The 144,179-nt window shown below is 35.5% G+C and overlaps 1 protein-coding gene across 1 annotated transcript; it reads left to right on the top strand.

Annotated features, from left to right (window-relative positions):
* Positions 1–51,198: 51,198 nt before the first annotated feature.
* Positions 51,199–132,741, top strand: FGF10 (fibroblast growth factor 10). Its single transcript, XM_033111273.1, has 3 exons — positions 51,199–52,355; positions 126,952–127,055; positions 129,889–132,741. The coding sequence occupies exons 1-3, from the start codon at positions 51,983–51,985 to the stop codon at positions 130,084–130,086; spliced, it is 675 nt and encodes a 224-aa protein (XP_032967164.1). The 5' UTR covers positions 51,199–51,982; the 3' UTR covers positions 130,087–132,741.
* Positions 132,742–144,179: the final 11,438 nt, after the last annotated feature.

The following is a 144,179-nucleotide window of genomic DNA, read 5'->3' as shown; positions in this document are numbered from 1 at the left end:
GCCAGGATAAAAGGGAGTTTTAACAAACCAGATAACTTCATGCAGATCATATATTAATATATAAAATATAGCAAAAAGAAAAAGTTTACTATTGTACCCTTAAATAAATCTAAATGGATTATGGGTTAAAAAGTGAAGGGGTTCAGAATAGGCCTCCCTCCAAAATGTGCTATTTTGGCACGTGGGTTATTTTGAGCAGAAGGCAGTAAGACCCTGTGGGCACAAGAGAAACTTTTACCCTTCCCTTAAAGAATTTAAATCGTGATTTTGCCCATAACAAGACTTATTACTAGAATAACTTTTAATGACCTATCTGTAGGGCAGGGAAAACTTCTAATTACTGAACATTTGCTCTTCCTATCATCCTGCACGTAATCTCTTCCCCTTCTGAAGCCCTGAGAAGACTTACCTCATCTTTAGCTCAGAATGGCATCTATACCCCATTTGGACTTTCTGTCTCTGAAACTCTCATGTATGTGGGGTTCCCATACGTATGTATGTGATTATTTTCTCGTTAATCTGTCTCATGTGGATTTAATTATTACACCAGCTAGAAGAACATGAAAGGGTAGAGAAAATTTCTTCCGCCCCAACAACAAAAATAATTAAGTAAAAAATTGTTAAATATCTAGAGATGAAAATAATGGAAATAGTAAAAATTAAAACAAATTAATGGGATGCATCTAAACAATTATTTAAAAGATTTATAGCCTTAAATAAATACATTAGGGGAAAAGCGAAAATTAATGAACCAGCATTAAATTCAAGAGTCTAGAAAAGAAAAACTCAATAAATTCAATGAAAATAGTAGCAAGAAAATAACAGAGTGGAAATTAATGAAATAGAAATTAAAGTCACACTAGAGATCATCATTTATGTTTAATCTTTGAAAATAGTAATGAAGTAAATCCCTGGAAAGATTGATTAAAGGGAGAAAAGAATGAGCAAATAAATATTACAAAGGAAAAAGAGAGCATAACTACAGATAAAGACATAATTCAAAAATATAACAGAATTCTACAACCTACTTGACACCAATAATTTTGAATTCTTAGATGAAAAAAATAAAAAGGAAAGGCCATTCATTCAATTTATTTTTGAGGCTAATATAAACTTGATATCCAAAACAGAATTAAATGTCAACTTTACTTGGGCGTAAAAATCTTAAATAAAATATTATCAAATACAACTCAAAAAATAGGAATAAAAAATCATGACCATGTGGGTTTTTCAAATAATGCAAGGATGATTCTAAATGAGAAAACCCACTATTCTAATGGATTAAAGTGGAAAAGTCCTATGGCGTTGTAAAATGCTTCCTATATAGCATTCAATAAAATTACTCATTTGTGATTAACAAACAAACAAAAATCTGCATCAACTAAAAACAGAAACACTTAGGGTAAACATTGCATTTTACTGGTGAAACTTTAGAAGCATTCCCAATAAAGTCAGAAAGGATTCTTTGAGGTACTAATTAGACCAAGAAAAAAAAAATGTTAAGAAAACTGGACTTCAGGATGAAATAAAGGGCCATTTCCTTTTCTCAATAGCTCTGTGAATGGGTAGCCCACACTCCATTCAGATACAGACTTTCTATTAGGGCAATGGGATTAGTGTGAGGTTTAAGTACAAAACAAGCAATTGAGATCAACCCTTTGTTTAAAAGATTTCCTATGCAAGATGTTAGAGAGGCAGGAGCTCTGTCATCCTGTTTGAGAGCCAAGCCCTCATGTTTAGAACCTCACGAACAATTTGGGTGATCAAACTGGTTGCACTAATAAGTGAGGCAGGGTAACATTTAGTCCTAAACATAAAAGTTTTTCAATTTTAAAAGCTTTCTTATGGCCATTAAACATTTCAGACAAATACTCATTATGAACTAATTGGTAGCAAATGTTAATTTGAAAACTTAAGCTGGCTTTGAGTGGTTTGGTTTTGAGACTTAAAAACTAAAATAATGAGAAAAATTGTGTGAGCATCTTTTCATACTTAAAAATTTTAATCAGCAAAACCTATTTATTGTCCTTTAAATCCCAACTCTGAAATAAAGTGAGCCTTCTCATCCTAGAGTTAGGGAAGCCTCTCTGAATTCTTTATATCAGTAAGATAATTTCTTCTCATGGGTCTCCCCCTTTCCTCACTGCCGCTCTCTAAATCTGCTGAAACAAGTTTACGAAATTCTTTTTAAGTTTTGAAATCTTGAGGGTTAAAAACGGACATTTTCTATAAAGATATCTATCCATTTTAGGATTTCTTTACCTTTTCCTGTTGTTATGTAGGGGGAAAAATTTATGGAGCATCGTGGCATGGACTAATCTAAGTATCTCAGTAATTAATTTTCTTTTTATCTAGTAATACAATAACTCTGGCCACATGATTTTTTTCCCTTTTATTAATTCTACATTTGTTGTTTTTGCATAATAATGTTCTCACCTTTTATCAGGTGGAGGGGGAGGTGGGAGGGATACGAGCTCCAAATCTGTCTGCTCAGACACGTTTTTTTGCCCACACAAAACATTCTACTTGACACTTGCATGCTTTTCTCCAAGCTGTTTCTCTGCTACTTAGTTTCCCTTAAGCTGATTACTATTCTATTCTGCTCAATTTATAATCTAATTTGTAAATCTTGATTTTGAAATCGTCACATATATTGGTTGAATAAACACATTTTACTTCTGTATATTCTATCATATCTCATGCTTGGCCCTTCTTTTATTCTCTCTTTCCTTCCTTCTTTCCTTCCTTCCTTCCTTACTCCCTCCTTCCCCTCCCTCCCTCTTTCCTTCCTTCCTCCCTTCTTGTCTCCCTCCCTCCCCTTCTCTCTCTTTCTCTTTTCTTTCTGTGCCCCTCCTCTTTTCCTTCCTTTCTATTTTTATTTTATTTCTAGAACGGGAGGTCCTTTAGAAATATTCACCCAACTACAAATCCAATTTTTACTTGGTGATATATAAAACCAATTAGATTACACATGAAAATTATTCATGTATTATTTAGAGGCAATAGACGAAACAGGAAAGAGATTATAACTAGCCTGTTTCATGGTTTAGTTTTTATTGTGTATATGTTTGTATTTGTATCTAGGTGAACAGTACATCATGCTGGTTAAACAAGAGTCTGATGCCATAGTGTGAGTGTTCAAATCCCAACACAGCCACTCACTCGAGGACTCTGGCTAAGTTGCATGACTTCTCTTCAACTCGGTTTTTCCATTTGTAAAGTGGGAATAATCACAGCATCCACCTCATAATATTGCTGTGAGAATTTAAAAATTAATATATAGGGAGTCTGATATAAATGCCACACAAGTGTTAACTATGAAAGCTCAAGAGTACCTTGTCCATGCATCTGAACTCCAAAGAGCTCTGAAATAAAATTATCTGTGATAACTACAAGCCCTGTACTTAACTATCTCAAGACCATTTATAATCCTTATCTGTCTCAGTGCAACTATACTTACATTAACTATGCAGAAATATTAATGTATTTGATTCAGACTCTATAGGGGAATGCAACATTAAATTCAATATGTAAAACATGTTACCCTTCTAAACTAAAAAAATATATGTATACATATATACATATATCTGAAAAACATCTGGTCCTGAGAATTTTGGATAAAAAAATTATATATTATCATTTTCTCTATATTTCTGCTCTGATATAATATCAGTTCAAATTATGAACTTGTTCTTTTTATACTGCAATGAATGCACGAGTTTTAAGTAAATGATTATTTCTATTTCTGAATGTATGTCACTCCAGAGGACCCTTCTTACCTTTTTGCTCAGTGTTTCTCTTTTCCCTTTCCTCTTCTCTTTATTTTTATCCTCTCCTATTTATATCCTCCTATCATCCTATACAGTCAGGAATTGCATTCCGAGATGAGTGACAGGAACCTTGGCCTTGGATGAGTTCTTCTTTATGCGATGCTAATAAGTCCGGGGATTGGAAGTGTATGGTCAGTACAGTAGCTCCCTAATGGCGATCTCATAATAGCACCAGTGCCCCAAGGGAAAAAGCAACTCAACTATGTTATAAGCTCACTTGTAGCTGCAAGGAAGCTCAGAAAATCCAGTTACATTTATTACAACTTTTAAAAAAGAGGCAACAAAGAATAATTGCATTGTAATAGACATTAAGTCAGCCAACCTGCAGCATCTGCCATTCTCTCCACGCCCACAATGAAAGATGGTGCTGGAACTGGCTTAGAAGATACTGTCATCATCACTGCTTCAAGATGAAGGGAAATATTTCACTTTCTTTATGTTCCCCCACATCATAATGTGACCATATTTGTATCATTAGTTGCTTCATTGAATGAATAATGGAATCTTTGACCTCCTACCCCAAACAAAAGGTGGCCTTTTGTTCTACCTACCTCCATGCACCAAGCTACATACAGAACTCTCTCTTGTCTTTAACAAAATTTAAGAATGTATATGCATATCTATGATTCTATGAGAATTTATCTGTGGAGATGTTTGTATACAAGCATGAAGAATGTGGGTAAGGTTGTGGATATACGTATAAGGCTGTGTTTGTAATCAGTTTCTCAGTAAGTCTTAGAAAGGATATTCTTACCAAGGAAAAATGAAACCAATACTCCATCTCTCCATGATCTCTTCTCCTCCCTTTTTATAAATCTTTTTCTGAGATACTTCCTCTTCTAACCAATTACTCCTGTTTCATCCTTGATCCTTTATTGGTGACGATGTCTCCTCAGCAACAAGTAAAAGATTTATAGGAGCAATCACTGAGCTTGGAAATGTTGTGAATCAGTGAAATATCTCCTTAAACTAGGAATTTCTCCTTAAACTAGAAATCCACAGTTTGTTGCATATGACCAAATCCCACTCTTGCTTCTCTATCCCAGTTATTTTACAAACAAATATTTTATCTATTCCTCCAACAGGCCTACTTTAAAGAGTAGTTGCTTTCATTGATTGACCACAAAAAGTCATACATGTTTATGTTGGAAGGTTACAGTACATTAAGAAACTATCAGCATATATACACTATGTGATTTTCTTATTGTGATTATTTTTCTATGGTACTTGTCTGTGGTGAATCTAACTACTATTGTGTTAATCAATTATTCTTTTTTATTTCCTCTGGGATTGTTTCCCTTTTCTCTTTGTTAGCCTACATAGTTCATCATCAACAAATTCCTCCCCCTTGCTACTCTTGTTAATAATATATTTGGCCTGTCTGATCCCCCTTATCCTTATAGGCATTGTAAACTCTTCTTATACTCAGCCATTCATTCTCTTCACTTATTATTTGGTAACAAGTACAAAATCCATAATTAGACCTCTATTTTTCGCCCCTGTGCCTAGAGACAACTATTCAAATGTCTCTTCTAAGGATATTAATTTAAACCACCCTTTCAACACTACAATAACATATATTAGTGAATATTTAGTAGCTACCATTACTTATCTTTCTTAGAAAATTCTAACACCTCATAAAAATCATGAAAGAGGAATCAAGAAAGGATTCCTCTGAGGTCATCTAGTCTGTGTTCTTACCTTGGGGATTAAACTATCCCAGAATGATTAAATCTAAAATGCTTTTAACATAAAACAAACAAAAACTCATTTTCTGTTCCTATTTTTGTCTTTGGTTTGTAAGACTCTGGAGGGTGTGGCAGTGAGAAGTACTGGATATCATCCTACAGCTTTTGGTGTTAGGGTGCTGAAGTTAGAAGACCAAACAACATAAACATGATTCTGCCATAATACAAAAAGCTTTCTATATTTCCTAAAAATACTATTGGTGATAACATCACTCCCCTTCTGTAAATAACATCACCAATAATAGTTAAAAGCTAGGTTATTTTATTGAGTCAATCAACCAACCCAATTAATTTAAAGAAACAAATTATTTTACTTATTTCATTATATTTTTACCCTTTTCATCAGTTTTATTCCCATTTTGTTCTCTCAATGTTCAGGTTGGTTGATTGTGTCTCCTCTTATACCACCAATTCGTAAACACTACCATTTGTAGATAAAATCAAGTTACATATAGATATTAAGTTTTAAAGTCATCACATAATGCAAAAATCTGACAGAGGTAAATTTGCAGCAAACCTGTTATGAGAATACCACATGGAAGACTTCTCTGCTTTCTCATAATTAATCCATTTCATTCTGTCTTTCTCTCAATGTTGAAAGAATGACTAGTTTTGTTTTAGCCAAATATCTGATAGGTACTTTACTTGTGCTTGAAGGGCAAGGGCTATGATGTACAAAAATTACAAAAAAATAACTTATAACATTGGAATTACATAGCATGATAAAATTCTCAGTTTACACAACCGTATAAAACCAAACTGATTGGGATGTCAGTAAAGCCATAAATGTCCTATGTTTATTGTTGGACATTTATACATATTCTCATTGAGTGTAATGTCAGGAAGAATTGCCTACACTATTTAAATAATAATAATAATAACAATAATAATAATAATAATAATAATAATAATAATAATAATAATTACTATTTTGGTTGAGGGCATTACTGAATTCAAGTGCACAAGTAGTATACTCTCACCATACTTCACTGAAATTGCCCAGGCTAAAGCCAGCTATGGATGATTTTCAGTTACTGAAATGCTCTGCTACAGTTGACACTGTTGACTACTTTCTCTTTTTATTAACACCATTCTTCCTTGGTTTTTAGGCTGCCATTCTTTACTGATTTTTCTGCTACTTCTGTGTTATTTATAGTGAGTCATTATAGGTTTCTATTTCTGAAACCAACTCTTAAATATTACTGTTTCTTTGATTTTTATTTTCTCCTCTACTTCTCTTACTTGCTCACAGTGTCAGTTAGCATCTTGATTATTATGATTTCCAAATGTATAACCTCTAATCTAAGCTTTTGACTCATGTCTTTTTGTCTACTTGACACGTCCACCTGGATATGCCAGAGGCATCTTAAAACTAAGCTCATGATATTTGCTCAAATCAACCTCTACAACATTCCTTTTTCTATTAATAATTCCATAGTTTGTTCAATTTCCAAATTTAGAAAATTCAGTAATTATAGCTTTCTTTTATGCCATCAAACCCTATATAAAATTAGTCTCCACATTCTGTCAATGTAGACTATTTCTAAAACCTGCCCTCCTCTCTATGGCTACTGCCATAGTTCAAGCCAACATTACTTTTTTCTTGATTTCTGACAAGAGATTTCTCCCTGGTCTCCCTGATATCAGTTTTGTTCCTGGAATGCCAGCTGCAGTAATGCCACCAGGATAATGTTTTGAAAATGTTGCCCCCAAAATCATATATTGAAGTTCTAACCCCCCAGTACCTCAGAAAGTGATTTGGAAATAGCATTATTGCAGATGTAATTAGGTAAGATGAGGTCATACTGGAGTAGGGTGTGCCACTAATGCATTATGACTGGTGTTCTAATAAAAAAGGAAATTTGTACACAGACACGCACACAAGCAGAACTCTATGTGAACATGAAAGGAGAGATCAGAATGACACATCTACAGCCAAGGAATGCCAAAAATTGCTAGAAAATCACCAGAAACTAGGGGAAGGCATGGAACAGATTGTCCTTCAAAGCCCTCGGAAGGAACCAACCCTGCCAACACCTAGATCTCAGATTTCTAGCCTCCAGAACTGTAAGACAATAAATTTCTGTGGTTTAATCCACCCAGTTCGTGCTACTTTCAAGGACAGCTCTGAAAAACTAATGCAACAATCATATAATATTTCTATACTCCAGCTCTTCAAACTATAGAATGGTATCCATTGTTTATAGTATCAAACACAAATGTCTTAACATAATATATAAGACCTAATCTGATCTTGGCTGCATTTACCCCTTCATTTCTGTTTCTTATTGTTTTCCTATTTACTACACCTCATTTTTCCCTTTGTGACATGCTCTTATATATTTTTGTGTTTGGTGGACTTCTGCTTGATGCTTTTCTACCATCCCTCACTGGATAATTTCAAGCTATACATTATGGCATATCTCATTCTCGGTGAATTACTTCAAGGCAGAGTTATATTTCCACCATATCTTTTCCTTTGGATTTTTCTTCCTTTCCCTTTTGTGTTTACCATGATACTTTTCAACCTTTGTCAATTCTCCCTGCCCACCCACTCATCCCGCATACACTGAATATTTTAAGGGAAGATATTTTGACATATTCATTTGGCACAGTGGAAGCTAAACAAATACTCTGAAGAGATAAATGAGCCCAGAATTTCTTCAACCCTCTGTCTACTCATTAAGAAATCCTTTCTCTTTCTCATCAGGGTGTCTAGATACTCTATGGATCCATTTTTAGTTATACTACTTTATAGTTAAAAGGCCAACTTTTTTGCTATTTTGTTTTAATCAGATGATACGTTGTCTTCAAAGTTGATATTTATTTAAAAGCTAGGGAAAGAACATGTTAGAAACATATTTTTAAAGTCCTGTTGGCCAGGATTCATACATTTTTTTTTTTTTTTAACATTCAATGAGAAAAATCAGTAGGCAAGGGAATAAAGTAAAACGGTTTTATCCTATCAAATGTCTTTCCAACTGAGACCTTTGGTTTAGAGCCTAATACCAAACTGTACCACTGCAAGTGGACAATACTTGCAGTTTAAAATGAGATTCAATAACCACACAATGTTCTTGGCTAGAAGTACATTGCTGTAGAAGACATATTGACATATTTGAGAAGGAGACACAAACTGTCACTTTTGAGAATGAGAATCAAATCGTCCCATATAGCATTGAATTTAGTATTTGTTTAGTAAATAAACATTTGCTTTAGAAAATATAAGCGTGACAGGTAACAGGCACAATTCTGGACATAAGTAATATTTTTTCCTTAGAAAGAATTTCAATGTAATTATAATTTCACTTGCCAAATTTTTCTGCATTGAATATCTCAACTGATTATATTGGATTTTAATATTCTACTCAGTGTTTAATATGGATCATAGAATTTTAAGTCAGAAAAGAGAACACAGGTTATCTAGTTAAAACTCTAGTTTTCAGATTACATCGCTAAGGCCCAGACAAGCTAAATAACGTGTTCAAGTTTATGTAGCTATTTGGTGGATGGAGAAAGATTAGAACCCAGATTTCCTGCCTTCATGTGAAGTATTCTTTCTATTTTACTGTATTGTCTCTGTTGAAAGGAAAATCCAATAATGATAACTTTTAAGGATAAATATGCTCAGCCCTTATCACACAAAGTACACCAGTGCACCATAAACTATTTATTTTACATAAAAATATAAGCTCCATATCCTACATGTCACTAACCTAAAATTATATTACCTGTAATAAACAGTGAACATGGATTTGAGAAGTATGGTTTGCTTGGTTCATGTCTCTTTTAAAAAGTTATTTAAAGTAATTTGAAATACAATGTTTTCCTCTCAATTAATGTTCATATAGAAAGTAGATGCTGCAAAATCATTTCACTGACTATCTTTTTATAAAACAATCGTTGTGGAATATAAATATGTGAAGGCATGATTGGAATTTTGTGTACGAGAGTTCAAAGATCTACAATACTGTGAGATCTAAAGGTTGGTGCCATTTTCTGTTCCTCTAAAGCTTGTAATCTCAAATATGAACTTGTTTATTCTTAATATTCTGTTGAGGACAGGACTATCTGTATCCGCTGCATCCGAACGAGTACTTCACATATCGTTGAGGATCAGTTAATATTTGTGGACTTGTAAAGGTTGGCAATGAAGAAAGCACATTAGATCCTTTTTAGATTCAGGAAAGCAATAAATTACCAGTACAATATTAAAAGCTGTTGGTAACTACTATACAGACCTCTCGGCCAGTCATTGTATACTTTGGCTTCCTGAAGTAATAATGCATATCAATTATTATATTTAGGTTATCAGTTCTAAGAAATATGTGTTACAATTTTGCTCACACTATGGCCTGCCAAACAATGCACTACTCCAAGCTGAATTTGTCTTTTATTGTTTGATTAATATAATTCCCATAGACAATATCTTTTAAGAAAAAAATGTTCAAAAATAGCATTATAGTTCGAGTTAGAATCCCTGAATTCTAGTTCCATATCTGTCACTGACAAACTATATGAATAAACTATACCCTTTGGGGTACAATCAATAAAATGTCTTCCAATCTCTGCCTAGATCTTCATTCCACATTGACTAATGATATTTTGATGAAATCCCTTGCCTCCTAGGTTTTTATGTGATATAAAGTGTTCCATTTTGGTCACTAAGATTCATTTTTCTATTACAAAATTTAGTCTGATCCACTTTATATGTCAATTCTCATCTCATTTCCAAATAAAAGTTTCTACCTGCCTGCCAAGCTCAGGCCTGAACCATGCTGTAGAGGAGAAAAGTGAGGTATGATCTTTGCTCTTTTACTTTTTCTAGATCTTTTATTCTTTGTTTCTGACTCATTTCCCTGCCTATAGACATCCCCCTTTACACTAATATTCTGGGGGAAGAAAAAAATGTTGGAGGAAATAAGTCTTATATATTTACCTTCTTGACAAGCAATCAGAAACTCCTATGAGCAGGTACCCAAATTCATGCTCAAGTATGTAGATTTTTTAGAGGCCATACTACTCACCCACTGATGTCCTTTCCGGGTGACTATATCTGTCATATTTTACTAGGTTGTGCAGTGACAACAAAGAATTCCATAAGTTAGTGGTTTACAAACAAAAACTTATGTCTAATTTACATTACATGCCCTCTGCTGGTTAATGTCGTCTTTTCTCCCAGTTTCTTCCTTCTGGGACTCATAACGAAGAAATAGCCCTTATCTGGGACCTGTTGCTGCCATTACAAAAGAAACATAAGATAGCTCTTAAAGCTTTAATTGAGAAGTATTACATGCCACTTCTGCTCAAATTCCATAAGCAAAGTGAGTCACATAGTGAAGCCTAGAGAAAATGGGGCAGAAAGTATGATCCTCCCGTGGGTATGAAAAGAAATGCTTTAAACTACCTTCCACAATCACCCCTTACACCCCGATCCCATTGATCTTCAGGTCCAGGAAACACACTGCGTAACCTCCTAATGGTTGATTGCGGCAAATTTACACTGTCAGTGGGAAAGGATACTGGTTTTCTGCTGCCATCTCTTCTACCTTGTTATAGAGAGTTTCTTTTTCACCTTATTCACACAATTAAAATTATCCAGGAACCATGGTACATGTTGTCTGCTCTTGATCTCAAATTGTCAGTTTCTCCAACGCACTTTCTTATCATGATCTACCCTGGTACACCAGGAGGTAGGCCTAAAAGTCTACTGCTTAGCAAACAATCACCTAGGGAATGAGATGCCAGTGTTCCATTGTTGAGGAAACCCTCACTTTATTATTAGGGATTCTCTTGAATCCTTTCTTGTGTGAGCAGGGAAGCAGCCACTTTCCTTAAAAAGGAGAAAAGGTGAAATGGTACTAGTCTCCCTACTAGGCTGAAAACTCATGAAATACAGAACTCCACTGTTCGTTAAGCTCCAGTCTTCTGTTTATATAGCCTGAGAGTCATCTTGAGGATGAGAGGTGAGGGACCCTACTGGCCACCTCTTCATTAGTCCTGGAGGTGATATCTGACATTTTCTTGAAATTCTTTAGAATATGAAGATTGCCAATGCCTATTTTCCATGACTTTGGGAATTTAGCTGAAATGGAAAGACAAATACACACACACGTGTATACACACACCCTTTACTATCCTTATTACATAACCATGGACAAGTAAATTAACCTATACAGGATGTAGTCTTCTTATGTGGGAAAGCGCAATGTTAACTGTAGAGTACGCTAAGTGGTATCAGAACCAACAGGAAGGGGATTAAGAGACACAAAATAAATCACGGAGATGTAATCTATAGCATAGGGATTATAATCGAAAATACTGTATATAATAGCTCAGTTCAGGGACAGATGGTTACTAGACTGATTGTAATGATCAACTCATAAGTTATATAGTGTCCAATTACTGTGTTGCACACCTGAAACTAATATAATATCGTATGTTAACTATAATTTTAAAATAAAAAAAATACATTTTTTTTTAAATAGGAAAAGTAGAAAAACACTTTATATAGGAGATGGGTCACTCTGATACTGAATTAATTAAATACTAGTAACTAAAGGTAGGTTTTTGCTGTTGTTGTTGTTTTGTTTTTTATTAAGTGTGTTTTCCCAGGACTCATCAGCTCCACATTGTTTCAATCCAGTTGTGGAGGGCGCAGCTCACAGTGGCCCATGTGGGGTTCGAACCAGCAAGCTTGGTGTAATGAGTAACGCTCTCTAACTACTGAGCTAAACAGCCACCCCTAGAACTTGCTTTGTAAAGCACAAAACATATTTTTTGAACAACTGAACTTTTGCCTTCATTTTAGAATAACATTTCTTACTAAATGAAACAAGCCTCCAACTGTACCAATCAAATACGTAGGTCCCCATTAGGGCAATATTAAAGCATTTCCAATTTTGTGAAAACCATAATGCTTATACTTCAGAATTTTCCATTCTCAACTTCTCCTTTCATGTCATAAGAAATTTACTTAAATTAAAATAAAGAAAAGATTTTAAATTAAGTCATAAAAGATGCAGAGAACTCAAAATTCAGTCCAGTTTTTTGAAACCGCAACTGATGAAAAAAAGTTCTTTTGCAAACTACAGTCTGTGTTACATTCTTAATTTTATTTAAGTGTAGGTATTTTGTAATTTCCGTTTCCTTTCATATAAAAAGAGAACTGTCTGAGGGGGATTATGGATATAAAGCTTCATGAAGTAAATGTATCCTGCAGAAGTTGGTTTGTGCATCATACTTACTGATAACAAACAGCACAAGGTACATTTTATCTGATGCAGACATTCTGGAGCTATCATCTATCATCAAGTTGTGTACATAGCACCCAACTTAAAGGACTTCATAGCTTACCTGTTACAAAGGCTATCATAAAAGAAAGAGAAGAATCAACTTCTCTCTAGAAATTTACATACTTTTTTAAGCTTATTTAATGTATTGGCAATCTTATTTTTGATTTTATGGATTATTTTCCTTTTTTGAAAGAAAATATTACAGTAAATTGGTCTCTCAGTAAATATTTGTTGATTTTAACATGCCTCCATGGCACCTTCTGTACCATGTGAAATTCTCTTTAAAGTATCTGTCTTAAATTGGGGATATGCAATTTTCAACCACATAGTAGCTTAAGTGGTTCATAGACAGGCACCATACACGAGAAAGTAACACTCAAGAGTTGGATGGAATTTTAGGAGTCAACTAAGAGTTCATGCAACAGGCACCAGCAAAGAAAAAAGAATAAAGCAAGAGGATGGCACTAGTATTTTTTTTTAAGTTGATTAACTACCTCTATTTGCTGACTGCATTTAATATTTGATAGTTTAAAAGTTATCATACTAGTGGTAGGTACTGATTAAATTCACACAGGAAGTTCAGAAGGTAAGAAGGCAGTGGGGTCACCATAAAGGGCTTCACCTCATATTCATTTGCTCATATAGCTTTTGTAGGAGTAAGGAAAATGGGTAATTGGTATAAAGACTCTGCTAGTCTTCTTTCTACAAGTAATAAAAAAATTAGGTTGTTAGCTGCAAAGCGACAAAATTAAAATTAAATTAATGAAATTAAGAGACAAGAGTTAATGGATTTTTATCTTTGCTATATTGACTGAAAGAGAAAATTACTTCCTGGATAACATAAAGAAGCAGCCTAAGTAAGAATTGGAAAGGTAAGAGGTCTTGAGAAGGCAGAGGGAAATCAAACCAGATCAAGGACAATGGAAGAATTACACAAAGGAACAAGGGAAAAAGTAGGAAATTTGATCCACTGGAGGAATCCTTTGGGAAGAGATTTATAATTTCTGGAAAGAAAACAATATGCCACATTTCTTTGAAAAGACAGAAGGGTCCAATAGAATTAGGAAATGTGAAGAACTTAGCTATTAGATCTACACAGAAGAAATAGGAGAATGCAGATAGCTGTTTATATAACTCACATGGACAATCAGTAGTTGTTCTTGCTTTCCTAAAATGAATACCATCATCTCAATGTCAAGTTACTGGGACTTACCAATTTGCTGGCCAGTAGTGTACCTGGAATAAGGATGAGTCAATAAATGTAATTTGAAGATGAATAAACAAACAAATAAATCCCCTGGCTCACCTTCACTTATGATGTTGAGTTCCAAATGAAATAAACAGAAGAAATTTGGGAAATGGCTCTAGGTATTAGAGCTCTAAGCACGAAAGTAAAGGATTTGCTTTCTATGTTTTTTCTATGCTTCCATATAAGAGTTGAGGATTTTGTAGCTAGAAAGACGATTGGAAAAAATAATGGTTAGCTAAATAAATAGAGGTACAGAACAGGATCTTGTTGCTGAACGAGCAATTATGCTGCTAGATTGATGAACACCTAGCTAGAGTCATCTGGAAGCCTGTCAGGTTTATACTAACTTTAAAATCAAAATCTAGGGGGAGGAAGAACATTATCAAATAAAACTATAAAACTGGATATAATGAAGGACATCAGCCATTACAATAAAACAAGTAATGTAATTGTAACAAAGCGAAATGCTCAGTCTCTCTGACTTCATCTTGTTCAAGCCTGCTTTTTTTCCATGGCCTTCAGGCTAATAGTTTCAGCTTAGTCTTGCATATAGACATCATAATCATTAAAGGAATTCTGCTTGCAGCTTGAAAAGATCAGGAAGTATGTATTATTTATCAAAAATTTGCAGCAATCTCGTGACTGAACTCACATCAACTAGCCCAATCTTCCTTGGACCCCTGCTGGTGCCCAGATGTCTAGAGTGGTCAATCACTCTTGCCCCTCCCCTTGACATAATAAAAGCCTGAACTCTGTACTTTCTTAACATGGATTTGAGGTATAACTAGGGCTCCTATCTTCTTGTTTGGAATCTTCTCAATCAATAAACCTTTCCGTACTCCAAACTCTGATGTTTTGAATTTTGGCCTTTCAAAGTGTCAGGCACACATACTTTGGACTGGCAACACAATTGTTACAGATAAAAGAATTAATAGTTAAAATGACTTTAAAAAGTGTCCATGATTCTACTGTTGTACTCAAAGCCTGGAGCTTTGAATATTTGGAATTTAATTCAAGATAGTAAAGCATTAAGATTTGTTGTTTGACAGAGGCAACCAATTAAATGGGACAAAATATTTTCACAACACCTCTGATAAGGGGCTAATATCCAAAATATATAAAGAACTCACAACTCAACAACAACAAAAAAACAAACAATCCAATTAAAAAATGAGCAGAGGACCTGAACAGATACTTTTTCCAAGAAGACATACAAACGTCCGACAGGTATATGAAAAGATGCTCAACTTTACTAGCTATTAGGGGAATGCAAATCAAAACCACAATGAGATGCCACCTCACACCTGTTAGAATCGCTATTATCAACAAGACAAGTAATAACAAATGTTGGAGAGGTTGGGAGAAAAAGAAACCCTCTTACACTGCTGGTGGAAATGAAAATTGGCAAAGACTCTATGAAAAACAATATGTAGGTTCCTCAAAAAATTAAGAATAAAATTACCACATGACCCAGCAATACTGTGCTGGGTATCTACCCCCCCAAAAATCTGAAAACATGTATCTGTAAAGATATATGTACCCCGATGTTCATTGCAGCATTATTCACAGTGGCCAAGACATGGAAAGAACCAAAGTGTCCTTCGAAAGAGGATTGGATAATGAAGATGTGGTACATATATACAATGGAATATTATTCAGCCATAAGAAAAGATGAAATACTGCCATTTGCAACAACATGGATGGATCTTGAGATTATCATGCTAAGTGAAATAAGTCAGTCAGACAGAAAAAGTCAAGAACCATATGACTTCACACATGTGGTATATAAAACTGAAAGCCACAAATGAACAAGACAAAGAAACAACAACTCATAGACAAAGACAACAGTTTAATGATTAGCAGATGTTAAGGAGGTGGCCAAAGTAGAATAGGGTAAAGGGTGTCACCTATATGGTGTTGGAAGGAGAACTGACTCTGGGTGGTGACAATGCAATAAATAGATGATGTATTTTAGAATTGTATGCTTGAAACCTATATAATTTCACTAACCAATGTCACTCCAATAAATTTAATAGAGATTAAAAAATAAAAATAAAAACACTTGTTGTTTGAAAACATGATTATAACAATGAAAAGTTGTACTTTGTTCTAGTAAAATCTTGGAAGAAGACATAGAGGAATTCTACATGTCATGAAGATATAAGTTTGTGGGGAACCTTTAAGTCTGCTTTTGATAGTACGAAAAAAAAGAAAAAAAACTTCTCAGTGAAGGTAAAAGAAGACAAGACAAAACAAAGTGTTAGAGAACTTGCTACAGTCTAGTTGTTAAAGAAAGATCTTGTTCCTACTCTTAGAACAAGAGTGATTTTGGGCTCTGGAATGGTTCCTACAAATGGCCCCAAGGCAGGAATCCAGGGCTGGTCATATCAGAAACCTGTTTATCTAAGGAGTTAAAGGTCTTGTAACTGGAGGGAAAAACTGGATCTTAGTTGAAAGGAAAACAGTATTGAATAGCAGATTTAAAGATCAAGACAAGGCACAGAATAGGAGTGGTCAGAAGCCGGAAGGATTAAGGGTGAGCCAGTGTGTTATGGAAAAGTTTGTGACAAGCAATTCACAAATAAAGCAATAGACAGAGAGCAAGAGAGTGTTTGGATTACCCTCACCGAGGATGTTTAGTACATGAGAGGTGGGTGTGGGCAGAAATACTAACAGGTGGCAGAAGCAGCAGCTTGAAAAACTCAGAGAGCATGAACCTGGAAAGGAAGACAAACATCTTGGTGTGGGGAATTCTCAGATTTTCTGCAATCTGTTAAAAGTCTTATTCTATCAAGAGGAAAGGCAGTTTGACATCATGTAAAGCATAGATTTTATAATCAAATAGGCTTAATTTGAAAGCTAGCTCTCTTTGTAGGGCTCTGTGATATCAGGCAAGAAATTTATCTCAACATTGGCCTCAAATTCCTCATGTGTAAAATGGATATTATAATAATGGTATCTACATCACTGTGATATCAGGAAGATAAATAAGATGATAAATTTAAAGAGTTGTACCATGTACATAGTAATCCCTATATAAATGTTAGTCTATCCTTATTAATATCACGTTTTCCCGAAAATAAGACCCAGCTAGACCATCAGCTCTAATGCATCTTTTGGAGCAAAAATTAATCTAAAATCCGGTATTATATTATGTTATATTATATTTATTATGTTATATAAGACACAGGATTATATTATATTGTATTATTACTATATTATATTATAAAGAGCGGATATCATATTATATTAAAATAAGACCAGGTCTTATATTAATTTTTGCTCCAAAAGACGCATTAGAGCTGATGGTCCAGATAGGTCTTATTTTCGGGGAAACACAGTATGTAGCTAAAAGTAAACTCTCTAATAAATTCTTTATTTACCATGAAGTAAAATTTTTCCTACCTGAAGTCCATCAGCCTAATTGTTAAAGAAGTTTTGGTCAGAGGGCTGGAAATGAGAAGATTTTTGGAGGAAGTGATCTTGCCCTGTCATCAACAGTAATTTTTTAATTCAATGTACTTATAAGTCACCTGAATTTTTTTAACACGCCCATTCTGATTCAGCTGACCTAGCATGGACGCCTGATCTTGAGATTACTTCTGATCACAACCTAAACTCTAGAAAGTAGAGATTAAAATTGGTACAAAGGACAAGAAGATAGTTAGTGGTGGGACTAACAGATATTGAATCGAGGTCTAAAAATAAGATGGCTCAAATTTAAAACCAATGATATAAGATGTCATTTTCAAAAATGATATTCTGACTCTATAATCTCAAATAATTCTAAAGGGGATTTCTACATAGCCACAAGCATCAATTAAAAAATAATATATACAGAAAATGAAAGAAAAAATAACTAAGGAATAAGATAAGTTTAGGCTTGCAAAAATAATATTAGTAAGTTGATGAATTCTAGAATTTATTGAGGTTTCTAAAGCCACCTAAAATTAATTTTTAAAGATATTTTTATATTAAGAAGAAACAACAAAATAGGCCCTCTATAAAGATTAATCTGTCAACAGATTATGGAGAGATCACAAAATTCCACAGTTTTTAGCTTAATTCTGATCACAATCTAAACTCTAGAAAGTAGAGATTAAAATTGGTACAAAGGACAAGAAGCTAGTTAGAGGTGGGACTACCACATTATATTATAGCACACAATTTCACTAAATAAATTCAAATGTTTCTGTTTGAGTAGATTACACATTTCATACTAATTAGAGTTTGCTGAACAAAATCCTTGTGAAACCATGAGAAACATAAAAGTTGTAGAAGACCCTAAATGACCAAATGTTGTCCTATTTTTTTTAACAGTGGTTTCTGTGAAGCATTGTCTAATGAACAAGATGCTAATCCTTGTCTGGATTTGAGATGTAGGTTTCAAATGATAATTAATAAAGACAAAGCACTTTTTTCCAATATTTTTCTTTTTTGTCCAATGAACTCCTATTTATTCTTTAAGAACCTATCCAAATGTAACTCCCTTGATGAAGTAATTTCTCATTCTCTTACACAGAATTAGCTGAATTCTCTGTGTGCCCATTAATCTTAGAATAAACTTCTTACTTTACCTAATAACTTAACTGTACTTAGCATTATATTTTGATATCTTATTTGCATGTCTGTTTTCCAACTTGACAGAGAATGTCTTATTTTTATCCTTAAAATCTTTATGTTCTGCACAGTGTATGATATACAGTAGATGTTTAATAGAGGTCTCAAAATTGGAGTCTACCTACAGAATACATAACCTAATTCAATCTTAGGTTGTATTCACAGATATTTAGAAGGGAGATATAAGTCCCAGTCAACTGAGTGGTGCATAAACTGTATCTCAAGTATAAATTTTAGAAAATGCAGCCCATCCCAGTTACTAACAGCATGAACTCTGTAGCCCAGATAACCTGAATTCATGATATTACCAGCTATGTCATGTACTTGGTTGGGCCAGTTGCTTAACCCCTTGTTCAGTTTTCATGTAGATAATACTAGTACTACTGCATAATGCTGCTAGACTGATCAAATATAATTATATATTATATAATTATATATATTATAATTTTATATAAATATATATATATATATGGACAGTGGCCAGCACATAATAAACACCAGACGTTAGCTGTTGCTGTTATTTTTGTTATTTTTTCTGGTTGCCAAACTTTAAGAGCACCATTTGTAAGTAACTCAGTCCAGAGACAAGTGACCAAAAGAGCGAAAGAGTCATAATCATCTCACAAGCAAAGTTAAAAATAGCTAAAGCGGTTAGGCTGGAACTGAGATTTGAGAAGGGTCGAAGAGACAAGAGACAGAATAGCTCTCTGCAAAAATGGGAGAATGGGTACCCTGGATCTAGGACACTGAAGAGGACAAAAATGGGACCAAAATTGGAAGCCACACAGAGGAAGACAGGTTCAAATAAAGGAAAACTTTTCTTATACAGTGTAAGTAGAATGGGATGTCTCTAGAGGTATTTAAGCAGGATTTAGAGAATGTACTGGTAGAGATGATAAATATGAGACTGAGTCACTGAATGGCAGGGAGGGTTGGGCTAACTAGTTCATATGGTACTTGAATTCTATCCCCTTCATCTTATAGTTAAGAAACTGAGGCCCAGAAAAATGAAGAAATTTGGCCAGAGACACAGAAATAATTAACTACAAATCCTGGGCTAGAAACTAGTTTACCAAATTCCCATTCTAGAGCTCTTTTTTATGAAGTCTTCTTGCTTACAAAAAGAAAGAATTTTCCAGAATAGGTAGGGATGTGCTCCCAAGTACAAGGAAAATGTACAAGAGGAGCAAAGAATACTTGAGAAAGAGTGAGTAGAGCAAGCCATGTGGAATAAAGTCACTGAGTCTGAGTTTCGTAATGTCTGGGACATCTCTGGTCACTTTTCGTATGCTATTCCCAGACACAAGTTTATTTGTATATATATCTGACCATAGAGCATTCTAAAATGTGAAAGTTAATGAGTATAAACTACATAAACCTAAGAATGTATTTGCTAATTTTGCTTCATATGTCCCAAAGTTTCATTTGAAATAAATGTATGTATGCTAGGCTTCAGTTCAATGATAATATAAGTGTATCAATTGATTTCTCTCTATTTATCCATATGTGTGATATTTAAGCTCTACAGGAAAAACATTTTGAAAAACATGAACTTTTAATACAGAGACTCCCTAACAGAGATGATAAGTCCTGATGATTGATCGCCAGCAACTGTAGGGTTGAACCTCCCTCATTCAGTCCCTGAATTTAGGAAAACTGCTGAACTCTCTCAGTTTTCACTCTTAAAATCTCTCAGCTTCCACCTCTGTAAAATGGAGATAACAACAATATCTATATCACAAAATTGTGAGGATTAATTAAAATAATTCATGCTGGAGTACTACTTGATTTTCAGTTTTGTTTTATTCAATTTTTTATGTTTAGTTTTCATGTGGGAAATGATTCAAAGATAAGAATAAGCAACTAGGACATGTTGACTTAAGCTAGAAAGGAACGTGTAGTTCCTTTCCTGATGAAGTGTGTTGGGTCCAAGGGAAGTATGGGCATAGATGGTTTTTCTACAGAAGAGGTTCTCTCTATGTATTACAGAAACTCGTGATTGAAAGGAAGCTCATAGGCCATTCAGGCCACCTGCCTATCTGATGCTCTAATCACCTCTATGACTCTCCCACCAGGACATCAACAAGTCTATCCTTGAATATCTCAAGAGATATCACCTCATTTTAACTATATTTAACAGTAATAACAAAACTGTGTGAGAGAAAAAAAGAAATTTCCTTCATATAAAACCCAATTGGTTTGTAGAAGAGTTTATTCCACTTTTTGCAGGCATCAATCATATGAAGAACAAAATACAAGATTGGTTCATGGGTTGATTGATAAAATATAATATTAGATATTTCAATTTTATTAGTAATAAAATAATTTATAAACTTTAACTGGGCAATAAATCACATATTCCAAGTAGGTTTTGGAATCAGAGATATTTTTTTCAGTGTAGGGTGTGGAAAAGATAAGAATGTTTTAGCGATTATTCTTATCCCCAACTTCTAAAAATGTTCAGTATTATGAATTCTCTACTTTGTCTTTCCTTTCATAAGAATGTCACATAAGAGTAAAGTCATTATCTGTTAACAAATACACCCCCACGTGCCTAAAACAATACTTGACATATAATTGGTACTCAATAAATATTAGTTAATACATGAATAAAAAGTAAATGAATTGACAAATAAATGGTAGTGGAAAGATGGCTCATGAAAGTGGCTTTAAGTTTGCCAGATTTAACAAATAAAATGGAACTTCTTATGATAATAAAAATAAATTGTTATTTATCTGAAATTCAAATTTGACAAAGCATCCTATATTCTATCTAGCAAGTCTACACTTAGGGGAAAAAACAAAACAAAATAAAACTAAGGGCAAACATATGTGAAATAATCAATATTTACCTATAATAAAGAAATACATTTTTTCTTCCAAGACTGTTGATAAATATAAGAAAACCACAATACATACGTTTAAAAAGATTTCTTTTTAAACTTAAAAAGAATCAAAGGGGATAAAGGCAAAGCCTCTTTCAAAACACAGTTTTGTTTTTTTTTTCAATCATGTCAGGCTCAAAGAGACATTATAAGCTATTCTATCATGTGTGCTGTGGGTGTGTTTTGGGATAAACCCCAAAACAGCTTTCAAGTGTTCTCTGTACTTTGTCCTTCTCTACTTGGAGGTCATTAGGGATGAGTTGTTGCTATTGGTTGTAAGCACAGCCTTACACTTTGGGTTTCAAAGTAGAGTCTTAACAGAATTATTACATTAAAAGTAAAACAAGTATCGATGCACAGTGCCAAAACCTCAAACAAAACTTTTATTCATTCACACTGAAAACTATACACTTGACAACTTTCTAAATATTAAGCAAAACCACGATTTCCTAGGCTGGAGACTCTTACTGTTCCTTCAAGACCCAATTTAGCAATTAAAAAACGTGAAAAAATATTAATTATTCGTAAAATGATATGTCTCTCCAATAATATAAATTCCAGGAATATTAGGAACCATATCTGAATTGTCCACCTTTTGTGAATCTGAAGTTTTTGCATGGAGTATATAACAAGTACTCATTTATTCCATGAATGAATCTAATTTTAGGACAAAATAAAACGTAAATAGGAGCGTCACCATTTTTTCTATCTTTTTTAGTTGACTTCTCATCAGTATGTTTTTCTGTTCTCTCACACTTTCTCAGTATTTATTTAACGAATAAAATAATGAAATAATGTCTCAGTTTTAAAATCTGTAACATGGAGATAATAATGTACCTACCCCACAGTATTTTTAAGAAGATTAAATGAGTTAATGTAGGTAAAGGGCTTAGAATAGCACGCAGCACATATTAAATGTTATCCTACATCTTCATCAGTAGCAGCAGCAACAGTTACAACTGGACCTTTTTCCAGTGAGCATTTCAGACTCTTGGTGTTTTTTGTCTTCATAGTCTGGTTAGAGAAGCCTGGTCTCAAGCTGCATAGACTCCTTTAGAGTTTTAAGAGAAATATCCCTTCTGGAAGAGCCTAGCCTAAAAGTTTCCTTGAAAAGCAAAGTCTCTGATGGAAGGAGAACTGACCCTGAGTGGTGAGCACACAATGTGATATACAGATGATGTATTATAGAAATGCACACTTGAGACCTTTGTAATTTTACTAACCATTGTCAACCCAATAAATTTAAATAATAATAATAAAAAAGCAATGTCTCCCCTCGGCAACCCATTTCTATAGAATCTTCTCTTGGAAGTTGATTATAACAATTTAACTGTTTAACTGTGCTTCCTGCTCCCCACCAATTTTTCCCCTTTTACTCTGAAAGTCTGCTGTGATGTCTCAGGTGCTTTTAATCAGACTACATCAATTCAAAAGGGAGAAAGATCTTACAAATTGTCTTTTACAGTCCAGATCTGTTTAACACAGAATAGCATGTTTTAGACCATGTTGGCTATTTAACAGTTACATTAGAAATTCCTATCATCTATTGCTTGAATAGACCCAGATTAACAGACCCAAATTAAATTGTTTAGTATATATTATGGCTTGAAATGTCTAGTACACCAAGCTATTGCTCTTTCTGTAGTACAATATCTTTCAAGCTCTCTTAGAACAGTTATAGTAATAAAAGTCATTAACATAAAACTGCATAGCAACACTAATTTGCTAGATGAAGTTGTTAAAATTGCCTTCCCCCACATTGCCAAAATTGCTTTCCTGAATCACCTTGTATAGTGGTCAAAGATGTAAACTACTTCTATTGGGTCTTCTTGCTATAGGAACACAACTTTCTGATGAGATCATATTCCAAATCTGGCAGAAACCAGTGTTCAATTCTCTCCTTGTTGCCTCCTGAAATCCAGCCACCATTATGGGTCATTCATTAGCCAACTTCACTTAATTCATTTACACTGTAATCTGTCTCATTTAGTATTACCTCTTGCAATGAATATGTAAACATATGTAATTAACTTTAAAAAATATTTTTCAGTGCTAATAAAATTTTCATTTTTACAAAAAATATGTATCTGTACTCTTCCCTCTTTTTAATGATCCATACTCTAGATAATCTAACCCAGTGGCTCTCAACCTTGGCTGTGCAACATTTTAAAAATGCAGATGTTCTACCTGACTCCCAGAAAAGTGAATGAAAATTTTTATGGGTGAAAAACAGGCATTATATTTTTAATATAAGCTTTATAGGACATCCTGATGATCAGCCATGAGATTCTTCTCATTCATCCTAATTCAACAAATTAGTAATGTTATTGTTTTATTACCGACTGAAAATAATAAAGATAATTATAATAAGTTAATAAAGAAGAAAGCCAAAATCTAGAAATGAAAAGGATGCACATTCCAGCCTTATTCCTTTAGAGTCTAGCACATCATCATATACTTGGGAATATCTTCTTCTTGGAAAGTTGGTCTTTAGTGAGGAATGGTAGAATGGTAACGTTGAAAAATTGCCTGTGGTGCTCTTTAAAATATCCTCTACATGAATTACATTAGAATTCTTTGCTTTTCAAATACACTCCTTTTTTTTGGCATAACTATTCTACTTGATGAAAAGGAACAACCAATATACAGTCACATTATGTAAATTAAGTTCTTTGAGTTAATTATTAGTAATAATTTGCAATGTGATGAAAAGATGTATTAATTTGAATTTTAATGATCAGTTTTTATTTATACACTTAAAATAATTTGCAGCTTATAGGAAAATAGAATAAATAACTGTACTTTAGAATCTTTCCCTTAATCCCAAACATATTGCACACATTTTAAAACTGCTAGACAGATGATACCATATCATGATGCTTCAATTATCCATTTTAATCTTAATAAAGATTCAGAGAATTTGTTGATCAATATACATCATGATTAGACAGACAAATATCCAAGTAGTTTTAGAGCCAAACTTTCAGAAGAATCTTAGTAGGGGGGAATTATCTTTTCTTGGAAAGGTTGTACTCCTAAGTTTAAATAACTGTGACTTAGTCTCTGAGTCATATAATGTACATTAATATCTATGTGCCTTATTGAGAACTCAAAATGAAATGTGGTCTGTTGATTTCTAATATCTATTCAAATGTGAGTTATTAACTCAATTATTTAGGGGCCTATTTTCCAGTTTATGAATTATTTATTTCCTTTGTTTAGAAAAGGTTATTATAGCTGTCAGGGCCAAGACAATCTTAAAGATCCAGAACTTGATGAGAATGCTTATGAGATGTTTAAGCATGGAAGGGAAGCACTGATTACAAGAGCAAATGATTTTTAATTGAATGAAGAGCATAAGCAAAATGTTTCAGAATTTCGAAAACTCATTCTCCATGGATTGTTGAACAACAGCATAAAGTAAACTATCCAAGAATCCCCATGTGCTTTTAGTTTGAAGTGAAATACAACAGATATGATTTTTGCCATTACATCTAGGAAAAGTTGCTGATATCAAGAATTATAGCCACAACTTTTATTTGATACAATTAACAAACCAAAGCAAAGTCTGGTCATTTATTGGGCTTGGCTACCCTACGTCCACCAAATTCCAGGATGATTTAGTTTTTTCCAAACAAAGAATATTCTATTTGTTTTTTCCCCATAGATTAAAATGGGGAATAAGCAATAGATGTAATAAGATTTAATCCATTATAGGATAGATAATTTTGAACTTGGTGTCAAAATAGGTTCCTAAAATTTAAGAAACTCATATCACCAAAAATAATGACCAAATCACTAACTATAGCCACTACTAACTGTCGTTAAAATATAACATGTTGCTTTATCGATGTAAAGCAGTATACGGGTAGATGTTATTAACGATAGGTATCAACCTGATTCAGGAAAATTCTATATGACTAAAACTTCTCTGAACAATGATCAGCTAAAGCTATCATTAATGTTACTTTAAATTTTGTAAGGTTAATGGATAAATTTTATTGCCAAAATGGCAAGTAATTGTCAAAGAAAGAAGCTGTCAGATTTGTAACTACCCAGATTTTACATTTTTTTCATAAAGCCATTTTATAAATGTCACCTCCGATTTTCTCTAAACATGAAGAAAGATTTAAAACCACACATTGAAATATGTGTATTTTCTATTGAAATGAAATGTATTTTCATTTGAAATGTATTTACATTGAAATGAAATGTATTCTAATGAAATGTATTTTCTATTAGATAATAGAAGTGATATGTTCTTTATTGCAATACAATCCCATCAGACTGATATAGTAGATGAGTAAACTAATAGCTGACACAATCCTGTTTTGGAATATTCAACACCTTCTCCTTCATCATCATCAGAAAAGATCTTTACGGCACTAATTTAAGTGTGCCAAATAGCTACTTTAAATGATCTTGCAATCCCTTGTATTTCAGTAAATTTGAAGTGAGATATTTCATTGTGAATGATATAATGCTATTCTACCTCATACAATGCACTCCTTCATGAAAAATAGCACAATGACAATAACAATAGATTGCTTATGAGATGAAAGGAAGAGATCAGGTCACATACCAGCCATCTATATCATATTTTATTGCTGGACCAACTTAAACCTAGGAAACATCTGTGAAAACTGTCCAATGCAATCTGGACTCCTCATAAAGAGCTTGATTTTTAAAAAATTCTTATTCTGGTATTTCTTCTTTTAAAGTTCATGGACTGAAACTAGAGATGGGTTTTACTCCTTTTATGGTTCTATTATCCCAACAAAAGTAGATACTTAAAGTCAAGAGTTAGCTATTATTTAAAAAAGTAACTTAAGCAATAAAATGTCAGTGACGTCATTGCCCAATCAAACAATTACCAAAGTTCTCTGAACATTGTTACTGGAGCATTTAGTAAATTATATTGTGACTATAAAGCTAAAAGTTCTTTCTTTCTCTCAAATTTCAAAAACAGTGAACACAGAAATATTTTGAAAGGGGAATTATAGATCCTTATGATAACAGAAGAATCAAATAAAAAATTAAGACAGTCTAGACTAATGAAGATATTTAAATGTTAAGAAGAATCTACTAGCCTATATTTCAAGACACCTGTAGCATCACATATCATCTGTCTGCTCTTCTAGCTCTGGAAGAGAAGAAATTTATTGTTATCATTTGGATTCTGTTCGAAGTCTTGCCTTTTAAATCAAATGTTTTCCTCAGTGCTACCCTGCCTGGATTTGGACATGTTCCTCGTGAACTGCTGCTGTCAAATGCACTTCCCAACTTTCATGTCCTTATTCTCAGTCCCTCCACTTAAAGTCTGAATATATATTTGATGATAACAGTTTATGGTATAGAATTCAGGGATCATGAACTCAAAAGCCATCAGAGATAGGGAAGGTAATGTTAATTTGTAAGGCAGCCAGGAGTAAAGTCATAGAAAGGAGCGGACCTATGGTGAACTGCACAACAGATACTCCAAAACATTCAAATTCAAATTATTTTTTTAAAATAAACACAGAACTAGCCCAAAAAGACAGGTAAAGAGGCTGGGTTTAGCCCAATGGCTGCCATGTCACAAATTTTAGTTTAGATCAGTGGTTCTCAAGACTGGCTGCACATTAGACTCATTGAATGAGTAAAAATAAAACAGAATTGTACATGCCTAGGCCCCTGCTCCAGAAATCTGTATCAGTTGATCTGGGGCATGGTTCAGAGCACAACATCTCTTAACAAGTTCCCAACATGATACTAATATGTGCCAAAGTTGAGAACTTCTGGTCTAACAGATTTTAGATCTAATAAATAATTTTATTCAATCAGATGAAGAACATTTATATGTTTCTGCTGAGATGTTAATTCCTACAAGATTAGGCTGATAATTTACATGTTTATAATAAAGTCAATTCACTGAGCTGTTTTTAAAATACCACTGAGAAGTTCATATTAATTTGTAATCCTAGACTTCCCCTTTTCCTTCAATCAGCATAATAAATCTTGTTGAGTCTACCTCTAAAACATTCTTTGAATCCATCCACTTCTATACATCTCAACCATCTCCACTCTAAGTCACCATCATTTTCTGTTTGATTTATGGCAATAGCCTCCTAACTGGTTACTTCACTTTGTCTCAGATCATTTCACTGCTCTGCTTAAAACTTTCATTGTCTTCTCATTATCTTTAGAAAAGAAAAAAAAACCAAAACTCTTAAAACAAAAACAAAAAAACCCCTCAGTATCCTCACCGTGACCTATAAGGTTTTGATTGATCTGGCCCCAGAAACATTTGCAATCTTATCCAAAGCAGCTCGACTGTTTATACACTATGTTCCAGCCACAGCAGCCTTTTCCAAGTTCCTTGAACTTCCCAAACTTTTTCCTGCTACAGTATTTTTGTGCTTGCTGTTCCCTTTGTTCAGAAGACTCTTCACATGTCTGACTCCTCCTAATTTTCGTGTTTCCTGATAGTCTCTATTAAATAGCTATTTTTATGTCCCTCATACTGCTAATTTTGACATTTATCATCTCACTCATTAATTTTTATGCTGTCTATTTATCCTACTGGCAAATAAGACCTAAGCAGAAACGGAGATCCTGTCTGTCCTAATCTTCCATGTATTCCCAGTGCCTAGCACCATGCCATATACAGAACAGATGCTCAACGAATATTTTTGAATATTTAAGTGATTGAATGAGTACTTCAAGTTCTGACACTTTACTACATCTGTAAATAATAGAAAGATCTGTATGCCTAGATTTTACGAAGAGCATGTTTCTATTGCACAGTGCTGATCTACTTAACTAGAGCACTCTCAATAAATGTTTTCAGTTGTCATCAATGCAGCTCTCATTCATCTATTGATTCAAGCATTTGTTAAACGTGCCTGATTATAGAATACCGTAATACAATGCACATATGCCTCAGCAATCTATGACACATCCTAAGTCATATTAATATTAGTACTTGAATATTTCTATTTCTAACTTCCCACCTGCTCACTCCAGAATTCAAATGCCTTGACCCTCCCCACCGCTTCAGCAACAAGAAGGGTCTTCTATGAACTTCAGCATCAGTTTGAACTGTAATTCCTCAATGTACTCTGCTACTCCAAGCTCTACTTTTACCAAGCTGGTCTGATTATCTCACACAAGCCTCTGATCTCATTAAAGTGCATATCTTTACCTTTTTAAAACTTACAGCATTAATGCTCTCAACTGTAACATAACAATACATCAGCAGCCTTTGCAACATTCCATCCCACTACATTAAGCTCAGCTGGAAGCGAGTATGGTTCTATAGCAGGATGGGTTGGGAATCTATACTACTAAGAGTAGACTCGCAATTACACCAAGTAGATTCAACACTGTCATGCAGGGTGTCATGTGAGGTCTCTGGTCCCGCTCCCCACATAAGAAACGCAGGACATGGTGAGGACAAAAAAGAAGACTCACGGAGCCGTAGATAGGGGAGTCATACCACTATATTCTCACCAGCGGCTGGGTTGGAGAACCAGGAAGCAGAAGCCACACTATCCGCAACCTGCCTTTCACTTCTCTATCAACCAACCAACCCCACTTGCTAACTGCAATCTGCGCTTGCTAGCTCAGCCACCATCTTCTTGCTATCCCCCATTTCTTTCTGCTAGCATAACCACAGCAGTTATATTAGTGGCCTATGGCTCACTGGTTACAGCTGACGGCCAACTAGCCACAGCTGATGGCCATACAATCACAGTTGATGGCCATTTACTACCTGAGCCAGCACCTTTCCACGTGAGGCCGAGAATCTGGAAACTGCAGTGTTGGTTCTATCCCCACAAACACTGTATTAGGCTCAAAACAATAGAAGTATATTTCTTGATCATGTGACAGTACCAGATGGGATAACAGGTTGGTGTGGCATCTATCTCCCACAGAGTCATTCAGGACCAAGAATGATGAAGTTTCTGCCATCTTCAGCTTGTGGCTTCCAAAGTTCCCTGGGAGGAGTCTGCATTATAGGTAGCAGGAAGGCAAAAAGGGCATGGAGGAGCACCATGTGGGAGTTTTATGAGCCAGGCCTGGAGGTAGCACTGTCACTTCCTATCATATTCCATGGGGTAGAACTCAGTCACATGGTGATAACTAATAACAAGAAGTGTGATACCCACTTGGGAAGTCACTTTCTAGTAACAGTTCATAAACTTTTGAAGGATAATTTGTTATGCCAGCCACAGCCCGTAGTGTTTTAGAATATAGTGGACAGATCTTCTAGTCCACACAAAGAGCCCCATGTGTCTCTAGGACCTACACATGCTCATAGGGTGGTTAGATTTGGACTGCTTTCAGGATTTGGACACTATACTATACCCAGGCCTATAATTCCACATTGATCTTTAGTCCATGTTGCTGAATCTAAAAAATTCTTCAAGGGTTCAACATTCTTCTTGTACCTTGGTAGATTCTTCTATTGAAGCATAAGTTATATCTGTATGTTTAATATTTTGAACGAAGTACAATTTTCCACCCCCAAAGAAACTCCCCAACCCTCTAAAAATCAATGGGAACAAATATATATGGTAATTATGTTGCTTAAAACTGTTCTCTAGTCATATCTTATACCTTAAGTCCAACCGTTCTGGGATCTTTGTTAGGAATTTGAGATGAGCCTCAGACTGGTTGGAATTTATGTAGCCATAGTAGCTAAAGAAATAATTCTTAATGAGAGATAAAATTTGAGCAAACACGGACAAGAATTCACTTATTCATTCATTCATTCATTCTTTCATTCATTCAATATGTATAGATCTGAAGCTCAGAGAAAGGGACTTTGTGATTTATAAACCAGATATAATATTTTTTGAGTAACTATAAACTACCTTTTGGTAGGTCCTATTTGCTATTCTCTTGGCAATCTTCATAGATTTGACTACAAATCCGATTTCACTAAAAATTTAAAAGTACATCTTGAGTCAAAAATACTTGGGGGCTTTATACCCTGGTTTCATTGATAAGATCTTTTCTTAAAATCAAGATCAGAATTAAGATTGGAATTAATGAAAACAGATTAAAAGTATTTTCAAGATGAATTCAGGAAACAAACAACCAAAAATAAGGCTGAAAATAAGTATATTTTAGAACTGTAACCACAGGCAAGAGTCCATGCTTCATAAAACTCAGCCTTCAGAACACTGGTTAAATAATGACATCTGGGAAAGTCATAAGCAGCAACTCTCTGGTCCTCCTCTGAAAGAAAAGCCTAGACAGTCCCGGCCAAGCTGGTTGGAGTTTGAGGGGCCACATCAGAAGGTAGAAGTACATGGCTCCTGAGTCCAAATACCACTTATGGTCCAAGAAGATACGCCAAGAGTCACTTTGCAGAAATGTTTCCAAACATGCTGTCAAACAAAAGAAGCCTGAGAGCCAAAGCCAAGACAGCCACGAATTCAGACAAGGCTACATCAAGAAACAATGGATCAGAATTGGGAACTGAGAAGTAATAACCAAGATCTAATGCATTTGGCCATCCCTGCTCTAGGTGGGATATAAGGTGGGACAAACCTGTATACTTAGAGGACCTAGGACAGAGCAGACAGCAAGTAAATTGGCTTTAAAAGTTAGCTAAAATTGAAATTAATTGTATCAGAAATAATTTCTAGGAATGTGAAGTAAGTGGTAACAAATGTAACCTGATTTGATAAAAGCTGATAGATCTTGGCTCTTCCTAAACATATTCTCTATTGACTCAATTTTCAAACAGATTTTTAAGTTTTAACCACTAAAATCATTGGTGAGAATAGCAATTAATAAAAGATTTATGTAAAATCTAAGAACCTCAGCAGAATGCTCAGTCATTAACCTCCTTTGAAACAATTAAATTAGTTATTACCTAACTAAGCAGCAGCCTAAAAAGTAAAGGTTTGCTTATGACAGAGTGAGAATTTAATAGAAGTATCTTTTTAGTGTAACTTGCTTAGACTGGGTTTCCTTGAAACACTCATTGACAACAATTCATATGAAAGTGATTTCTGAAGAAAGTGCTCCTAGGAAAAACAAGTAAGAGCATGGGAGAAGCACGACAGGGAAGGGAAAAAACAAATAAGAATGCAATTTCAGCAAAGCGACCTTCCCTTGGGGAAGCTGCAACTTGATTGCATCAAGCATCTCTGGAGTGTAGGCTACACCTCAGAGTTATACTGCCCAGGGCAACATATCTGCCTTTCACACCCTTGTATTGTACTAAACCAACATTAGCTAAGAGTCACCCTGAGCAAACACCAGGCACTTCTAGTTCTCTCCACAGGCCACTGAATATAGCCTCTCTTTTGAACAGAGTCATAGGTACAGACTGTTGGAAACAGAATTACAACAAACCTAGAGTAGGATTCAGTGAAGGAGTAAAAGACATGTGAGGGAATCTAGACATTGATAACTGTGGTGCTGTTATAGGTCATTTTAGTTTCTGTATGTAAACTGTATTAAAAATACTTTTACATGATAATATGATGAAATATTTTGTAAGAAAAAGCAACAAGTGTTTCTTATCACAACTGAAACAGTCCAAGGATATAAAAATGGAAAAAATGGAAATCTCCCACAAATTCTCCTCCATTTCTACTCCCTCAAGTCACCAATATTAAAGTTGCTAGTTGTTTATTCTTACCATCTTTACCCATATTTACATAAACATATGACATACATGTTTTTTTGTTTACTAAAAATGGTAACAATATACACAATGCTTTTTATCTTTCTTTGCCCACTTAAAAATATATTGCACAGCTATCCTTCCAGATAAAGAAATATGTAAACATTTAACTCGTTTTCAAATAAGATAAAATATTCAAAACATGGATAATTTAAAATGTATTAAATTATTTCCCTATGAATGGTGAACATTAAAGATAATTCTTTTTCTTTGTTACTGTAAATAATGCTACCCTAAAATATCTTGTATGTATGTCCTTATATGTCACTGTTTTATTTCTATAGCATAGATACTGAAAAGTGGGACTTCTGGGTCAAAGAGTATGTAGATTTGTAAGTTTTAAAGGTAAAGAGAAACTCAGTTGATGTTTTTGCTTTCTCTCTCACTGAGAAAATAGAAGCAATCCAAAGAGAACCTTCACAAACTGCCTCAAAAAGATTTACCACTGGCCAGGATCAGTATCATGTACCATATCTTCCCTCCCAACATAAGTGATCAACCCATTCTCCTCTCTCAATCAATCTCTCTCCTATCTGTATAGTAGATTTCATTCCCTCCTTGCCTACTCAAGGACATTTTTTCCTCCAGCAATGTTCCTCTCTTTTTCCATCGCCTATATTAACTCAATTGCTCTATTTACCTAAGATAAAAACATCTTAGTGCTGTCCCCAGCTAGACTCACTAAGGAAAAACAGAAAAGACACAAAAAAACAAAATCAGAAATGAAAGAGAAGAGGCTACAGTGGATACCACAGAAATACAAAGGATCATACAAGAATACTATGAAAGACTATATGCGACCAAATTCAATAACCTAAAAGACATTGACAAGTTCATAAAAATATATAACCTTCCAACACTGAATCACGAACTGGAAAATCTAAATAGACTGATCAACAGTAAGAAAATTGAAATAATCATCTAAAACCTCTCAAAAAGCCAAAGTCCAGGACCACATGAGTTCACTAGTGAGTTCTACCAAAGCTTCAAAGATGATTTAATACCTATCCTTCTCAAACTCTTCCAAAAAATTGAAGAAGAGGCCTTCCTAGTTCATTTTATGAGGCCAACGTTACCCAGATACCAAAACCTGGTAAAAATAACACAGAAAAAGAAACTACAGACCAATGTCTCTATGAATACAGATGCAAAAATCCTAAACAAAATACTAGCAAATCAAATATAATACATTAAAAAGATTATACATCACAGTCAAGTAGGAGTCATTCCAGGGGCACAAGGATAGTTCAACATATGCAAATCGATTAATTTGATACACCAGGTAAACAAAATATAGGCTAAAAATCATATGATCATATAAATAGATGCAGAAAAAGCATTTAACAAGATACAACATCAATTTATAATTAAAACAGTTAATAAAATGGGTATAGAAGGAAAGTACCTCAACATAGCAGAGGCCATATACAACAAACCCACAGCTAACATCATATTCAATGGTAAAAATTGAAATCTTTTCCTCTATGATCAGGATAAAACAGGAATGCCCTGTCTCACCACTGTTATTCAATATAGCACTGGAAGTCCTTGCCAGAATGATCAGGCAAGAGAAAGAAATAAAAGACACCCAAATTAGGAATGCAGAAGCCAAATTGTCACTTTATGCAGGTGACATGATTGTTTATATAGAAAATCCTAAAGACTCCACCAAAAAGCTATTAGAAACAATAAATAAATACAGTAAAGTTGCTGCATACAAAATCAATGTACAAAAATCCATTGTATTCCTGTATATTAACAATGAAAATTCAAAAAAAGAAATGAAAATGAATAATTCATTTTGCAACTGCAACAAAAAGAATAAAATACCTAGGAATAAACTTAACAAAGGATATGAAGGACGTATACACTGAAAACAATAAGACATTATTAAAAGAAATTGAAGAAAACACAAAGAAATGGAAAGATATTCCATGCTCATGGATTGGAAGAATTGACATAATTAAAATGGTCATATCACCCAAAGCAATATACAGATTTAATGCAATCCCCATCAAAATCCCAATGGCATTTTTTAAAGAAATATAACAAAAAATCATCAGATTTGTACAGAATCACAAAAGACCCCAAATTGCCAGAGCAATCCTGAGAAAAAAACAATAGGGCCGGAGGTATCACACTCCCTGACTTCAATTTATACTACAAAGTGACAATAATCAAAACATCATGGTGCTGGCAGGAAAACAGACACACAGACCAATGGAATAGAATTGAGAAACCAGAAATAAACCCACATACATATGAGGTGTGATCAAACAACACGGTGAATATTTAAAGAAAAAAAATTACAGTACAAGAAACATTGCTATTAATCCCCCTAAAATACTCCTCTGTGCTTCGAATATACTTATCCCAACATTCTTGCCAATTTCTGAAGCAGTTCTGGAAGTCCTCTTTTATGAGTTGCACTGTCCTGGCTGCCTCAATGTTCTGAATCATTTTGACTTTGGGGAAGAACCAGAAGTTACATGGTGCCAGATCCAGTGAATAACGTGGATGCAGACACACCAGAATATTTTTATTTGACAGAAATTGCCATATCAGAAGCGATGTGTGACACGGAGTATTATCATGATGGAGGATGATTTATGGCACTCTTTAAAACACAGCTTTTCTCAACTGTAGCTCACACCCGACTGACTACCAAACAAGCTGAAACTAGTCACACACTGTTAGTAAGGTTCCATGCGCTGCTTCCCATATTAAAGATCCCTACCTTTCCGTTGGATGGCATTCGGCAGCAGCATTCACCGTATGTTTTGATCACAACACAAAGGCTCCATGTCACACATCACTTCTGGTATAAGGCAATTTCTGTCAAATAAAAACATTACAGTGTATCCTCGTCCACCTCATTCACTGGATCTGGCACCATGAGACTTCTGGCTCTTCCCCAAAGTCAAAATGACCATGAAAGGAAAACATTTCGAAATGATTCAGGACATTGAAGGAGCCACGACTGCACAACTAAAGACACTCACAAAAGAGGATTTCCAGAACTGCTTCAGAAAGTGGCAAGAACTATAGGATAAGTGTGTTAGAAACAAAGGAAGTATTTTGAGGGGGATTAATAGCAATGTGTCCTTTTCTGTAATAAGTTATTTAATTTAAACATTTACCATATTTTTTGATCCCAGCTCATATGTCCCTGCCTGGACTGCTGGCTTCAACATTCCTTCTTAGTTCCGAACTCTGCTGTACTTAGGTGGGATAGGATGGCTAGAGGGAACCATATTAGAGTATTTCCCTTTCACTGCATGGGATGCTAGCACCAGCTTGACCTGGATATTTCCTTTCCCCTGTTTAGATTAGGTTGTGATAAAACCTAGCAGTTTGGGCTCTGCTAAAAGGTTTTTCTGAGGAGGGTTTCATTAAGAAGACCAGAATGCTCTAGCATATTTCAAAATGGTTCCTTTTTTCTCTCTCCCTGCAGAAACATGAGGAGAATTTTTCCCCCAGTATTCAATGAGGACCTGTATTCATTGAGGCTCCTGCAAGTAAAGTTCACAGAAGTGTTGGAGACCTCCTATGACTGGGTCCCACGGAGTTTTTTAACTCTCCTAATTTTCTATACTGAGCCTCCTGCAATTTGACAATTACAATTCATATTTCTCTACCCTGGTACTGTTTCCTATGGATATTTTTGCTCATGTATTTCTGCTCTGGTAAGTTTCTGGTAAACTGTGAATCTCTGTGTCTTCCTGTCTGTCTCTCCAATATTTGAGGTAGTAGTTTGACCTGTGACCTCAATTCTCTAAGAAGAGGTATTGAGTTTTCAATTTGTTCAGCTTTTAACTTGCTAGAATGGAGTAGTGACTTCTAACCTGCTTGCATGCTGGACTCAAGACCCTCAATCCCAATAAAGTTACTTTTTATTTTTTAATCTGGATACCCAGTTATTGCAACATAATTTGGTGAAAATATTTTCCATTACCGCCATATTGCTTAAGTAACTTTGTTGAAAAACAAATCGCCAATCAAGTATGAATCTATTTCTTAAATTTCTGTTTTGCTTCACTGTCAATTTTTCATCTCTCCCATGCTGTCTTAATTACGTAGCATTATATTACATCTTTAAATCCTCCAATTTTGTTCTTGAAGAGTGCTTTAAATATACACAATCTTTTTGCATTGCTATATATATGTTTTAATCATTTGTATATTTCTACTAATAAGTTTGCTAAGATTATAATTGGGATTGCATTGAATCTATAGATCAATTTTGGGATAATTAACATCTTAAAAATACTGAGTTTTCCAATTCATGAACATGGTGTATCACTCCATTTACATAGCTCTTCATATCTCTCAATAACGTTTTGTTGCTGTCAGTGCAGAGATTTCATATATCTACTGTTTAATTTATCCTAAAGTATTATATGTATTGTGATATGATTGCAAATGGGACTTTTTAGACTTATTTTCCAATTGTTTACTGCTAGTATATAAATGTACAACAGGTTTTTAACACATTAAACTAATATCCTGCATCTGTCAAATTTAGTTATCATTTCTAGTTCTTTTGTAGATTCCTTAGTATTTTCTTTATAAATAATCATATCACCTATGAATTTAAGGTAATTTCATTTCTTTCTGATTTTTATGTCATAAATCTTTCATTTCTTGTCTTACTCCAATCACTAGGACTTCCAACTAATGTTGAATAGAAGTGATGGTTGTTGGTATTTTGGGCTTGTTTCTATTACATGGGAAAAAATAGTCAATAATTTTATGAAATTAGCTGCAGATTTTCACATATGCCCTTTATCAGATTAAGGAAATCCCCTTTTATTTCTAGCTTGCTGAGAATATTGACCATAAATGGGTGCCGAATTTTCTCAAATGCTTTCTCTGTATTTATTGCAATGATCATATTATTTTTCTCCTTTATTCCATTTATATAGTGATTTATAGATTTATTTTAAATGTTAAAACAAATGGGCATTTCTAATATAAACCTTGCTTAGTCAAGAATATACTTTTTATGCTAATATTTTGTTATGCTAATATTTTGCTAGTTATTTTTATGTCTATAGTCACAAGGGACATGGTCTTTAGTTTCTCTCTTTTTTTTTTTTTTTTTGCAATGCCTTACTCAGACATTCTATTAGTCTCATAAAACGATTTGGGAGCAATCTACAATCCTCTTTTTCACAAAATGTTTAGTGTAACATTAGAATTATTTCTTTATTTATGTTTCTTAGAATTCACTAGTGGAACCATCTGTGCCTGTACTTTACATTGTTGTGAAAATTTTTTATAATAATTCTATTTACTTAAGAGATATAGGGCTATTATTCATATAAGTTTGGGAGTTACTGAGCTTTTGTGAATCTATAAATTTGTGTCTTTCACAATTTTGGCCACTTTTATTCTCCTTCTCTTCTTCCTCCTTCTTCTTCTTGCCATATTTTCTTTCTTTTACCCTTTGGGACACAATTACACACGTACTATTGGTATTTGCTGATTGTCCTTTATCATGAGAAAGGGTCACATTTTCCCAATTCTTCATATGTTGAGTGAATTTGGACATTGTGAATGATATGTTGTGCATTCTGTTATATTCCTCTGACTTTAATTTGACTGGATTCAATGTGCAAATTCTTCGGTAGCTCAGTTATTTTATCTTAACTAGTGTGTGTTTCACGCATTCATGTTCCAGTGGCTAGCCAGATAATGTTGTAAAGCTTACACAGAGAATTTGGGGCTCCCATTTTCTGATTTTCCACTTTCCGGTACTGTTCCTCAGTTTCCAATGGTCAAGGTCATCACTAGGCATTCTGGTGTGTCAGATCAGAAAGCCTGTGTTTTGTTAGTTTCAGGTATACAAAACAATGTAACAGACATTTCAACTTAAAAAAAAAAAAAAGAAAGAAAGAAAGCCTGTGTTTTTCCATCAAAGTTTCAGTCATCCCCCATGGCTGCTCACTATAGTTTATTCCTCCCGTCATAAACAAAAACTGCCACAGTTTCAGTGACCACATCTGCATATGACAATGGCTGGCATAAGAAAAGAGTCATCTTTATTAGTAAAGTTGCCACAAGCCTTCCCCTATGCCAGCACTATGTCACATGCCATCCTAAAACCAATCACCAGTAAAGACAATGGTATATTACTTTGTCTCAGGGAGGTATATGGCCAGGAGGGTGGGTTTACCAAATAAATTAGAAACAATGTCACAAAGCAATAGGCTGGTAATAGTTCTTGGATAGACAGCCAATAGTGCATGCTACATAAACTTCTGCATTGCAAAATACCAAGAGACAGTTTTCACATATACAAACATAGGAATGATGGGCCCCAGGATTTTGCAATGTGGTATTGTTAAAATTAATTACTAATTTTACAAAAACAGGATTGGGAAATTTATAAAGTGAAATCAGTTTTAATTCCATCTAACTGCAGAGCCCCTTAAAAGGGAATGAGATTTCTATTGGTTAAGAATTCAAGGTATGAACACCCTAAGCATGGACTTTAAGAAACAAGGAGAGCTTTCTAGGAGTATATAGAGTAATATATAATCACACTGAGAAAGTATACGGACAAAGGGAAGCTATTAGACTAAGTTTTTCTAAAAAGTCTATGGTAAGTTTTCTAGAAAAAAAATAGCAAAGAAAGTGTATTAAAAATAAGAAGCACTAGGTGATGATGAAAGCAACATTCTTTGTTTAAAATGTATTCCTACAAGAAGACAGGTCCAAAATGGGCATGGATGAAGTCCAGTTAGTTTTAGAGGGAGATTGATATTTAAAATTAAGTCTGTTTTCCACCCAGAAGAAAGTAAAGCCAAAGATTATTTTCTTGGGATAAATTCCTACAAATTACCTGGTGAAAGGTACTGTTTTTCTGTTTATTCACGCAGTTTTTTGATAATTCCTTGTCAGTTAATTCCTATTGGCATAGAATTTCCAACAACCCATCATTCCAGTGTCACTGAGGATGCTCAATAATACAAATATAAATAATCAAACAGAGTGGTCTCATCCCATCAAGACTGTCTCTTGATTTCTTATCTTTAACCAAGTGCTGTAGACTTGACTTCCAACCTCTTCCCTGTCTAAAGTACCCAGATTTATGCCAAAGTTTTCATAGAAACTTGTATAAGATTTTTAAAAATCCATTTAGTTGGAGTTTCCTTTATCTACATTTGCATTTACTCACTATATTTCTCACTCTATTACTTACTATCTTTTTAAAACAACAACAATTTTACATTCTGTTTGCTGCGAAAGATTGGTATAATGGAAAACAATATTGGAAAATTGTGCGCATAGCTTCTATAGGTTCTGTAATTAATTAGCTGTGTAATCCTGAGCAAGGGATTTTCTCTTTATGGACTATCGTTGCCAGAGATGCAACTGTAGGGGAAAAAATGAAAATAGAGTTTGGTATTAGATGGACCTTTCAGTTCCACCTTCCACGAATGTACAATTATCCCATGAAATACTTCAAGTGATAAGAACAGACTTTCAATGCGAAGTACCATCTATTTCTACTACTGCCATAGTACAATGCTAGTAAAATACATCTTTCAGTATTCTGGGTCTCATAGTTGGAATATTTTAGAACCAAAGTATCTATATTTTTGCCTAAATATTAGCCCTAGGCCACATAATTATTAGTGTGTTAGAACCAGAAATCTAACCTAGATTTCCTAACTTCCAAGTTTAATGCTCTTCCCTCTTTTTTCATTCACTTGGAAATGTAATACTCACAAACTGTATAAGCATGACAAATATTTTAAATTATTTTTTCCTCCCTCCATGAACATGGTAGACATACTATTAGTGGAGATAATTCAAACACAAGTCACCAAGCTTTTGTCATTCTGCATCTCACTGGCATCCTGGAATAGACTCAGTATTCTCCAGTAATATGAAAGTCTCAAAAGAGAAGGCTGAGAAATTGCATGTTTTCCTATAAGAAACAGTTCCAGGAAACACATTTTCATCAGAAAATTAACCCAAAATAATACTCAATAGTACATAGCACACGCGCCGCCTGCTGAGGCAGACTGATTGGAGTTTCAAAATACTGCTCAATCTAAAACACGTTACCTTCACATTCTATAAATTTTAAAACCTTTCAAAATGAAAAGTCATGAAAACTCTACTGGTTAAAGATTCTCTTCCTTCTAAAACAAAAGCATGTTATTTTCACTCACTTTAATAATAGCCATACAATAGCGCTGAAAATAAAGCGATTTATGTAAGTGGTCTTAATGATGATGTCACTTTGGGAAAACGTACTCAAGAGGGCAACCATTCTCTTCCGTCCTCTTCCTACCTAAGCTTCTAGCCCCTTCCACAGGAACCTCTTACATGCTTAGAATTGAGAGAAGCTCCTCATCTAATTCTCCCCACTAAAGAGGAAGTGGGTTCAGGCCCTTAGTCTTGCAGCTGTTTTGATGAAAGGCAGGGATCGCTCATCAGAGCCCCCTCCATTTGCAAGTCAGCAGAACTGCTCTCTCTTTCCTGTCTTCACTGGGCCCTAGTAGGAAGCAGCCAATGTGACAAAATAGTTACGGCCCCCTCATCCTCTCTCAACTATAATTTACTTTCAGCTTCTACCCGCTCCTGATGGAAGTTGGGGCATACAGAGCTTTCTCTTTTCCCTTCATCAACACAAAGTTGGCCACAAATTTCCAATTTTCCCTAACAGTCAGTGGAATGGCTTTGGAAAATTTACTTGGTACCAAAGACAATTTAACAGGAAAAAAAGAATTCCCTTCAAATGACAGAAGCAAATATTTTTAAGACAAAAAATGATGTAAATGAAACTGGCTCCCAAAACTTTATACAACAATTAATTTCTTCCTGAAACATTTATCTACTGTCATGTGGATATAGCCTTGTGTATTTTCAGTAGGCCTAAAAGGGTAGTGTTTATCAATAAAACGTTCCTAAGTACTAAAACTAATTATACTTTATATTACTAAATCTGGAAGTTGCTTTATTAAAAAAAAATCTGAGGTTTCTATCTTTACCAAATATGTGGCTTCCTTGCTGTCTGTATTTCATTTGCCTCGCTTATTTACCAAAAGATAAACTAGTCACTTCCCCGCCCGCCCCCCACACCCGGCTTTGTTAGTTATAATTATTTTTTAACCTCACTACAATTTTGTTTTGGACTTTGATAATGGAGATGCTGTTCTTAGGTTTACTGTGTGTTTTCTAATTTAAAAGTTTACTTAATTTAAAAATACATTAACAAAATCAACTGACAATCTCAAAATATTAAGACAGAGTTGAAAATGGCAGCAAAATTTGCTGCCTAAATTCTAACTCTTTAAGCAATGACTAAATAGGAATTTCTTTTTCCCTTTCGGCCCTCATTTTTTTTTTTTTTTGTAATGACTTGGCATCATGCCTCAGGGTTTTAGTGGTCAAATTGGGATTTTGTGTTAAGAATTCTCACGAAGGAAGCTCCAAAAGCTGACTGGAAATGTTCTCAAGTAGTTTGAAAAGTTTTTTCCCCAACTAATTATGTAGAACCTATGTGCAGCCATGCAGTCTTCGGTTTCTAAGCAAAATAACCAAATTATTTTTTATCTTGGCACAACACTAGCTCAGGAGTCAGGTCTCCGCCCCAAGGGAAAGAAAGAAAAGGGTAACTTGACACAGAGCACAGCCCCCAAGTTAGAAAAAAAAGGCTCTCTTTACTGTTACTGTTAAAGTATCAATAATCAAGCAGAAGACGCAGTTTTGCAGAACAAATGTCTGCATTTAGGAAAGGAATAAAGACGCAGAGGACATGCTTTTATTTGAGTATATTTTCAGAATCCAGAACTTTCTGGAGAAATAATATAATCAGGCACCTGAAAGAGAAAAAGGCATCAATGAAAAGTGCCACTGTCTTTATCCTTTATAGCCTTTCCACTCAGATACTTCCAGACTTTCCCAATTGGCATTTCTGAACTTCAAAGTACTCACTTTGAGTACCCAATGCTTTTCTATCCACAGGATTGTGTCAAAAGATGAAAATAAGTCCTGGCTCTGACATTTGGTCAGGTTACTTTACCTTCCTGTACTTCAACATAGAGAGGGTGCCAAAAAAGTGTATACACATTTTAAGAAAGGAAAAAAACTGTATTAAAATATACAATAACAAAAGATGACTACAAGTCATGTTTGACTTCTGCAATTTCAAGAGGTGCTCAAAGTAGTTACCATCAGCATCCAGACGCTTCTGATTATGGCGAACTATTGCTTGAGCAACACTGACCAAAGTGTTAACATCTCTTAAAATGTGTATATCTTTTTCTGGCACCCCACCCCCTATATATCTAAGGTTAATACTCCTCCTCTATCTTGTTTGCTGATGACAAAGCACTCACATGTATTCTTGAAACACTTAAATTTCTTTGATACATCAACTATTCATAGTTGCTCTCCAATAACAATGGGATACTTTTCCTGTTCTACTAACCAATTCTTTTATTAGACTTCTCTCTTTCAATCTAGAAGTTGACCTCCAAAAGAGACAGAATCTAGCAGAATTCATATAAGTGAATATTGAAGTACAAAAGTTGTTTATATATTTGGAGGAAGATGGTCAAAAGGTGCAAATTTCCAGTTATAAGATAAATAAGTACTAGGGCTATAACGTACAATATGACTCTAGTTAACACATTAACACAGCTATATGATATATAGGAAAGTTGTTAAAAGAGTAATCCTAAGAGTTCTCATCACAAGGATAATTTTTTTTTAAATTTTCTCTTTATTGTATCTATATGAGATGATGGATGTTAACTAAACCTACTGTGGTAACCCTTTCACAATATATGTAAATGTAGACCTTAAACTTATACAGTGAGGAATGTCAATTATATCCCAGTAAAAATAGGGAGAAAAAAAGAGAATAATGACAATGGGCCGCTTTAGCTCTTGGCCATCTTCCTAATACATGCTGTAGAGTTTAAACAATATTTTTCAGTCAATTCCAAATGACCTGACAGGATTTACTTTTCAATAATTCAAGACTAGATATCTAATGAGAGGTGCTTGAAGCTGTGTGTGTGTGTGTGTGTGTGTGTGTGTGTGTGTGTGTGTGTGTGTGTGTGTGTGTGTGTGTGTGTGTGTGTTTTAAGACAGGAATGAGAGAAATAAGGTAATTTCCCACAATTAATTTCTAATTGTAGAAAATATGAGATTTAAATATTTCTCAGATGTATTTCCCTATTTTTAATGACACCAAATACAGATAAAACAGTAAAAACAATAATAGCTAAATAAATAAATCCAGAAAATGTTAGCTGGCATTGGTGGCATAGTGGTGAGCATAGCTGTCTTCCAGAAAATGTTGCTATCTCATGCTATAAAGTAGGAATAATATACTCTAATCTCACCCAAAAATGAGTGTGACTTGGTTAAAGGCAAGACAGTATTCCTTTCTCATAAGTCAGTCAATGAAACATTTTTTTCAGTCTTTTTTTTCTCTGCCTATAAAATTCTAATATTTGAAACAAAAATACACCAAACCACCACTGATAACTAAAATAAGAATATAAAAGCCAGAATGGAATTGACAAGAAGAAGTCACTACTGATTCTTGAGCAGAAGTTAATTTTAAAATAATGTTATATCTTTGAACTGTTATCCTGACAGCAGTCTCCTTATCCCTTAGCTAGGATTCTAGTGATTTATTGCTATGCTCTACTAATTCAGGGAGATCCTAATACGTTCTCAAACACAAGGACATGCTCTTCTAAAGGCATATGTTGAAACAAACCCTGAGAATTTTCCAAATAGCTTGCTAAAGGTACCAGAGATTCTGACATGTTCCCTTTCTCCCTTCCTGTTCCACAGCCTCACAGGGGCCACTGTTGTATTTCCAAGTATATTACATCCTTTAAGCATGTGAATGTTGAAATTCCTGTGATTTGCTAGCTTAATGCATACATAATAGCTCACCTCTATTAGCCCTGTCATCCTGGGCAGCCTGCTTCACCTTCCAAGGCCTTTCCCCCTCTGCCCACTTTTTTGAAATTTATTTTTTTATATTTTACTTCCAACTATAAAGTAAGGGCAGTAGGACTAAGGAAGTTAAATTATTTTCCAAAACTTTATCATTGTTCGGGGTGATGAGGTGAGAGGATAAAAGAGAAAGACTTGAGATTTGAACTCCATAAATTCTAGGCTATATTGATTTCTGTAAGAAGTTATTTGTCTATGAAATCTGTGGAATTGTCTAGAGAGTAATCAAGCCACAAAATTATCTCTACATGTGTTTCATCTTAGCAGTTGTGGTACTATACCCAGCTTTTATGCCTAATTCAAGGCTGTCTGCATCTCCAGTTTTAAAGAATTGTCTTTAGATGAAAACCAATGAAGTAGGCTAGAAAATAATATTATTAATTTCCCTCTTTTTTATACTAAGCTATAAACAAAGGTCAAATATAACAAATTTACTCACAAAAATTAATGATTTTAAAGATTAGTAAGGATTTATATTAAGAAACATTTAAATTTTTCATAGTAAACTGAAAAGAAAACTAATTTTAATATAGAGCTTTTATTACAGCTTTTGACCAATATATATCATTTATGAACATATTTCTACTTTACTACATTTTTTTCTGAATTTATCAGGTAAAAGTATTGCACGTTTAGCAGTGACAATGTTTTACTTTTTGATTTTCGACTTCAAAATCATTCACCAAATAAAAAAACCTCTCTGTAATAATCAATCAAAACTCAATACTAGATTATATACTTTTGAGGGCAAATGCCGTGTGTCATGCTCTCTGTATAGCACAAGGAATATAGCACATTAAGCAAGCACTAGACTTTTATTCAATAACACTTCTCTGTTCTCTTGCATATATACAGAATCCATACTATTTTGCACTGGTTACTTACTACAGAAGAGGTATACTGTAGTTGGTGTCCTGACTAGGACACAGAATTTACCCGGATTGATTCAGGTGAAGAGACTTGAACAAAGTTACCAGTTACAGAGGTGTAGATAAGTGAAAGGAACAAACAAGGAAGGGATGCTGAGCTAACCAGCAATAGAGAGGAACTGTTACCACTCCTTGAGCTTAAGGGGCAAGGGGAGGATTTATTATTGCAGGGAGTCCAGTGGGAAGTGTTGATCTGGAGATAGACAGCCACTGCCAGAAAAGGGACACTGAAACAAAGAGGAGAAGGCCAGGAAGGAATACCCAGAGTTCTCTCTCCTTCTGTGCTCTGATCTTCTGAAGCTCCCATTTTTCCATTGACAAAACCAACTGCAAGTCATCTGTCCAAGGGACACTGGTGACGCAGAGATGTCACCACAGAGCTAAACAGAGAAGGGCAAAAACTGGATCTGGGGACCAATCCAAGAAAAACCATTACCACAAATATTGCATTCCCCAAACACAATAATATTTCTGTTAATAGTAATTTGTAGATAATAAATCTTTGTCAAAGTCTATTCAACAGTGGCAAAATTTGTCAAGTAGGGAAAATGGGTCTCAGGTCGAATTATATTTAATCATATGTACGTTTTAACAAGAGTCACAGGGGAGAGCCGATGGATTAGGAAAATCATTGGGAAGTAATTAAAATAATAAGCTAGAAAGCATATAACGTGCATCCAGGAGTCTGAGAGCAGAAAGAAAGAAAGAAGAGTAGGTCAGGTTGAGTTGGCAGAAAGGACACAGCCAAAGTCCCCAGATTGCATGAGAAACTGTGAGGGATTGTTTCAGGGACACAAAATAGGAAAAGATCTAGTCTTGATCATTTATGAAGCCCAAGAATAGAAGTCAGTTTCTTTCAGCTCATTTTATAGAGTAGGATAACCAGAAAAAAATTTCAGGGGTTCTTCTTTCTCCTCCCAAATCTCTCCATTTGCTTTTTGAATCCTAAAATAGCCCTATTTTGTCCGTCATTAATAATAAAGTATATAAAATTACTCATTCACTTATTCATTCATGCTCTTTACAAGGTAAGTTGCTCTGTCTTATTTATTAGTAAAATCGTGCACTATGCACATTGTCTCGCTGGCACATAATAGGTATCAATAAACATTAGTTGAATAAAAAACACTTAAGCGAATAGATTTAGAAATGAACACACTATATATGCCTATTGTTGTAAGACACTGTTACTTTAAAGAAAATATTATGACCTGCCCATTAAATCACAAACATAAATATTTTGACTGACAGAATGTTTAAAAGTTTGATCTTGGATACAGGACTGAGAAACCTAGAGGGCTTGAAGAGGAAGGAGGCACAGCTCTACCAAGGGACAGCTGGGAACACAGAAAACAAACAGAACCCTTCAAAAAACTTCACAACTTTGTCAAAGGAAGGTTCTGTTTACCATCAGTTGGGAGGAGACAAACAGCAGCTTTGTGGAAATTTGTTTGTTGTGTTTGGTGCCAAGATGCAGAGCTCAGTTTCCAGGAAATTTTGGTAATTTCTTGTATGATTTTAACATTCTTACATAGAATTTTTTTTTTCCATCGAATGACCTTTTTCAACATCTTAGCCAGTTTTTCTTCTCAATAATAGATCATTAAAACTGTTTGAATGCTAGGGAACAGAAAATTTACCTTAGTTTCAAACTTTGAAAAACAAAATTTAAGCCACTACTTATGCTTTTAAATATTACACTGCTTTATGAAAGTTTAATATTAGAATATAGAAAGCAGAACCAAATTATAAATCTACTTTGCTAGAAGATGCCATACATTTTCTGTAGAAATTTATAAATTCAAATTATATAGAAAAAAATCCTTGAATATTCTGAAAAAGTGTGTTATGCACTGTTTTCTAATTGTGTTCATTTCACAAGCTTTGACAAAATAGCCCCCTTTTCCAAATATGTATTGATATTTATTTGGCTAATCAACTGGTACTTAATAATGTAACACTAAACTATTTTATTACTTTTCTATGCCTAATTTATTATAGCAAAGATATATTTGTTTTCCGTAAGTAAAGACTTCTAACTCTTTTTATCACGTCCACCCTGGCATCTAAAGAGTGGTCAAGGCTAAGAAGAGGAGCAGGGAGGGAGAAGAGAGAAAATAGAACAGGCGTTAAAAAAAAAAAAAAGAGGACAACAGCCTTTATAGTCTAGCACCTGAGTTCTAAACTCTGTTCCACCACTGAGTGACTTGGGCATCAGCTCATTGAGCTACAAAATGAATGAGCCAGATTGAATTATTGCTAAGATTTTCACTGGCTATGAAGTATTGCACTACTCTCTCTGTGAGGTAAGTAAGACCTCTTTTCCTTTCACTTGTAACCCCTTGTTATATAGTAAGATATCACCGTTTTATTTGCCGCAATGTCGCTGGCGGTAAGCATCACCTCTAGCTGCATCCTGGGAAGACCACAAGCCCCGACAATGCCTTAAAACTGGCATCTTCTGTATCCAAAAGGGATAATGGACTGCACACTCGGACTCACATACTCATAAGTGCTGCAGTGCAGATTTCAAAAATGAGGCCTGCCCATGTCCACTTGGTAGAACAGCCTGGCTGACTTTTGACCTGACTTAGCTATTATTTGAAGTAGCTTATTGACACTGCCAATAACATCCTACATAATAAAACACACATCTTGTAACCGAACCACAGAGAGTGCCCAGTAGCATAAAGAATATAAGAAATAACGTACTTAAAATGTAAACTGCTCAAACCGAATAGCTACCGAAGGAACTGGAAATACATATGCAAACTGCTTTTCTGAGGTTAAATAGCCACATTTTATGATTCTTCAATGCCTGCTGCGATGGTCTGGCTTTTAAAAGCCTCAATAATTTCTCAAAACATCATATTAAACAAAAGGCCACACCTATTCCCCCTCCCATCAAGATTTAGCCTAATATTACGGGATCTGTTTAGAGCGTAGAAATAAATAAAGCATGCCTTCTAGACGTTAGGAAAAAAGGAGAAAAAACAGCCTTTTAGAATTAGTAGGTACTACTCTAATCTGAAGCTTGTACTGTCCTTTTCAATCGCTGCAGAGAAACAATTAATAAAGGAACCCATTAAGACCTGATTATTGCTGCTAAAAAAGGAAGGTAGAATTTCAGTCCTTTGAAGTAACTGAGAATGATTCAGGCCTCATTACAGAGATATAATCTACATTCATACATTTATGTTAGTGATTCAAATCTATTGGGAGAGATTGAATTCCGTTAAATAGTGCATCTTTCCTGTGGAACTTTTCTCAGGCTTTCTCGGGCTAACCTAAGAGGTGACCTAACAATGCAAAGCAGTGAAGTATTTAGGGATTCAACTGCGCTATAAAAGAAAGGCTGTGCAGAAAAGAAAAAGAAGAATGAGATATAATCTAAAAAGCTATGTCAGCTTTTCCTTTGGGCTGTTTTGTAAATGCCCTTCCTGTCATCACGCTGTACAGAAAAGCAGAGAAAGGGCTCTAGAACTTTTAAACACTGCACCTGCTGCAAACAGATTTTAATATGGAACTTTTGAAGATGTGTTTTTTCCCATTTCAGACAGAATAAACAGAAAACTTAAACAGAAAAACGTAAAGATCTGAATAGCTTTTTCTACTGAAGCAGAAAGTTGGTAGTGGGTGTGGGTGTGGGTGGGTGTGTGTGTGTGGGGAGAGAGAGGGAGGGAGGGAGAGAGAGAGAGAGAGACAGGAGACCTCCTTTGGGGTGCGGGTAGGGTCTCTTATGAGTTAAGAAAAAAACAAAAGGATCTCAAGCTGGCATCAATGGTGTTGATGCCCAGTGTACACAAACCTCAACATAATAACTTCCTGTGTTTTGTAATTTTTCACGACAGAATTTTTATTGTATGGTTTCGTCAAACATAATTTTTAAAAAACATGTAGTTTTAATTAGTTGTCAATTCAAACATTTGGATTCTGCTGAACAACTGGGCTGAAACTCTAGTCCCTTAGAAACACTATACTCTCTTTTAGGCATTTGTCATCTCAAGTATAAAACTGTGAACTAGAAAATTGAAATTAGTACTGTGAGTTCATTTTTAAATACCCATGCTGTAATGAAAGCGCAACATTTGTTTGACGTATGCTCTTTATTTGCTTAGCTCTCCAATTAATAGCTACAGAAATCAGAGCTAATTATATTTAAAATTTTAAAATGTGATGGATGTTCACCACATTGTTGAAATCTTCAGAATAAGCGTTGCAATGAGTGATAAATAATGCAATTAAAATCCCTGATTCTAGTATTAAACGGTTCTATCTCAAAGGCTCTGAACGCAGAGGAAAATATATGAGCAAGCATGTAAAGTCATTTTTCAGGTCACTAAACAACATAATTGGGCAATCATTCCTGATGCCCATCTCAAAAGCTAGATTTTTAACGTCTTTGTATTTTCGCCTGTTCACAATGAAGACTGAGGCCAGAAGCACATTATAGGGATTCTAGCTTGTTGTATACACACAGCTCTTGTGATTAGTTCCTTCCAAATTACAGTTGCAGAGGTCAAACTCCCAAGTTCACCTTGAAATCATTCTCCTTCTTAGAATAGCAGCCTAAATATTGGGTTGAATCGTGTGAAATTGCCACTTTTGAAGGTGAAAACCATAAAATATTGGCAATTGCGTATGTTTAAACATAACACAAGTGTCCAACCACTTTGCAGAACATAAATATTTTACACCAATACATCTTTAGGCACTCCTTCCAGGCAAGCTTTCCCTACTTTAAATTAATTCTTAAAGAAGTGCTCCCGTGGGAACTCTTACTCAGATTGGAACGGATTATCACAGTATTTCTTCTTTGAGCCTCTTAATTCTTGGCAAAGGCTACCCAGCTAGTGACTTGGTTCTGTCTATCCCTGGGTTTCATGCAAGTTTCTGTTAGCGAGGAGGGTGTTGAAGGGTGGTGAGTATGAGAGGGAGACGGGTACTGCAGTTATATTGTAAAATAAAGCCCTTTAAACGTTAAATTTGAAGATAGAAAAAAGAAAATGCCCCTTTGTGGGAAAGTGCAAAGGAAATTACATAGAAAATAAAACAGCAGAATATTAGCCAAATTGTGTGGTTAAATCTTTGCAATCTCAAAAAGTGCGTTCGCTTTGAAGTGCACGCGTGATTCCGTAAACGACTCATGTTAGCAATTAGAAATCCGTCTTTGGGTCCCCGATTTCATTTGCGCCCAGAGAGGCAACTTGTAAGGGTGACAATAAATCTCCCTGAGCTTAAAAGGCAGAGAGGGCCAAAGTGTGAACTTTTTACTTCAGCAACGGAAGGGAGAAATCAGTGATTCATTGAAGCACAGACCTCCTTGGAAGCTGGCAGAAGAGGAGGAAAGGAAGCTAATTATGTCTTCCTTTTGTGTGTGTGCTTGCTCGGACCAGTTTATAATCTTCTGGTTTGGAGGGTTTATCCTCAGCATCTTCTGCTTTCTCCCCCAGCTCTCCCCTCCTTCTGGGAGCAAGAGGGAAGAGAAAAAGTCAGCTAAGCACCAGGCTCCAGGTGGCTCTCAAGTACTTCACTGCCAAAAGAAAAAAAAAAAAATCCTACGCTGGAAAACAAGTGAGAAAGGGGCTCCCCAGAGGGGATTGGTTCAGGCTGGAAGACAGCAAAATTCAGAAAGCCTGAGAATACAGCTCTCGCCGGTGGCCTGCGCAGCAGCGAGCACAGGGACGCTTTTGCAGCAATTAGCTGGAGCTGGAGGCTCAGCAGGGCGGAGGTTGCGGTGCCGTGGCGCAAGAAGGGATCAGCAGCCCCCCAGCTCCACGCAGAGCATCGCGCTCTCTTCTCCTCGCTCCCCTGCTCTCCCCACTCTCGGCCCCCTCCCTCCTCCCTCTCCCTGGCGTTCCCAGCAGCCCAGGGTTTCAGATGTCCCACCGCAGTTTGACCCCCTCCCCCCGCTTCTCCACCCCTGCAAATGAGGTTTGACCAGCAGAGGCAGAGCCCACCTCTGGCTTAGAATCACTGACATTTAGACTCCAGGCTTCAACCTGTTTACAAGCGGGCTTTCCAAAGGAAAGGAGGGTGGGGGGAGGGAAATAGGGCCAAACAAAACACCAACCGCCATCCCCCCAAACAAGAAGTGACTTTCTGCAGGCTTCAAATCAACAGGCACCACCAAAAAGAGAAAGCAAGAGAGAGAAGAAAACAGCGCTCGAGCCGGCAGCCGCCTCCAGTTCTGACAACTCCAAAGGGACGCACTTTTAGAACTGGGTAGCAGGCTGGGGCTCTGCGGAGAGGGACCAGAAGGTGCCAACCACAGACGGGCGCAGATCTCTCCCGCAGTCTCCCACCCCAACCCCTTTGGGTTTTGTTCTCCGCGCTGTCATCTGTTTCTCAGACCTTTTTTTTTTTCCTTTTACATCTAACATGGTGAAGAAAGGGGTGAAGAAGAGAACAAAGTAACTCCTGGGGCAGTGAAGATCGCTGGTGACCAACCCCGCCACCTCCACCAAACAGCTCCTGCTACTGCGGCCACCCACGTCCACGATTCACTGGGAGACTTGAGCGGCTCAGGGTAGCAGATCCGAGAACGGAGCGAGGAGAGGCAGCCGGCCCTTCCGAGGAGTTATGGATGTTGGTGCATTCACTTCTGGCCAGATCCGCACCCAGAGGGAGCTAACCAGCGGCCACCACCTCCAGCTGTCTCCTTGCCTCGCACCAGGTCTTACCCTTCCAGTATGTTCCTTCTGATAAGACAATTTCCAGTGCCGAGAGTTTCAGTACAATGTGGAAATGGATACTGACACATTGTGCCTCAGCCTTTCCCCACCTGCCGGGCTGCTGCTGCTGCTTCTTGTTGCTGTTCTTGGTGTCTTCTGTCCCTGTCACCTGCCAAGCCCTTGGTCAGGACATGGTGTCACCAGAGGCCACCAACTCTTCTTCTTCCTCCTCCTCGTCGTCGTCCTCGTCGTCGTCGTCCTCCTCCTCCTCCTCCTCCTCGTTCTCCTTCCCTTCCAGTGCGGGGAGGCATGTGCGGAGCTACAATCACCTCCAAGGAGATGTCCGCTGGAGAAAGCTATTCTCTTTCACCAAGTACTTTCTCAAGATTGAGAAGAACGGGAAGGTCAGCGGTACCAAGAAGGAGAACTGCCCGTACAGTAAGTAACAAATGTGCGCTCCCCTCCTTCCAATTATCCACCCCCACCCCACAAGGGGGGGAAAATCTGTTCCAGATGTGGCCAGCTAAATATTTACGTCCCCAACCCCTGTAAAATGATTAAGTGGAATACTTTCACACTAAGTCACCCCCCAGCCCCCTGTATACATTGTGCTGCCGCACCCCCTGCTCGCAGCCCCCTCCCTCCACACCCCCAACTCCTTGCCACCCTATCCACCCTGTCTCTCTGGCTTGTCACTCTCCTGACCACGCAGGGCGCCCAAGAGTTGTTGCAATACATTGATGCCCCTCTCTGTCTCCATCACCCTTTCTTTCCTACTTCATCCCAAGGTCTCCTTTCCCTCTGTTCTGGAAATGTCTCAAGTAAACGCATTTTGTTTCTTTTCGCTAGCAATCTTATTAATAGTTTGGGGACAGTTTCCGCAAGCTGAAAATAATTATCTGCTGTCAATTATAGGGAGTTTATGGGAACTTTATTTAAGAAAGAAATGTCAATTCCACTTGCTCACTACCCTTACCCCTTTACCCCACCACCTCTCTAGATAGGAGTGAAAGTATTTTTCTGGTTTTAATTTTTGTGTGTGTGTGTGGGGGGGGGGGTCCCTCATTTTGGCTTGAGTGATTGCAGTGCATGAAGTTAGCTTTTCCGGCATCACTGCTGCTATTTGTCTTCTGCCTGTCTTCTCTCTTGGTAACATGATGCTCATGTCTGCGTTGTCAATAGCATATGCGCTGCTTTGTGGTGTCCTGTTGTACTGGTTTCTTCTGAAACCTCTCATATTGCAGAGCCATACTACTACAGCATTGTAAACATCTGGGACTCGATTCACAGACCTCACACAAATTTCATTGTCATTCTTTTATTTTCAAAGTAAAAGTCATAAGTCTGTTTCCATGGCTATAGTTTATCCCATAAGATGAGGTTTCCTTCTCCGTACAAATTATACCCCAGATTCCTGGATTTCTTTCCTTTTTCCTTTCTCCCTCACTTTCTGTTCTTCTTTAGCACTTTTTTTTCTTTCCTTCTTGCAGGGGTATGGGTTGGGAAGGAGGAGGGAGAACCAGGAGAGGAGGAGTGGATATTGTGCCCCTCAAATCTGTCCAGCAAAGTCAGATTACTCTTTTGGCTTCCTTTCCTAGTTACTTTCAAGTGGTGAGACTTATTCATCCTCTATTGATTGCTATTTGAAAGGATCCTGAGGCTATGTAATGGCACACTGAAGATAGTAGACAATGACATTTAAATATCTTTAATGACCATTTAGCATTACCTCAATGGTACTTTCAAGTCACCTTGTAAAGGGATCTTTTTGTGTCAGTTTGGGAATTTGAAACATACATCTGCCAACTAACTTAAATCCATGAGTCATACATTTCAAGATCCCTTGGCGCTGAAAGTATCTGGTACTAAGAAAGACAGTTAACCGGAACTTAGCATTTTCTTTTTAAATAAAGATTGACAAGAATTAAGACTTAGTTTTCTTATTTGGGGACTCACATTCAACATTAACTTTGTTCCTCCTCAGCTGCTGCTTCCATTTACTAAAGTTAGCAATATATTTACAAGTAGTAATATTTGTAGAAGGATGTTAAAGTATTTCATTTTATGTTTCATATTTAAGATGTTAAATAACCAATCAACCATACTTTTTTCCATTCTGATTCATTAAAAGTGGCTGAAATAATGTCATTTATGATCAAGATGTTTTCAATTGTTACCTGAATTCATTAGGTACTATGTATAGATGTTATCGTGGTTGATTAAAACTTTAATATCTTTGTTCACTTCTAAAACAAAATAGCTGTGGTATCATCCAGGTAGGATGATGGGGAAGAAATTGTCCAAATACTGACTGAAGAATGAACTGAGAGTTTAAAAAAAATAATTCCCATGGACTAAAATTCTTTGTAGTTTTAGTTCATGGAGATTACTCGAAGAAATATAATACAATTTTAGAGTGTTAACTTTGAGCAAACTTTATTCGTTTGTTGTTTTTTTTTTTTTTGACACTAATTTGATTTTGCTATTGCTATATTTCAAGTGTCTTTAGGATATGAAGCAAGGACTACTCTACACTAGTTTATTTATGCAACTTAAATTACTATTTTCTAAAATAATAGTCACTATGTGATTAATGATTTAGCAAAATGATTTTCAGGGTACACATTGGATTATATTTTTACAGTAAGAATTATCTACAAACAGAAAAGTATACGACTTTTATTGCATAAATACAAGTGTGGAAAATTTCCATCCTAATTGTCCAAAATATACTAATACCTCTCCATATGATAAAATATACTAAGAGCTCTTGTTAAAATTACAATATCTTACATAGTAATGCAATCTTAATCAGTGGTTGAGAATAAAAGGGGGAGGGTCTTACTCTGTTAAATAATGTCAAGGCATAAATAATTTCGACTTTCAAAGAACATCTGTATGAAGACATAGCAAGTGAAAAGTAGAGGTTGAAAAAGCCTTAATTTCACATGTGGCGGGGTAATCAGAACGCTGCTACAATTTCCAGCTGGACTGATTCAGCTGAACTACATGGTATCATTAAGATATTGTCTAAATGTTGTATAATTATATGTGAACAAACTTTTGCCATGCCTACAGGGTAACCAGCCAGCCAGCCCACCAAATGGTAGCCTGTTAAATATTAGGGTATCTAACCTCTGAAGAGTGTCAGTTCCTTGTCCAAAAACCACATTTCAGTAACATTTTCCTAAACAAGTTATTAATTATTCTCAATACACAAAGCTGTTCTTTTGAGGTTTGCTTATTTGAAGCTTAATTTTCTTTGTTACTTTTGACCCTAGTATTATTGCTGCTAAAATACAGTAACAGCTTATCTAAGAGGATACATGTTTGTGATATCCTGGGTAATTAAACAACTGTTTTACTGGCTTTTTGCCAGCAAAATTCTAACAAAAGGGAAGTAAGGCAATCACTCATAAGTGCTGTGAAATTATTTTTAACTTCTACCTCCAAAGGTGGTTTCCAGAAATTGGATGGTTCTAAAAATATTATATTTGTTAAAGAACCTCTTCTCAATTTGGGTGATTATTATAATTTGATTTTTGGTAGGGAAGAGGTATTTTTTTGTTTACTTCTTAGTCATTATGGAAGAGTAGAATAAAGGGAGCAGAGATGAATTATGTTTCTCCTGCTAGAAGTCTGAGAAAGCTTGAATAATTTAGAATAGCTGTGGTGTATCTGTCACTAGATATGCTCAGGTTCATTTAGGTTTGTTTTATCATTCTTTACATCTAGAGCTTTGCCCTTGAAACATTACCACTCGGCTCCAGTTCTGGCCTCCTAGAAAGGCTGGATACAGCTGTTAGGTACCCTTGCAACTGGGACTGGTAGACTTATTTCTGAATGTAAGTAAAACAGCTGTGGGCTTCTCCCATGGTTGTCATTTGCACAACAAGGGAGTCCGGTGCAAAGAAAATGTATCCCTAAACTTGAGACAGCCAAGGATGGATATTCTCAAAATGGAAAAGCCATCGTGCTTATGAGTCTTTCTGGGAAAAGAATACGGGAGACAACAGAGAAATCAGTATGCACTGAATATGTAGTATGTGCCCTATTTCTTTAAATATATATCTCATTTAACACTCCTAGCAGTCCTATGATTTAGGTACAACTATCACATTTTTCAAATATGAAAACTAAGCCTGAAAAAAGTATATTACCCCAGGTCATCAACTAGAAATTGGCAGAGCTGGGATTCAAGCCTAAGTCTATTGGATTATATCACTCCTTATTTTTTCTACCTGTTTGCTACTGGCAACACTGATACCAACAATTAGAATTAGACATCCCAAAACTCTAAAACACAAATTATCCAAAAACATAATTGCTTTCAGCTATGAATGCCAACAGTTCTTCAGAATGAAGGTGGAAGAGTAATACAATGAGAGTGGAACAGAAGCAGAAATATTGCAGGTGGCTGGCTACATGGTATCAGACTCTGCTAATGCATTCTCTAGGTGCAGTATCTCTTTTGATATTATGATTGGGAATATAATTGCTTATGGATACACAACATACACATACATTGATCACGCTCATTTTAAAAGAGGGCCTTAGAAATACATGACTATTTAAGAAAAGCCCATGAATGCCACTGTACATTCATTGTTTACAGCTGAGGGACATATGTTTAATTATTCCCACATGTGATAAAATGATTCGATTATAAATCCTAGTGTGAAATTGAGATATTGCAGATACTTCTGATCTATGACTCTAAAAGGGGTAAAAACTTGGAGACCTAAAGTTAGATGATAGGTAGGTAGGTAGATAGACAGATAGATAGATGGATGGATGGATGGATGGATGGATGGATGGATGGATAGATAGATAGATGGATAGATAGACAGATAGACAACAGACAGATAGAAAAAGCCTTAACATGAGTCTGCAAATCAAAAACGCATTTCACCACATAAAAATGAAAGGTTATTGGCTAGGATTAAAGGTTTGTATTATTACTTTTCAACCAGGACTAGAGCTTATTTTAGGAAGTTATATTATACGAGAAAGTAGGGACTCAAATATTATCTCCTAAAAATAGTACAACAGTCTCCTGACAAGAAAATCAATATACAACTATGGCTTTCACTGGTGTCTTATTTAAGTTGTGGTTGTTTCTAGAGTTTGCATAATTTATAACCGGCAGCATTTAATCATGAGCATCGAGGATTTATGAAGGTGGAAGGCACTGTATTTAATGTTTACGTGACACTGGGCCTGTTACCTTTACTGCATTCCTACCATATGGACCCTCCACTTTGATGGCTTTATCATAAATCTATTAAAAATACACAATTACAGAGAGTTTCCTCTTCATAAACCTGATTTATAACCATCTACTAGAAGAAACCCAAGAAAACAGTTGGCAGAAATCACATGCCAATACTGGAGTATCAGAATTCAGAAACACTAATCTCTAAGTCTTGGTTATTTCAGGAACCTATTATCCAAAGATATGGACCACTCTTTGAAGATGTTTTTCAAAATGATGCTCAAGCACAGAATTTAAAAGAAGAATTATATCTCATAGAATAAAGGAAATCCAAGTGTATGCCTATTTCTTCTACATTTTTACTATTCAGTTTAGAGCGAAAAGCCTTATTATAGTTTGTGTGTGTGTGTGTGTGTGTGTGTGTGTGTGTGTGTGTGTGTTTAGTGTTTAATGAACTTATAGTAGAACATGAATGAGCACTTTAAATTCCTGTACAATCACCTTAATGTTCAGAGGCAAACCCCATTTATTATCCAAATGTCTGACTTTCCACAAGCCAAAATGTTGGAAAAAAGTTGACAGCTCATTTGAAATGGAGCTAATGTTCCTCACATTTATGAGCTGCCTATGAATATCTACATCTTTCCTAAGCCTTAAACGTCTGTATGCTTACCAAAATTGTAGTACAAATGATATTTCTTTATTATGCTTTAGAAGGAAGAGTAATGCATGCGTATTAGTTCAAAGTGATTTTAATCTCGCTTAACATTAATTCTGTGAACTTTGCAATGAAGAATAATTCAGATGACGTTTTTAGTATTACTGTTCCAACATTTGTCAGCATTAATAGTTGATGTTTGCTTAATGTGAGTAAGTAGAATATTAGCATTTCCCTCCCAGAAATTGAAGTTCTCTTGTAATTTTCCAGTAAGATGGCACATAAGATTCATGTGTATGTAATTTTAATGCGGTTTAATCAGTCTAAAAAAGTAATGAATCTCTTTCTGTCTCAAGTCTTTTATGCAGAAGTATCTTAATTTTTCATGGTATATTGCAGTTATTTAAGATCACTTACTTACATTGGCCATTTGACCAATGGTGTTTGTTACATGGTTTTACAATGAAAACTGTTTACTTTTCATAATTGCCCCTCTTTCTTTTCAATGCCTGTTACCTTTACATATGCCTGTCAGTCAGTATAACAAGTGAAAATCTGGTAATGTGCAAACTTTAATATTAGTGACAGAAAATATAGCTGCATCTTGGGAAGCCACCAACTATACTCTGATATGGAATTAATGAATAAACAATGGTGACGCTTTACAGAATCAGTTTAAAACCAAGTATTTAATGAGCACAGATTTTATACAAATAGGAAATTTCAAGATATCGAAAAGGGAGCTAGTTCACCCAGAAAATAATGGCCTTAAAGGCTCCCTTGCTTTTAAATCAGGTCAGTTGTGTTCTTTCTTTGAACATTGTGTTCTAATTGGAACAATAAATCAAAGACGACACTCAGAGTAGATTCCCATGTAAGGTGGACAACTGGACAGTGACTTTTTACTGCTGCTAACACGTGCATCCAATTACCATTTGATAGATTCATAGTGCTGGCAGTAAAGCATTGCCTCATTTTATAGTTCACCTAATAATTCTTCAACCTAAATCTGTCCAACTTTACCTATATCTAATCTGTCAGTATGTGTGTTATCATTAATGAGGAATTTTCGAATGTTTGGCATGTTTCTTACAATGAATAATGGCATTGAGATATTAATGAATCATTTAATTAATCATACTAAAAGAGGTAAAGTATTGATTAAATCAATGTCTCCCCAGCTTCTAGTAATTGTCAACTAAACATCACCTAACAATTAAACTACAACTATAACTTAATTACGAACAGTGTAGGTTAACAGCAATTTAATTCCAAACAGCAACAGTTAACTGCAAAATTAGAAACTTTTTTTAAAAAGGCCTTTTTCTATAATCCTTATTATTTTCTTTCAATGGCCTTGTGTTAACAAGCTATACTGAAAAATATACGTGTCCATCCTTAGCCTTCTTTGAGGCATTGCACTGTTTGAGGATAACTTGACATATTCATAGAGTCTTTATAATTCAAGGCCCATCAGCGTCTTTCTAATAGTTCTGTTCTGAGACAATCATACATCTGAAATATCAGCCGTCTGTGACAAGCCTGCCTCTGAAGCAGTGTGAATGCCTAATACTTTATCACCACTTTACCCCTCCATTCTTGTCTCCTCCTTTTCTTGTTTTTGTTTTCTCCCTTTCACTGGCTTCTAAACCCCTTGTGTATCATCAAGGCCAGAGAAAGTCATCCATTATCATTGCTTAGCATCCTATGTTACCGTTAGAGCCAGTGACTTAGACCTTTTTGGATATGTAGCATCCTAAATAGATAGTTAATATACTATGCATAAAAGTCTCCAGCAATGTAAATTCAACATATTTCATCAGGAGCCTTTTCTCATTCTGAATCTCTAGTGAATTTTCCTAATCCCAGCACTCAGGCCAATTTCTTATAGCTTTGTCTTTAATGAAGTCAGCAAACCATAGATAAGTACCTTCTGAGGATAGATGCTGACTGTCTGATTATTAAGTCATCATTCTGCATTTTTCCTCCAGGTTAAATATTCTGTTCCCAATAACTCTCCTTGAGGGTTCATTTTACCCTCCTTTCCAATTGTTTTAGTACATGCGACACTTATCAGCTACTTTGTCTATTTCCTTATCTTTTTGCCTTTGTCTGGACTTGTATAAGAGAAAGAAAGTGAAGATGACTTAGAAAATCAAATAATTATTTCTCTTCTATTTTAGTCATCATTTATTTTAGAGAAAATGAATGCTAATTTGGAGGTCTTTAGTATTTCTAACTGCCAGAATTTTACTTAGATCATAAAGCTTCACTGTACACCCCTGCCAAATAAAGCTCTTTAAAATGAAACCCATGTTCGCATTAACAGTGGTTATCAAAGGGGAAAAGTGTGAAATGTGCGTGCATGTATACTCCAGGCTGACCAAATATAGAAATGCACATATCTTTTTTTGGAAAGATATAGAGACACTGACAGAAGTTCAAATTTGAATTAATAGCATACCTGGGTTCACATCTTTCAAAGAAGAATTCTTTGGCACTGATTGCTGAATTATTATATGCAGAACCGGACTATTTACATGTTAAATTGATGTGTTATTGTGATAATAATTAAAAGCTAAGCTTCTTTTTACAATTGGTTTCAAATGATATAGCTACATAGGTATAGATATATTTCCAAAGCCTAAATAGCTTTGATTTATTGATAGAGTAAAAGAAAAATTAATATTCTGTAACACGGGGAAAATGGTACCACACGGATGTTAATTTATATACTATTGATGATCTATAGTGAGATATATTTACAATGTTATTAATAACAGTAATTACCATTGTCGCAAACCAGATTTCTAGGGCATTTGGGGGAACATTTCGGTAGAAGGATATGATCCACAAATAATGGAAGGAAAAAAAATGCTAGGGATGTTAGTTAGATAATGGTATAAAAAGTTGATGAACAAAACTACAGAAGTGCTTTAAAGCTGAAGCCAGAGTGATGGTACAGAACATATAATTAGAATGTTAGAAGCCAGAGGAAAAGCAGAAGAGGCCATAGAGCATTTGGACAGACTATGAAAGGAGGAGGAGATGTTTTGCTGGAGTGACAAAGACAAGGGTTTTGAACTCCCAGGAAAGAAATCAAGCTAATGAGTAGTGCTGCAAAAGGGCTGACATGACAAGAAAGGTGTGAGGGAAATACAACCCAAGCCCTGGCATTTGACTGGATGTTAAATTAACTGAAATGAGAACCTGTGGTCTAAAAGGAATCCCACAGAAGTAATCGCAACCATGGTATCAAAGTAAGGAAAACTAAGTCCAAGTGTCTTCTAAAGAGGCAGTACGATGGAGGGATTAAAAGTGGAGACTTTAATCAAAAGTGATTACAAGTATGGACCTAGATTGAAAGTGAGTTTTGAAGACACAGAAGTGGGTGCATTTGAGTCTCCAAACTGCCAGACAATAGTGTGTGACTTGGGCAAGTTGTCATCAGTAAAATAAGGATATTAACAATATCCTTATTTTTGTTTTAACACAACCACCTCTTTCCTACATGGTAAAGACTTAATGAGATCATTCATTCATTCAACAGAAATTTACTGAGTGTTCTGCTTTGTGTCAGATACTTAAATACAGCGGTGAGAAAAACAAGATGCTGGTTTTGCTCTCATAGAATTTCACTCTACAGTGTCAAAAAAATAAACAAGTAAACACAGAGATAATATGAAAAATTGCGGTAAATGCTATGGAAGAAACAAGTAGGGTACTGTAACAGAAAACAATTGGGAATAATTCCAAACCTCATGGCTAGAGAAGCCTTTTGAAGGTGGGAGGAAGAGAACAGCATGGGGAGAGTTTGATGCCTCCCCCAAGAAGTACAGAAAAACACACTGAGTTGGGGTTTGGTGAAAAGTTTGAAGAAATTGGAGTTATGCATGTGATAGCTTAATGGTGCCCGGTACATCATAAGCCCTCATCAAACGGACACTATGAACAGAAAAATATGATGCTTCCCCTCATTTCAAGAGAAAGCGTCAGGAAAGCAACTAGCAGATTATTTGATGAAGTGGGAATTAAAAATATTGGAATTGAAGAAAGGGGCAGGAATAAGGAATACACCTAGCATTTTTAGAAAAGGGAAATATTAAAACATCGGAAATTATTTAAGATTTGGAATTTTAGTGTTCTTAATGTTCTGAAGTTTGGGGCAACGAGTAGAAACTTGGTTAAGAGACCAGTAGCAGATATTTGAAAATTGAAGATAACTTGGGGAGTAAAGAGCTGAGAATAAAGAGTAGAAGAGAACAAATGTGTTCAAGGACACAACTATAAAAGAGAATGAAAGAAAGAAAAAAAATAGGGACAAAACAGGTAACTGTGGAGATTGGGAGCATCACAGGCAAAAGGAGAAGTGACTCAATTTTTAAATATTTCAAAACAAATCTTATATTTCAAGTTACCATATGGTTTTGAACCAGGATTACCACAGATGCTCAGCTTTCAGTAAATTCTGCAGTTAAGTGTCTTGTTTCTCATCCCATGACTGTGACCTTTTTGGCCCTTACCCTCCAAGAGTTTGCAATCAAGAGATAGAGACAGGAGATCTTTCCAGGGAGTTGGAAGATAATATAAGGCAGTTTATACTAAATGTCAAAAAATAAGCAGGGCAGAAAAACAGCAACCTGTAATGAGGGAGGGATGGATGACTTGATGAGGGTCACACTGAGGATACAGGACTTCAGCTAGACAGAGACAGATTAAAAACTGAGGAGTCAGAATATTCTAAAAGAAAGCCCAGAAGCCATATGGGAGCACACGTGACATGAAGCTTTCAGGAAACAACAGGAAGACCAACAGGATGAAGCAGAGTTTACAAACAGGTGGATATCTTATAAAACACAAAACGAACTACACTAAGACGTGCTATCACGTGAGAGGGAAATATGTGAATATCAGATTTGAGGATGTAAGTTGTTTTGCTAAAATATTACATTTAAACAATTTTAATTTAAAATTGACCTTTAATTTGTTTTACTTTTTACAGAAAAGGGGGCAAAAAACAAAGAGAAAGCAGAGGGATATGTTTAAAGCGTATAAACCATAGTACAATGGACATAACCTAAATATATTAAAATTGTAGTCTGTTTGGCAAAAACAAACAAACAAAAAAAACACCCCAGAACTAATTTTATACTAGAGGCATGAAAAAGTAGTTCTGCTCTACACCAAATGTCATCATCATCTGTAGCATTCCTGGTTTACTAAATGATTATTACTTAAAAATTTAAAACAGTCCCTACTGCAGAAGTTCTTAACATATATATATATCACCGGGAAGGGGGTTGTAATTTCACAGCAGATTCCCAAAGAAAACACTAAGGCATCAGTAGTACTTGCTCCAGTTGTGTATTTTTTCTTGTCATTCTTGTTCTAAATTGCCTTAGATTTACGTGGTTTAGGTGAGTAGAAAAAGAAACAAAGTAGACTACAGCTGTTTATCTTGCAAAAGAGTATACTTAAGTATTTTTAAAACAAACTAGGAGCAGGACACAGACCGCAGGTTTGCAACCGTGCCCACTATTAAAACTATGAGCTTTGGAAACCAACTTCTAGATGTAGAATCTGGATTCTAAAACGGTGTGGCTGTGTGGCCTTGGACAAATTACTCCCTTGGTCTTGATCTCTGCAACTGTTAAGTGAGGATAATACTACTACCCACCCCATCATTGTTGGAAGGATGGGTTTGTAAATTTACAAATGAGACTATAAATGTACAGGTCTCAGTAGAGGGCCTCACACATTTTAAGAGCTCAAAAATGTTAGCTTGCATTACTAGTCTATGCTACAGGACTACTGTTTTTCTGTTTTGTTTTGTTTTTTTAATGATCCTACTTGCTGAAAAGAACCCCAAGTCATGGGATAATAAAAACTTAGACAGAAAACTGATATTATGTCACCTTACTTTATTTTGGTTCATAAAGCATTTCAATGTTTTCATCAGTTGATTGTCAGAAATAATCTGTGAAATGGGTAAAATTATCATTGTTACCTTTGTACTCTATTTAGATGAAAAAATCAAGTCTCAAAGTTGTGGTGCCAGACTGAAGTTATATAGTTGGCATAAGTGAGTCCGGATTCAAACCTAGGCCAGACTTAGCTGATGTGATCCTCTGTCTTGGTTTGCTTGGTCTCTTGTTCTAGCATATTATTAATATCACCCTATTCCCTCTCAAAGTATGCCATTGCAAAACTAACCCTAGTCTTAGTCAGTCTGGTCTGTGTAAGGCACACATCTAGCCAGTTTCCTATTCAATACTGAAATTTATTCCCAATGTCCTCAAAATACTACTACATTTTTTTTTTTTGCGTGTTATGTAAGGCCCTCATGATTTACTCTCTACCGACCCCCTTCCCACCCTATTTATAACTGTGCTCCCCATTATAGACATACTGAGTTGATTTTAGTTCCAGAACATGCCTTGTCCCCTCATGTGCAGCATTTGCACACACTACTAAGTCTGGCTGGAGTGATGTTTCTGCCCTCGGCATCCCCAGCACTCCTCCCTTTCAGGTTTCAGTTAGATGGCATCTCTAGGACGACTTCCTGACCACTCTATTGTCCCCACAAAACCTGTGCTCCCAAACTTAATCTCACATTTGAGTAATTTACCCGTGTAGTTCCCTCATACACAGAAAGCTTGTTGAGGGTGAGGACGGTACATATCACCGTATGCCTTTGCATGCAAGCCCTTAATACAGTGTCTGGTGTATGATGGATTCTCTTTGTATACAGAGGGTGCCAAAAACATGTATACACATTTTAAGAAAGGAAAAAAACTGTGTTAATATATTCCGATAACAAAAGATGAATACAAGTCACGTTTGACTTCTGCAGTTATAAGAGGTGCTCAAAGTGGTTACCATCAGCATCCAGACACTTCTGATTACAGCGAACTACTGCTTGAGCAACGTTGACCAAAGTGTTAACATCGCCTAAAATGTGTATACATTTTTTTGGCACCCCTGGTATTTATTAGGTAAATTGCTCTTTTTAATTGCACGTCCTTCATACAAGTCACCTAGACTCTCTGATTTAGTCACCTGGCCTGGAAAGTATGATTAATACACTACCTAGCTGAACAAAATGTGGTTGAAGTAAATTATCTCTTGAAAATTCCATTCAGTTCTAAGTTCTACAGTTCTGAGAACTTAGAAAATAAGTTAGGACCATCATTACTTAAGTGAATGTTATAATAAGTACTTAGTTATATACAAACTTCTGAATGGAAATATTGTGTAATCCTTGAAATGGATTGTTTCCCATATTTTTCCAACTTGCCTAAGGTTACTATTAACTATGTTCAGTGGAGATAAACGGCGACTCTTTTTTAAAATTGATGCTGGCTATGAGATAATTATTTATGGTTTCAGAGTTGTATTTGGGTTGTGGGATAATTTGGTAACAATTAAGAAATGAACAATTCTTGGTAATTCATTTAGAGAAGAAGAATAATGTACTACAAAGAGTGGGAACACAAGGGTCAGGTTCATAATCTTGGCTGTATGGAAACATTTGCTGTGTGGTCTTAGGTAGGTCTTTTACTTTATCTTGCCCTCAGAGACTTAATCTATGAAATGAATATATTAAATAATTAATATTTTTCTTCAATACACTAATTTCCTAGATTAAGGACCCAATTCCAGGAGAAGTAAATTTTAGGAGAAATAAATATAGTATGCTGAATAATAGCCACCCAAAGACATCAGGTCCTAATCCCTGGAGCCTGTAAGTGTTATTTTATATGATAAAACTTTTGTGAATGTTATTAAGATCTTGAGATGACGATATAATCCTGCATTATCTAGGTGGCCCTAAAATGCTATCACTTGCTCTTATTATAAGAGACACAGAGAAAGATTAGACACACACACAGAAGGTAGAAAGAGAGTTGATGGAAGCAGAGAAAGAGAGATTTAAAGATGCACTGCTATGGCTTTTAAGACAGATGAAGGAGCCATGAGCCAAGGAATGTGGCTTAGAAGCTAGCGAGTAAAGAAACAGATTCTCCCCCTAGAGCCAGTGGAAGGAGCGTGGCCCTCCTGTTGCCTTGATTTGGGCCCCATGAAACTGATATGGGGTCTCTGGACTCCAGACCTGAGAGAATAAATTTCTGTTATTTTAAGATACCAACTTTGTGGTAATTTATTACAGCAGCCACAAGGACCTAATACGGATTTTGATCCTCAGGGTGGGGTGCTGCTGTCACAGCTACGTAAAAATGTGGAAGTGACTCTGGAATTGGGTAATGGGTAGAGACTGGAAGAATTTTGAGTCATGTGATAGAACAAGCCTCCATTGCCTTCAACAGACGACTGGTAGAAATATGGACGTTGAAAGACACTCTGGTGAGGGCTCAAAAGGAAGTGAAGAGCACAGTAGAGAAAGCCTATGTCATCTTAGAGAATACGTATATCTTCATAAACAGAACTTTGGTAGAAACATAAACATTAAAATGCTTCTATTGAGAGCTCGAGGAAATAGGGAGTATGTTATTGAAAACTAGAGGAAAGGCAATCTGTTATAATGTGGCAGACACTTAGTTAAACTGTGCCTTACAGTTGCTTGGAAAGCAGAACTGGGAAGCAGTGAACTTGGTAATTTAGTTAAAGAGATTTCTAAGAAAAGTGTCGAAGGTGCAGGCTGGTTTCTCCTTCCTGCTTATAGTAAAATGGGAGAGGAAAGAGGTAAAGTGAAGAAAGAACTGTTTAGCAAAATAGAACCAACATTTGATGATTTGGGAAATTCTCAGTCTATCCAGATTGCAAAAGATGCTAAATTAGATTTACTTTCAGGAAAGTATGCTCTAATAAAAAGGCCCAGAGTATGGCTGGAAAGCCTTATAGTACTGCTGAAGAAATTAGGTATATGAGACAGAAGGGTTCCCTCAGCCATCTCAGCAGAAGCTAGGAATAGAGATTATCAAAGAAAGATCTGAGGAGGACCCCTCTTATTTACTGACATGAATGCCTGTCTTCTGTGACATACACAGGCGACTCACTAAGTTTCTGAGAATGTTTTATCAACAGAAACACTGCGAGGTTGGACTGAAAGAGCAGAGATAGGACAAAATGAAAGAAGCTGTCAGACTTCCAAAATTCTACAGACAGGAAACAGGCTAATAAAACTATTCAGCTGCAAACACATGCTAACTTTCAAGCAAAAGGAAGGATCATGGTGAGGGCAGATCCTTGTGCACAGAGAGCAGAACCACAGATGCAGAGGCAAAAACCCTAACTACAGGTCCAGAGGCAGGACCCTCAAGCCACAGAGGACTATGCCCAGGACTTGGAACATAATGGAATTTGCCTTTCTGAATTTTTAAATTTGGTTGGGACCAGTGATGCTTTTCTTCCTTCCATTTTTCCCTTTCAGTAATGGGAATGTCTATAATTGTACTATGCCTATCCCACCATTGTATTTTGGAACAGTTACCTTATTTTCTAGTTTTACAGATCCAGAGATATAGAGGAATTTTACCTCAACGTGGATCATACCCAGATTCTCACTCATGCCTGCTTTAGATTACTTAGATGATGAGATTTGGGATTTTTGAGCTGACTATATTTAAATGAGATTTTGGATGGGAACTTATGCTGTGTAATGTGTGGTAACTTCCGGGGATATTGTGAGGGGCTGAATGCAATTTACGTAGAGGATGGATGTGAATTTTGAGGTCAAGGTGGACTATAGTATGATGAATAATGGCCATCCAAAGATATCAGGTCCTAATCCCTGGAACGTGTGAATGTTATATGGCAAATTTTTACCATATAAAACCTTATACAGTAAACTTTTGCATGTGATTAAATTATGGAGATTAGATTATCGAAGTAGGCCTTAAATACTACCACAAATGTCTTTATAGAACAGAGGCAGTGGACGATTAGACATACACACAGAAGGCAGAGGGTGATTTGATGATGGAAGCAGAGTGAGAGATTTGAAGTTACTATGTGGTTGGCTTTGAAAATAGAAGAAGAGTCCTGAGTCAAGGAATGTGGCTCAGGAAGCTGGAAGAGGGAAGGAATGGTTTCTCCTCCAGACAGCCTTCAGAGGGAATGCAGCCCTGCCAACATCTTGATTTCAGTCCAGTGAAACTGATATTGGACTCCAGCCTCCAGAACTGAGAGAGAACAAATTTCTGTTGTTTGAAGCCACCAACTTCTTGGTAATTTGTTACAGCAGCCCTAGGAAACAAATACTGTAACATACGACAGCTTTATGTGGTCCAAATTAAGGATAATTTGACCAAAACAGTATTTTATTGTAGAAGGCACTAAGCCCTGAGATAGGTCTCTGAGTTTCAGATTCTTCACCTGATCAGTGAAAATTAAAATAACTTATGTAAAAATATGTAGCAAAGTATCAGGCTCATAATGGAACCTCAAATTTTAGTTGAATCTAAATTGATAAGTTTAAATGACTATATGTGAAACATTGTTTCAATTAGTTTATTTCCATATCGTACCTTGACTGCTGGGCACTATAAGAGCAAAGGAACGACTTTGATTATTTAATGTAGAACCCGGCTATAAAGTTGGTTTGTTTTTTTCACTGGGTTATAAATTCAACCTGGATTAAAGGGTAGTTTGTTCTCTTCCTTCTCATCAGTCCAAGAGCCACTTTCCTGAAGATGCATGCTACACCCATGGGAACCTTTCCGACTTAAAGAGAATCCTTTGTAGTTAATGGTGATAGGAGAGCTATTTAATAATTAGTATAATGAAAATGTAAGTACACTTTCTGAAGCATGTCAGTGTTTAAATATGTTGAAGTTAGTGTCCATTTGTTGCTTTCTTTGAAACTATGCCCTGCGTCATCTATCCTCTTTCACTGTGGATAGAATTCATATAACATCCTATGTTTAAGCTTCTCATATCTCAAAATGTTTCCATAATAGTGCAACCCACTTAAAATTTATTATCATGACTATTTATGTCACTTGGATTTTTAAGGCCCCCAAAAAAGATGATTCTAGAACTGGCATTTCCTCTTACAGAAAATTAGTTGTACAGTAATAGGAGCTATGAAGCTGGAGACAGTAGATAAATGTTTTGTCATTTCTTTGGGTCATGGGGATTTTTTCCAAGCTGAGGCTGACAGTGACAGCTCCTAATTTAGAGTGTTATGGAGCTCACTTACCTCTCTCCTTAATTTTCATTGTTAGCTGAGTGCTGGGGCTATAGAAATTCGAGAAGAAAGGTAACGGTGGTGACATTGATATTGAGAACGGCGGGTACAATTAGGAATAGGACCCTGGTGCAAGGGAAGTGGTTAAAAGATCTGACACAGGATTAGCGTGAGCACAGTGAACACGCTAGTGGTGAGGACCGATCCTACTAGCCATGGTGGCATTTAAAGATTTTTACTTGTAGTCTGCAAGGTCAGGCAAATAGCACAGAACCATCCAAATCTACAAGAAGCTTTTGAAACTTTCTTAGCAATAGAAAGGCTACAGAGAGCATTGTAAGTTCTGGTTTGAGATCCAGCCCCTACCCATTCCTCTTAATAAAAATAAGATTCCTTCTAACAAGTACTTAGAAAAGGGGTTTGAAGCAAAAGGAGAGAGAGGCCAGATTTGAAATAACTGATAATAGGCAATGCTAAGTTTTCTCAAATTTGAGACCATGGACCACATCATCAGAATAACTAGGGTGCTTGCTCAAAAGACAAATTAGAAAAGTCCTATTCCAGAAGTACTGCACCGGGGAAGAGGGACAGATAAGAGGTGCATGCACAGAAATCTGAACTTCAATAAACTCTTCAAGCAATTTTTAATCCCAACAAACCTCTAAGAAACAATAAAATTAAGGGTGACACTCAGTTAAGTGTGGATCAGATGGGATGAAAGGCCAAAGGTGTTTTGAGGTTGGGATAATCTGAAAAATTTTGCGGAATGAATTTCTTGCACATAGTCCATGTTTGCAGATTTTCCATTTTTGCATGTATTCGGGCAAAGGAGAAAGTACCAGTATATTCTATAAAGTGGAAGTAATTTTTTAAGTTAAAACATATGCTAATGTTTAAATACTCCTGGGTTGGTGGAAGATTTTCCAATAAATCTGAGATTAGGTCAGTTTTCAATTCACTATTGTAAGTACAAGTTGTGTTAAATCTGTGTGCTAAATCTGGGGTGAGGAAAGAGAAGATGTGATACCCATCTAAAAGCTGGCTGTTTCTCACCACGTCAGAGTGTCTTCCACTGCTATTTATGAGGAAGAGTTGGGATGCTACACCAAATGACAATCGTGTAAACAAACTTTTTGAGATTCAGGACTCCTCCCTACTGTTTTTCAAAGCCACAGGAATTTGTGCATAACCGCCTCTGACCCTAAGAGTGTTGGCAGGAACATAGCCCTCAAAGTGATCACTTGAGTTTGTAGCACAGCTTCCAAAGCTGGAAACATGCAAATAGGAATACTGATCACATTCTATACTTTCCTTGGGAACAATCTTTTGAACTCAAGCAGCTCCTTAATGTCTTGTTTTATTAGAGGAATTCCTCTTCATTATGATAAATTACTCCTTTCAACTGTGGAAATTATTTTTGTTTCAGATCTTGTATATGACCCTTTTTTCAGATGAGTCGGACTGGCAGTACAGTAAATCTGTGACTATGTCCACCTTGGGTGTTCCATGAGTATGCAAATTCTAGGGTCCCTCCTGGTGACATTTCATGATATCTATAAAAGACACTGAAGGCCAGATTTACAGCCCATATAACTCAGAGACTGTCTCCCGCAGAGTCACAGGGAATATGAATCTGGAAATATTAATAAAGAGTTGACAACACTTAGCACACCCTCTGATGTTTCATTTTTCTGTTTTCTTCCTTTTTATATATTTCTTCTTTGTACTGAAGGCCTCAAAGTTATTTAATATAATTAATCAGAATAAGTTCAGCTGAGCTTAACAGTATGTAACCACTGTCATTGACCATAATTTTTTAGTCTGAGATGGTTACTGTACTGACCAACCTAAAGTAGTGTGATTGGGTTTTTCACAATCCAAAAAGGCTTTATGGGGTTTGAAATTATTTGTTATATCCTGTTGTACCAGATAAGGCATTTGGCCAAAGGTATTTTGTTCTAATGTTTTGTGCTCCAAAGAAGGCATCAAATTATTTCAGTTATTAAAGAATCTGAAATTGAACACCACTAATTTTATTTACCAGAAAAATGCCATCCATCAATTATATTATTTTCCCTTTTGGTGACAATGATTATAGAATGAAAGCATGCTGTTCTAGACCTTCCTACCATCCCATGTCTTTATTTAATAACTGACATTTTAATTGAATTAACAAAGTTTTCAACTAGTACCAGTGACATTTTGTGATGCAGTAAAACTGGATACTAGAAAAAGAAAAATTACAACTTGGAATAAGTTATATTATTAACTTATTTTATATTAAAATAAATGAAGCATTCGATAATATTCCTACAGTCTCATAGATTGTCTACATAAAAATCTTTGTTTTCCTATGTTGATCATGGAAAATGTTCTGAGGCAGTTCAGTTTTAAACAACATATGGATTCTTCATGTGCCATTGTTTATCATTTTGTATATTGGCATAATTCACTGAATAAACATATAAAGGTTTAAAAAAAACCACAAATCCACTGAATAAACATAAAAAGATTTAAAAAAAACCAAGGATTTTATTAGGCAGCATTGAATGATTGATGCAAACTGGGTGAATGGCCTCAACTATTGATATCTAGCTCCATGGTTTTAGATATTGAATCAGTGTTTTTAGAACGGGGTAAAATAATAATAACAGCTATTGGTATTAAGTGCTTACCGTGTTTCCCCGAAAATAAGACCAAGCCGGACAATCAGCTCTAATGTGTCTTTTGGAGCAAAAATTAATATAAGACCCGGTCTTAATTTTATTATAAAATCAGGTATAACATAATATAATACCAGGTCTTATTTTACTATAGACTGGGTCTTTAATATAAAATAATATAGTATAGTATAATATAATATAACATAATACAATATAATATAATATAGTATAGTATAGTATAGTATAATATAATATAATATAATATAATATAATATAATATAATATAACATAATACCGGGTCTTATATTAATTTTTGCTCCAAAAGACACATTAGTGCTGATTGTCTGGCTAGGTCTTATTTTCGGAGAAACACGGTAGTTAGTTCTAAATACCTCACACGTGCGCTCATTTAATCTTCAAACAACCCTAGGGTCTGGATACTAGTGTCAACCCAATTTATAGATGGAAAAATCTGAAGCCACTAAAAGACTGAGTAACTTTACAGAAGTCTTACAGTTACTAAGGGGTAGAGCTAGGATTTGAACCCAGGTAGAGTAGCTTCAGTGCACATGCATTTAATCACTTAAATATTGTGCCCTTCAATAAGATACAATCTACACCAAGTCTAATTTGAAATCCTTTAGTCATGCAGAGGCAAACGAGGCACTATGGTATGTCAGCAAATTAAATTTTATAGCTGGAAGAGCCTTATGTAGTATTTTATGCTTTCTTCATTCAGCTTTGCCTACATCAAGACCAAAGAATATCACTATTGTCATCTATAAATTTGTACCTGAAGCTGCATAAGTCTGGCTTCTGATCACTTTTGTCTTAATACAATGATTAAAAAAAAAAGAGTGAAAAATATGTATTTTTCCAGTACCAACCATTTTAAAGAGTGATAAACTGGACATTTTTTTAAAAATAAAGTTTTATATCAATTCTTTCAGCTTTAAATCCTTTATGTCATTTTTTTAATATCAGAGATGATACTTTTGACCTAATCACATATGAGGAGAAAATATTTGTTCTGTTTTCTTGCACTTTGAGAAATTATTGTCTTGATGCCAAACTGCCCAAAGACATACTCTTTCACTTAGAAAGCAAAGTTTTAAGAGTTTGCTTAGAATTGCCGATCTTTTACCTTTTATTTAATTTCCCCATAGTTTCCAAGTTCAAAACTTGAAGTATTCTCTTTATTAAAGAAAGTCATTCATATTAAACTCCTACATTTACATGTGGCCATTTTTAAGTCCAAAGGAAAACTTAAAAATGACCCGAATATTGAATCAAATAAAAGATTTATTTCCTCATTTTAGCAAATGTCTTTCCTAATGAATTTCAACCAAACTAACCTAGAATCAGCTTTTGGCATACTTCATGCTAATGGTAGATTTGCTTTCTGCTTTTGAATGGGAATTGATATTCACAAATCATACGTCACAAGCCACTAAAAGTGTCAGAATCCCACAGCAGGCCCATGGTGGCTTGTTAATCTCTCCTGCTTAAAGGAAACAGACTAATTCACTTAAATATAATGAAAGCCATGCCTACTCTAGTCCAATACCTCAAAGTGTGTCAGCCCATGCGAGTCCTGCCTTCTTTCTTCACCTCCTTTCCTGGCTCTGACAATTAAACATGAAAACTAAGAAGCAATACTTTCCTTAATGTTGCCATGTCTGAGTTATTTCAGATATCGCATATGTACAAAATATAGCAAGCTTCTTTTTTTGTTCATTGAAAATATATACAAGGAGGTATCCCTGCCCACCTTTCACCATTGTTTTCAACAAAGCATAAAAGATAAACCAAGATGTCAAATGGAGGGACCAGATGTATATATAACCTTTTGCCCTCATTATTCTAATTGGCCTCCATTAAGGGAAGGGAGGAGAAAATAAAATAGTACAAAATAGGAAATAATTGATACAGAGGTGTGAGAGTGAACTTTTATAGTGGATTGGCTAAAATCTGAACATACTGTGATCAGAATGACAGAAGGGAAGTTTTCAAAAGGATCAAATCAAAGGTGATTGGTATAATATTAACAGAAGGGAAGAAAAAAATTTATCCTCTTCTATGTACCCAGAAATTGTTCAACTGTGATAAATTGTGCCCAAACTACATTATTTTTAGCGTTTCTCATATTGACATTTAGTTTTATACTTTGAGGAAAGAGTCAAATGTTCTCTGACTTTTGCCCAATACCCACAGTCTACACAATTTTGGCTAATTACGTTTGTAGTTAGTTTTCCCCTTTTAGTCCTGTGTATTTTTCCTTTTTAACAGCGTTATCTATTTGTGGTTCTTCATACTGAAAATAACTGCAACATGTAGTGAGGTAGATCTTCCTATCAGATACCTTAGTGACAAAGGAAGGAACCCAAGACTGGGATGAAAACTTCCCAGGATGAAACAGACTTTTACTTTTAACATATGTCTTAATCAAGGCTTAGAGTCATAAGAGTGGAAACCTAGAGTTAGTATATTTAGGGGGAAAAATGATTTTCATTGCAGGCATACTGTACATGTTAGTCATGGCTCAGTGGAATAGAAATTTTATGGAGCAAGAAGGGGGAGGTGCAAGAAAAAGGTTTTGAGTTTCCTTCCAAATGTATTTTTAAAATAGCATGACAGAACCATGCTATGAAGAAAGGAAGACAATAACAAAAAGAAAGGTTTTCCTCTGGCAAATTATTTGAGAACTGAATTGACCACCAGGAAAAGGGCATGAAGAGACTACAAGGAGATGATTGATTCAAGAGGTCTGAATGTGGCAACGTCTGGAATCCGACAAGACAACCTGCTAGAGCGTATTGACAGCTAATCTTGGGATATAAAGTCTGAGTGGAGGTTGTAGGTATGGAAAGAGCTTTCCAAAGTTATATAGGTCACCTCTATTCTTTGTCCACAAACCACACTCTTTGTCATTTTAGGTATCTCACACCCACACTGATATTTGACAATAATCATCATAATTGGAATATCTACAGTACTCATTAATAACCAATTTACTGTTTGGATATAATATTTAAATGTATGTATAGTAAAATTTTTTACTTAAACCTTTAGTTATCTAATTTTAACTTATTTTGTCTTAGTCTTAGTTTCTCCTCATTAGAAATAATTGACTCTAAATAACCTACTTAAAACTTTACATTTTTTATTTATTTTTGTCTTAATTCTTTTGTTAATGCCTTAGAGTGTTCAGTTGTTCATCTCCTTGGTTAGATTTATTCCTAAGTATTTTATTGGTTTTAATGCTATTCTTAATGGGTTTGTTTTCTTTATTTCCTCTTCAGATAATTGGTTGTTAGTGTATAGAAATGCAACTGATTTTCTATGTCAAGTTTGTATCCTGCAACTTTACGTTTTCCACCTTAAAACCATCCACAGAAAACCATCCACAGAGATTATATCGCCATATTTCTACCTTAATTTCCTTGAATCGAAAGGATTCATAGTATGATTAAATTTATTTGGATACTTTATTTGGTTTACAGGATCCTTTTATATATATGACCTTATTTGGTTTTCACAACAGCTCTTTCAATTAGGCAGGGTAGTGGTAATACCTTCACTATCTGAGTGAAAAATGCTAGCCATACTGAACTTAAACTAGAATCCTCTTCCCCGATTTCTAATTAGTAATCTTTCTGCTGCATTATTATGTTCCTCCTATATCAAGGTATCTTAGCCACAGCACTACTGACATTTTGGATTGGATAGTTCTTTGTCGTGGGAGGCTGCCCTGTGCTTTGTAGGTTGTTTAGCAGTATCCCTGATCTAGATGCCAGTAATAACCCTCTCCCAGTTGTGAAAACAAAAATATTTTATTGTCATAGGCCATGGGCTAAGAGATTGACAACCTGATCACATCTGGAGAATGACTGTACTAAGTTACTGTTAAGTCCTGTGTAATTTCCTAAATGAAAGGTGTGCGTTTCCCCATTAATATACATAGGATTGTTGAGTTTTCACCTATTTGGTAACAAGGCTGTCTGTCCACCCACAGAGAATATAATCTAGTATATCCTCTTAGTACTTCTAAGGCCTTCAGTTTCCCATCATAAAGTAATTTCCTATGTTTCCTTTAGAAGGAGTCATAGTAAGACATGTTATTTTTTTTCCATAACAGTTTAAATTGCAAAAGCAGTAAATGTAACTTATATGAGTTTGTAAGTCTCTTAGCCACCTAAGTCTTGGTCTATAGCCAAGGTCTAAGACCTGAAGTCTTCTTTTGTTTTTTTTTGTTTTTTTTCAGTACTCTCTAACGCTGCAAGCTTCTGAACTATATAGTGAATTCTACAATATAATTCAAATAATGGGAAGTTGTGTTTTTTACCAGTTGCTAATCTGTTGCCTCATTACCATCTGATCTAGGGCTATCGTAATTTGTGTAGTTGGGGTGTATGAAAGGGATGGAGAGACAAATTAAGAAGGAAAAATTTATCTGGGGAAACCAAGAAGGTAACTAATGAGAACAAAAAGAATAATTAAGATTTCCAATAAGACCAAAATTATGAGTAATTTCATGTGGCTATGTAGACAGTGACACTCTACCTTCTAAGTTAATAATAAATTTCCTAATGACATAGAACAAATACCAGGTTGCCAAAAATTACTTTCCTGATATTGTAAAGAGGGTCTCATTCATCAATGAAGAAAGATATTGTCAGTGACCTTATCGGAAAGTCACATTTAAAGGGGATAAATTCTTCACTTCTATTTTCACTTTTCTACAAATATCTTTTTTGATGTGTAACTTCTTGGATGTGTAAGACTATTTGTGTGAAACTCCAAACTTTCTGAAACTTGTTTGTCCAAATTCTCACAGGAAATTTATAGCAGTCAAGCTTTATTTGAAATGTCTTTAAACTTTCCAATCTGTACTCTTTTTTAATTGCTATTGATTTTAAGAATACCTAATGGCTGAATCTTGCTGGTTCACTTTAAGTAATAATTTTATTTCCTTATGAAAGGTTAAACAACTGTTTCATTTTCTATTGATCTAAGTTTCCTGTGACATTCACAATTAGCTTTTAAAAGAAAATTATGTTTAATTGAGATTGACCAGTTATTTTAATGTAAGTTTTCACTTGAAGAGCCATTATCTTTTGCATTACAAATTGAAAACTATTAGTAGTGCATGAAATGATGGATACTTAGAGGTCTGAGCAAGAGAAACAAAACTTTTTTATAACATGTAATTTTTAGGTAAATTATATTCACCCGTTGTTTTTCCCCAGAATGAACTCCAGGAAGATTGATATTGTCGTGGAATACTGGAAAAGTTGCGGAGCACACTTATTCAGAAATACATTGATTATGCAACAGATGTTTATTGAGAGCCTATTATATTCCAGGCCCTATGCAATATTTTGGAGATAGCAAAATTAGTCCCTGCTGTGTCCCACATGGAACTCACAGTCTAGAACCAGAGCTAGACACCTAAACACATAAGCATATAGAATAGTAGGTGCAAAAGAACAGTGCAGTAGAGGCACAAAAGAGGGAAGAGTTTTAGGCAGGAACAACACTCAGAGATGAGTGATGTCAATTCAGGTTTCTTCGGGGGTGGGGTCGTGGGGGTGGGGGGATGTTGTATCTCTTCGGTTAAGGAGAAAGAATATGTACAGTGTCTCCAAGAGATTAGGGCAGAGAGAATTGAAACAATTTCTCATATTAGGGAAGCAAAAGACACTTTACTTAGTGTTTATTCTCTAGCACATAGCATCCATGATACTGTACGATACCACAGGATAGAAAATATGACAAAATGCCTAAAGGACCAGCTACTGCGAATACATAAGTGCTGTCAAATTTGAGGAAATATAAAAATAGCTGTTATGCTGTATGCTAGGTTCTTTAAGCTTTACATATGTCTTGGCTAATTCTATCAAAAACATTATGAAACACGTGATATTTTTCCCATTTTTTAGAAGAATTAAGGAATAATTTGTCAAAGTTGACCAAGACAGTGAGTAGCAGAGCCATGATGCCCGCCTAGGTCTTCTTGAATCCAATCATTACAGAATATTGTCCCTCTTCTACATGTGTTATCTGATTTGGTAAGATTTTTTAGAGTATATAGTCTCCTCAAGGGCCCTTCAAGAACGGAAGCAGAAGGCATAAAGGCAGGAGATTTGTTTGGGCAAAACAAATACGGATCACCTTTCTGGTAAAAGGAACAACTGAGAGAGTGTTAGGAGGTGGCTTTGTGTGTATGTGTATTTGAGAGAAAGACTTTTTTGCAAATGCAGATGAAAAGGAATGAGAAATGGTATCCAGGTGCTCAGGAAATGGAAACTACAAAATTGCTGAGCAGACAAACCAAAATCAGTGAAAATTTTCAAGTAAACTTACAGAAAATATCAAATGCAGATTTATTAAGTGTAACATAATAATGAGTTTGCAAGGCACAAAGAATCTGTAGAAGCCCAATGTTTCTAAGTCTTGCCAGACTATGCAAGAGAGGCTTTTCTCTCCTCCCTGGCTCAGCTCCTAAACAGAGTTATTATCTGGAGAGATAATTCCAGATGCTCTGACCCCTTCCAAATTCTTATTTGATGATCCATCATCTGGAGTGGAATCTTACTCTCCATTGGGTTTTCAGAACGATGCACCAAGCTTTGCTCTCCTAATTAACACTATGGGTCAGCTCCATGCACCCAGTAGTTCTTGGAGACTGTCAGAATTCTCAAATCTATGACACTGCCCTTGGGGAGGAGAGGGATGGGTGGACCTCTTGAGTGGCCTTCAAATGCCTCAGCATTAAAATAGAAGTCTCTCATGAGTCTCTGAAAAATCTCAGCTGTTATTTCTCCAACTTAAAAAATTTTTGAACTCAGAAAGCAATAAACTACAAACTAAGAAGGCCCAGAGTGCTTCTGTGGGACAGCAGAAGCTGTTTTTAGCTGAACTAGCAAACTCTCTGATTGTCATCATTCCAGTCAAGATTTCAACACTGAAGAATAATCTTAACAAAGAGTTGCCTGTGTAAGGCAACTCTGTCCATTTAAAATTTTTATTATTGTTTTTAAGTACATGAAGTAACTTTTAATGTAGAAATTTTAGGGTACTTTGGTTGTGTTTTATATTGGGTCATTGAGATAACTAGGACATTTATTATTTTTTTTTAAATAGTGGTTTAAATGAGAAAATTTAGGAATTCGCCCATGTTTTCATCAGCAGCAGGCCTCCTTAGAAGATCCAAATCTTGAAATATAATTAAGACAGAATATTTTCTAGATAATGTCACGCCATTAATATTCTTTGACAATCAGTCAATTGGGGATGAGATTGCGAGGAGCATCTTGCTACTTTTAATGGTAGTGATGATTGTTATCATGTGCCGCAAACACGCTACGGGCAGGACATAAAGAGGCATAAAACTCCAGCTCCAAGTTTAAGAGTCTTGCAATCTAATTCAGGAGACACGTATGATGGTATAGGTAGTACCTACATATAAAGATTCCTAATTGTTGAGTATAAATGGAATGGTATATAACATCAATACAGAGGCAGGCATAAAGAAACCATGGAGACAGACACTTGAGAGATGCTCTTTGAAGGAATTATGCTATCTAAAGAAGTGGCTGAGATGGCAAGGAATTCAAGGTAGAGGTCGTGGACTAAATTAGAAATGTGGCTAGAATGTTCAAGGATGGTTCAAGGATCAAGGACCAGATTCATGTGGCAGGATGAATGGTTGCCACAGAGAAGGGAGCATGGGATATTAGCAGGAAAAACTAAACGGACATATCAAAAGCCATTAGAAAAATCTCAAATGTCGGGCTAAGTAGGAAAGTTCAATTAACACATTAGATGTCTTCTTCTTCAAAACTACTTTTCCTGACGGAGTATATTTTAAACAATTAAATGAAACGTGTTTTAATTAAAGATAATCCTTATGTGGTTAAGATAATGTCATTTTGTAGTGGAATAATGAATTGTAACATTTGGACTTCAAAATTCTCCAAATGTGTTTTGGCAAATGACATCTCATTAAGTCACGATACATTATTATGAGCCAAAACACTGAATGATCACTGGTAGATGAAAGGCTTTTTCTGGTTTTCAGGACACTGAGGATTACAATGATTCGAAGAGCAACTCTTAGGGTACATTAAAGGATACAGGTATTCCAAGAAGGTGATTCAGTTCAGGAAGATAGCACTTTCTAAACAACCACAAGGCGAAATATAGATCACATATTTTCAAGATGGACTCAGGTTTTCCAGTCCACTCAAATTAGACCACCATTACCTAGCCAGTACAAGCTACCTTGGGCTCTAAGGGCAAAGTATCCAACGATTAAAGATTATATGCCATGATATGATATATATGTGATGTTGTATAGGTCCCTACTGAGAAGTCCAATGAACAAGACTCTCCCCTTTGATTCAGTCCGCAGGATTGGCCCAAAAGGATTTATATAATTCAGACTTCCCCTCTCCCCGATAACGTGAAAAGTTTTGTGATTTTCTTGGAAAGCTGTACAATGACAAAGGCTAGGTAGAATAATAAGGTTTATTTTCACTAGGAGATCCAGAATCATACACCAGTGTCTTTGAATACGCACCTGATTTTTGCAATACTATAATATTTTTTCAATGTGTGTCAATATAATTTTTCTTGCAAAATCCCTTATGTAAAAATATGCAGGTAGCATATCTGCATATACCTAATAGCATGAAGGAAGCCCTCAAGATTCACTAGCTCATAAACTAAATCTAAGCATTCTGTAAGGTACTGTGGATAGTTCAAAAGAAGTGCAAGGTGGTAGCCCACCTTTACAAGACTGTGAATCTTGTCAGGAGGCTTCCTTTTGGGTATAAGACTGCACATAATCAACTGCCGAAAGACTTGAGCCTTTGTGCATACTGAGGTTTGGAGGTTTCTGGCTGTGTGTACTGCATCACACTGAAAACAAATGTGCCACAAAAGAAGAGAGTCTTTCTTGGAGAAGATCATTCTGAAATCTTCTATTTGGGGAGGTTAATCCTATTAATTATATAATATCTATTTTTCTCTTGCTTTTCAAAATCCATATATCAATTTAAGATACAGTGTACTAACGCTTAGTGTTGTCATGGGTAGAGCATGTACCACTAAAACTGATGTGTGGAGATAATAGGCACCACATGGTTTCTTACTGTCTATATGTCTGGCTTTAATCACAGATTCTTCATGAAATGTTGCAATCCTGGGGTGAGCTAGCTGTGAGATTCTTCTGGGGTACAGGCTGGGCTGGGATTATAGGTGGACCTGCATTATGAGGCTACTGAGGTTAATTACGTCTGAAAGTTTCCAGTACAATCCACATCAGTTGACACTCTGTGCATACTACATAAACAATCTCTGAAGGGAGTTCTTTATTAGCAGAGCAAGAAAGCAGCTAGCTGTCTGTGTTCTATATCCTTTTGTTTTTTAGAGCTTCTGACTCAGCCCTTCTGTTTGCTTATGTATGCTTAGTCAAATGTGTGCTTATTAAGCTAAATAATTAAGAGCCAAGAGGATTAAAATGATGAATACAAATTCTCTATCAAATGCAACAGTTCTTGTTTTAAGTGTATGTGCCCCAGGACAGCAATCTACTGCATTCTCAGTGTTTACCCAGAAAGTACATGATGTGGTGCTGAGAGTCTTCCTAACCTGCAGAAATTTTATAAAGAATCCAACAAAAAGACGTTGAAGGTCTCCCTTGAGTATGTGGTACCTTATCTGTTGAAACTTTTGCCATGTAGAAGCCTACTAATTCTCAATGAGTCACAATCCTCTTATCTGTAACACCCTTTCAGTCTCAAACAAAGAAAGGGTAGAAAAATGGGGGTGGGGGGGCATCCCAATAGTCTAAGCTGACCTGGAAATACCTTTGCTTTCCATCAAGCTTCCTGACTTTGAAGTCACTCAGCCTCTGAAGTACACCAGTTCCACTTTTCCTCACATTGGCTCTGCCTCATCATCATATAGTTTAGTGGGTATGGTAACTTCTGGAGGACATAGAGGGAAATGCAGAATTGCTAAAGGGCTCCCTAAGTTCCTCCATGCCAGAAAAGATTAGGAAGCTTTAGGGTCCCGATAACCTTATAAGCGAAAAGACACCATTTTAGCTACCAAGAGAAAGCTAGATTCATAAAGATGTTGAGAAAGCAGGAGAATTTTGCCCCAGATTGGCATGTCTGTCATTAAACTACTTAAGGACCTTACAAAATAGCACAATGATTAAGGGTAAAGACACTGGATCTCATACTGAGTTTGAATTCTGGCTTCACCGTTTAACAGGCTAAGAGGCTTCAGGCAGGTTACTGAACCTCAGGTCCTTGTTATTTCTCAGTGAAATACATACTAATAGTATCTCACTCATACTTCTGTTAGATGACTTGATATGTGTCTCCCGGTAAGTATTAAACAAAATTTAAACTGGAAATTCTCAATTGCATCCATTTCTCTGATATCAAGTTCACTGTTAGTCATTTATATATACATCAATTTTTATATCTACTAACTCATAAGAAAAGAGAAATACACAAATTCCAAGACATCTAAGTTTTTGCCCTATCCCTGCACTGGTCAGCTATGTAACTGTGCAATTATTTGATCTTTTTGGGTTCAGGTTGCCTCAGCTGTAAAATGAGGAGGGTGAGGCAGATTACTTCTATGGCCCCTTTCAGGTCTAACATCTAGTTATTCCAACTCTAGAGTTTTGTTGGTGACAAGCCAAAATAACTCATCACGTTTCCAAATTGCATTAAAATGTTTTTTTTTAATTTTTTTAATTTTTCAGTTGTAGATGACATTTAATATTATATTAGTTTCAGGTGTAGAGCATAGTGGTTAGACATTTATATAACTACTTAGAATGTTTGTTTTTAAATAAAATCTTAGGAAATTACAGGTAGTGTTAGTGATCTAAATGGCATCCCTCACCTACACACACATTTTTTTTTTTCTGGCAATTTTTTTTTTCTAAAAGTTTTGGCAGTTGGAGCAGGAAGAAGTGAAACATTAGATTTTTGAAAGCAAAGTATATTGCAGAGAAAGGGTTATAAGGTCACCGGTTAGTCTGAAGTGTGTAATTCTTTTCTCTCTCACCTCATTCTTGCTTCTTCAGAGTAGCAGTTGAGTAATATTGCTTCAGTTTGATAAGGCTCTCTTGCCCTTCCTAACAACTAAAACCATCCTGGACACCTTTTCATGGACACTCCCTCCATTAAAGCTTCAGAGAACTTTAGAACTGCTTTTAAAAACATCAGATAAATTAGTGATTTTCTTAAGAAATACTTTTCACAAGAAGAGTTTAACTGAGAAACAGTTGATAATGCCATATAAGATCCTTATGCTGAATAAAGACATAGAGCATTTTTGTCTTTAGAAAGTATCTCTGGGACATAGATATTAGAAAAGGAACAGACACAAACTCCACTGCTTTTGGCTGCCAGTAAAGAGCTCATTTTGTTTACATTATTACTCTCCAAAGAGACAAGATGAGATTGCCATTATCCAAATGTTGTCCAGTGTTTTCCAACTCAGTTCCTGAACTAGAGTAAAAGATTGCCAAAAATCATGTTTACAACATTGAATACATTGTGTAATAAAGTGTTAGGTAGATCAGCTAATAAAATTACTTATTTTAGACTTAGATCTAAGTTGAATTTGGGTCTAATTCCCTTCCCCAAAGGGGGCAAAGAGAGTTGACTTTTCGATAAATGGAAACATACCCAATTTTTTGTTGATAATAGGGAGTGAGATCCCTTATCCAGATATTGCCCATGGGAATCATTCCTTTTCAGTGGAAGAAGTTGGCCAATCTCAACTGAATTGCTAATGGTCATCTAATTGATTTTGATTCCCAAATTTGTTAAAACTGAGTTGGCAAAGAATATTTTTTATTGTCCCTATTGGCTGACCTATGGACTCTGAGTGGGAATGGAGTTGGTGGAAGTTTAGGAATTGAGCTGAAATTTAATCCTTAGATTCCCATCATTTATTTCCTAGGGGAATTGTAACAACTTCACCTCCCACCCTTTCCTGACACTGAGAGTTGTATGATCAGCATTCCCTTGTTAAAACATTAGTGGATCAAGCCTCTTGGGAAAGACAGTGATGTGGTTTGAATATTTGGCCCAAAGTACCACTTAAGATCATTTATCTCTGTTTATTCTACTTACAAAATGCAGATTAGGAAAACTGAATCATGATGCTTTAAATATAAATGCACCCTACTCCCAAAATATCCATGCGGAGTCATATATAAGTAGTGTTCTATGCTATATTGTACTGAGAGTTACTGTTTAGTGTTGCTAAAGTACTGCAGAAAAATACGGGCCCCTGGATTCTCCCTATTTTTATGATACCTTTGTATACTAACACCTAATTAGTCATCCTTTGTTTTGAGCTCAGGAATCTGAGATGCTTGTTAGTTTTCTACTTTCTTAGTAAAAGGTACATTTTCATGTAGATTGTAAATACATAGCAGGATATATACACACTTGAGTTCTTGACAAGCTTCCTGTTCTACTTGAGTCTATTCATATCACACCCTTATACATTGTTTTCTCTTTCTGTTCAATCTTTTATTGTGTTCACAACAAAGACATTATTAACCCAAGCAGAAGGGGAATACACTTTGACTCTTCTATAAATGACCACTTTAGAAGATTATTTGTAATATTAGGTTGGCGCCACATATATATATCAGAGTGTTTTGGTAAGATGAGGCTTTTGAAGAGTCCAGATGACAATGGCTATGCTTCCTGGTCAAATGTCTTCTTTCCTACTCCATTTTTTTTCAACTCTAAACACAAGTGAAATACATGTTCTTGTAAGTCCTATTTTCCTTTTCATGTCAATGAGGCCACAGTGCTGCACTATATAGGCACATAATTTGGAGACTGAGTACATGCATAGAGAACCAAGTCACTGCCTTTTCAAGATCTGAGTTTACATCAACACTGCCTAGCCAGACAGAAAGCCCAATGAATAGAAAAGAGAGTTGGCATTACAACGAGAGTGAATCATGAAACCTAATAAAACCAAGATCTGACCAAAGCCGCATCTGGGAGTGAGGTCTTAAGGAGCAGGCAGGAATGTGCACTAATTATCAGATTGTTAATATGTTACTTGTGTTTTGGAGAGGAGATAGTGTGACTCAGGGCAGGCAGTAGCTGAACCAGTAGCCCTGGGTTTTATCCATCACAGATTTAGTATTAGAACAGCAGCTGCATTATAACTTTTCTAAAGGAGCAAATTCCCATACATGAACTGGTGCTACAACCAAATATACTATCACTTTCAGAGATTTTAACATTTATATGAAGACCGGGGTCTATTTGTACACCTTTTAAACAGGGTGGGAAGTTTAGATATATCCATTAGGTGACGGTTACAGCTCTACACGAAAATGAATAAAATTTGAGGGCTCTCAATGTCCTCAGATGCAATTAGATTTAAGAGTAAATTATTTGACTTAAAAAAGCCAATGTAATTGCCTTTCAGTAAGAGGTAGTTGGAGAGTCAGGGAGAGTCAACTTGCCCTGGTTCTCATAATTACAGAACCTAGAAATGCCCCAGGGTAATGTCCAAACCATGTACTCCTGGTGATCTAAATTAACATCAGGGTGTCTCTTAGAATACTTTGATAGATATTCTTGGGCTTTAGACTGCTGATCTCAAAAATCAGTACCTAATGCTATAATAGGAGCTGTGTGTAGAAGTCAGGTTGTTTCTGAAATGCACAGTTCATATTTTGTTCCCAAAATGTAAGAGCTTTGCTTGTACACTAGCCCAGACAAGGGCCGTGCCACCTCTGCATTGGTGTTGCTTTTCGGAAGCACAAAGGGTCAGGCATGAGTTCCCTCTGTGGCAGTTTTTACATTTTATCTACAAGCAGTTCTTTTACTGAACCCTTGAGCTCCGATAATAAATTTCAATGCACCCGGCATTTGTGCATCAAAAGCTTCAGAAAACCCCCCTCAAAGTCAAAGCCCTCCCCCTGCTGACTGAGTTAAAGGCATGGTGTTACCTTTGTTCACTGGTCCTGATGTGACCAGTGCGAAATGACAGTCACCTTTCCACATGTCAGTGCATCCCCAAACATGCTCCTCTTTCATGGACTATAACTCCAATTAATTTTTGGCCCTCCTTAGCCTGAGATGGAATCATTAATAATAGAATAATTGATTTATTCTACAAATATCTGCTAATTTCTAAATTTAACACTGAATTCAAATTAAAACATAGTTCCTAGTTACTGGAAAATTCACACTTTAAGTCTTATCTACAAAAATGGAAATTAACATGGTTCAATCCTGTACCTCCAATACCAAACTATTAATAGTAGCAAAATATCAACAGAAACGTTAGTACAGAAATTAGTCAGTGGTAACCCAGAAGATTCTAACAACGAGGTGGCCTGGAAATCATATACGTCTGGTTTTCAGAAAGAAAGCACACATTGTATAGCATGTTCCCCTGTTTAATTAATCACATAGTATTTGTGACCCATTAACTCATTGTTACCTATAGTTCTCAAAACCTCTGAGCTTTTTCTCTTTCTAAATATTTGGAAAACCACTTAACTTTAAAAACAAATTACTGTGTTTCCCTGAAAATAAGACCTAGCCAGACAATCAGCTCTAATGCGTCTTTTGGAGCAAAATTAATATATAAGACCCGGTCTTATTTCACTATAAGAGCTGATTGTCTGGCTAGGTCTTATTTTCGGGGAAACACAAATGGTATAAAGCAAAGAACATGACCTGTCTTATAGCAAGCACAGCCGCTAAGCATCAAGAACACAAGAATGAATCACTGATTCGTTTTATCTATTTTCTATCTATCTATCCATCTGTCCATCTCCATCCATCCATCTACCCCTCTCTCTCTCTGTCTCTCTCTCTCTATCTCTCTCTCTCTGTCTCTCTGTCTCTCTCTCTCTCTCTCATTAGATGATAAATTAAGCTATGCCTTTACATAAGAAAATTGATAAATACCATCATGTCTTTAAAGTATGACTTGTGCAGCTGATTAGTGTATTTTTAATAAGATAAATAAGAAACTCATATGATGAGAGATTATTATCTTCTCTCAAAAGAGAGAATAAGAGATTTTAAAATCCAAGAGAATTCAAATTCTCTTGAATTAGCTTACTTTTACTAATTTAACCATGCCAAAGTAAGGAATCTGACCTGAGAAGATTAATTTCAACAAATGGATGTTTACCTATTTCAAGTATTTTTAAAATTCTTAAACAGGTCCAATCAAATACATATAGCAATTTTCATTTGGCCTTATTTTCTAAACTACCTAATGATGCAAATATAAACAACTTTTCTCAACATGGAAGTTACTAAAATCAACATTCTTCTAAAACTAACAGCACTACCATCTAAAAACATGAATCAAAACCAAGAATGTCCATAGTGATTTCCGAAGCTCTTTGCTAAACCCAGATGCTGATATTTTTCATGTAATGAACTATGGATAGAACATAAATATCCTCCTTTCACTTTTAAGAATATTTACCGATGACTGTAAACTGAATATCTTGCCAAAAAAATGGGTTCTTGGTGTACACCAAAGAATTCAAGGATGCACCGAACAGGCCAAGTAAGCAGTGATTTATTAAAGAAGGACAGTACACTCTCAAGAAGGTGAGTGGGCAGCCCAGAGAGGAGCAGCTGCCCTGAAGAACAATGAGACTTGGGAATTTACTAAAAATGAAGGCGCAAAATATTCAAGACTTAGGGATAGTGTGATAGGCGTTCCCAGGCAGGCCCTCGCTGCCCATTCCTTCCCATCAGGAGGAGACATTTCTGTCCCGATTTGCCTCAGTCAGAACTGTTATGGCCAACCGGGATGGAGACTGTCCCAAGCACAATGCTAATAATATTATAATCTATTGTAATGAGCTAGAATTCACCTTGAGGGGGAAGATGGCGTCCTGGGTCTGCTCTCGGCCACTGAAATCTAGTTCTGGCCTGTCTGGTAGCTGCACTTTTTCTTAAGGATGATCTCATGTCCTCCTTCCTTTGTCTCTCCTCATCTCCTCCTCCTCCTCTTCTCCCTCTCCCCACAGCCCTATTCTCTCTGCCTATGGTAACATCCCCCCCAGCTTGTAATCTTACAAGGGATTTTGGGATAAAGGTCCATCTTCTGAAACTGCTTCCTGCTGAAGAGGGGCACTATCCCTGCCTGTGGGCACCCGTTTCTTGAAATTCTGTTTCAGTGGGATGGGGGCTATGGAGTATCCAGGAAGTGGTGGAAGGGATAGCTGTGAGAGAGCAAACAGACGAGGCCACTTGGTCGAGCAGTTGCTGGCATGGTTTGTTACCCTCAGGAGGGATGGGTTTAAATCCTCAGTGGATGAACATCTGGAGATGAAACCGCTGAATCTTGTCTGTTTGAAGAGGAGCTTGAGATCTTCAATCAGTTCACAGGAATAGGAAGATGTCTCAGTGTTTTCTGAGTGACAGCCTTCCTCCCTGGGGAGTCCTGGGGAGACTTAAAAGAACAGGTTTGATTCCAGAGAGGTGGATCCAGCTGCTGACTCCTTGCAGCTGGACAGCGGCTGGAGTGCTGGAGAACTGTATGAACTGTATGAAAGAACTCCTTTCATTAAGAGTTAACTGGTCCCCTGGAGACCCCTCTTTCCAGGTCTCTAACAATACTTGGTCACCCAGTTCTATGAGGTTACAACGGGTAGAGGGGTGGGTCTGGGGGAGGTGCTGATCCCCATATCCCCTTAGTGCCGATTGAACCTCTCCCAAGTTAATGAAACAGGAAATACAGAATTGAGGTCAGAGTCTACAAGTAGGTCAAAGGTAAGTAGTGGCCTCCCATAGAGCATTTCATAAGGACTAAGTTGTAAGGGCTCTTTGGGAGCAGTGTGACAATGAAGGGAAGCAACGAGCAGTAATCGGAGGCAGAGCTCAGAGGTCTCCTGACAAAGCTTTCCCAGAGTCCTTTTTAAAGTTTGGTTGGCTCATTGTGCTTTTCCCAAGGATTGAGGTCTCCAGGAAGAATGGTTTTATAAGTTATCCGTAGGACAGATATCAGGCTTTGGGTGACCTTACTGACAAAGGAAGGTTTGCTGTCACTCTTGAGTGACCTGGGGAACCCAAATCTTGGGATTATCTCCCCTAACAAGGCCTTAGAAACCTCTATAGCTTTCCAGTCCTAGTAGGAAATGCCTCTATCCACTCGGTGATGGTGTCTATGAAAACAAATAGGTACTGATATCCTGGGGCACCTGGGTGAAATCAAGCTGCCAATCTTCCCTGGGGTAGGTACCTTTATGCAGGACTGGTTTTAATGGTGGAGGTGGCCTGAAACCTCCAGTTGAGTTGTTTACGGTGCCGAGGGTACAAGCCTTGGTCACCTTTTAAATGACTGTAGGGAACCCGGCCCCAGTGAAGTGGCGATGCGTGAGAGAGAGCATGGCATCCTTCCCGAGGTGAGTAGAGTCATGTAGGGATCTAAACATGGCCCACTGACACTGCACAGGTAACAAAATCTGCTTATCACCATCCTTCTGCCGTTTTTGATAGCCCTTCTGACAAGGCTCTTGATTCTTCTGAGGGAGAATAAGAAGGAGTAGGTGGGGGTGCCTCTCTTCCAGGATACAGGCTGAATTGTCCAGGAAGCTCTAGGAGTGTGGCTTTCTGGGCTGCCGGATCAGCCAGTCTATTACCTCTAATCTGGGTTAAATTTCCTTTTAAGTTTCCTCGGCAATACATTACTGCAACTTCAGTGAGCTCCAGGACAGCCTGAAGTAGACACAAGATTTCATGGTGATGTTTAATGGGAGGATTTTTTTTGTAGTTTAAGAGCCCCATTCTTTCCAGATAGCCACGTGAGCATGGAGGATTAAAAATGCGTACTTTGAGTCTGTGTATTCATCTTTTTCCTTTACCCAGTATCAGGGCTCTGGTGAGGGCAGTAAGTTCTGCCTTCTGAGCCAAGGTGTCAGGAGGTAAAGGACCAGAGTCTATAAGAGAGTCGAGGCTTACTATGGTGTGTCCTGCCCTGTGAATGCCACTGTGCATGTAGCTACTGCCATCTGTATACCTCCCCTCATCCGTGTTGTCTAAAGGAGTATCAGGCCTGCTAGAGTAGACCTCTTCTGTAGACTTAGCGCCAAGTCACGGTGAGGCCCTGTAGGAGTCAGCGTAGGTGGGTTAAGAGTTTGGCATGTCATACGGGTGGTATCTGGAGAGTGTAGGTAGGAGTGCCTGATATTTGGTAAGGCATCTTCTCATGAGCCAATGATGGCCTTTAGTTTCTAGGACTCCTGGTACCTAGAGAGGAGTCCTAAACTCTACTGGCATTCCCAGGGTTAAATTGGTGGCTTCTGCCACTGCCCTTAAGCATCCCAGCCATTTCTTGGCTATAGAATCCAGCTGTTTAGAAAAGTATACAACTGGCTGGAGATCTTGTCCCAGTGGCTGTGTCAATATCCCTAGTCCTATTCCCTGCTTCTCTGCAGTGAAGAGTATGAAAGGTTTGTTGTACTTAGGGCTGGGGCAGACATTAAAGATTCCTTGATATCTTTAAAGGCATTTTGTTGTTTTAAGTCTAGCCTAACGGTTCAGTGTCTGACCAAGCTAGGGCCTCCTATAGCAGCTTGGCCATGACACTGAAACCGGGATCCATATCCTACATACCTAGGAATCCCACCATACCTAGGAAAGTTCTCAGGTGTTTTTTTTTTGTTTTTGTTTTTTTTTTTTTTTTTTTTTTTGTCTGAGGAGGACCAAGCTGGGAAATGGCTTCCTTTCTTTTAGTAGTTAGCACCGGTGTCTGGGAGTTAAAATGAACCCAGTGAATTCTACTTTTTTGCAAAGAGATTTGGGCCTTTTTCTTGGAGACTTTATAATCTCTAGAGCCCAGGAAATTAAGAACATGGATGGTACTGGTGTCTGAAAACTCCTTAGTGGTACTACAAATAAGTATATCATCCACATATTGGAGGAGAGCCCCATTTGGGAGGCTATCTCTAAATCCCTGGGGCAATACAGTCCAGGTAAGCTGTTGGGACAGACCAGAGTCAGAGTCTGTCCATTCAAAAGTGAACAGGTATTGAGAGTCTGGGTGTAAGGGGATACCAAAGAATGCATCTCTGAGGTCCAAGACAGAAAACCAGCTGGAGTCCCGCGGCACCTGAGTTAGAATTGAATATGGGTTTGGGACCAACAGGTGAATAAGTGCAATGGCTTCATTAATAATTCTCAAGTCCTGGACTAGATGGTATTCTCCAGTTGGTTTCAAAACTGGTAAGATACGGGTGTTACAAGGAGACTAATAGGGTACTGAAAGTCCATAAGTTATAAATTTCTGTATCAGAGGTTGGAGCCCCTTATGAGCTTTGGCCTGATGGCATACTGTCTCTTTTGAGGATATGAGAGGATCCTTCAGAAAGACCTCAATGGCATCTGCCTTGAGAGCTCTTCCCAGGATTCCCTGATCCCAAACTTCAGGACTGATGCTGTTTAATATGTCCTGGGGTATCCCTGAGGGGGTTTTTGAGGCAGAAGAACTTAAGAGGGCTGGGAAGGATCCTCAGGACTCTGGAAGGCCTAATGTCTGAGAGCAGATCTCTTTCCAGTACTGTCTAGTTTTAAGGGGGCCCATTTCTGAAGAAGGCAACCGAGAGGAGAGTCTCTAGGAACTGAAGAAGTATTATCTATTTTGAGTTTTCGGGAGGTATCCTGAAAAGGGAGGAATGGAGTGATTAGGGCTCTCTGGAGAGTCCCACAAAAGGTATAACTCCTGGGGAGTCTAGCCAACTTAGGGGAGGTTGTGAGCGTCCTCAACCTCTCCCTTCTGCTGTCGGCCTCTGGTCGCCATGGCGATGGCCAGTTGCCGTGTGACCCTGATTGGCTTTGGTGTCCCAAAATTTATAGTCCCATCCTGGCTGTTGCAGCCCTGGTAACTGGGAGCCCTGCCTCGCCATCTACAAACCCGAGGGCAAGTGTACTGTGAAGTCCCGAGGAATTTGGTAGATTTTGTGCCCTTTGATGGGGTGTTCAATGCTGGGGAGGATTCCCCAAGACCTGGCATCGTTAAAGTTCCAGGACCTCTGTAGTTCCCATTCCCCTCTGGCCAGAGTGGAGCCTCTGAGTTTCAAATATGCCAAAGAGGGGAAAAGGAGAGCTCCCTCCTCCTCTATTGAAGGAAAGCCTCCATTCTCTCCTGGAGGAGATAGCTTATCTCATTTAGTTTATAGGCGGTCTAGGTATGACTTAATTTAATTGATTCCCTAGGGAATTGAATGGTGTGGACCTTACGACAGTTAAGCGAATGACAGATTACACAAACCCATAGTCCAAATTCTCTTTCTTTGGCATCCCTGGCCCGATGGTGGAAAGGTTTGTACCTTATCTCAATATGACCCTGACAGAGACAGCATGAAGAGCAGGTCCCTTCAGAGACTCAGCAGAAAAGCAAGAGAGATTTCATCCCCCACCAGCAGGGAAGAAGAGTACTAAAGTGTGATTTTCAACTGCAGAGGCAAGGCAAGGAGTCTGTGTGTTGTTCATAACTTACCCAAGATGTACTTATCTGCCAAGAGAGCAATAGATATAGGAAAACAAAAATGATTTGGACAAGAAACTAAAAGCACCTGCTCTCAGAAGTAAAGGCAGAGATAAAGTTGAAAGGACTGGCTCCGGGAGGCTGTACTAATTATAACACTGGAAACTGCCGCAGGAAGGGGTATTGTGTGATTGTGAAACTGTATTTTGTTGCACAAATACTGCCTCGAGGTTGACGAGGGAGCCTAGTGACAATCTACCCAGATCCATGACAAACTCATTCTGTCATTGGAGTCTTCAAGAAGCCAGCACCCTATGGGCTCTTAAGTATTCAAACCATGACCGCAATGCAGCTAATGCCTTCCAGAGTGTTCTCAGAAACAGAAAGAAAACGGAGAGCTAAAGTGGCTTGCAGCTTTGTTCTTACCTTGGAAAATTCAGTCTAGATGTCGGCGGAGAAGACTCCCTTCAGGATTGCCACAGATGTTGCCATAGAAGAAAGAGTTCTTGGTGTACACCACAGGAAAGAATTCAAGGATGCACCAAACAAGCCAAGCAAGCAGTGATTTATTAAAGAAGGACAGTACACTCTTAAGAAGGTGAGAGCGGGCAGGCCCAGAGAGGAGTTGCCCCGAAGAACAATGAGACTTGGGAATTTATTTTACTAAAAATGAAGTTGCAAAATATTCAAGACTTAGGGGTGGTGTTAGAAGTGTTCCTAGGCAGGTCCTTGCTGATCACTCCTTCCCATCGGGAGGAGGGATTTCTGTCATTATGTGGCTTGGTAGGAATTGTCATGGCAACACAGGGGGCAGAGATTTTCCCTAACCACAATGCTAATATTATAATCCATTATAGTTAGCTAAAGTTCACCTTCAGGGGCACGATGGCATTCCAGATCTGCTCTTGGCCACAGAAACACAGTTCTGACCAATCTGGTAGCTGTACATTTTCTTAAGGATGATCTCATCTCCTCCCTTCTTTGTCTCCCCTCACTTCTCCTGCCTTGCCTCTCCCTCTGTCCCTGTGGCCCTATTCTCTCTACCTATGGTAACAGATATATTTCTTAAATTATATATATATATATATTACATATAATATATTACATGTAACTTAAGAACATATATGTATACATATTACGTATACTCACTTATATGTTACACGTGCTATGTATATATATGTTTCTATATACACACATAAAATTTTCTTATTGCTAATAGTATTACATATCCATTGTTAAAAATATAGAAGATACATAGGTATTAAAATAATAATTACTCATAATTCTACTACCCAGAGGTGACTGGTATTCTATTAGGTTGGTGCAAAAGTAACTGCGGTTTAATGCTTTAAAAAAATTGCAAAAACCGCAATTACTTTTACACCAACCTAATATTTTTGGTCAATGTCCTTTCATTCCCTTTTTTGTATCTTTGATTATGTAATTCTATATTATGCAGTTACTCCTAGTGGATGTCATATCGTACATAGTACATTTTATACTGGTTATTGTTTTCTTTTCTCATGGACACTTTTTTATATTATTAAAAATATTAGTTTAAGACTCCTGTAGAGTCTGATTAATAGCCATATGATGGTTTATTTACCCTTTTATATATAATACATATTTAGGATATATATGTATATATGTATATATGTATATATATATGTATATACATATATACATATACATATATAAAACAATAGTTAAAATATTCAAACTAATTCTATTAGTTTAATATTCTTAATCCTCCAGATAAGAATCCTCCAGATAAAAATATATTTAATCCTCCAGATAAACAAATGAGACTTACATTTTCCATTGCTAGCAGATGGTGAAACTATTATAGAATTTGAACTCAGGTGTGTATGATTCCAAGCACTATGCTCTATGTATTCAACTTCACTGTCTTCCAAAGATAACTTTTTAGGTCAAAGAGTATTCAAATTTTTAAAGTTACTGACACATATTTCCAAACAGCTTTTCAGTTTATTCTAAAGATATTTAACCAGAGCTAAATTAGAATATCAAACAATTTTTGAAACCAAGTATGAGTCAAACTGATATGACACATACACCAATGCCAAGTTTAACTTAATTTCAAAATAAAAACATTACATTCCAGCAAGGGAAATAAAGTAATAAAATGTCTTCACCAAAGGTAATGGTTGAGATATATCTATATCTATATATCTATATATATAGATATATATATATATGAAAAACAGAAAAGAAGCCTTGTTTCACAATGCAACCAGTATTTTCATAAAGAAGAGAAAATTCATGAAAAGTGAGATTGAAATTCTAGTGGACAGGATTGAGAGTTTGGTGCAAGCAAGAATTTAGAGCAAGAGGTGATAAAGAGATGCTTAAGTCACCCCTCCCAGCAGACTCCCCAACTAAGGTTTCCACATAAAATATTCCTAGATAAAATTTGGATTTCAGATAAAAACAAATGATTTTTAGCATAACTGTGCCCAAAATATTGCATGGGATATTTATACACTAAAAAAAAAAAGCCATTCATTGTTTATCTGAAATTCAAATTTAATTGAACATTCTGTATTTTTATTTGCTAAATATAACAACCTACTCCTAAACACCTCCAGACATAATGGGAAGAATAACAGATTCCACCTTATCTCAGATGGGAGTGATAGACATTTGTGCTGAATTTTCTTTACAACTCAGAGGAGAGAGGACAAACACAAATGTACATAGTGTCAGAATGATTATAAAGTTCAGATGCCATGTTTAGTGCCTGCTGTGATCAAACTGTCTGTGTCCCATAAAAAGTCATATTTTGAAATCCTAAGCCCCAAAGGTGATGGAATTAGTAGGCAGGACCTTTGGAAGGTCATTAAGGTGGAGCACTCATGAATGGCGTTAATGCTCTTATAAAAGTAACTCTACAGAGCTCGCTGGCCCCTGCCACCATGTGAGGGCACAGTGACAAGTCTGCGACCTGGAAGAGAGCTCTCAGGCAACCATGCCAGCACCCTGACCTCAAACTTACAGCCTCCATAATTAGGAGCAACAATTTTCTGTTCATAAGCCACCCAGTTGATAGTATTTGGCTATCATAGCCCAACCGTACCAAGGCAGTACCCTTTTCTCTTTACCTAGGTCTGCTTCCCTTATGGCAGGACTATTCCATCAATAAATTTTATTACTGTGAAGTCTGTGTAATGCTTATAGCATATTTTATCCTACTATGGCCATTCTACTATTGGTTTCATAAAAGAAAATTACATGTTTAATAATCACTGCTGGCCCACCTTTACATGTACAAATCTTTGAGGTAGTTAAGGCATTTCCTTAAAGCAATGCTGCGAGTCTAGCAATGCTCTATTAACCACTTCATCCATGTTGCACCTAGGAGGCACGTAGAATCCTTGGGATCTTCTGTTAATCACTCTCACATTTGTCAAATATTTTCACTCAGATTCTGTTTATATTTTTTACCAAATTAAGATAGTCTTAAGAAAAATGATATACTGCAGAATGGTTGTATGGAAGATTCCTATACTTACCCTCTAAATTCAATAAAAATGTATTATGGCCCCAACATAAATCATATTATGCAGACACTAAAAATAATTGCTCTGTGGAAGAAAAATGGAAGAAAGCAAATTGTTTTTCTACAGAAACAATAAAATGCTTCAGCCAGAGCCACTAGGTCCCGTTTATCAGTACAATGGAACCCTGCAATTAGGACATGAGCTGAGTTTAATTAACAACCATTGATGGAACATTTATTAAGTGTGTTTACAGCTAGACCTTTTTTTCTGTGCTAAAGTTATAAAGTAACTCACAGTCCCAGAAACCAAGTATAATATATTTAACGTAGCAATCAAAATATAGGTATGGTATAAGAGATGTACAAAAAGAAAAACACAAAAGTGACTCTCAACAAGAGAAGGAAGGTTTGCCATGCGTGAATCATCATACAGAGTATTCCTTCCTGTTTTTGAAGGGAGTCTAGGGAGGACAGTATTATTAACAGTCTGAACCAGAGATATTATGACACAGGCCTAACTTCAGCAGAAGCAGAGGGGATGAATTCATCCATTTATCTATCTATTTATCCATTTTTTCTGTAAGTATTTATTGAGTACCTACTATGTGCTGGGCCCTCTTCTAGGCACTGAGTATATATAAACAAACAGATAAAAATGTCCCTGCCCTAATAAGCTTACATCGTAGAGAAGACAAATAATTTTTTTCAAAAGTAGATTAATAAATTAAATAAATAAAATTATTTTAATTCTATTTTTAGAAATATAAAATAAGATGCTGTTCTAGAATTGCACCATTCAATATGGTTGCCATTAGGTACAGTAGTTATTTTAATTTAGATTATTTAATACAAATTCAATAAAATTATTTAGTTTTTCAGTATCATTAGCTATATTTTAAGTACTCAATAATTACTTATAGGATAGCATCGATTATTGAATATTTCTGTCATTGCAGAAACTTCAGGATGGAGCTACTTTAATATACTTCCTTTATATAACTTTCGTTCTTTCTTTGTTTCTTTATTTATGAAATGATATTTGTACTGATGGGATACAGTCAGCCATGTAAAAATTAGGGGAAGTAAAGCTTAGGCAAAGGACACAATTGCGAGAGTCCTAAAGAATTTAATCAAAGTATTCAAGAAAGAGAAGGAAGGCCACTGGCGCTGGAGAATGGTGTATGAAGGGGAGACTGGTGGGAGAAGTTTAAAAAGTAGATTGTGGCTCTCTAGACCATGCTTGGGTGTCCGACATTTATTTTAACTAAAGAAGCCAGTGAGGAAATTAAGAGGTGAATGACATGATGTGATTTATGTTTTTGTTGTTTTTTTTTTAATCACTTTATTTTGGGGACAAGAGATAATAAGAGGTTAAAATAAAAGCATTATGAAGGTGAAAAAATGATGGCTTTGGATAGCATTAACAACAAAGTTGCAGAGAAGAGGTAGAGTTGAGACACATTTTGGAGGTAGAACAAACAAATCTTCATGTTTGATGGTAAATAGGGTGGGACATGAAGAAGTGAGGGGAAGAATGAATGGTATTGCTTTGTACTAAAGAAAACTATGGGGGCAAGAAAGAACTTTGGTAGGAAAATCAATTGTTTAATTCTGTAAATATTAAGATCACTATTAAAATTTAAGGTCAACTGGCAACTAGTTAGTGATTTATGAACTTAGGTTAGAAGTCAAGGCTAGAAAAACATATTTGGGCATCATTCTATGCATGAAACTTACAGCCATGAAACTGAGAGATCCCTAAGGAGACAGTGTAGAACACCTGGGTCTGAGTTCAAAATCAACCCAATAGCTCCATAATGAGTAGGGCAAAGGGAGAAGAGAGAAGAGCAACTTAAAAGAGTGCCAAAAAGATGAGGGAAAATCCAAGGAGTATGATATCTCAGAAGACAAGTGAGAACTGTTTTCACTAGTACTATAGAGGAACAGCTATTTCAAATGCTACTGAGAGGAGGCTTAGAACAAGAAGAGTCCACTAGAATTTAGCAACATGGAGACTGTTGGTGCCTCATGAAAGTGCCAAGTGGAAGCCCAATTTTATTGAGTTGAGGTAGAGAATGAAAAGTGAAAAAAATGGGGATATACAGACAACTTATGTTCTGCTGAGAAGGCGAGGAAAAAAATGGAGGGAAACTCAGAGAAAAACATGAAGTAAATGGAAAGTTGTTTTTAAGAAACCCAAAAATATTGCAAAGAATGATCTTGTAGTAGTATTTGGGCAGAAAATGATGGTGGCAATGGTCATCTGCTTGAGTTAAGATGAATGGAAGTTCAATAATAACAAAATTTTTGATGTATTCACATTCTTATGAACAGAAGAATAAAAAACCTGGTTGAAATCTGATGCTCTCAGAAAGTACAATCTACAGTTTTATTTTATTGATTTTTTCTCAACATCCCTTCAAATCAAATCTTCTTGTTTACTCATCCTATCATTCATTATTTTTCCATAAAACAAACAATATACTGTCAGTAATTCCCAACCGTTTTGCATTTGAAGACCATTTTTAAGGTTCAGATATTTTGCAGACTCCCACATGAAATTGTTATACTTACATAATGATAACAAGCTAGTATGAAAGTTTTAAAAAATTTTATCATTTTATCACTACAAAATATCCACATGTATTTGAAAAATTACATACATACATGAGATACGACGCCTATTCTGATTATAGGCAATGTACAATGTGACTTTTCTTCATCAAAACTGAAATCCTTCAGGCATCCAAGGCCACAGACTGGAGGTCTATATACAATGTGAAGAGAAAGGAGTCAACAAATAATTGTAGGTACTACTGTAGCCTGGATCAGGGAAGTTAGTAGAAGTATACAAGTGCTTTTATCTAAACTCAAAAAGTTATTTTTCAAATGAAATCCTTTGAAAATCCAAAAACTTCCTTTCCTTTACTGACCCCTAGAAACCACTGACCCAGTACATACCATAAAATCAGAACAATGCTGAAACTTACTGTTATTATTAGCAAATGTTTCAGAGAAAAATCATCCTGAAAGAAAACTTGTCCTCTCTCAAACTTGTAATCTCTCAATCCTAAGTATTGAAAATACAAAATATCTGTAACTAGAAGTAGAAGTGGGCAGGGAGTCAATAAATAAATAAATAAATAAATAAATAAATAAATAAATAAATAAATAAATCAGGGAAACCTTAATTTTGGTAAAAAGAAAAAAAAATATTTAACTTTTGCCAAATTATAACTCAGCTTAAATCTAACATTTTTACTGTTTGTTTTAAATTTAGGAAGCAACAAAACATTCATTTAATCTTCTTAAAGTTTTCAAATAATGTATCCTGCAGTTTTATAGCAACCTAGTGAAAAGGACAATTGGGCCACACACTATTTTGCTAACAGTTGGTCTTTAATTGAATATGGTATTCTCATCTGCCGGAGGGACAAACTTGGGTTAAGCTGCAAAACTAGACCATGACAATGGAATGCACTGATGTACTGGGGCTGGGAAAGCAGCTTGCCTTGGCCTTGGAACTGATACGTTTGTTTTCTGTGTTGTCAATCTCACCTGTCTCCTTGCTCTTTATGGATGCCCCTTATTTGCTCTCTGCCCAGATTATTGACAGAAATCTTTTCCTCTTGGCTTGTCTTCTTGGTCCCTATGTCTGCATCCAGATCTGTCCACCAGTCTGGTTTCTTAGTCATTGCCTTGCCCAGATCTGTCCACATGCAGCAGGATTTTTTTTTACTCATACAGAGTAAAAAGCGACTTCTTGAAGTTTGCCGACATCACTGAATTCCTCTAAGGAGAAACAGTCCCCAACCTAAGTTATTGAACTATCTCAAAGGTGTAACTGATCTTTTAAAAATGTAGATGAACTTTACCATGGGGAAGATTATAAAGAATTTCATAGTATTTTCATTTCCTTTACTGTAATGGTTCCTTGGCTCCCTCCTTCTTCTGCCTGTGTTTTACTAGAGTGCTTGACCCAGAGCTGACAGTCAGTAAATACTTTGAATAATGGATTGTTTTTTCCATAAAATCTCCCATAACTTTCCTAATCTAAAGTCCTTGTTCCCTTGACCTCCTATTGAAGTTGTTGTTTATACAATTTATTTAGCAACATATATAATAGATGAATTTGTGACATCCATATCTAACATTTATTAACTTTTCATAAATGTTTTGCTCCTTGACAGAATGTGCCCAATATCGTGGTCAGTGCATTTCAGGGGCTGAATTAAGAGGAAGGTCTAAATGCTACAGTGCGACTTCCACTTCCTTGTATCCTGTAGGAAATAATATGTACGTGGTACTTGACAAGTGGTCATTGATTTGTCTGTGATGCCTATGAAGATCAAATTTAAGACTAAAACAATATAATTTTATACAAGAGACAACGAATTCAGGAATAAATAGCAATAGGTGGTATAGACTGAAAATATAAATTCACTAACTTCATATTTGTATGGGTGTTGATAGGAGCATAAAAAGAATGGGAGCAGATGACCTAAAGTTGGAGTTCCCTGTTCAGTATAATGAGGCTGTAAAAGGGGGAGAATGCAGTCACAAGTGAGAAGGTGAGGAACTAAAGAGCAGAGAAAGAGCAAAAAGCAAGATGTTAAAGATAGGGGTCAAATGGTCAGAGGAAACCGTTAAGATAAGAGGGCACCATTCAAAGAATTTCAAAGTGGAAAAAGAATAAATAAGTGGAAATTTCTCAGCAGGGGCCTAAAAGGTTGATGTTTCCTCTATATAGAAAACTGATAGGAGGTTATCACTACATTTTAGATAATTAGCAAATACAAAACATGAGAAAATTTCTTGCTAGGAAAGAGCATAGCACACTCATATAAAGGATAGTTTTGCTGACAGGATGCCTTATACTAAATTTTCATTTTGCGTTTTGTTTTTTATTTTCCTCAACCACACATTTCTCTAATGTACTGTAAGGACAGTATGATTTGTACATTGAAAAGTTAAACATCAATTAAATTATAATATGTAAACATTTTTGAGGAGTGGATTAATTTACACTTATATTACTGAATTCTAAAATTATTTAACTACTCTAACCATCACTTTACATTTAGAACCTAAGATGTACAGGCTTCAAATAAAAGTAAATTTTTTAAATGTTCTTTGTGCTTGGATTTTAATCTCTGTCTTGAAACAGATTTGATATTTTGGAAATTTTTTTTTAATCTTCTTTAAATCATATTCATTATTTGCTTTGATCACTTTTGGAAAAGAAAATAGTAAAAGGAAAGAAACTTTTTAAAATTAAGTATATTTGGTCCTAAATAAACAGGAAATTAGATTCATTGATTGGCTTTCTATGAACACACTTCCATGTTCTAACTAATGTCCGTAACATGCTTTAAATTCATTATTAAGTAGCTGGTTAATCTCAATCTAAATATAGTTTGCTTGTCTACATTAATTTTCTATGTGATCTTCTGACATTCCTCACTGAAAAACAATAAAATATCTCTATTATTTGTCTTTGATACTTGAAACAGAGCATATAAGTCACAAATGCCTAATGAAATTAAAGAGTACTTTAATTCAGCTGTTGGAGTATTTCTGATAAAGTTATAAACTTTACCGTTGTAATTCAAAGCTGGAGTAGGTTTTCTTACAATTTAACCTCTTCATAATAAATGTTTCTTTGAACTTGTGCTACAATGAGGGAAGGCAGGGAGAAAGCTTTGCTGATCTTTTAAACACATCAAAGCCTTAGGAAGCTAAACATGCTGGACAGATGCTTTTGTCAATCTGAAATGGTCCTGTGCCCCATCTTCCTACGGAGATAATGGCATTTATCTCCTATAAATGGCAAACAGGAGTTCCTGTCACTGAAGGAACTCTAGGAGATCTACACAGAGCTTCATAATTTCTATTTCTTTCAGTATTCCTCAATTTGGGGTATTAAGTCATCTTTTCTGAAAACCAATCTTGTACTCAGAAAAAAAAGTTCTAAATACTGGTTGTAGAAAATACAGAAGTTTATAAATAACAATACAAACAACCAATAAAGCCACCACTCAGAAATAATCAATTAATTTACATTATCTTCTTCCTTTCTGATATATAACTATGGGTGATATATCAGGTATGTGTCGAATTGTAGCTTGTATAGAATTGTGGTCATTCACTATTATATTTAAAGCTACATTAGCAGTTCTTCAAATTATTAAATAATGTTATTTCTAACATTTTCTATGATTGTTAGTGGAAATATAACAATCACTTGTTAGAATAATTACTTACTTAAAACATACTTTTACTTGGACATTTAAATTGTTTGCTGTTTGTCAGTATTATACATAATAATTTCAGTATTACCCATAATGATTTTCAATACGTAAATCGGTTTTTGACATTTTTTCCATGTAGATTTCTAAAAGTGAAATTATTTGGTAAAAAAATACAACAGTTTGCTCTTCTAGCAAGTTGCTTAACTGCTTTAAAATGTTACAATTTATAGGCCTATCAGCAATTCACCAAACATATCAACACTGGCTGTCATTGGTTCTTTTCACCTTAGCTAATTTGATAAACAAAATATTTCTTGTTTTAATATGGATTTCTTTTACTAATTAAGGGATTAAATATTTTGTATGCCTAAAACTTTTTCTTTAGAATTTTCTTTAGAATTTCATTTTTCTTTAGAATTTCATTTTTGTCCTTTGCCCAATTTTCTACTGAGTTTTATCCTTTTTCATTGATTTATGTGAGTTCTTAATGGACTGGAGTTGTTACCTTGTTAAACTTGTGGTATAAAATATTCTCTTCTTAAAATCTTTTATTTGTTTGTTTGTTATACATGTTGATATACAAATCATTATTTTTATATTCAACTCTATCATTTTCACTTTGAGAGTATGTCCTTGTGCTTGTTTTCTCATACCCTAAGACTAGACTATTTCCCTATAGTTTATTTCTGATTATATTTTGGTATTATATTTCAAGAGTAATGCTTTCATTAACTTGGAGTTTATTATTGATTTGAAAAAAAGACCTAATCACAACTCTTTCTCCCCCACCCCCACCCCCAAATAGTTAGGTAATTGCCTAGTAGCCTACACTGAATCTTTTTCTGATTTTTTTGATGCTATCTTAATCATAAACTATATTTGACATACTAAATAATTTATTATTTACACAGTGTCTCTCTACAAATTATTTTAGAAAGCATATAAACGTAATGAATAAAATAAAGGTAAAATGAAACAAAGAAAACATAATAATTGAAATTATAGATGGAGTCAAGAATGGGTTAACACAAATTTTCTACCTTCAAATGTTACAATATGCAAGGAATGGACTTTAAATAATGTCCCTTAGGTTTTCAGGCAGCTAATGAGAAGAGACAAGTTTGGAGTGTTAGGAGATTCAGGATTCATAGATATGAAAAAAATTAATGTTCTTAAAAATCACAAATTATCTGCTCTATGAAATCATAAAGGAGGACACTGTGTGATATAGTAAAATATGTTATTTACTAAATTTTTATAACAAACAGAGCATCACTAAAAAAGAAATCTGTTTTGTACTAACATATTTTCAAGCCCATGGATTTTGCTTTCGGATGAGTTTAACTCAAGTATATTTTTAAAAATCATATTTATAAGAATGGATTCTATATACCTCTTAATTTTAATACTGTTATACATATTTTTAATACTCATACATATTTAATACTCTTATACATTAATTTTTAATACTCTTATACATAGCCATAAATTCAAGAATATTCAACTTGAGAGTCCTTGGGGTGCCACTAATGCTATACAGCCAGTTGAAGGCAGAACAATGATTAACAATTTGAAGAGTCAGGATAGAACTGACATCCTCTTGAACAAACTGAGGGTATTATAAGGTTATGTCATGTTTCTGAATAGAAGTCCATTCCCCCTCTGCTTTAAAAAAAAAAAAAATTATACCTAAATAATTATTGTCTAAGCTATCTAGTCCATCCATGAATCTCTTTGTACCACTTTCACACTGTTTAAATTATTACATTTGTATAATGTATTTTATATCTAAGAGTAAAATGTTTTCCCCAAAATTACATGTCTTAAAGGCGAAATATGACTATTTTAACTATTTTTCCCAAGGAAATATAAGATTCCTTTACCAAGTTAAAATTGTGATTGAAATTACATTAAATACATAATAATGAAAACCTGAAGTATTTATAATATTCCTATCTCCGTATATACTAATCGTTTATATCTCTCAAAATGTTTCTTTCTATAAGTCCTGCATATTTTGCTTCTGATTGTTTTTATTGATGATTTATAAAGGGATTATTTTCTAATAGTCATTGACATATAGAAAAACTATTAATTTTAAATTTCTTGTATTGAAACAATTTAAAGAACTATTAAGGTTTTCAGTAGATTATTTTGGTGTTTCAGGTAGGTAAGTCTATTATCCAAAGGTAATGATAGTATGGCCTCCGCTTTTCAATACTAATCCTTTTAATTTTTGTTTAATGTTGAACATTAACTTCTTGGTTAATGTTAAATATTAGTTGTGTTAGTGGGTGTAGTTTACCTTAAACTATTTTTCAATTGCTGGGTAATCTCACTTGATCATAAGTACCTTCCTATACTAAACTATTAAATTAATAACTAATTAATGGAATTAATACTATACTATTAATTAGTATTTAATTTAGGATTCAATCCAACCTTCTTTTTGTTTTATTTTCATCATATTTTAGTGTCAAGTTTTTTGTTTGTTTTTGCAAAATAAATTCGGATCATTAATACAGCACGTATTTACCTATTTTAGAAAATTTAATAACATTCACAAGTATATTCATTAGATCCTAGAATCATTTTTAGGATTGGAGAAATTGTTTTATTGGTAAAACAATTGGTAGTAATGATGGTATTTTATATTATTTAAGTATTGATAGTAATGATGGTATTTTATCTTATTTAAGATAGGACCTTCTCTCAATTTGAGTCAGGTGAAGAATATAGGTTCTCAAGATATTTGAAGTCTTTATCATTATTAATATTATAATTATATTCTGATGTTTTTAATATTCAAGAATATGAAGTTACATGAGTTATTAAAGTGGGTATTCATTTGTAATATAGCATATTCATAAAGTTTGTTTATAGAATTTTTTATTTTCATAATCTGTGCTTTCCTAACATGTATGGTCAATAGGGAGGAAAACAAAATTAAAGCTAGACATATAGGCAAAGTCTAAGTACATAGCTTTACTACTATGTGATTCTGTAAAAGAACTTCTTTTCCATGATTACTCTCCATGTATTAAACAAGGAATTAAAATAGTGACCTAAATAAACAGAACTTTATTGATCTCCAAGAATGATGCTCAAGTTGTAAATCAATGAACACATTTAGCATGCCAAAAATTATACTTGGCATGTAACTTTTAGATCATAAAATCTGAATGTTTCTTCCCTGTAGAATTCCCAAGAAGACTTTTGTTTGTATTTTATTTTGATAAAATAACTTAATATGAAAAGAGATTTTTATCATGTTTTATCACTAAGATATATACTAAGTAGAACATTAGCTATGAACAGGGTTGGAGAATACAGCCAAAATTGAAGCTTTTTAAAATTATCAAAATATCTTGATATAAAGAAAGAAATCTGGGGACTTCTCCAATCCAGCACTTGCTTAAGGGAAGGGTCAGTAGGTCATTCTCATCATTAAGATTCATGAGTGTCTCTTGTGAGTGACTATTGTTATAAATAATCATTGTTATGCTGTGATCCACCTAGTCCCCCCCCCCCACCTGTGGGTATCAGTCCTTATAACTGATGGTTAGAAAAAGACAAATTATTCAGATGTCTAACTTATTGTTGCTCTTATTCACCATTCTTGATGTTGCAGTTAAATACTGAGTCTGGCACTACGTAAAAGAGATTAAACTAAATACAGTATCTTTAAAAATCATATAACATTACTGGGGGGGTGTTCAAGTGAGAATGATTAGGAGAGAGAGAGAGTTCTTCTGTGCTAGGGATTTTTCTTATGCTCGGTTATGATTCCCCCTCCCCAGCATTTATGACCAGTTTCCACTGACTCTTCCTGGGATTTATAACCAGTGTATTCATTTTCCAACAGACTGAGCAATATCAGGCATCAGCTCTCTTGTTCTGCTATCATGACTGTCTCGGGTGGAAGCTACTTTGCATAGCATCATTTTCCTGGAGCTGATGGAAAGAATATTAAGCTGGGATTGAAAAAACCTAGGTTAACTACCAGTTGTATAAAGCCAGGCAATTCATTTAAGCATTGTGCACATTCATTCTGTCCAATCCAAATTATTGACATTCTTTAATATGACCTCTAAAGGCAATTCTATTGATAAGCTTCTAGGGCATTTCTATATTCAACTGTTTTGTGTGAAGTAACCATATTCCTCTTTGTAGTTGGGGTCAGAAGGTGGCTGGCATTTATTTTTAGTGAATTGGGAGAAAACGTATGTTGATATTGCATTTCAAGAAATCTTTGTAGAAGAGGCCTAGAAGTAATCCAAACATGCTTGAAGAGAGGTCTAGAAGAAGTATTTTTCAAATTGATTCTTACTCTAGAGTTCAGGGATAATATGGTAAAATGGAAGATGGAAAATCTAAAGTTATAATGATAGAAAGGACATATGATTGGGCATTTATATCCTCATACAGAAAAATGATTTGTGGCATCACAAAGTTTCAAGACAACTGAGGCTTACTGAAGCAGAACACTGGGAAGATAAATTTAGAGTAATATTTACCATTATTGTAAGAAAGTCGTGCCCATTCCTAATTGCAGAAGCAAAAAGAGATGAGAACCACATTTTACACCTTGTCACCATTTGTTTCTGAAAAGAAACAGAGTGAGGCCCAGTATCGTATATGAGAAGGAAAGCTCTGATGATGGAGTAGAGTAGGAAACCAGATCTAAAATTCAGATGAGAGTGTCAGGCACTGCCTTCTCTCCTCCTGCCAGCTTCTCCTCCTTCCTACAGTCCCTCTCCCCACACATAGAATACAAATGTAAAGATAGATAGTGGGATCCAGACACACATCATTTATTATTCAACTGGCAGCCTCAGCATCCTCTCCTTTCATTACACTAAAGAGGCAGCTGTTGAGAACATGGAAATCAAATCACACAGAGGGAAACGATCGCCCTTCACCTGTTAGTCAACTGGAGTTAAGATTTTGAAAAACAATGAAATGCAACATAATCTAGTGGTTAAGAGTCTACACATGTGATGTCATGAGTTTGGAACTTGACTGTAAGCACTTTTAATTTCAGCTTCCTTATGTATATAATGGGCCATCAAGGTAACGACCACAGTGTGCTTAGGACAGGGTCAAGTACATAATGATACCCCCTAAATTGGAGCTATTATTCATCTCTTACTCTTTATCATATTTATATAGCCATTTTCTGTCTTCCCTTCTGTGAAATGAATGCATGATAAAACATTATTCTTATCTTCCTTGTTTAGATCTATACCCTTAGGTCTTAGCTCAGTGCTTTGAAAATACACAGAACTGTTTTTTCGGTTTTTTGTTTTTGTTTTTGTTTGTTTGTTTTTGTTGCTAAATTTAGAGCAGGTTGCTGTCTGGAAAGAAATCCAACTATGCAAGAGTTCAGTGCATTTGGCCATTTGTACTCATTGTTCCATCAATACATCTTACTTCTGTAATAAATTATATACATATGGTATTTTTGGTCTAAAGTGATTTTAACGTGTGTTTTTACATTATTATAGGAATTGCAAAATCCTGACTTAGGTTTACCTAGTTCTATTTTTTTTTTTGCGGGCCTATCTTTTAATTAAAATTTACTAAAATATAATAAGTTATTAGAAGGATACTATGTAAGTCCAGATGCATATACTGTCATGTTAAGCCTAGACTTAGAAACTTTCTAGCGATGGCCACTGGTCATGAGCAATGTGGTTTTGTCACATGAGCCCTTTCAACCTGGTGGATTGATTTCCTCCTCCTCCTCCTTATCCTCCTGTTCCTCTCCCTCTTTTTCCTCCTTCTTCCTTTTCTTCTAACTAGAAACTTACTTCTTAGCACATGCTGAATATGTTTTCTTCCTTACTGAAAACAAATATGTACCAAAGAACCGTTGCTACTCCAAATATGGTTCTAGGACCAGCAGCGTTGAAATCACTTGGGAGTCAGTAATATGGAAGGTGAGACCCCATCTCAGGTGATTTGTGTAAAGCTTGTGTAGCTTGATCTTAATCATATAAAGGGAAGATATGGTTTCACCCACTAGAGGGCAGTAGGACATGCACACCACTAGGTGTTGCATTGATTTCCCAAGTATGATGAAAAGTTCTTTTAAGAAACCACCCACAGTTGCCAAAGGGATAGTATGCTTAGTTCCTTTAAAGGAAAAACAACAAAGTCAAAGCAGGCATAGAGAAAGGCAACATATGAGATTAAATAAGCAATTCCATGGCACTATCATAGTATAAAGCCAGGTGCCAAATCCTAAATTGTAATGTTGGCTCTTGTTCTTAGATCATAGAATTTGTAAAGCTGGAAAAGGCTTTGATAATCACCTCTGGGGCAACCTCCTTATTTTACAAATGAGGAAGGAGATTCCGAGAGGTTAGCTGGCTCTTCCAAATTCATATAGCTTACAGTTTGCCAAGCCAAAGCTGATTCCCTACCAAGACTAGAAAGAGATTTTAACAAGATGTTAAACATATCCCTATAGTGTTCCTTGGTAAAATGGAGTTCATAATTGTGTTTAACACATATGGCAGGTTTAAGACTGTTAGTGGTTGTTTCTTAAGAGAGAGAGATGGAAACAGAGGCATTTGTTGTTGTTTTTTTTCCTTAGTTATTTATGATCAACTGCACTACTGTCAGAACACAAGCCTAGATGTCTCCAGATCTAGCCCCAAAGTGTCCACATGTAGATATCAACGAATCACTAAGTATTGAGTAACCATAATATTTATGGCACGGTTTCACATTCCTTTTAGCATGATGCTAGCTAGCATGATTTCTGCTCTTGGTGGTCTTCGGTTATGTGTGTTACAATAGCTTGGCTGTTAACTGCTTTTAAGTCTCCATTCCATATGTTTTTTTGCATGCAACATGGGAACAGCAACATTGTGTCAGATCCAAAGATACAAAAGATGATGAAAACTAAGCTGTGGATCTTTATTCATCTAAGAGCTGGCAAGTCTCTACAAAGAAAGGAACCCTAACTGCATATATAACACCCTTAGTACAAATTGCTCGTGTCTTCAAAATGACCTTTTAAAGAATGTTTTAAATGTCAATGCTGTTTTAGAAAACATTGAACCAAACATGGAAATCACGTGAGAAAAGTCTCTAAATCTCAAATTAAGGAACAAAGAGCCACATTCTCAATTTCCTCTTCCTTTTTCTTTCTCTTACTTACCAATGCAATTATTTAATAAAATCTAAAATCTCACAAAATTGATAGGCATAAGCATTTGGATGCTGATGTAAGCAGTTTCTTAGACAGAGTCCCAGTTGTTGAGCAAAGCTCCAAGATGAAAATGTAGCAAAGCAGAGTCTTTATGGAGTGACCCCAGCAACAAAGAAGCTCCTAAAATAAGTGCGTAAAATTTTTAAGAAATACCTAATCTTGTTTAATTTCTACCTTGACAAAGAAATTTAAATCTAGCTCCCAAATACATTTTCAGAGTCACTTCCCATTTACCTATCTTTCCTTTTACTTTTAGCTGTAGTGTATAAATGATGTCATAACCAGCTGTCATAATTTTACCAGCCATAACTGTTTATAATGAGAGTTACCCACAAGCCAACTTTTAATTATCAAGAATATAAACGCAAAAGACAGTCACTAAGATTTGGTCAGACTCTGAAGTAAAAGATCTAGATAGGGTTTTATTTTTATTTATTCATTTTTGTTTTGTTTTTCTATTTTAAAATAAATAGGCAATAATCTTAGCAAAACAAATGATGTCTACTCAATTGAGCTAGTGATCCATAATCTAATATTTAAACAATTTAAATTATAAATTTGATTTTCCTAAGAGATAGACTAGATTATATACTATTTATATGGGGTATGTGTTTTCTACCAAACCAAAAGTATAACAATCATAAAGAAAAAACAGTAGCATTTAATAAACTTCATTTTTTAGTATTCACATAAAAATGTATATGCAGCTATTTTAGGAGATTAATATTGCCATTTGGACTTACTTTACCTATTTCATCTGATAATATTCCTTCTTTTTCCCCATTATAATAAAAGAACAGCCCTCAACTATTGCCAGTAATATTAGTGGCATATTCATGTTTATATCTCAAATATGCTTTTAATTTTCTGAAGCAGAGGCAAATTGCTGGTGATATCTTAATGTTTTGAGGTAGTTAATGCCAAAAGGTTTGGACCTGATTTTTAACTGAATATTTCCCAGATGTGTGTTAGGGTGAAAGGTGGGACAACTAACAGAAACCAACTTCCTATCCATGTTAGATTTACTTAGGTGAATTTTAAATAAGCATTAATTAGGCAATGAGAACTTATAAGCAGTCAACTTCACAGCTCCCAGAGATAAAGGCATGGGACCTGCTCAATTGTAACATAAATTGTAACATATGTTTAGAACAAGAAGTATCAACTACTACTGTCTCCTTGCACTTTGTTTACAAATGCCAACTTTCTTTCTAGAATTCAATACTTTTGGAAATGCTGAAAAGCTATTTACTGAAGGATTAAGTAACTTACAGTTTTTGAATAAGTATCAGATAGATATGGAAGTAGCAGAAATACATGCAAAATATTTAACTCAGGAGGATGAGATCATAAATATAAAAAAGGACGGCTTAAGAATGACAAGAGGAAACTGCTATTTATGTGGCTTATCCTAGACAAGCTTTGTACTGGCAGGTACCCTGGGGGAAACTATGGCTCTGAAATTCTATGTCTCTGTAGGAAGCCCGGCTACCAATTTTATAAAGAGGAATTTGATGCAAATTCACAGTTGTTTGTCCAGATTCAGTAGAGACTAAGGATGTATCAGAACAAGAGCTTGCCAATTATCCATTCTTAAGGGTTGGGCTTTAGCTTGGCAAGATTTTGCTACCTGAAACGGCTGCTTTTTATTGGAGACTAGATGGTAATTTTGCAGAACGACTTAGAAGGTCTGAGCCATAAATGTCAAAGCGAATGTTTCTGATATTGGATAATTTATTTTTCATTTAAATTATGTAGATATGGGTTTAGATTATTTAGATTGGAGGTGTGGATGAAGGAGAAGACAGTGATGTTAAGTTAAAAGCTAATGATCAAAATACACCAGCCAAGTGAGAAGAAATCTGCTTCCTCAGATGTAATGAAAACGAGAATTGGTAAAGTCAAAAGAGCTGTACCTATTTGCTAACAGCAAGAGCAAAATCTTCATTAGTAATATCAATTTTTCAATTATGTCAGGTTATTCTGGATTGAAATCTACCTGAGATAATTTTCCTTAAATGTTTTTTTTTTTACTTTTTAAAAGTATTTAATATACGTGAGATTGTCAGGTTATGGTGAGGAATAAGGGAAATATACAGAATCTGTTTGAGAAAATATCTTGCAAAGAAAATAACTGGTTATATATTTTTTTCTGCCTATTAATAAATTTGCCAGAAAATTTTGTCTACCGAAAGAGAAGACAAAAGTCAAAAATATCTCTGACTTTTTTTCAGTGTTATTACCTTGCATAGTAGTTAGCTAGCAAGGGCAATTGAAAAAAGAAAACTATCAGATTCCAATGAGTAGCACAATCCTCACTCTCCAGAGATATCAGAATTTTTGGAGGGGTTGAATGAAGGTGAAAGGAAAAAAAAAAAAAAAAAAAAAAAACCCATGAAAACAATTTTCAAGTATAACCAGTTAACAGTAGTGTGCATATCCCTTGAAATTTTGACTGTGAAGACAGCTAAGAAAATGTCTGTGAAGCTCTCTTTTTGGAAATCAAGTTTGTGTAACTGGATAAGACATGTGGCACAAGTCTGTGCAATTAGATCACATAGCCTAGTACCGCAAACATAATTATTAGCGGCTGTTTTTGTCAACGGGCAGGTTAGAGAAACAATAAAAAGAGGAGCTGATGATGATGAAAGAGGAAGGGTGTGAAATGGTTGTACTCTTCCCAGTAGCTTTTAAGTCTCAACATAAAGAAAAGTCTTTGTCATCCTCTCTGGACTTAAAGTGTTGACTGAAAAAGCAAAGAGGGATGAGAAGGCTGTTTCTTGGCTACAGGAATAGATAGGATCTTTCACCATGTCAGAAAGCTGTTAAGCACTCAAGATGAAAACACCCATCAGGGTTTTAGAGTCAACAAACAATTGTTTATATTTGGACATTTGCAACAGACCTCATTACCTCAACATTCTTGACCAAGTTTCTGAAACAAAGATCATCCAGGGTGTGGACTGAGGTATTGAGCTCAGTGGTTAGAGGACTTTTTTTTCCATGTTTTAAAACAGGTTCTTATGACTGTACACAGACTATGTAAGGAAAGGAAACAAAGTGGTCCTTGACTTTTATTGTGGTTGAAGCACATGGAATTTAGCTGGAAAAGACTGAACAGAATAATTCTGGATTTAGGCTTGGGATTTCATTTTATTCTTTATCTATAACATGCAAGTCACAGTGGCCGTTTTATGCTTAGTTCGTGGCTTTCATATAATGTGATTTTCATAGGGTTACATTTGGTAATCAGTCCTCGGAGTACCTATTACTTTGAGTTGAATAGACATGTATGAAATAATGTAAGAAATCAGCCTCCAGACTAGAGATCATGCTGAGGACGGAAGACAAATTGGAGCATGGGGGTGGGGGTTGTGGGTAGAGGGTGTGTTCCTCTATATTCCTTGGCTTCTGATTTTACCCAACTGAGTATTCTGGGTTAGGTTGGCACACAGATAAACAGGGAATATCTGCCAATGGAGATTAGCTTTCCTTTCCTCTTTCCAAAGGAAAGTAAGTTTGCCAAAGTTGGTAAGTTACTTTGCATATTACTTTCTTCAGATAAACTAATTATTTTTGTTCTATGATTTTATATTGAGTACCTGCCATGGTCTAGGTACTGGTAGTACAGATGTGGCTCATAGGGAGAAACAGAAATCTGTTTTCAATAAACTAGGGGTAAGTTGAGTCTCTTCCTACCTCCAACCAAATTCACTTTTCTCGTTCTTCAGCATAGTTCTCATTTCTGCCAAATGATCAAAGATCAAACTTTTGAAAGGATCTGAAATCTGCACACTGAACATTTCTCCTTGATTTGAAAATATAACCAGTTTTTATATCAATGCATAAAGAAATTCAGCTACACTGTAGCTGTAACCTATCCATAAGTAAAAATTGCTTAATAGAGTTCTATTCCTGAGTTCCATTCCCATGGTCTGCCATAGTTTAATCAAATTTTTTAAATTTTTTAAGGACATGTCTATTGTATTTATTTATGTTTGATTAAGGTTTTTTAATTTTTAAAATTGTTTTCCTAAACAGTTTGTATAAGACAAATGTGCATGTTTCTATTCATCTATTTAATAACAGTGACTATGAAATCTATGCTGTATTATGGATCTTGTTTCTGAATCTGTTTTGGTAAAATACCGAAACTTCAAATACATCCCCTTCTAAAATTATATTATGATATTAAATTTGACATATGATATTAAATGGACATCATCTATAAAGACCATTGTATGAAAACAAGTAAACAGTGTTTACTTTGAATCTTATCCAAGAATAATCTACACTGAAATGTTTCAATGTTTGTATTAAATTAAGTTATATTAAAATCACAGGGTTTTTTTCTGACCTTCTTGAATTAGTAGAGAAGGAAATAGTGAAACCAGAAATGAAACAGTATAAAACTACTGAATGTTGCTCATTCTTCTTTTATAGATGTTTTCATTAGTTTATTAACCTTACTTGCTAAAAACCAACCACTTTACCTAGAATTATTTTTGCTATTTTGAAGGCAATTTGACAAATTATTTTCAAATTTTTATGGTCCTTTCTAGCTTCTGTTTTCCTTATACCATATCTATGCATCAAAATTCTAATCATCTTAAATTATTATACATTGTTATTTTATTACAGTTGAACTTAATTTTTGACATTACTTTATAAGCTAGTCAGAATTGAGTAAGTCAATTAAAGTTCCTTCTTACAATTGATATGAATTATCAAACGAGTCTTTCTTTGGAGGGAAACGCTTTCAGATTTTGACCAACAGATGTAAATGGAAACATTTCTTCAAAATGTAAGTACTATTTTATCCAGCTGAACTGAGGTGTACTACAAAGAAGTTTATGATAACTTTTTAAAAATATTGTTCTTTTTTTCCAAATTTTTAAAGGTTTAAACAATTTTGGATAAAATTTGAATTGAGTAAAATGAGGCATTTGCAATTAGCGTTGTTTGAACATGCATTTTAATGCAAGATATACAAAATCAAATCAATCCAATACTTTTATTTCTCTTGGTGTTTCTTTCCTGTTGTTAACTTTTAGTTTGGGGTTTCCTTTTTATCTCTTTTTCTTGTAATTGGGGTACCAGAAATGTCTTATATGCATGAGAATTCAAGTACATAGTAGTTGTAATCTATCATATACTTTTAAAAGCTGAACTTTCAGCTTTTATTCCGAACAGTTTACTAAGACTTGCACCAAGAACATTTGTCTGAAACATGTATATACAAGGCATGATCACTAAATACGGTGAATGTTTAAATAAAAAAAAATTATTACAGTAAAAGACACCTTGACATTAATCCCCCTCAAAATACTCCCGCTTGCTTCATACACACTTATCCCATTGTTCTTGCCACTTTCTGAAGCAGTTCTGGAAGTCCTCTTTTGTGAGTGTCTTTACTTCCTCTTCCATCATGAAAATGCTCCATGTCACTCATCACTTCTGGTATATGGCAATTTCTGTCAAATAAAAACATTACGGTGTGTTCTCATCCACCTTATTCACTGGATTTGACACTTGTGCGACTTTTGATTCTTCTTCAAAATCAAAATGCCCATGGAAGGTAAACGTTTTGAATCGATTCAGGACATCAAGGCAGCCATGATAGCGCAACTAAAGACATTCACGAAAGAGGATTTCCAGAACTGCTTCGGAAATTGGCAAGAACAATGGGATAAGTGTGTTCAAAGTGAGGGGGAGTATTTTAAGGGGGATTAATGTCAATGTGTCTTTTACTGTAATTAATTTTTTTCAATCTAAACATTGACACCTCATATATTTATATACATTTCTTCATTTATTGCCAGCTTTGTGTTGTGGCAATGAGAGGGCATTTCCATGGACTTGAGTCATGAAGAATCACTTCCACTTATTGCCTGGCCAACAAAGGGCAGTCTTCAGTTCACAGGGCCATGATCTTCATGAATATTTTAATTAAATTCCCTGCTTTTCAGTGGAAGGCAGGATTTCTTATTTCATTATCATGAGTTACAGAAACATATAGTTTTATATATGGCAAATTAATCAATGTTTCGCTTTGGCAAGTATATAGGTAACTTTGCACTATCAAATAAAAATATACATACTAATAGTAATATTTATATTTCTTTGCAAGTGTTATAATTACACACTCTCTAAGTAACTATGGAAAGAATCTTTGAAAGAGTTAAGAATTATATAGTATTCCATACCATGTTGGACAGCTTGGCAAAGTTACAATATACATGCGCAAAGTGAGCCTTGAGCTTGCACCTTAAAGCTTCTTCTACATTAAGTATTTTAAACTACTTAGGGCTGATCATGCTTAGCTAATTTATGAACACTTCAATGCATCAAGAGAGTTTTTTTCTTGCCAGAAACTCAACATCAAGATGAGCTCTACTGACATATTTTATTCTTTTCACTGCATTGATGAGCAAATATATCTATATTATATTTAGTTATACTAAAGAAGTTCATAAAAACTTGAGTAAATGTGGTAGACATGTTACAGAAACATCTCTAAAGTATCTGTATTGACCTGGTGATCATTTAGTGAGATATGCCATGAAGTAATTCCTCTAACCATTTATGTTGGCTTTTAAATTTTTCTTCCTTAATAAAAAAAATGCAGTTTTTGAGCTCAACTAGAATGAATTGTTTCTGTGTAATGAACAAGATAAATTAGCCTATGAAACATTAATTAGATATAAAATCTTTGCCTGGCTGCCAACAGTTTATAAATGTTATAGGCGCCTCATGGTATAGTAGAAAGAACATGTACTAACTATTTATTTCAGGCTATAAGTAATCTTCTAGAGGTGAATAGATAAGTCCCTCAATGTCTCTCGGTCTCTACTTGTCATCTATTACAGAAGAGAATCAGAGATGAATCAAATAAACTCTCGATTTTGTCAAACTCGTCTCTGATTCTACAATTTGTTAAAACCTACTTTTTTCTTAAGCCTTAAATGATCTGAACTTTTCTCACTAAATAAATGAGATTAGGTTTTTTTTATTTAGTAATTTTACTTGATTCAGAGACTCTGAAATCTGTGCTTTAAATGAGACTGACCATAAATTTTGATTGAATATAGACTATTTCTCAAAGTAATTTATAATGACTTAGTTTTTTGTTTGTTTGTTTGTTTTTTGGTGCGTGGGGGGGCAGTATTACACTCAACATGCTTCCCAATGCTTCCTTACCACAATAGAGCTAAAAAATTGGGGTAGTTCTTTGGCTTTTACTAGAGCATAACACATTTCTAGTATCATTTTGAATTCTCTATAGATGTTTACAGCAGCAATAACATTACAAGTGATTGCCTCAGTGAGAAGATACAAGCCACATTAGAATTCTCTCAGGCTTTCCCCCCAAATATGAAATGTAGGAGATGTAATAAGATTAGGGCCAAAGTGGGGTGTGGCCAGGATGTCCTGGCAAAAAAACCCCAAAAACCAGAATTTCTAACTTTCTAGAATTTTTTTGAAGAACTGATTTATTTACGACAGAGTGGGGCAGGGGGAAAAGAGGAAGAGAGAGAGAGAGAGAGAGAGAGAGAGAGAGAGAGAGAGAGAGAGAGAGAGAGAGAGAGAGAGAGAGAGAAGCAAAACTAATAAAGAACTTTATAAAACTTTATATAAACATCTATTTTCTGATACAAATATAAGTTTATCTTTAAAAAAATATTTTTGGTAATTACTCTCTGCCTTGCTCCTGACCTTATTACCATTCAAATAAATTGTGCTGGGCTTTTTTTGAGTGTATCCACATCCTCCTTTTTAAACTGTTCTGTTTCGTGCTATTTCTCACCACTTATCCCATTGTAAAACGGTATACGATGTCAATTATCTTGGGTCAAAACAAATGTCTCAAACATGTAAGTATTTCCAGTATTTTTTTCCTAGATTACTGGTAGCTGGGAGGGGGGTAGGGTTCCTATCTTCAAGGGGCACACAAGCTTTTCTGTTTTTTTATTTCATACAAAATGAGCCATACAATCTTTTCTCATTTTGCAAGTTAATTGAATTTATATCAGTAATTCCTGTGGATAATTCTCAAGAATTTCAAATAAATTCTCATCCGTAGAAATATAAAATGTATGTCATTGTGATTATAGACTGAGAACACAGAAGGTAATATTTGAAACATGGCACTGTTGTTATAATATTGATAATTATCTATTTCATGACATAGTTCAATAAAAGTTAAAAAATATCTCTGCTGGTGAGGGAAAAAAAGTTTAGTTTACTAAATTAATTGATCTAGCAGTGTCATAAAGACACACATTAGATGACCATATTAAATAATGATCAACATTGAAAACCTCAGTCACATTTCATTTGCAAAAAAATGCACTAGGATATTAATCTTTAACATACATTAACACTTAATTTACAACTGAGCAATATTGTCCATAGATTAGGTTGTTAGTTTCTGATACTTTTAATACTAGGCCAATGACAATGGTTAAATTACAATACTGGTCAATTAAATACAGCCTTTAAATTGAGAAATTCTCCTAGAATTTGCCACTGTGCATGTCGGTAAGGCCAAACTAATCACTGCATATATTCTACAACTTGAAGTACCCGGTGAGAATGTAAAAGGTCATTTTTTGGTCTTAGCATATTGAGGAGGATATATCTTCTTATACAGAGATGATAAACATATTCTGCAAATGTAGGTCCTGTTTCTGTCTGCAATTCTAAATGAATGTCAAGGATATCTGAAAGAACTGTGACTAACAGAGAAACTAAATAGCTCTATTGCATTATGCTGAACAGGTCACCAGAGTCTAATAGTACAAGGTATACCACACCTAGATTAATGATTAACCCACTTTAGTATCCTCCTTTTAAAGGTGGTGAGATCATTCTAGAGCAAGCATATGCCTTTAACTCTGGGTGGAGGGTGGAGGATCAAGCGAATACCTACTCATTTGTAACAATTTCTTGGCCATGAGAGTAACTTTAAGGAGGTCATATAGTTCTTTAATTCCTAGAGTATCAACACAATTAGTCCTATCAGATTGCCTATAAAATACTTAAAGGAGTAGTTGAAGGCGATTAAGTTTCCTCCAACATTTCCATACTGTTGTTAAGGAGAACAAAATAAAGATTCTGATAATAATCTTATTGAAAGTCTGACAAATGGGCAGACAACAATGAAGTATATTTGTAAATGAATTTCAAATCCACATATCACAGTTATGCAGATGTTTAAAAAGTACCACACCTGATTTTAAAAAGCAAAAGAAAAACCCAGTACTTATTTCCACATTCTTTAAAAATGTTTCTTTGATATTAAGCTGCTACCATTAGTTGTGTGTATTCCTGCTTGTGGTTCTTCCTTTCTGCACATGTTTCTGTCAATGCTTTTTTTTTAATATAGCAAAGCCCTGTTCTTTCTCTGAATCATAGTGTATAGAAGACAGTGTGTGGTCCTTGGACCAGCAGAATCATGATTGCCTGGGAAATTGCTAGAAAATCTAATTCTTTGGCACCTTCCAGATAATCCTGATGCATGCTCAAATTTGAGAACCACTGATATAAAAGACTGGTTAACTTGCCACCTATTCCGATTCAGCAGACAATAAATGACTACTCGATATCCATTGTCTGAGATTCTATGCAATCCTGTGAGCTACAGGTAATTAGCCCCAAGGAAACCAAGACTCAGGGAGAATTATTGACTTATCCAAGGTCACACAGCTAGTTAAATAGCAGAGCTGAGATGCTGAGACAAGTTCTTCTGCTCCACTTATATCCCTTGCATTTACACCCAAGCTCCTCCATTAATTTCATCACATGAAATGTGACTTTGCTGTTTCTTTTAAATTTGTGTGTGAGATTATTATCAACCTCATTGTGCGTGTGTGTGTGTGTGTGTGTGTGTGTGTGTTTGAGAGAGACAGACAGACAGACATGGGGCAACAGGGTGGAGAGAAATGAGACAGGAAAATAAGTAGGTTTTACAAAAATTACTTTGGTACATTTTGACATTCTCTCAAGACAGTTGAGTTAGATATAGATGTACTTTTTGAAATTGTTGAATCAAGAAACTATTCAGTCCCAAACGGGTTTAAAGCATGTGGGGACTCTTAAGCTAAGAGATATCAACATAGTTCTATTGCTCCTCCACTAGGTGTTTTCCTTTCCCAGTCTTCAAAAACTCATTTTTTTTTCCTTTTTGCATTCACCACTTGTGGAATATTTTTCTAGGCACATGCTACCCATGAATTTGGTGAAAGTTTTCTAATTTATAATCTCCAATATATTTTTCTATGTCATGTAATTGTCAAGCAAGCAAACAAACAAAGCAAAACCAGCATCAGATGCTTGTTAAAGATGACAGGCAGATTTTATTCAGACTACTGCAGTAAGGGAGAGAGACTACAGTCTTAACAGAGCTCAAGTCCAATTAAGACAAAGGTGACCGAGATTTTTAACAGCGAACAGACAGGGAACAAAGGGATTATGGGGAAATGAAAAAGGTGGGACAAAAAAGAGACCAGAGGTTACATATAAATGAAAAATCAGAGGAGAGAGTAAGTGAAGAATTACCAAATATGGTTTGGCAAGGTGGGTTGGTACAATGTACAATTTGCAGTTTGGAGGCATTGAATTTTCTTAAGTAAAGACTCAGCCCAGGGGCTGGAGTCACCTTTAGGGATACAACCTAGTGCAGATGAAAGCCAGGCTAAAGTTTAGTCAAGACTCTTAGCACAGTATTCAAGAAGGTTCTTTGAGCTGAGTGGGAGTTCAACAGTTCACATTAATTTTTTTGAGGCTTTACTTAATTTAGCTCTGTTTCACATTAAAGAGAGGTGTAAATGTTGTTATTTGAAATAATTCTAATTGTTATGATGGAAATTATTTAGATATTGAAAACTACTATGTATTTTTTTCTAGACATGATCATATAAACCTAGAATCTATTGGACTTCCCAGATGCAAAGTAGCATTTTACTGTCAAGAACCATGAGTAGAATCATGTTTTCTACAAATTCAAGGCTGTAAATGAACTAAGTACCAGCTGAAAAAATAATTTCTGTATAATTTTTTTCAACACTGGTGGTTATGAAACAAAATTCGACCTCATGAGATCATTTACAAATTTCCTATTATAATTCTTACAACATAGGAAAAATTATTACAGTTGTTTTATTGTAGACATTAAAGATTAAACTAATGTAGTTTGTGCTAGACATAAAGCTAGGTATTTTTGTTTCCTCAGAATTTTAACACCACATTTGTGATGTCCACCCTCTGGAATGTAACTAAAAACCTATAAAAAAGAGATACTAGGGTTTCTACACAAAACTTCATATCCTGTACTCAGAAAAGGACATTGCAAAAATTTACTCATATTTTTGACTCAATTCTAACAAGATTACATATTGATTTATCATCTCGTTTTGATGTAGGTGCTCAGAAGTTCCTGACAGCATTCTACTTTCACAGCAGAGAAAGTCATCAGAACTAATGTTGATGACACTGAGTCATCAAGAAAAATAAACATTAAATTTTGATTATAATCTCTATATATGAACAAGGACATGAATGAGTGTGAAGATGTAGGTTCCAATTTTTTTTTTAATAAAGTCTAAGAGCTGTAACACTTTAGTTATCTAGAAAATTAATCTATATGGAAGTTAACCCCATTGTGTTGACTAAACCATGTGCTTCTCTAAAATATTTTGGAAATTTTAACATCAAGTGTTTGCTAAAACTGGAGAAAAGTATTTAAAATAGGTAAAACTGTCATTACTTTTGCTATTTTGTTATTTTCAATTTTATTTAACAAAGCCTCATGTACTGGAAAGCTAATGGGCTTTGGATCCAAACACCAAATCTATACTACAGTGAGTATGTATTTACCAATTTACTTAATTTCTCCAAGGCTCAGTTTCAACATTTATGGAGCATGATATTTACCCGATATATTTTGTGAATATTAAATGAGGCATGAAATCATATGACACATGAGAGTCACTCTGAGTTCTTGATTTTTATGCTACAACTGTCTTTCAATTCAATTTACCCCAAATGGTGCTTTTCGTAACCAAGGATGTTGCCTTGACTAGGGATCTCAAACCCTGGATGGCCTTTCTGATCCATGTTTGAAACCCTTTTTCCCCCCACAACTTTAATAGTAAATAGTCACAGAGCCATACATATATTGTTTTTAAAATTTCAAGGAATTTCAGATTTATAATAATTGACCTATAAATAATAAAAATATACTTATTCTTTGTAATGCACTGATTTTTTTCCCTTTGAAGCATAAAGCATTTAGACGTTTCCTTTTATCTTCAGTTTTATTTTATTTAGATGTGGAGTTATTAATTTACCTCAAGATTTTATAAATAGGACTCTAGTGTCAAAAGGAAAAAAAAATCTATATTTAACGAATACCCAGTTTTCCTTTACTCAGCCCGTCAATGGACTGACCACTCATTGATTGATTTATTTAATAAATATATATTTAGCACATATTATGAGCTACGCAATGTTCTAATAAAAATAAGAAAAGACCACTGCTCCTGCTGTGGTTCTTTGAGAAAGATACACAAGTAAGGAGATGAGACCCACAGTGATTCTGAAATAAAGACTACACGTTTGGAGCCATGTAGCCCCACACTCCTGGGTATGTTCACATATTCTCTGAGGTATATAGTATAAATGTAACAATGAGCTCAAGGAGTTCAGTAAGTTTTTCTACATTAGAATATAATAGGTCTGTTTGGGACACTGACAATTCATGAGAGAAAGAGAGAGAATTTAGAAAGGTTACGATCTATGTATTACATTATACTAATCATGATATATTTCAGCACAGGGACTAAAACTACAAACCAAATAGCATTATAATCTATTTTGAGTTAAAATATTTATAGAGAATAATAACAGACGTGACTGATTCTGAATTCATGAGGCTCTGACATCTATTGAGCTGCTTCCAAGTTTCACAACTAATTTTTTGAAAAGTGTATTCCTCACCCGGGAGAGCACCACTGCTTCCCAATGAAACAGAAGCCTTACTTTTACCGAGAAGGTGGCCCCACAAAGTGGACCTCGTGGGGAGTGCCAGCTGTGGCTCAAACATACAATGAGCTCTCTTCTCTCCTCCATGCCTTTCTTGACTATTTATGTTTCCCCGCCCAGAACATTCCCCTCAACTTTCCACATTCCCACCTATTAATATCCTACCCATGAAAGGCTCACCTCAAACACCAACATCTTTTTCAGGATGACTTCTTTACTACTTAAGACAATGACAACACATTTTCCCTCTCATATAGCACTTAATATATTTTCTTTGAGTTCTAATGACTTTAATTATTAATGGCATTATCCTGCCCAGGTTTAAGACTCCTTAAAAGTAAAGACTGTGTTTGTCCCATAATGAACGCTAACACAAACCCTGCACATTTGTGCTTAATACATTAGCTGAATTAAGTTATTCAAGTAATCTCTAGGATTCCTTTATATATTCATATTCTATATAAGGAATAGAATCTAAGAGAGACTCATGGGATTTTGCATATACTTTTACACCTTTCCCCATCTATATCCATTCTATTAAAGTTTTACTTTCTCTTGCTGTGTTCGTGAAAAAATATTTAAGGAGAAAGCTACCACCCAGGCCAATAGCTTGTTTATCCTAATATCCCCAAAACAGAAGTAGTCTTGGTCCAACATTATTGCTGGGGAGAAAATGGGTCAGATATTTCTCTTCTGGAGAAGGATGAGAATGATAAACTGGGAAAGATACTTGTGAATGGCCACCTCCTCAGATTAACTACTCAATGATTCATCAAAACATGTCAGTTAAAAGATGTAAGTTAAAAGATGATTTACATGAAAATTGTGACTTCTAAGTTATTTCCATTTGGAGTTCATCATTTTGCAAAATCCTCTCCATTACTGTGGTGATGACGCATCATTAGGTAGAAATTGTCCATTAATAGGAGCTGATTTATGTCATAATCACTTTTATAAGATTGATTATCAAACTTTATTATTTAAAACTTCAAATATAATTCAAAATAAACTTAACATTGCTATTATTTAATTAAAGAAATCTGCTAAACGCTAGCTTTTTCTACTATGTTCTTTGAAAAGCTATATATTTTTAGATAAAAGACTTTCAATTTGCCTAAATCTTCACAATCCACACAAGATGGTTGGTAACTTGAGTCTGACGTAACTCCCCAACCTCACTTCTTACAACTTCCTGCCTTGTTCCTGTTACTCCAGTTGGCAAACCAAACTTATATTCTTTTCTGAAAACACCATACGGTTTCACTTTAATGCTTTCACTCATGTCTTCCCACCTTTTCCCTGGATACTTCTTACTCAACCTACAAAACTCAGTTCAAGTCTCATTTCTAATTGATAGTCTGCCTTGGAACCTCAGCCAGTGTGAACTGCCTTTATCTTTGCCTCCCTTGTCTCCCATCGTAGCACTTACTATCACTTGATATGTTTTATTGAAATTCTCTCTTATGTTCCCAACAAGACATAGGCTTTACAAGAGGAGAGCTACAACTTGACTTTATATTTCCATTTCCTAAAAGAGTGCCCTTCTCCTCATAGGTCTTCGTATGTGTTTGAATTAAACTGTCCAAAAGCCTTTAAATAGATTTACAATACCACCTGGTATATTCAACTTATACTGGTACATTACAACTTAATATAAATAATAGAATTTCACTACATGAATATGTCTTTAAATTTATAAACTATATAAATTATACAAATGGGAAACATATAGTTTATGTTTCCTTTTATTGATAATGTAATTTTCAGGTGCCAGTTCCTTTGAGGAACAAATCAGTGCTTTTTTTATAACTTTAATTTTGAGATAATAGTAGATTCACCTAAGTTGTGAGAAATACAGAGAGATCCCAGAAGCCCTTCACTTACTTTCCACTACAAGGCTGTCCTTCAATTAGCATTTAATTTTGCATGAAAGTATACACATAATAGAACTATAAGTTATTAATCTAACAACTGTCAAAGAGAATTTTGGTGTCTCTTCCCAAAAATACTGGTATAGGAAAACTTGATGATCCTCACCAAAGAACAGAGAACACTGGAGAGATTCTTTTTGAAATAACGAAGTCAGACTTGAGCTTTTCAGAAAGTCACTCCTCCCCTTCACAGACATTTATAATAAAGGCAGTCATTGTCCCTTGCCCATAAGATTAGCAAATGATGACTTATTGGCACATGATACATCCAAAAAATTATTTTCAGAATTCAAAAGGACCTTTAATCACCTAGGTCTTCCATTTTTCTATTTTGAAGCACACAGAACCTTTTCAAGCTAGTCTTAAATAATTGCAGAGTGGGACAGATGGTTAATAGACTGATGGTTGTTTTTGTATATTGAGTTTCTATTTTGTGCCAAGCTGAAAGAAACCCAGGGATTCCGAAGCTAAATATGATCTACCATGTGCAGTGCATTCTTAGAAATAATCAGGCAAGGATTTGGTAACATTTATATCACAATATTTTTCCTTTTCCCAACTTAGTTACTACAGCTTAATCCCACTACTTGTTCACCTTGAAAAAAAAAATCTTGGTTTATTCTTTGCTAAGAATTCTCGTTCTTTTTCAATCTAACAATTTCCAGTTACAAAAGCAAACGTAAGGAACACCTTGCAATTGACTGACAGTGTTTACTTGCCTCTTGGGCAGGCAAAGTAAATAGCAGCCTAAACATTTTGCCCCAGATTTCTGCCACCTGCCCTGCTCTGTGTCTTCTGCTTATGACATAAGTATTTTAGATTACCTTCTCTGAGACTCAGGCATTATCCTCCGTGCCGTGCCAGTTAAAGACCATTCATTATCTTGATAAGTCATTTTGTCAGATGGTTTTCCAACAGGATTCCCTTTCAGGAATGGGAAAGAGTGAGGAGATATGATACAGAGGCAAAATAGTCAGAGATGGAGAGCAAAATGTTCTGAAAGTCAAAGGCTTAAACGTTGAATCCATCATTGTTCACCTATGTCACGTTGTCATCTATTGTATGAGTTATACAATGTCAGTATCCTCCATTTTTTCATCTGTAATTGAGAATAGTAATACCTCCTTAGAGGACTGTTGTAGGAATTAAAGAAATAAACTATGAGAAAGTACTTTTTACAATATGCAAATACATGTGTATGTGTTCATACCTTGAGGGCAACTACCAGCTTAAAGAAAATAGATGTTAAAATTACAGATACTGTCTCCTTCGCCATTCACAATCTTTCCTTGGTTTGAGCTTGCCAATTGAGATCCATCTCACGCTATTAATTGGAGGATGTACTGTGTTAGGTAGGAGGCTTCCTATAGGGTACATGGCAGAATGGTCCTTGGAATGTAGTTCTGGCACAAGTCTCTGGTTATGTCGACTTTGCAATGGGGAAATTTAAGCGTTTCTACTAATCACCACATGGCATCACCTTGTGAAGGAAAGGGAGGTGTTCATGTCTTGAGAACAAGACGCTCTTTTCCAATGGGAAGAGTACAAACACACAATTTGTCAACCACATGTAGGATGATACTTCTTCGGATGACAGGTAATATATGCTAAATGATAACATATAATCAACTTCCAGATCTTATGGGCTACCAATGGCAATTGGTGTGTCCTGCTCAGGATTATACAGCTTGGTAAAGAAGTTCCAAAATCTAAAACTTGGAGGAAAACTTCCTTTTAATAATAATCAAGGAGTCACTATGCTCTAGGCAACTTCTAATTATTTTATATGTATATCTGGTTTTAATCTTCACAACACGACTATGAGGGAGGTACTATTATGTTGCCCATTTCACAAATGCAATTGAGACATAGGCAATTGAGTGACTTCTGCTGTGGTCATTCACCAATAAATGCAGAGCCGGGATTCAAACCCGGACACTCTGGATCCAGAGGCCTTTGATAATCACAACACTTCTTCTCGACCCTGAGAAAGCTTTCCCCAAAAGTTACAAGATAATAAGTAGTTAGTATCCGAGGTTTTCTTAACCTAAACTAGGTGGGAATTTTGAGTAGAGTATCAAACACCTTTCCTCTAGCTACCTATAAACTTTTCAGAGAAAATTATCTCTAGATGCGTCAACTGAAACTTGTGTATTAGGGGGAAAGTTCTCTTGTCTATCAGTTACTAACTCTCTCAGTTTTCTCTTCTGTCTAGAAAAGAAAAAAAAATGCATTAAAAACTACTGATGGATTTTTATCCCAACTCAGAGTAACTGATAAGACAATGTGGATGTGGGATTAGTCTCTCTGAGTCTCAAAATGTCAACGCATTTGCCAAAAATGAATTTATCAGTTAAATGTAGCCAAAAGATTGAGTTTATCTAAGTGTACTACAAAGAAATAGTTTACCACTGTTTTTACAGATTGAGGTAAATCTGACATATTATTGACATATGCTATAAATTTAATTTAATACCATAGTACAGATGTGCGCTCTGATAAGTTTTTGTGAAATCTAGACTAAGATGAGTAGAGTTGTTTCAATATTTATGGGGTTGAAAATGCAGAGTTAGCAAAGGAAGCATTTTAATTGAAACAGTATTTTCCCTATATGCTCAGAGTAAATTTCAGGGGAATTTTTTTAAAGACTTACTATTTATTTCTATACAATTTCTGGGTTTTTTAGGCACATTGAAAGAAGTTGGAGCTTTTTTCCAATTTCTTTAATGTTTTGACTTTAGGACCATCAAAAATAAACTCAGTAATTGTTCCTGACTTTTCTTTCTTTCAGCTAAATTTATGTGACTCTGTAAGTGTAGCCTTTTTTAATTGTTATGTTTTAGGTATCCTGGAGATAACTTCAGTGGAAATCGGAGTTGTTGCTGTCAAAGCCATTAACAGCAACTATTATTTAGCCATGAACAAGAAGGGGAAGCTCTATGGCTCAGTAAGTATTCTGTTTTTATTTTCAAAATTCACTGCAATAAATTACTACCACAGTTTTGGAATGTTTCCACCAGACATTGAATAGCTTTGTTATCATTCCATTGCTAGTAAATAGAGCCATAGTGGGCTGGTCACCAGAGTTTCAAGGACTGACAGGGCAGCTCTTCCAACTCTATAATCTCTTCTGTTGTTCACCCATTAGTCTACCACACAGGCTGTTGCTGGCATTCATCAGTCACTGTTCTGAATTGCTAACGGGTCAGACTCTCATGGAAGCATCTGGTCAAATTGGCATGGGCACTGTAGACAACTTGAAGAAGAATTATTGAAAACAAAGATCCTGAATTGAGTAGAAAAACCATATACTGTATGCATACTACAGCTGAAGATAAAACAGGGACTTGGGTGTTTTGTATTCTGTTAAAATCTGAAATGGGGAGACATATCCAGAAATTCATCATTTTGTGTGCCACTCAATCAACTTCAGACTTTATTTACCTAGACAACAGTGATTAATTCAGTTATGGAGCTGGTATCCAGCCAGTGCTTTGGGTACCTACTCCCTGTGTTCCATATTAAGAAATGTCACTTTAAAATGTGTAAATAAACTTATTTTGTTGATTAATATGAGGATGATTATAGTGCCAGCAGCTCTCAAACTTAAGGATGTGGCAGAATCACTGGATTTATTAAAATACACTCCCAAATTTTCTGGTTCAGTAAGTCTGGTAGGGGCTAAGAATTTGCTCTTTTGACAGGGTCCGAGGTGTTCCTAATGCTACTGGTTTGGTAACAATTTGAGAATCATTGGAACTTGGATCCATCATCACTCGTCTGGATATAGAATAGCTTTTTATTTTATTCATATCGGGTCCATGTATAATTGGAGAGTCAAACATACTTTCACTTGGTCCCTATGGCTAGGGTAAATGCATTTTGGGTTGAGATGGTCAGAGGAATTTTAGTTAAAATTTTCTAATATACATTGCTCTAATAATGAGCCTAGAAGAGAACAGACTATTTTAAAAAGTGGCTCCATTTAGGGGTTCTCAGCACGATCACTTTTGAGGTATTATTTTCCTTTTCCTTTTCAATGAACACAACCATGTCCATCCTTAATCTATTATATCAAAATCACTGGGTAAGAGTATCAGCTATATATTCTTTAAAGAGCTACTGATGCATACACACAGTCAAAACCAATGCTTTAAAGTAAAGCCAGCTAATATGAATTTAAATTGAGGGAGAAAATGTAAAAAATTTAATTGTAATAACAGATTGAATAATTTTTAATTGATAAAGTATACTTCTTTAAAAAGGTGACATCAAAGAGAAATGGATACCTCTCAAATTAACTGGGTCATAAAAATATTTAATACTTTTCCTCCCATTCCCCCACACTTATTTCTATCCCAACATTGCTCATGTACGGTGCCTATGCCTCCTGAGGTCTAAGTTCTGTGAATTATTTCATTCTATCTCTAGAGCTAAAGTAGATACTCATTTGGCTTCTATCACATCACCCCATTTCAACTATCTGCAATAATTTGTCAGATATTTCTCTTATTAATGTGTTTTTGTTGACTGTCTTCTCCCGACAGATTGTGAACTTCAAGAGGGGAGGTTCTGCTAGTCCTCCACTATTTTCTCAGCGCTTAGAACCATACAATCCAGAGTTCTGCAAGGCATAAACCTAACTACCTCTCCAATTAGCTCAGCTCAGCACAGCCTATGCTTTCCACTTCCAGCCTGTCTCAGAGAGAAACCCATTCTCTAACCACAGTGCACTGTTTTATGATTTTGCATTACCATCAGGAAAAGTGAAAAATTGTAACTTGTTGAAATTAAAAAAAGAAAAATCTACTCAAATTGAATGTCCTGCTCAGGATGGAATAGGACTAGAAACTTTGCATCTAAAGGGTATACCATCAAAATTCATGAGTACACACCTAATATAATTCTGTATATCAGGTGACAACTCTTATAATTCCTATCTTTATTTTTTTCAAATAATTGCCACTGATTTCATAAGCCTTCTTGAAAATATCAATCAGGCACTCAGAGTGATTGAAAACTAGGACATGGATCACCTTGCTTTGTGAATTACCATATCAAAGAAATTATAAACATGGTGACTAGTATTGCCTATATTGTATAAGCCTGATGGCTTTGATCTTGGGAAACTCCACTCTGTAGCCATAGAGCTTTGGCTTTGTTTCAAGTGACCATGTGTTTTTAAGGGGATCTTTTAGGACAAAGGATTGATGTCTCATTCATTCCATAAATCCATGATCTCACTCTGGAATTAATAATGAAGAGGAGGTACCTCACTAATCTGTAGACTCCGGCTTCAGAAATGACCCACTTCCCTCACATCCAAACTAAAGCAGTTAAGAATTCAAAGAATGGAGCTCACCGTTTTCCTATAACTCTGTTTTTTCCATGAGACATCCTAGTCTTTACTCTGAAAAAAGAATTATAACGCTATTCTCTATCATTGACTCATCACAAATATTTTTAGTGGAATGTTTGCTTCTTGATAATCGTTCTAGGCACTTAAACCGTGTTATAGTCAAGGCACACCAGCTTTTTAAAAGGGCCCCAATATGTGGTTATGATGATCAATTAAAATGAGCCATATGCCTTCAAACAGAATCTGTTTTGTGGTTATGAGTTTTACTCTTCTGTTGTTGAGACTGTGTATTACATGCACAACTTATGTACAAATGTCAAAAGCAAACAAACCCTTGAAATGGAGTTCTGTGGATGGTTTGTGTCAAATAGAATCAAGTAGTATTATCATAAAAATGAAAAACTTTGGGTTTTTGTTACAGAAAGAATTTAACAATGACTGTAAGCTGAAGGAGAGGATAGAGGAAAATGGATACAACACCTATGCGTCCTTTAACTGGCAGCACAACGGGAGACAAATGTATGTGGCACTGAATGGAAAAGGAGCTCCCAGGAGAGGACAGAAAACACGAAGAAAAAACACCTCAGCTCATTTTCTTCCAATGGTGGTACACTCATAGAGGAAGGCAATGTTTGTGGGTGCAGTAGAACCAAAGGCTCTTTTGCCAGGAATAGTGGGTGTTCTTCATGAAGACAGTAACTCAAAAGACAAAGACGCATTGCAGATGTCTGCTTGCTTGAAAGAAAGGAAGTCTTTGAAGGTTGTTGTACTCACTGCTGACATACGATGTTCTTTTAATTAGTTCGGTGTTATGCCTTATAATCGAGATATAGGCAGATCAAATGGGATGGAAGTTATTCCTAAGTGAACAACATTGTGGCTGGGTTTTTGGTTAAGGTTTTGTTTATGTTTTTGTTTTTTAACTTCTGAAATAGAACTTAAAGGACACGGAACAATCTGTTGAATGATCTTCGGAAAAGTTATTTATGGAATACGAACTCAAATCAAAGACTTTCATTGCTCATTCAAGCCTAATGATTCAATGAGCAGTAAGACACGCAAGCATTTACTGGAAAGCACTTGGGTCATATTATATGCACAACCAAAGGAACTCTGGGCGTGGCATCATGGAAGCATTGGACAGGATTAAAAAAATATAAACACATTAGTGTAAAACTGTTCTAACAAAACAAATAGTATGATATGCTTGTGCATTCTGCCTTCATCCCTTTCTATTTCTAAGTTATTTATTTAATAGGATGTTAAATATCTTTTGGGGTTTTAAAGAGTATCCTCAGCAGCTGCCCTCTGATTTACCTTTTCTTTTTCTTCAGCACACCACATGCATGTTCGTGACAAAGTGTTTTTAAAATTTGGCAAACACATCAAGAATAGGAGATGCAATGGGGGAAGCAGTGTGAGTGCCCGTGTACTATCAGTGGACTTTAATTTGCACTTCTGCAATAAGAAGCATCAACAATAAATATGACAGTGCGTGGCATGGCTTGAGTGAGAGATGTCTGCCATCATCTAAAAGCATGTATCACTGCTAAGGCTTCCTTTCCTAAGAAATAGACCAGAAGGCTAAATTCTTCTCTTCCAATACATCAGTGGGTCTCTAAGAATATACTAAAAGAAGGAAAATTAATTGTTAAATGCATTTTAGTAGCCTAGCCTCATTATTTACTAACAATTTTCTGCCATATGTCACAGTGATAAGTGATAAACAGGCTGCCTGCAAACAGAAGAACCCTTTATACGTCCCAAATAGTGCATCTCCCCCAAAGAAACTATCAAGGAATTCGAGACGAAGTACAACTTTCCCAGGGGCTTAATCTGAGAAAATATATCCTGGTATATGTGTAACCATATACTGAAACCTGTTCAAGCTGTATGATCTAGTCTTTACAAAACCAAATAAAACTTATTCTCTGTAAATTTAAAGAGCTTTGGGAGGTTCCATAATATAACCACATCAAAATTCAGTTTGTTAGAGCAGGTACAGGGAATAGTACATAAGAGTCCGCATCACTTTGTATTCCACTAAATAAATGCATAAGCCTTATTTGCAATGTCTGTAGTGATGTTAAAAATGTAGAAAAATACTTTGTTCTAAATACTTCAAGTGATAACTATAAGAGTATCTTGAGGCTGCAGTTTTATCTTCATATTTCTTGTTTTGGAAAAGTCTGGTTATTGTTTGGACACAGTATTTGGTTCAAGGAAAAGACTCACTAAATGTGTCCTTTTACTAAAGTTTAACCTCTATAAAGCCTGGTGTTTTGTGATCTTCTCTTATAACTTAATTATGTCAATGCTTAACCAGCACTTTCAGTTAATATCTTATTTAAGAATTAGCTTTATTAAGAAACTTTCCCATAACAGGTGATAGTTTTCTCATTCCTTAAAAACGTTGGGATTTCAAAACAAAAATGCATTTGAGACAGTGTTTTTGGCTTATGGTTAAAGTCGCATTTCCTGGGGCTTGGCTTCCAACTTGCCTTGTGACAAATAGAATACTAAACATGTTTAATTTTTGTGGTTGGAATCTGTATGTTAAAATTTAATTGGTAACCAAGTCTGAGAGCTACACTGTCATGCCTTCCTGTCAGACCTAGATGATCTTTGTTCTTTGATTTTAAAATAATAATTGCACCTGACACGTGAACGTGGACCACCCACAACCAAAATTAAATATGTGATGAGACAAATATAGTATTAGATGACCACAGTAAAAACACATAAGGTCCAAACTGGATTCACATTTCACATAGCCATTTAGATTACCAAAGAGACTACGTGTAAACAGTCATCATTACAGTACGCAAAACACTAAAACAGCTTCTAGCGAAATGTATCAAAGCTTGCAGAAGCCAAAAATAGAAAACATCTCCCTCACCTCTCCCTACTCCACACACACACAAACACACACGCCCTCAATAGAGATACAGAAACAGGTTGGTAAGGAGTAATGAGATTCTCCTGCATTCAAAAATGGCATCTTTGCTTGATATTGAGACAGAATTCTGGTCCCCTTTGCAGCTGGATTGTGCTACTGAAGGAAACGCAGTTCCAGCCCTGAATAATGTATATTTTTTAAAAATGTCATCACAATTCTGGGAGCTCTGCCTCTGTGGGATTATTAACTCCCCGCCACAATGTCAAGGTACATAGCCACAAATGTGTGTCCATCTGAGTGCTGATTCTGAGGCGATTCCTCATAAAGATACAGAATCCCTTCCTCCTCCTACCTCCCAAAAGGCTGAACAGTGTATAGCATGTTACATTTAAATAAATTAATAAAAATTTTGGGAAAATAAAATAAAAGTATTGTCCTAGTTTGTTTTATTAGCCTAAAACTATACCTGGCAATAAAGAGAGAAGCTCAAGTGTTGTGTGCATGGCAGGATGTGGTTAAATGCCCCACAGCTCCAAACAACAACAAAACAACAGGAAAAAAATCACTCAAACATTTGTAAGGTTTATTTAATGTTTTACATGTGTGAGTCAGCTATCCTTACTCTAATAACAACCAAATGCTTTCGATTTTCCCTAAGTATTCAGGTCCACCTAGTTTACACAGTGGATAAAGAAGGATGAATTGAAAACAAGACGGCTTATGAAACAATGAAACTTTGGGAGGAAATCCAGGAGGCTACAAAATGTGATTTCAAGGGGACAGAGTAGGCCAATAAATTTGATTTGAAAAGTAGAGAGAGAAAAATACATAGTAAGTTGGGTCCAGGGCCCAAGCAGGGTTCTGGAGACTATTTAAATAGAACAACATCCATGCTGCACATGTCTAATAATTTTGATGTTGTTAATTCAGGTTTTATGATTATTCACAAAAGTAAAATTTACCTTTTCCTTACCAGTGAAATCCAAACTTTGTTTAAATAATAGCAAGCCATGAAATATTTAAGAGAAGACACCTAGTGCATTAGAAGTAATACATTTAAATGCAAACACATACCATATTGATTAAGAATTCTTGTCTATGTCATTAGACAGGACTTATGCAACTTAAACAGTAAGGAAAAAAGAGGGATATTTTGGAAGGATACTGGAAAGAAAAGGGCAACTCTGAGTTCCACCAGAACTGGAACATGAAGCAACTAAGATCTGTTTCCTCTCAGGCACTCAATTCCTCTTATCTTTGATTGGCTTTATTTGCTTGGCTGCTGCTTATGTTCGTTCAATTTACTTCTTTCTAACTCCAAAACCCAAAACCTTTTTCTCAAGATCCTAAAATGGAAGCATCCTAGGTGTGACGCCTCCTGGCCAAGTGTGAAAAACATAACCTCTGAGAGCTATGGGTATGACAAAGGACATGGGTATTGTGATTGACCAAGCTTCAGCCACGTGACTAGAGTGACAAGGTATGGATTCTGGCAGCCTACACAATCAGAGCTAAGGGAAAACCGTGCACCAAGCCAAGGTCAGGGCTGAGCAGTGCAAAAACCAAACAGTTCTTAGCTACATCCATTTAAATGAGACTACTGACTTAAACAGACACTTTTAATCTTGCATTTCTCATTAATTCGAATTAGCCTTCACCTATTTATTCAAACCAGAGACTCCAGAAGATTTTTCTTTCACACATTTTTTTAAAAGGGAAAGATTGTCTTTGTTTTGCTTTGTTTTAAGGCCAAGAGTAGGGCCCTGAATATACTCACTGTAATTCTACAAACGTTATAGAATGATCATTGAGATGAATGCAAGTTGTCATTGAATAAAGAGGTAGTCCTCCTACTAAATATAAATCTATATCACAACAGAACATTATAAGTATTTCTTTAAGTTTATCCCAAGAGTATGTACTAGTAATTTCAAGTATATTAACATGTAGAATAAATTCTGAAATTCAAATGCCATTTGTTTTTTAAAAATTGTAAAATAAAAAAGAAAAAACCTGCTTTATATCTTTTGCTATGGCTGTGTACATTCAATATCAGACAAAAGAAAACTGTGTAACTTGCACTTCTCTTTTCTTTTGCTGATTAGAAAATAAAGCACAAAATGCACTTACAAGTGAATAATCTCAAACACCTTTACAAACACCACATATTAGTTAAAATGCAATAACCATGATCTGACTAATGAGATCAAAGGAATTGATCTCATTCCTAATTAGCTGATAATGAACATTTCCATGTGGTTGCTCTATGATAGCAGCTACGGACAATCCCATACTCAAAGAGAAAAGCCATATGCCAACCATATATTCATGTGGCATGTATTAGCTTATGTATTTTTATTATTCTCCACAAAAGAGTCTATGTTCATTTTTTAATATAGGCCACTGCATCCTCTAGAGATGAGCACAGCAAATGAAGAATCAAAACATTCCATGTTCCTCATTACAACTGTAAATTGAACATATGCCTTCGTACAACTTAGGCAGTGACCGCAGCTGCAGAATAACCAAGTAGCATAAGGCCTTAACCCTCCTAAAGTTTGGTTTTAATTACCTTAGACACGTCTTAAATGCCTTAATAATCTTATAGTTTTCTAAATTATTTAGTTATCATTTCTGTGGTCAATGTAAGCTGCTGACAACGCAAATATTCTCAGAGAGGTCTTTCAAGGAGAGTAAATTAAAATCAGTGATTCATGAAGTACTACCATGTTTTCTCGAAAATAAGACCAGGTCTTATTTTAAGTTTTGCTTCAAAAAACGCATTAAGGGCTTATGATCAGGGGATGTCATCTGGAAAAATCATGCTAGGGCTTATTTTCATGTTAGGTCTTATTTTCAGGGAAACACGGTATAAATTAAAAAAAGACTGCTTTTTACGGTTACAGAAAGCATTCAGGTTAGGGGTCACTTATCAATTCAACATTAAAAATACTTTAACATCTGGTATTTAAACACCAGATTTTTCAATAGCCGTTTTTTTTCAGTGATATGATCAATATGTGCAGACATCAATGGTATTAGGTTGGTGCAAAAGTAATTGCAATTATTTTTAACCTTTTAAACCATAATAACTTTTTTTTATTATTAGTTTCAGGTGTACAAAACAATGTAATAGACATTTATCATTTATACCCCTCCCCCATCTACTTCCCCTCTGACATCGCACACAGCCATTGCATTTCCACTGCCTCTATTCCTAATGCTGAACTCCAATTCTTGTAAATATATATATATATATATATATATATATATATATATATATATATATATATATAAAATTGTGGTTGACATTCATTATTGTTCAGCTTCAGCTTCAGGTGTACAGTGCAGTGATCAAGCATCTACATCATCCCTAAGGTGGTCTCCCTAATGGGACAAGTGTCCATCGGATACTCTACAAAATCTTTACAACTAATTATTAATTATATTCCCCAAATTGACTTTCGTATCCCTGTGACAATCTTGAAACCACAATAACTTTTGCACCAACCTATATTTAAGGCAATATCTGTAAAAATGATGTAAGAAAATATATTTTTTGGGAACTTTCCTAAGACAAAAACAAAAGAGAAACATTGAAAAATGATACTGCATTATCAATAAAAACAGAAACAATATCTTGTTTTCCTGATAAACTGAATATCAAACGTGCATTTTAGAATGCAAGCTTACCCTCATGCAGGAAAAAGAAAAATAAGCTAAATAGTATTTTTAATAATATTTTTAAGTCAGTATTGGCAATTATTCCACCTTATCTTACCGTAGGAGTGTTCTGTATGCCATCCTCCAAGATCTCCGTAGAAACAGGCATATCAGCATATTTCAATCGCAACAATTTCTCTTTCTCTTTCTCCTCATTTTTAACTCGTGATGTTAAGTAGCTATGTGAAAGCTATTTCCTTATTAAACTCACAAGGAAAAGAGAGACTGTATTTCAACGAATACCTATTTGAGCTATTTCAAATGAACAAAAGACTCCACAGTAATGTTGGTAGATTGTTGGAAGCAATTAAAATATTGAGTACCTAGAATTATTGTTGCAGTTGCCTTTCTATGTTTTTTTAACATGTTTTACTCCATGTATGTAAATATTCCATAGTGATAAAATTCATGGTTTCTAATTACTTAAGTTATTCATTCCTATTATTGGGGAAAAAATAGAAACAGAATTTAAACATAGGGCCTGTTATGGGTTGAAGTCCAAACACCTGCCAATCATGGCCGTTTACACCAGAGGTAGGTACCTGGACTCACACTAACTTACAATCTTAGCTTCCACCTTTTTATCTTAATTTTCCCAGTAGAATTCCAGAACCAAATTTTGAATTCAAATACATTACTGAATTGGTTCCTATGACCCTTCTGTGTGAAACCACAAGATGGGTAGATAATAAGGGCCCCCTTCTCCAATATCTTTAGTAAAAACCTATGAGGTTTTTCCTAAAACCTCGAAAAAAACCTATGAGGATCTCTTGTAAATATAGACACATTTGCTAAACCTTATCCCCTACTTTGTTTATTCCTCCTCTGATCATCTACTGGTGAAACCAATAATACCCAGGATTCCTTTGGTGCTCAGTATTTTATCCTCCATTCTTTACCATCTCAATTTCTATATTTTGTACAACTAGTAGGTAAACAAGCAAGGAGTGCTGCAGCAGGACTTCAATAAAATAGACTGTTTCTACAAAAATAAAAGCACTGTGGGATAACCCCATGCTAAATCAATGTTGCATGTAACCACAGGAACACTAAACATTCAAAATATCACAGATTGGTTCTGCGACACAACATAGCTCTGTCACCGGAAAACTTGTTCAAGATTTGTCTCATATCAAATGTAATAAATTAGTCAAAATGTTGATCTCTATCATTCTTTTATATGTTAATTTTATAAATGACAAAATAAGGTTCATTTTCTTTCCCAGGGCTCACTGCTAGGTAATGAATGCAGGTCTCCTGACTCCAAAATCACTCTTCTCTCCATTATATGGGCACTCCACACACACACACACACACACACACACACACACACACACACACACACACACACAAATTGAACCACACCATTTATAGCCCAATGTCTTTCAAATTTTCAGAAATGTAATTCTAAGGATAATGAAGGTATTTCATTTTAATTACACATTTCTCTTTATGAGTACTTTGTGGGAAGGAATATCATGTATTTTTCAATCAGAGAGATCATTTTTAATCCTGGCTTTACCACTTTCTAGCAGTATAAACTTTGAAAAGTTGCCTCATTTAAAATAAAAATGAATGAACAAAAAACTTGTACGACATGCCTACTACTGGGCACAGTAGTAAAAATCGAATGTGATCATATTTATTAACTGCTTTGTATAATAACTAGCAATATGTGATCAATACATTTTAATTTTCTACCCTTTTTTGGGTCAATAGTGAACATTTATTTTTTTTAAAAGTCCTAATGGGAAAAAGTAATAATTGGGTCACCTTCAAAATCTCCACATTTACTCAAGATTATGTTTTGATACAGATTTCAGGTTTAATTTATGTATTATTTCCTTCTTCTCCAAAAAAAAAAAAAAAAAAAAAACCTGAAAATTTTTCTGATTATTGACTAGGCCATCATTGTATATTAAAACGATATTTCTTCTCAGCACTGTGCATCACTGGGCTCTGGGTCAGTTCATAAGGAGGTACTTTGTTTCTGAACCATAATTTCTAACCCTGGAAAAATGGGCTTTCTAAGGCATCAAAACAAAGGAGCAGAGATACTGTAAAAGAACCTCAGCACAGACACAGCTTTCTTACTTCAACTATGGAAGTGACATTGCCTGTGAAAAATTTGGTTTAAGAACCAAGAAGTATGGATGCTTAAAATATTCCCTTGGAAAGAAGGGTACATACTCTGAGCATGAAGGTTTCTAGAAAAGTTATATATGTCCTAGTATAACAATCATTTGGCAATAATTCAGCTTTTTTTTTTAACCAATTAATACAAAGCATCATTTTCATAAAAAGTGAAAGTGGTAATTGGCCAACACACAGGGAATAGAGGGCACAAAAAAATGGACAAAGATACTTTGCATATTCTACACTGTGTTGCCACCCACCTTCTGTTAAATTCTTAACCCTTTTTAAAATATATTGAGAAATAATATATATAGATATACATCTTTGTCTCTAAGAAAGCAATTCAGCTTTTGAATCCTACATAGGAAATGGGTGATGCACTGCCCAGGTCACCTTTTCAGGACCTAGGTACTCATTCCCCAGTTGCTGAAGGTAAGTCGCATGCCCCACCTCCAATGACAGCTCACTATCAGGTATAAAAGCCTTGCCCTCTTGCTCAGTTGGGGATAATTCCATAGGGTCATCCCCTGTGGGATCAGCTGAGACATCTGGTGTGACTTCATCTCAGACCAACCTTTTCCCCTCTGCCTAACCCTGCTTCCTGCACCCCTCACAGGTGTCCCAAGAGCACTTTCCAATAAACATCCTACGTGCAAATATTTATCATTGTCTATTTCCTCTGGAACTAGATCTAAGACATTCTGTATGCATAGTTTGTTTCCAACGCGGAGACAATACCGTAGCAAACCAGCTACTCCTTCTTCTGAATGATGGTTGCCTCAGTTTTAATTTAAATAGCATGTGAGTTTACTGGAGAGACCAATGGACACACCATACTTCCTAGGAAGAAAATGATGAGGGAAACAGCAATTTTTAGGAATAGCTTGGAGAGTGCCAACAGCATAGGAGAGTAAGAATGTGTTCACCAACGTAGTTCCAGGATATGAGCTAAAGCAATGGGCATTAAGCAAAGTGCCAAAACTAAGCAGAGGCAAAGTGGCAATTGTCTAAAATCTTTCTTATTTTATTTTATGAAAGAACCAGCAAAGAGAAACTATGACACAATTCTTTGTGGAAAACCTAAATGTTAGAAGAGTATACTCAGCCATTTCAAAAGGAACATTTCTAATTGTTTTCTTTCCAGAAAAAAAGTCAGTATAAAGCGTAAGTGAAAGATGTGTAGGTATATGGACTTCACTCACTGCAAGAGAGTTCATTCCAATTTACCATGAGTCCATAAAGCAAACGATAATATTCTCAAAACCAAGAAAAGTTCCAGAGTATTCCTTCCAAACAGTTTCTGGGACCTAAGTATTTGTATTTCATAAAAAAAAAAAAAAATCACTGATAACAATTTCCTATTATTTTTTTCCAATGTGCTATGGTGAAATTCCATTACTGGGAACCTCAAACGTCATTATCTAGGACAATTCCCTATTATTATGTTGGAAATGGAACTTAATTTTAGGTTTCCAATTCCAAGTCCCAAGTGGGAACTAAATGTCACAGAACAAAATGTCACGCAATGAGATCGGATACTAAAATATGTGACAGTAACCAGATGTTTCCCTAACAATTACCACATAGCAAAAACCAGTCAAAAAAATAAAAAAATGAGGTGCAGCTCTTGTCACAAGTCAAAGGACATCCACATTGTTATTTAGCATGCTGGTATTTGCCAGTTTTCATTCTGATGAGCATATCCTGGATGCCTCCGAAGAAATACAGAAAAAAATGACAAATATGGTTCTTTCTGTGAAAGACATTTTTAAAGAAATTATCCAAATAGGCCTCAAGGGGACAACTCATAGTATCAACAATATAATCTAGGCTCTCATCAAAATATGAAGTAAAAGGAAATAGGTCCTACTAAAAACCTCATCACCGTCATCCCTACCCTAACACCCTGTCATTAACTACTTTGCCATCTGTGATGCGTAAGAAGAGGCAAAAAGAATAGAAATAGGACTTAGGAAAAGGATGTTCAGCTCAGGGAGAAAGACCTAAAATTAGAGCTGACCAAAGAACAAGAAGACCACGCCCCTTCACCTTGGATACTATTTATGATGAGATCCCTGAATTTTAGTCCTTGGATTGGTTCCTCAACATCAAATTGCTGATTTAAGGAAGCAAATGATTTGTTTCAGGGAAGATGTCCCTTTAGCCTCTTGACATCCAGTTTTAACACCATAGTAAAGTTATTGTAGCCAGTAGTGAAAACAAAGATGAAAAAAAAACTCTTCAAGCCCAGTGGAGATGCCCGAACCTCCATGGGACAAGGATAAATATTAGTTTAATGGATCAGACAAAATAGTTCAATAACCAAAAATCAAAACTAGATATAAAAGGATTACAAAACCTTGTGATGCAAAAACAAACTTAGATTAAAATGAGTCTTAGGTATAGTCACATGGTATAACTAAGTTTCAATTAAGAAAACTTAAATATATTTAATTCACTTTATATGTGCAATGTTTCTCTTCTGGAGGCTCTAAAATAGTATATGAACCAGTGTAGTTTTATATTAATATGTGTGAGTTTAACATAAGATAGGATAACAATTTTGGAAGTGCTTTACATTCTAAAACATATCACTGAATTTTTTCAAAGACCTCTCCCTCTTAATTATATCTAAGATATTACTAGACAGCTAAAATACTATGTACTATAGACAAGACTTTTTTTAAATTTTGAATTTGCTAATAAATCTTAAAATACAAAAGTATATAGTATCCCTCCTTTTCCACTTTCACAAAAGTAATCTTCGATGAAATGTGCATTTACCTTTAGCAGCCTGGCATTCCATGCGGAATGCAGAAAATAGGTGACCAAGTCAATCTGGAGAGAAAAAGGCCAAGATCTGCCTCTCTATGATTTTGTGCAAATGTTTATTTGGTGTGTGTGTTCCCCATCTTAATGTAAAGCTTTCTCATAATTGTTTCTAAAAGTTTTGAAGATACCTTTCACATTTATATTTTCAGTTCATATGGAATTTATTCTTTTCATTATAGTGTAGGATATTGATAAAATTTTAATCTCTTCAATATGGGTAACCAGTGGTATTCCTGTTTACTTGTAGGTCCACCTTTGTCACATGCATAGAATGAATATATATATATATATATATATATATATATATACACACACACATATATATATATTCATTCTATGCATATATATATATATATGTATATATATATATACATATATATATATATAATCATCTAAATCGAAAAGCTTTTGAAATTGAAAGAGGCACTGTGACTACTTGTACTCATACGACAGGCATAAGCAGGAATATACTCCTAGGCAAATGGGGACATACAGCCATTTTACTCATAAATCAAATTTAAATATGTGTTGATCTGTTTTTTGACTGCTTGGTCTCCTCTGTTAAAACTTTTATCTATTTCTACAGACACAACACAGTTTTACAATTAAAGGTCTATAATATCAGAGAGTTTGGGGCAAGTTTTAACAAAATTTTCAGAAGACAAAATCTTATAGTGTAGAAACTATTGCATATAAAGTTCAGACTGGGAAATGATATTTGTGGCATATGTCACTGAAAATGATTAGTATGCAGACTACATCAAGAATTCCTACAAATTTCTAAGAAATAAAACAATAAGAGACTACTTCACACCCATTAAAATGAGAAAAATTAGACATTCTGATAACACTAAGTGTTGGAGAAGATTTGTTGAAATGGAAAATCTCATGGACTGCTGGTTTCTTGGAAGATAGAGAGTGAAAAGAGAACGACTTAACTTCTTCACCAATTCTGCACCAGAATGCTTCATGGCCCTTTTCTATTCAATATGAGTTTTCAGATCACTTCATCTTATTCCTCTAGAAACTGTTTTGGTTCATTTGGATGTTTTTTCTGCTCTCAGCTGTCTATACCACAGCTTGCTTGCCTAGGAGAGTACCAATGAATTTAAATTATTAATAATGTTGCTTTATTGCACCAAGGGATAAATGTACTTTACCACATGCCATAAGGGATAAACATGCCATAGACTATTTGTTGCCAAGATAGCCTTAGCCAAAAGGTAGCAGGGGAAGTGTATTGTGAGTGAGGGAGTTGTGTTGTCTCAAATTGTCTTCTAGCATTACAGTGGTCATTATTTTTTAAACTTTTAAACTTTATTTTGAGATACTCGTAGATTCATATGCCGTTGTAAAAAAAGAGTATCCGTATTACCCTTTACCTAATTTTCCCCAGTGGTAATATCTTACAAAACTATGGTACCATATCACAACCAGGATCTTAGGATCAATAGAGTCAATATACAGAACCCTGTCATTGCCACACGCGTCGCTCATATTGCCCTTCTAGAGCCACACCACTTCCTTCCCATCACCAACCTCCTTAATACCAGGCAGCCACCAATCTTCTCTATTGCTATAATTTTGTCATTTCAACAATGAAATCATACTGTATGTAAGCTTTTGAAGGAAGGGGAGAGAGGAAGCAAAGATCAGTAAGAGAAGAGGAGGGAAAGGACGGTAAGAACAAGGGAAGAGGAATTGGCAGCATCACTTTGGGATTTTGATTGAATTGTTCAAAATGCACAGCTTAATTAGAGAAAGTGAAGCTTTTTCCAATTGTGTCCTTCTCTTATTTAAACAAGCTTTCTACCTCTTCTTGTATATTTAGGTTTCCTCCTCCTTAATTACATCCCTGACAATTGTCCTGACAAATTCCTTAAAGGAAAGACTCTGAAACTAAACTCAAATAGCAGAGACTTGCAGTTGTACGTCTAAATAATGAAGGAACAGAACTATTTCAGTAAATGTGCTGGTTACTATTGCTTTCATATATAAGCATGTATTCTGGACTCAAGAATTAAGTATCTCTCTTGCTAATACTCTGAACACATCTCTTACCATTCTCTTCCCTGCTTAGATCCCTCCAGTACACTGTTCTCATTGCTTCTCAGACCCACAAGCGTGAGGAATTTTGTACTTGCTGGTCCTACTTTGTGGAACTCGTCCCCATCCAGTCTCTGCTTAAAAGTCACTTTTCAAGAAGGCCTCTCTTAACTATTCTGCCTGACAATTAATAATATCTAACATGTTATATATTAATTTGTTCAATCTCCACTGGAATTTAAGGTACATAAGAACAGATTTTTTTTCTCTCACTATTATTATCACTAGAACTTAGACTAGTTCCTGGCATGTTAGTTGGCAAGCAAATATTTGTGAAATGAGTGAATAAATGAATGAAAAAAAGAATTTGCATGCCCTTAGAATGCTTGTGTATCTCTACTGATTGGGTATGGGGAGATCTTACTGCTGCATATTTTTAAAGTAGAGAAATTCAGAGGAACAGCTTAAAAACAATCACAGAATTAATGGCAAAACAAAGAAAAGAACCTAAGTTTCAGGATCCAAAGCCTACACTCTATACCTCACCCTATGAAGCCCCTGACAATGCCCTACTCTTGCATTATTAATTACATTTTGTTTTATTATCTGTAATTCTTGCATCTGTTCAGCCCACTGGAAGTTTTACAGACAGAGCTTTTTAACAAAAAATTTATAGCAAGAGTTGCCTTCCTCAAATCATGTCTAAATTACCCCAAGAATATGCCTTCCCCATAGTATTTTGGCATTTCCTCTCCTGGCTCCAGTCAGATCCCAGAAGCCAAAAGGTGTTCCAAAGTGAAAAGTAACAGGAAGGAAAAATTAACCAAACTCCTGAAGCCTCCAGAAAGGTTGGTTTCAAGTTGCATTTACATTTTGGTGTGGATTAGTCATGAGAGGTGAAGGGAAAGGGTTATTATTTTATTCAGTCTTAAGCATTCAGTTTTGAGATATTTCTCTGTTAAGCTATTCTTGGAGTTTCTTTGTTTAAATCTCTTCTGTTCCTTGCTGACAATTCATTTTTAACACGTTTCCCCTTCATGTAAATTTAGGGAATTTTCTTAACGGGAGCCAGAACA

This window comes from Rhinolophus ferrumequinum, chromosome 7, assembly GCF_004115265.2.
Source record: "Rhinolophus ferrumequinum isolate MPI-CBG mRhiFer1 chromosome 7, mRhiFer1_v1.p, whole genome shotgun sequence".
In the NCBI taxonomy this organism is placed as follows: Eukaryota; Metazoa; Chordata; class Mammalia; order Chiroptera; family Rhinolophidae; genus Rhinolophus; species Rhinolophus ferrumequinum.
This window is presented reverse-complemented; position numbering and strand designations above follow the sequence as displayed.

Bases quoted from the DNA above. Each gene is read 5' to 3' on its own strand.
- FGF10 (XM_033111273.1), top strand. From the start codon at position 51,983: ATGTGGAAATGGATACTGACACATTGTGCCTCAGCCTTTCCCCACCTG. The intron at 52,356-126,951 runs GTAAGTAACAAA...GTTATGTTTTAG, and splicing joins GAAGGAGAACTGCCCGTACA to GTATCCTGGAGATAACTTCA. The intron at 127,056-129,888 runs GTAAGTATTCTG...TTTTTGTTACAG, and splicing joins AGGGGAAGCTCTATGGCTCA to AAAGAATTTAACAATGACTG.